The 140,932-nt window shown below is 55.1% G+C and overlaps 1 protein-coding gene and 1 long non-coding RNA gene across 3 annotated transcripts; one reads left to right on the plus strand and one right to left on the minus strand.

Moving 5' to 3' along the window:
- Positions 1-6,207: 6,207 nt before the first annotated feature.
- On the plus strand, positions 6,208-28,473 carry LOC118719060. The gene is made up of 3 exons (XR_004988020.1): positions 6,208-6,335; positions 15,548-15,549; positions 28,461-28,473. It is a non-coding gene; the product is annotated as an uncharacterized LOC118719060 (long non-coding RNA).
- Positions 9,885-63,237, minus strand: RET (ret proto-oncogene). Of its 2 annotated transcripts, XM_036438024.2 has the most exons (20): positions 63,069-63,236; positions 39,829-40,092; positions 38,025-38,312; positions 35,454-35,695; positions 34,167-34,362; positions 32,373-32,572; positions 30,613-30,871; positions 29,803-29,928; positions 28,826-28,936; positions 28,168-28,287; positions 27,131-27,387; positions 24,570-24,717; positions 22,450-22,557; positions 21,305-21,519; positions 21,097-21,219; positions 17,177-17,247; positions 15,869-16,006; positions 14,667-14,766; positions 13,179-13,326; positions 9,885-11,946 (listed from the first exon to the last, which is right to left on the minus strand). In XM_036438024.2, exons 1-20 carry the CDS (start codon positions 63,133-63,135, stop codon positions 11,789-11,791), a joined length of 3,339 nt encoding a protein of 1,112 aa, XP_036293917.1. In that variant the 5' UTR covers positions 63,136-63,236; the 3' UTR covers positions 9,885-11,788. The 2 variants fall into 2 exon arrangements, with proteins under 2 accessions (XP_036293917.1, XP_036293920.1); XM_036438027.2 differs by lacking the exon at positions 29,803-29,928 and having other exon boundaries at positions 63,069-63,237.
- Between the last annotated feature and the right edge of the window lie 77,695 nt (positions 63,238-140,932).

The following is a 140,932-nucleotide window of genomic DNA, read 5'->3' on the forward strand; positions in this document are numbered from 1 at the left end:
CGGGGAGATGCCTTATATTTCACTCAGAAGGAAACCTGTAAGTAGGTCTTATTTTCGGAGGATGTCTTATTTTCGGGGAAACACGGTATTATGGTATGATGAATATCAGAAGAATGTAGATTTTCTAAAACACACACACACACACACACACACACACACACACACGTATTTCCTTTAATCTTAACAAAATAACGAGAAAGCTTCCCCACTCCCCTGGCCTGCCTTTGTGTCTCTGCCAAAGCAAGTGATGGGGGCTGACTCATTGCTACAGCAAATCCTCTTTCACTTCAGTGATCTGCCTTCCTTTTCATAGTTTTCCTGGTGATTCCACCAAGACAGGGTCTGTACTAGTCAGGTGCAGTAATACACATAGACCTCAAGGCCATGGTAAGTCAGAATTGAGTCTGACCTCACTCTCTTTGCATTGAATTCCTTGGCTATTTATTCTCAGCTTTGTATTCATGTTTTGTTACCGATTCCCATTTGCTTGGCATCTTTGATGGAACCAGGCCCTTCATTTCATTTTGCTGCCATTTTTGTTACTGTTTTGTGTGCTGTCTAAAAGTGTTGTTTGTTATAAGGAGAATCATAGGATAGTTAGACCACAGGCATGGGCATCAGAACACTGTTGCCGAAGCTAGCCTCACAGACCTGTGAGTTTGGGATTCTCACCAGACCAGGACTGAGGTTGGCAAACTGCAGCTCTCGAGACACATGGGGCTCTTTGGCCCCTTGAGTGTGGTTCTTCCACAGAATACCACGGCCTGGGCAAGTCTATTTTGAAGAAGTGGCGTTAGAAGAAGCTTTAGTTTAAAAAATTTGGCTCTCGAAATTTCAATGGTTGTACTGTTGATATTTGGCTCTGCTGACTAATGAGTTTGCCGACCACTGCCCTAGGACAAACTTTGCTGTGGAGTCACTGGTGAAACTGGATGAGGTTCTTCCATCTTGATTTTGTGTCCGAGAGGTGAATAAGCACTCTGTTCCTACTCAGGTGCCAGTTTTCATGGTATCATCTAAATCTATATCCTCGCCTTCTCCAGGAAAAACTCCTGCTTCTTATATGTACTCTCTTTACAATTCCATTTTTTTTGTGCCTATTTCTCTAAATGTCATAACTTCACCAAGCATTTTGGGCCTTCAGTAGCCACTCTAAGGCTGAGGAACATTTAATTTGAATAAGTTGTTCATTTGAGAGATACATTGGAAAAGAAAGGGAATAAGATTCCCCAGACCTAATGGCAGCATTTTTGATTGATATTTGAAGGACTCTAAACAATATTTTGATTCAAAAATTGTATCACTAAAAGCTTCTTTGGCCAGCTAATGAGCAATCTGACATACTTAGGCAACAAGAAACTCATGCTCCCAGGAAAACACCCTCAGCTCATCCTCCTGCCTTCCTATATATCCAGCTCCCCCTCTCTCCCTCATCCTTCTGATCTCTTTCCTATCACACCTCTATCCACTCCTCCCTCCTCTTATCTACCCATTCCTCTCCCCAACAACTGTCTAAGACTGCCATTCCCATCTGTCTCTGAATGCCTGTTCTTCTTGTGAATTAGGTAAGTAGGAAACTGTAGAATTTAAACCTTAGATTTAAACGGAATTACGAGCTATAATTAAGGATTTCCTCAAACCCAGACAAGAACAGCAATTATTCATAGAATATTTAGAACATTGTGGAATGTTATGTGACCCAGTGTTATCTGACCTATATCTACTTGTACACAGATTGATTAAAATGGAAAAGTTGGCTGGACTCACCTGGAAAGGGATTTACAGAATCCTTTCCACAATAAAGCAGTTTCACAAAAAGCGTCTCCTAAAAGCCATCCCTAAGACATCTCCAATAAAAGCAGATGAACCACAGTGGAAATAGAAAAGAGGAATCTACAGGAGACTTTGGGATAGACTAGAAACTGCATTGTGTTCTTGCAGCCAATTCAATACCAACAATCATCCCCAATTTGGGGTGCAGCGAGGAAGGAAACTTTATTCAGTGCAAAACATCTCAATTGTTATACAGCAAGCACTGCTGTGAAAACTGTACAGCTGTGAGGCAGCCCTAGGGCCTGGGCAGTGTTGGGATCAGGCCTCTTTGGCTGGACAGCTCTGCTCTGCTCTGATAAGACACCTTTGGTGTTTCAGCTCAACCAGGGAAATAGTTGTCAGTCTTCCCTGGAGAGGGAAAGTGTGCTCCCAGAGCAGGACCTGGCTGATATAGACAGAAGTCCCCAGTCCTTGCTCCTGATTGGTCTGTCCTCAGTTTGTTTAGTCCAAAAGACACTTCCCTAATTGGTCAGAATAGAGCTTCTCAGATTGGTCTGTAAAGATGTTGATGGGATGGGAACTGGTTTGGCTCAGTGGATAGAGCATTGGCTTGCAGACTGAAAGGTCCCAGGTTCGATTTCCGGTCAAGGGCATGTAGCTTGGTTGTGAGCACATCCCTGGTAGGGTATGTGCAGGAGGCAGATGGTTGATGTTTCTCTCTGATCAGTGTTTCTCTCTATCCCTCTCTCTTCCTCTCTGTAAAAAATAAATAAAATATATTAAGAAAAAAAAAAAGATGTTGATGGGGTTCAGGGGGGTGGGGGAAGAGATATAGCCGTGCAGCTCTGATTGGATGGGGAAAGCCTCAGTCCTATTGGTTGAAATAGGATTCCAGGAACTCCTTTGTAAGGGCTGGCTCAGCTGGCAGAAGCGCAGTGCAGGCAGGCTGTCCAGGCAGGCTTTTCTCTGAAGTGCAGTGTGAAAGATTTCTATATAGAAGTGGCTTCTAGGCTCTTGACTAAAATTTGAGACCAGTTAGCCACCAGGGGCCTTTCTTAGTAGGTATCTTCTTTCTCAGGATCCACAACTGCAACAATATTTGGGAGTTTAAAAAGTTGCCCTTTCACCTCATTTGGGTAATGAAGTTACAACTGAAACTGCAGATCACATTCAAAAACGGAACTTAGAATGGGCAATAGTGCCTTGACTAGAACTACAATACCTGGCAGATAATAGAGGCAATCTATTTTAAAAGGTTTTTAACAAAAACAAGACAGGACACAAAATAAACCTGTGGTCCTGCAGGCCAGCAGTGAGGTGACTTACTCCCCAACATACCACCTACTGACAAGGACACTTGAAAAAGAATACTGAGAAAAAGATGGTTTCATCTTATGAGACAAAGAAAAGCTCCTTAATTCAGATTTATGAGGGTGCTCCAAGGAAGAAAAAGTACTTGCTACTGGGCCATACCCTTACATACTCAAGGTGAACTAACTGGAAATGTAGATAGTGTGCTAGCTTCCGAGGGCTGCTGGAACAAATTACCACCAACTGGGCGGCATAAGACTACAGACACGTGTTTTCTCACAGTTCTTGAGGCTTGAAGTCCAACATCAAGGAGTCAGCAGGGCCACCCTCCCTGCAAAGGCCCTGGGGAATCCTGCCTCGCCTCTTCTAGCTTCTGGCGGTCGCCAGCAATCCTTGGTGTTCTCGGCTTGTACAATAGATGCATCGCTCCCACCTCGACCCCCATCTTCACATGGCATTCTCCCCCGTGTTTTGTGTGTGTCCAGATTTCCCTCTTCTGCTGAGGAAACCACCCTAATCCAATATGACCTCATCTCAACTTGATTGCCTCTACAAAGGCCCTATTTCCAAATAAGGTCAAACTCACAGGTTTTGAGGGTGAGGACTGGAACATATCTTTTGTGGGAACACAGTTCTACCCACTGTATGTGGCAACTCCACGCATTTCTGGTGGATACAAGTACTCCTCTTTCTGCATTAAACCCTGCCATCTTTGCTCAGCCTCCTTTTTGGAGTAAACACAAAACAGACACAGGTGGCAAGCATTTCAGCTAACCCCCAGATACCCTCTATTTTCCTGCCCTTAACTATAAGCCTGGAGCCCTTGATTGCAAAACATTCCTTCCTGCTCTGTGACAGCCTCCTGCAAATTTAATAAGGAGAAACTTACTTTGCAATTTTATTTTTATTTTTATTTTATTTTTTAAAGGAGAAGTATCTTATTTTTTATTTTTAAAATATATTTTATTGATTTTTTACAGAGAGGAAAAGAGAGGGATAGAGAGTTAGAAACATTGATGAGAGAGAATCATCGACCAGCTGCCTCTTGCACACCCCCTACTGGGGATGCACCCGCAACCAACGTACATGCCCTTGACCGGAATCGAACCTGGGACCTTTCCCAAGTCCACAGACCGACGCTCTACCACTGAGCCAAACCAGTTTTGGCAGAATGTCACTCTTTTTTAAGGCTGAATGACTGTCAGTAGCTTTTGGTTTTCATCATGGAGGACAGAAGTTGATTGAAAGTCCCTGATCTTTTCCCCAGGTCTTTAGTCAAGACTTAAATAATCACAATTTCCCTTATGACCCAGTTCTGACACAATTTGTAGATTTGCTTTGCTGAGAGAAAAAGGATTCCATTTATTCTCACCATTAACAGAATCTGGACCTAAAGTTTCAAAAGATAAATTACAATTTTGCCATAACACAGTCTTTTTTTTTGGGGGGGGGGGATGACACTCTCTTCTGATAGACTAAAAAATATCCAAATCTATTGTAGACCCCTCACAAAGCTACATTGGAGAGAAATTTGAGGTTTAACTAGATATTACAGACAATTTCTCCTCTTTATGTAATTGTTAGGTCAGAATATACTAACTCATCCTAATGGCTTTGTTAGATTATCCCCAACATTATGCACTGCCTTAAATCTTACCAAACACCAAACCTTCACAATGAAAACCTCTGGGAAATTCCAATCTCATTGAAGATCTATTTGCAGTATCATGAACAAATTACTTTAAACAAGTTAACCTGTGGCTTTGCTAGCATCCTGCTTTCCCAGAAAAAGAACCAATTTGTTAGAGTCTACCTAAGCTAAATTTAAATTCAACCTTCAGAGGGTGATGAGCCAAATACTTGCTTCCTGTAAGATACCACTATAGGTTCCAAACATGTAACCAGCTGATGTAAGGCCTGGCTCTGGCCTTCTCTCACGAACAGATTTCTCCCCTAGATCTCCACATGTCCCTGCCAAATGTATCTTTTGTGGTTAGGATGCCTGGTTCCATTTGCTTCAGACTAACATCTCATGCATGCATGTAGGAATAAAATTTCAAAACTTGTCTGTACATAGAAGTCCTAATTCTATAAATCAAGGCTGAAAATTCTGATTCAGACATTAGCTCCAAAAGGAAGTCACCCTTAATTATTCAGTACTCTTCCTGGGGGAATTACTTGCTCATTGTTTAGCAGATTTCCATTGGTGGGAGTTATACATAATGAAAGACTAATATACAAATTGACCGAATAGTGGAATGACCAGTCGCTATGACACACACAGACCACCAGGGGGAAGATGCTCAATGCAGGAACTGCCTCCTGGTGGTCAATGCGCTCCCACAGGGGGAGTGCTGCCCAGCCAGAAGCTGGGCTCATGGCTGGTGAGCACAGTGGCGGTGGTGGGAGTTTCTCCCACCTCTGAGGCAGTGCTAAGGAGCAGCGAGCCAGAAGCCAGGCTCATAGCTGGTGAGTGCAGCAGTGGTGGCGGGAGCCTCGCCTGCTTATGCTGCAGCACTAAGGACCCCTCTGGGGATGTCTGCCTGCCGGTTAAGGCCTGCTCCCTAAGCTTAAAGCTTAAGCCAGTAGGCGGACATCTCCCGGGGGGTCCAGACTGAGAGGGCACAGGCCGGTCTGAGGGGTCCCTTTCCCCAAGTGCATGAATGTTGTGCACTGGGTCTCTAGTAGAATTATAAGAAACTTATCACTAATTCTGACAAAGTCATTAGTGGTACCATCTCTTCCCTAGATGGAACACAGAGCAATCCCAATTGTTTGGCATGACAATGATGGACATTGCTCTAGATTTCTTGTGTGTTAGTCATGGTCTGTGCCATTCCTAATACAATACTTGGGTACTCAAAACCAGGAAGATGGACCAGGAGATATGATGCCTTAAGGCAAAAGCTCTCTAAAGTGGCTCTCTGAAGTGGATCTTCTTGGCCTATATAGGACTTGTTCTTGGCTTGGAGTTCTTGGTTCAAAACACCTTACAGGGATTATTAATTGTTCTTATTGTTGTCATAGTGATCATGATGGTTTATGGCATTCTAACCAGGGTCTAAAATGCTTCTGCACAGTCACTTTCTTGACAGATAATCATTGTAATGATATAACAGAAAGATCAATATTAAGAAGACTTCATGCCCTGGCCGGTTCGGCTCAGATGATAGAGCATCAGCCTGCAGACTGAAGGGTCCCAGGTTCGATTCCGGTCAAGGGCATATATCTTGGTTGCGGGCACATCCCCAGTAGGGAGTGTGCAGGAGGCAGCTGGTTGATGTTTCTAACTTTCTTCTTCTTTTTTTTTTAAAAAAATACATTTTATTGATTTTGTACAGAGAGGAAGGGAGAGAGACAGAGAGCCAGAAACATCGATGAGAGAGAGTCATGGATCAGCTGCCTCTTGCACACCCCCTACTGGGGATATGCCTGCAACCAAGGTACATGCCCTTGACCGGAATCGAACCCGGGACCCTTAAGTCCCCAAGCCGACGCTCTATCCATTGAGCCAAACCGGTCTCGGCGATGTTTCTAACTTTCTATCCCTCTCTCTTACTCTCTGTAAAAAATCAATAAAATATATTAAAAAAAAGACTTCATTATGTTGTTGACCATGGAGATGACTGAAGGATCAATCTTAAAGTGGTGAAGATCTGGATTTTTCACTTCCTTTAATTTTTCTTTTTTAAGTTTTTTGAAAGTATTACAGATGTCATTGTTTTCTCCCCATTGGATTTCCTTGAAAATTTCAACATACAAGCAAAAGAACCAAAACAAACAAACAAACAAAAACAACAACAACCAAAACAAAACAAAACAAAAAACACATTTGGGAACTGAGAAACAGAATATGCAAACAGACAATGGCTAGACCACATATAACCAAAGAACTCTAACCCACAACCTTTGCAGTAATCAACCCAGAATAATTAAGACTTGGTCAGTGACTGCTAGCTTCTCTACTTTGTACTCCCTTTTCCAACTCAAAACCAGTCTAAGAAAGCCAAGTATGTTCCCCAGGTAAGGCACATAACATGCCCTGCTTCTAGGGAAAGCCTCCCTTTGCCATGCCAACCACCTCTGAAGACACCTGAGGCCTCCCCACCTCCTTTTGTTCCCACTATGGAGCCTCGGACTCCTCTACCTGCCCTGAGTATCTGCCAAAATAGGAGTGGAGTCCACTGTATAACAAGTTCAGAATAAGCAGCTTCTGCTTGTTCTTACTTGGGTGGTCTTTATTTCTACAAATGATTATAGATCATTTGGCCTCTCTTTAAAAATACAATTTTCTCCCACAATACTTCTTTTAGTGACTGTCTTGAGAGAAACCTGAATCTTACCTTCCTCTGTATTATTCCTAGTCTTAAAGATCATTTCCTACAATCGTTCCTCACCCCCAACATTCATGGTCTCCCAAACCCTTTGGGTGATCCTGAACTCTCAGGCCCTGTGGCCACAGAGCCTTCAAGAAAAATTTAAAGTCTTTGAAACTCTCAGAAGGAAGGCACAATATGGAGCCAGTCATTTGGTGAGAAGAGGGGGGGAGGGGGAGGCGGCTGCGAGGCGGGCTCCCTGCAGCCTCTGGACAAAGTCCCTTCCCTCAGGCGGCTCTTCCTTCTCCTGGGCTAGACCCTTCCCAGCCCACAGCAATGACTTTCCTCCGTGGGGAAATGACAAGTGCAGAAAGGGACTGGGGGTGCGGACAGGTGAGGAACAAGAGCAGCCAGAAAAATACGGTTTACTTTGGTGCTATTTACAAATTAACAAAGATCAATAAAAACATGGACCTTTAAAATGGACTATGCACTTTTATTCAAGAACTTGACAGTGTGGTGCATGGTAAATACTGTCAGTATTGAAGCATCAAAATGACTTCCTTCTCAAAAAATGAATCTTTTCCTTTTCTTTTTATATGTTCAGTTTTAGAATGCACGTTCCTTACCTTGCCTGCCCACATTTTGAACTTGAATTGTTCAGTGTCATCGGAAGGGATGCAGGATTACGGTCTTCCCTGGCGTGGGACTGAAGTATTGAAGTCACAGTGGTGGGAGCAGTCTCAGGTCATTGCTCCCTCCACGCTGCCTGCCTCGCTCCCCGTGATGGACATGGCTGCAGCCTGCAGCCACATGGCTCCATCGTGCGGTCTTGCCTGGGCTCCCGCTGAGATCCTGGTTGGCCAGGTCCTGTGTTAACACATCAGAAACATCTGCAAAGGTATCTTGTCACTTGACATAGCACTGAAACCCGAGTCGCAGAGAATGTGCTTTCAGTGTGAGTGAAGCTTCTTCTCCCAGCCGTCAGCCGCAGGACAGGGTGGCGTGCCTCAAATCGCAAACTTCTCTACCCACGCGTTCTGGTTCCGTACCATCTTAGTAAGATAGCCCTTGGTGGGAGTCCAGCTTCCTAAAGAGGTGGGAGGACTGCACAGTTCTCACGGGCCATCAGGGCTGCTGCTTGGAGAAGGGATGAGGACGGGGCAGGCAGGGTCAGTGGAAGGTCATTTCTGCACGTAATGGCCCATGAGCAGAGGGCAAACTCCACACGTGCCTTTATGCCGAGAGGCACCCCATGCTGCACCTTCAGATCCACTCTCACTGCATCTCTCAGGGCCTTAGACCCTCACAGGATTTCTTAGGCATTTCCCAGAACCACCCTAAACATCAACTAAATATCCAAATATCCTTTGTGTGAATGTGTTGGAGGAAGGAGAGAAAGCCATTTACTGTGTGTGTGTGTTTGGAGGGGGGCGGGGGTTGTACTGCAAGAAATGGTGCTTTTCCTTCCAATTTTCTTTTATATGTAAACTGTTTGTCCACCTCCTTTTCTTAGGCATTATATTCAACAACATTTGCACCCAAATAAGCTGGCCTTGTGGTGGAAGGGATTGTTGTGGATGCTGGCAGAGAATGTGCTTTTTAAGAAAAATAAACCAGAGACAAACGAAAAGAAAAACCAGGCACAAACTCCTATGGTCATGTAAGGGGGCTTAGTATGTTAGTGTATTCGCTTTCCTCGTCGTGGGTTCCAAACATTCAGAGGTAAAGGCTGTAGCAAATGACTTGAGCCTAGAAATTAGGTGTATTTCCAGTCCCTGTAGCAGACTGAAGGAGGAAACAGAGCAGACTCAGGCTCTGGGGCCAGCAGCTGCAGTGCCCGGGGCGTGGGCAGCCCGTGTGCGCACATGTGTGCGTCTGCCTGACCGAGGAAATGACACAGGCCCTTGGGAACCCCACGTCAGATTTATGGTGGCAACAACTCGTGTTTGCTGACGGACCCACCTGCTCCTTGCCAGCTCATAGAATTCCTGCCCAGTCCGGTGGAAACAGAAGCACTCGGTGTCCTCAACTTCATAGTGCTTCACAGTTTTCCCTCCTACTCCCCTGGGCTTTCAATAATGACTATGCATTTTACGTCCTCTCCCCCACACCTGTCCAACTCTAGCTTCAAGAACCAAGAGGCAAGCACACTGCCAGGGAAGCATACACACCTGAACTTGGCCTTGGCAGCTGCTCTGTTCTTGAGAAGGGAACCTGAAGGCAGGGGCTCTCTGAATAGCGGGACTGGCTGAATTTTCATTTACTGTGAATTTTCATTTACTGTCAATGCGCCTGTTCACCTACATATCGTGCAAGACAAGTCCATCCGACCACCGAGAGCCTCCTGACCTTCCACCACTGTTAGTTCCCGGGGGCTGCCCCATCAGACCCCCCTGACACATCTTCATCCTCGCACTGAAACTTCAAAACAAAACACCTGATGTTCCCAGTGAGGAAGTTTAGAGGAATGAAGTTTACACGTTTTGTGATATATGATTTTATTTACATAACTAAAATTATTTCCTTAGTCACCTTGATTTACAAAAACAAATGAACATGGCATGGTTTTAATAACCTTTCATAAATAGATTTCACAAATTTTCATAACTGACAGATTGCTACTTAATACTCAGGAACACTTAAACACTTAGTAACTTCTGCATATATGCATGAAAATCGAGAGGACTAGTAGGCATGAGTACTTGTATAACTAGACAGGTTAACAGTCAAGGGTTAATTCCCCATCACTGGGTCAGCCACTTGAACTCGGAGTCCTCACCCTGCTAACAAACCTGCTACAGCATCTCACTGAGTAGGCATTTTTAATAATTTGAAAGTTTACCCTTATTTAATAAGACTAGCGTTAAGCACATCTGAAACCAGAGACTTCCAACAAGATGTGGGTAAGAGAACTAATAGGGCATCTGACAAATGGCTCCAGCTCCAGCCGCCTTGCGCCTCCAAGAAGTGTTTCTCCAGCTCCTTCTCTGGGGTGTTTTGAGTGCGCACACACCACGAGGCTCCAGCACACACTCAGCCGAGCCTTCTTGGCCACAAAACGCCGTTAGTGTTACTGCTGTTACGTAATGCCTCTGAAACACGGCCTTTTTATAAACCTACAGGCACGTCCTTCCCCGGTGCGCTCCATCCAGGCCAGGCAGTGTCTGGTCACCGATCCTCCCCTGGGAAGTTACGGTGCTGAGACAAGTTACAGAAGAGCCACCAGGACTTTCCAAATGCTCCCCCTCCCCTCAAGCTGGAGGAGCGCGGTGTCTGTGACCACAAACAGGCAGAGGAGAATGACAAGCTTATGAGTCATGGTCAGAATCCGAGAAACCAAAATGTCTTGCTATAGCAGCGTCAAGTCCACACACGGGAAGCGTGGATACTTTCCCACACAAGCTCTATGAGAGCCAGAACACTGTCTTTCCCACGTCAGAGCTGAAATCAGAGCGGGGGAGGTCCTCGGTCACTGTCAATGCTACTTCTAACATAGCTGGCTGAACGGTCCCTTGTACACTGAGCACCAGTCCGCCCACTCTCGAGGTGTGAGATGAGCCACTGCTTTCCGGTGCTGGGCATGCAGTGGGCGGAAGACGGAGGCGGGGGGCGGGGGGCTCTCAGCTGCCACCTCTCCGTCTGGACTGGAGGCCACTCCACAAGCACCCCTTCCTCCGTCCTGTTCTAAACCAGGAAGTGACCCCTCAGTGATGGGGAACCGTGTTTGTGAGCTCTCTCCCGACACCGCCTGTCTACACAGCAAGTGTGGCATCACATCTCTCCATTGTGCTAATCTAAGAATCATGTTAATTATGATAAAAAAAAAAATCAAATGTCTTCCTAAGAAAAGGTTTTCTTTTAATTAAAAAAAAATAAAAATCTCAGGATCCCAAATCCTGAGCCCAGGGCTGTGCCAAGACCCCTTCTCCCTCGCCAGCCCCCGGCAGGTTTTGACACCAACACTGGGCCTTGCCAGGCTCGGTTCTCCACACCGTCAGTCCTTTGGGCCAGTTTTGTCCTTGCTGCCTTTGTCGGGGGTTGAGGGGGGGCATGTGCTTCATGTTTACATCTGGTTGCCTTGTTGGGTGGCAACCAGGAGAATCAAACAGATCAGGTAGTGAGTGAGGGGCCCAACGTGTGAGCACAGAGCATGGTGATCCCTGATGAACACACACTGGCACTGGCTCTGCCAAGGGCTGCAGAGGAGGAGGAGGAGGAGGAGGAGGAGGAGGAGGGACCTACACACGAGACTGGCCTCCCATCCCGTGCACGGTGTCTGCTTGGGAGGGAAAAGCCGCCAGCCAGCGGAAAGGGCACCGTGAGGGCCAGCGGACCACCTCAGCCAGCGTCCTCCTTGTGAGTCCATTACCTTTCACAAAGAAATGTTAACTACCCAACGAGTCCGTTAATTGTGCCGCTGAGGGTGAAACCATCCAGTTAGCATATACACTATCATTGGCATAGCGTGGACACCCAGTGCTAGTGCCATCGGCTCTCGTGAGTGGTACAGGACTCTCCTCAGGCCAGTTCGGGTCTGACATGCCTAAAAATGAAAACAGATCGTTTGCTCTGCACTGAAGAACCCACGCTCCATGTGCAGACAGTAAGGGCTTGGCAAAACTCCCTGTGAGCTTCTACTCAAACTCGGGGCTCTGTGCCCATTACACAAAGGGGCTCCTGCTCCATTGTTTGCGAAGCACGTGCTGGGGGAACTATCACGAGCTCTCCTGGTAACTGACCAGAAATGACCAGCTTTGACTTTTGTCAGTTTCAGACGCTCAGATCTGACGTATGTTGTGGACCTCTTTCACTCGCTTCCCAAGGCTCGTCGCTGTACCCAGTGGCTTACGGCAGCGGGAGGCTTGATAAAAAGTGCTCGGGCCTAAAGAAGCCTGTCTCCCCCCCAAGTCTACCCTGGGGAGAGGTTCTTCCAGATCAAGAGTGCGCACAGGGAGCCCACAGCGGCGCCAGGACAGAGGCACGAGCACCAGACCCAAAGCCAGCGAGGCACCGAGTGACCCAGGAGGCATGCAGAGGGAACCCGCTCAGCTGGAAAATGCTCGAAACACCAAGATTTCAAAAAAATTAAAAATAATAAAAATCAACGAGGTTAGAAAACAGAAAAATTTCAAGTATTTAATTGAAGACAAAAGAAGGAGTTTTGGCAAGAACCGTCTTTACTGTCCATTGCGAGACCACAGCACCACAGACTACTTCTTCCAAGAAGCACCTGCTCTAGCTCTCAGCGCTGACTTCGTAAGTGACAACTGTCATGACAGTGTGTAACGCAAAGGATGTGAAAAGAGCTGCCTGCGTGTGGCCTGTGGCTGGGCACCCGCCCACCCAGACAGGGTCTGGGGCCACTGGCTCCTCCTTTTTAAATCCAATGCCCCCTCCCTCCCCCCAGTTTGGGTAAGTGTGTCCCAGTAGTTAAATTACAAGTACTATGACTTGATACCCACCCCAGAAATGACTTATTCATCATAATCTCAACATCCCCTGAGTGTTCTGCCCTGCTCTCTTTCTTTATCGTCTCAAGTTGCTGGGCAGTCTAGTAATTACACTTATTTTCACATCCTTTAAAAAAAAAAACATAGCTGCAAAAATGCCTGAATGTAAACGGATGCAAAGTCAGACATTACAAATAAAAAGGTTCAGAGTGGACTTTGGTTTCATTCAGACCAGAAAGACTCTTAAAAAAGCATTCCAGAGAGTAAGGATAGTGCAGAGAGGAACAGAGTCGCTAGAATCTAGTAAATGCATGTGAAATTCTACCATAGAGTTTGTTTTCAATCCACGTGGAGGGGAGGGTGCGAGGGAGGGGAGCATTATTACAGTCCACCAGGGGCATCTCCTCTTCCGAGAGGCCGTCATCGTACAGCAGGGAGTCGGACGGGGTGGACGCGGCCAGATCCAAGTAGTCCTGGAACAGAGAGGTGGCTGGTCACCACTCCCGCCCCCCGCCCCCCATGTGCTGCAAAGACATGCCCCTGGGCAGAAGCCCTGGCCTTGTCCCATCCAATGCCAGTCTACTGGATTCTCCAAGAGACCCGAGCTCCTCACCGGATTGCCAGCTCTGAGGTCCCCCAGCTCCTGCACCACCTGGCCCTGCTCCATAGTCCTCACTGCTCCCCACCCGAAAGCCACCTCCTTGGGGGCAGAAACGTCCCCCATTATTGTTCTGGTCCTATCTAGGCCGCATGCAGCACCGCCTGGTGAGATGTGTGAGCAGCCCCAGCATTTTCCTGCTTCTCAGTCCCACGAAGGCCGTCCCCTTGTTAATGGGATTGGTGGCTTTGCTCACGTGATACTCTGATGTTGGGTTTCACCACAAATAGCCCAGACCAGTGGTCGGCAAACTCATTAATCAACAGAACCAAATATCAACAGGACAACGATTGAAATTTCTTTTGAGAGCCAAATTTTTTAAACTTAAACTTCTTCTAATGCCACTTCTTCAAAATAGACTCACACAGCCGAAACCGGTTTGGCTCAGTGGATAGAGCTTCGGCCTGTGGACTGAAGGGTCCCAGGTTCGATTCCGGTCAAGAGCTTGTACCTTGGTTGCAGGCACATCCCCAGTAGGGGGTGTGCAAGAGGCAGCTGATCAGTGATTCTCTCTTCGATGTTTCTAACTATCACTCTCTCTTCCTCTCTGTAAAAAAAATCAATAAAGTATCTGAAAAAAAATATGAAAAAAAAATAGACTCGCCCAGGCCGTGGTATTTTGTGGAAGAGCCACACTCAGGGGGCTAGAGAGTCGCATGTGGCTCTTGAGCCGCAGTTTGGCGACCACAGGCCTAGACCATGCATCTTGCTTTTCCTGTTTGAAGAAATTACAACCGTTGGGAAATGTGTACATGTGAAGATGAAACGCTGATGTAAACGCCACGAGGGCAGGGTCTGTGTGTGTTTACTTGCGTTTCCATGATCTCAGAATAGGGTGCACAGCAACCGCTCCATAAATATTAGCTGAAACTTGGTTGACTTTCTCATTTTCCTACAGTTTAAACTGAAGGCGCACGGCTGACTGTGGCCTCTCAGATCTGTTTTGTTTGGCCTACACTGAGCTTTTGAAAATGTAAATGAACTGCCAACATTAAAAGCTGGGAAACATGGCCATCTCCCCTGCACAGCCTCACTCTGTCCCTGCACAGGGACCTCCGGGGACCTGGCTGGAACCCCTCCCCCCATCCCTTCACCTCCCACTGCCACATCCAGCCTGTCGGCGGCCCACTCTGGGGATCTGCTCTAGGTACTCACTCTTCTCTTAACCATCATCTTCTCCAGGTCTTTGCTGATGTCGGCAAACACGGGCCTCTTGTCTGGCTCCTGCTTCCAGCACTGCAGCATCAGGCTGTACCTGTGGGAAGAGCGACGGGTGGCTATGACCCAGCAAGGACCCCTTGTCACAGCCACCACACCCAGCACAGTGCCAGGGATCAGGGGTGGTGGTAGGGGGATGGGGGCACTCTGGTCCTGAGCCCCAAAGCAGTTATTGCATTATTGACATCCTTCTCTGAGCTGGGCCAGGGGAGGGGTCATCGGGGCTCAGGGTGCCCAGCACTGTGAGCTTCCTGTCCCTTGAGGGAGATTTGTTTTCAAAGACACTGGTAGCTAGCTGACCCTGCCCACTGTGGTGGCTGAGTGGGCAATGCCAGTCCTTCAAACTCGTCTGAAGGCTGAACTAGGTGTGGAGACACACAGCAAGTTCCATGTGTCTTTCAATCAGCCACTCGCACCTCTGCCTTATACCTTTACCACCTCCTCCCTGCTGTGGAGCCTCGCACAGCTGCAAGGCCTGCAGGGCTGCCGTGTGGAGAGCTGGGCCAGCTGGCTGCCAGCCCGGGCTGGAGGGAGGTGGTGCCACTCACCCTTCTAGCCCTGGGCTGGGCACGTGGCAAGTGCACGTGGACTTGGAGGAGTAAACATGCCAGCCCGTGTCTGCGTGCAGACAACTCCTTTCTCATGTGCTCTCCACCCGTGCTGTGAGTCACCCGAGGACCTCCGTGCGGGAAGGCTGGCCCCTGGGCGCTGCTGGCCTACCCCTTCCTACCTTTGCACTTCCCTTTGGGCACTCCCCAATGTGTACCCCACGGGCCAGTCTGAGCTACCTGCCCCGCTCCAGCGACCTGCAGGCACAGGCGTCTGGCCTTGGGCTCAGCTGCTCTTAGTCTGATCGCATCCTTCCCACACCCCTCTCTGGGCTCTGCTCCCCCTCATCCTTGTAGGTCCCCCCAGGAAGCCCACCCAGCCCCCAGTGGAGTTGGATCCTCAGCATCTGCTGCCATGCCCGGGGAGTTCTGTGGCTTCTGCCCTGTCACGCTCTGCTCGTCACTCCCCACCCCCAGCTCACCGCAGACTGGTGCCCAGGGCTGCCAGGAGAGGAGGGGAGTGTGCCCGTGCCCTGCCCTCCCAACCCCGGGTCTGCGTGCGGGAGGCGGGGCCAAAGCAGAGCTGCTCACATCTCCTCGCTGCAGTTGTCGGGCCGCTCCATCCGGTAGCCTGTCTTCAGGAGGTTGAAGAGCCGCTCAGGAGGAATCCCCGGGTACGGGTTGCCCCCCAGGGTCACAATCTCCCACAGCAGGACACCAAAGGACCACCTACGGGAGCACGACAAGCAGTGAGCGGCTGCGCCACGCCTGCCCGGCCCTCTGGGGAGCTGACATCCGTCCCCCCGCAGCTGCTGGCCCTCCAGCCCAGAGCCTCTACTGCCACCGCAGAGAGCCCGACTCCCCCTGGGCCCGCTGCTGCCAGGCTTCCCAGCTCAGCCCCACACCTCCAGGGGGCGCTGGGCAGGCCCAGGCAGTGGGTCACTGAGGCATCTGGGTGGCACCACCCAGAACGGCCCAGGAAGTGCAGCAGAATGCAGGCTGGGCCCAGGCCATGGGCCTAGGCTCCCGGCACACTTCCTCCACCTGCTCCGTGGGCCTGGGATTTTAACAAAGTCTGAGGAAGAACAAAAGCACGGCTATACGAACACACTTAACTGTGAGGGAGGCGTTACTGTGAAGTGGGGACAGAACCGGATCACCACACAGCATCATCACACGAGCCCACTCACGGGGACGGGCAGCAGACACCTGCGCTCCTCGGAGACCACGAGGCGGCCACGCCCGTGAGCCAGTGGTCACCCGGCTGGTGGGGTCCTTGTGACTCAGTCTCTTCACCAGGCTTTACTTTGAATTCCCCGACTGCCTCAGGGCCAGCTTCCCACGTCAGAGAGCAGTCGTTTAAAACCGTAAGACCAGCCCTTTCACAGCCCTCACTGCTCAAGGCGCGCACAGCTTAGTGGCCCAGCACTTAAGACAAGAGGCCTGCTGTGTCTTTGGAAAAACCGTCACGTCTGTCATTTGACTGGAAGACCGAGTTTGGGTCTTGCCTTTGAGCAGTTTGGGGCGCACGGAGCTCACCCGAGGCCGTTCCCCCGAGGCGGGAACCAGTCCTGCGCAGGCCCACGGGAGGGAACTACCTGCTGGGCTGAGCCCGTGTGTCACTGAGACTCCCACCGGAGGGAGAGGAGGGGAGGCCAGCGGGATGTGCAGCCACTGCTCACTGCTCTCGTGGAGGTTCCTGGGGCTTTCAGAACCCCCGCCGGGGCCCTGGCACTGGCTGAGGACACGAAGCTCCCTCAGGCTGGGGGGAGGGGGCTCGCTGCTGATGCTCGGCACACGGGGACAGGCCCTCAGGGCCCGCGCTGTTCCCAGCTGGCTGCCCAGGCAGGCGGCACAGTCCCCCTGACACGTGACCCAGGAGGGCACACCCACACTTACACATCACTCTGGGTGGTGTAGATGTGATCAAACAGGGACTCGATTGCCATCCATTTGACTGGAATCCGGCCCTAAAGGGGGAGTGAAAGCAGCACATTAATGGTGTTGGGAACCAGAGGAGGGGAGTGTGCAGGAGGGCGAGGCCCCGTCTCAGGCACTTCCAGCTCTGGGGGTGCCGAGTGATGGCACCAGAGTGCTCCCAGGTACAGAAGGGCACACAGCTTCAGAGGGCCTGGGGTCCAGCCTGGCCCTCCTGGGCACAGCTGAGATGCCAGAGGGAGTCAGCTGGCCTGCCCACCGATACACAGGCTTGCTTGTCAAGCACCACATTCCTGCTGAGAAGAAACCGAAGGAACTGATACCAAGCCCTACCTAGGCCCCCCGCAGCCACATCTGGGGAGCTCTGGGGTGCCCCGGGTGGTGCTGCCCAGCTGGTGGGCCAAGAACTCCATCCAGCAAGACCTGCCCTGACTTCTGAGGATGAGTGACTTTGGGGAACCAGCACGGCTATCTTGGGATTCTGATGCAAAGCAGCACACTCACTGCTCTCCTGGGAGCTCTAAGGAAGCAATCTGTTTATGGGCCTCGAGGCTGCGTTTTGCCTCTTATTTTATGCCAGGGCTCTTAGAGTAGGGGTGTCAAACTCAATCAGAGAAGGGGCCAAAATCTAAAATCCAGCCTAAATCGCGGGCCGAATGGTTTACTGAACAGTCATAAACTGTCATTGTGATGGAAACGCAGCGGACTGCAGTGATGACAGCGCGGTGCGGGCCACATTGCAAGGCCTGGCGGGACGGATTTGGCCCGCGGGCCTTGTGTTTGACACATGTGTCTTAGAGCATCCTCTGGAAGAGTACCCCTCACTGCAGAGGTGCTGGGGCGGGTCAGACCTAGCAAATCCTTTGAGCTATCCTCATTTTGGGTTTTTTTTTTTTTTTTTTTTTTTTTTGGTGCTCTGTTTGGGTGCTTTCCAATGCCTTGTCTTCCAAAGAACTGACTCGACCCTCTGCTTCAGCCAATCCGCTGTTGATTCAATCTAGTGCATTAATTTCAGTTATTGTGTTCTCCATTTCTGACCGTTTTTAAAAAAAATGATTTCTATCTCCTTTTTTATGTTTCCTCTTTGTTGAAGTTCTGTGATCATCTATTCTTCCCCCAAGCTCCCTGGGCATCCCTATGACCCGTGTTCTGAACTCAGCCTCCAGTAAAGCGGGAGTTTTGTTCACTTGGGACGCGTTGCTTTGTCTCCTCATTCTGGCTGTCTCCTGTGCTTGTTCCTATGTATTAGGTGGGTCTGCTATGTCTTCCGGTCTTGGCAGAGTGGTCTTATGTAGCAGGTGTCCTGAGGCCCAGTGGCACAGTCCCCCGGTTTACCTGAGCCAGACGCTCTCAGGGTTGTGTGCCCTCCTGTTATAGTTAAGTCTTGACTGCTGCTGGCATGTCAGTGCTGGGACTGACCCTCATGCTGACCGGCCGTGAAGACCGGCTATGACTATAGTGGATGAGCGGGCATGTGAGGGCGGACCCCAGGAGTGAGATTTTGTTGCAGTGGGGCTCAGACACGGGCCACGTCCGCCTTTTGGGTGTGATGTTTGTAGTGCTGATTGAGGGGTGTTCTGGAGTGGTCTGAAGCCAGCCACCAGGTGTGTTGGTTCTGGAGTCTCTTGGGGCTCCAGTACAGGCCGAGGCAGCTGCTGCCTGTATCTGGCCTGGACCACCTGGGAGAAGCTAGGAAGTGACTTTTGGTTGGTAGCTTCCTATTCTGGGCTTGGAAGCACCTGGGTTATGCTGCGAACCAAGGCTGGTTACCACCACTGCCGGGCTTGGGGCTGCTTAACCAACAGCACACCAAGGCCAGATGCTTCTCGTTTGGGGTTTGTAGGCCTTCAAGAGATTTTAGAAAATTCCAGAGAGAGCCCAGGCTAACAACTTGTGGATTAGCCTCTGAAAGAGGTTCGGCCTGGCCGGGAGGAGAATCATCAGGTGGAGTGGTTCACGGAGACTCAGACTTTGAGCCCGGCTGCACTTGCAGGCTGGATTGGAGGAGGGCTCAGCTAGGCAATAATGGCGCCTGCAGGCCCTTTGCTCCAGGGGAGAGCTGCCCCTCCAGCCGTTGCCTGAAGCCAGATACTCCAGTTCCTCCCTGTTTGTCCCTGGCATTTTTCGAGCTGCTGTCCCTTTGCTGGAGCTCTGGAGAGTGTGTGTGAGCAAGTGAGTCTGTGCTCGGGCCCTTTAAGAGGACACATGGGCCTACAGCAGCCCTCCCTCTCACCTGGACAGAATTCGCGTATTTTCACAGCCAGCAGCTGTGGGGACTGCTCTTCCCGGCACTAATGATCCGGGCTGGGGGCCTGGTGCAGGGCTGGGACCCTCACTCTCCAGGGGGGCCCTCTGCAGCTGAGATATCCCTCGCAATTCTTAATTGCCGCACAGGGTGTGGGACCAGCCCTTTTCGTGTCTCCACCCCTCCTACCGCTCTCATGGCTGCTTCCTTACACCCTCGGCCACAGTTCTGTTCACCAGCGAGTCCTCAGGGGGTTCTGAAGGGTGGCGGTTCTGTAACTTCGCTGTGTGTAGATGTGGCAGTGGGAGGAGGCGAGCAGGAGGTACCCGCTTTGCCATTTGACCAGAAGTGACCCCGATGCCACTTGATGAAGAGCTTTCAGCAGGTAAGTCTTGAGGCAGAAATCCACTTTAAAATGTGTGCAGTGGGTTCTAATGCAGCAGTTGCTGCACCTCCTTTTTCTTTAAAGCATCTTAGGATGCTCGCCCCTGAGGAAGCGGGGCTGTGTCCGGGGCACGTGCCTGTGACAACGCTGCCTGCGGCCTGTGCTCTCGGGCCCGTGTCTGAACCCCTCCTGCTTCTCTGCTCGGCGGCACAGGGCCTCCTTGAAGGATCAGAGCAACAACAGGAAGGCTCTGTCCACATCCCTCCACAGGGCGGGATGCCCCCTCCACTTCCCCTTCGGCAGCGCCGAGATGAGCCGTCACCACGGAAACCCAAGCAAGAACGAAACAGCCTGTGACCACAGGGGCCCCACCCTCACAGGGTGACGCCGCGTGCGGCCGCTCTGTGTGTTATTCTTCTGAGTGACGCCTGTTGTGCATGTCGGGTCAGCGGTGACTCCTGAATGGCCTGCGGCGAGCTGAGCCCGGCTGGTCGGCTGGGGGGAGGGAGGCTGCAGGAGAGGCGAAGCGGCCACACAACCAAGAGGCCCACGACCAATGCCATGGAAGCCAGGCCACGCCAGGAGCCAGATTCCCCCGGAGGCTTGGAGGATGCACAGTGGCTTCCAACGCAGCATTTACCATGACCCCCGTTCCTTCAAAGCTTTCTTTAGGATTCGCATCCCTGCTGAAGGGCCCGTGTTTGTAACAACGCGGCCTGCAGCCTGTGCTCTCGGCGGCCTGAGTTTGCACGTTTTGGCCGTTTCGAGGACGACTCTGTGCTAAGTCTCTGGGCCCTCTCCAGGGCCCTCCTTGTGCCTCCCATCTCACCCAGGCCCCCAGCTCCCGTCCCAGGACCTCCACCTGTGACACGCCTGTGCCTTTCTACAACGGACGGCCACACCACTGTCCTCTGCCCAAGAGCTGAGCCACACAGGATGGAACCAGGGCCGTCATTCAAAGAGGGCTGTGTCCACAGCAGCAGGCGGCCTTCGGAAGGGACAGTGATGGAGAGCGAGAGGAGCTCTGGCACCCGGCCCTCAGCAGCCAGCCCCAAGGGAGAGAGGGACAGACTCAGGGATCGGTCCTGTACTGGGCCTCTGGGGACCCACCGTCAGGGAAGGGTTTGGGGATGAGGGCTCGAAGTTTATACTCAAAAACCCGCTTTATCCTCTCCACCCTGTGGGCACCCTGACCGCTGCCCTGCCACACCCGGGGCCTCCGGAATGCACCCCCCCTCCAAGACCGGGTACCTTGCTCCTCTTCACATAGGAGTCCTCTTCATACACGTCCCGGGACAGGCCGAAATCCGAAATCTTCATCTTCCGCCCCTCGGCCACAAGGACGTTTCTGGCCGCCAAGTCCCGGTGGACGAGCTGCAGGGAGGACAGAGCGGGGACCCCTGAAGCCCAGGCCCCGCGAGGCGGCGGGGGCGTGGGCGCGGGCGGGGGCGGCGCCCACCTTCATCTCCGCCAGGTACCGCATGCCCCGGGAGATCTGCCAGGCGAAGGAGATGAGGTCGCCCATGGTCAGCGCCCGCTCGTCGGGGTTGTCCAGGTAGCTGGAGTTGCGGCTGCCTCTGCTGCCCACGTAGCCGGGCCCCACCTTGCGGCTCTCTCGCAGGAAGCCCCGCAGGGAGCCATACTTGGCGTATTCCACGATGAGGAGCAGCGGGCCTGGGGGCAGAGGGGGCTGTGGGCTGGCTGCCTACCAGGCCCTGGGCGCCCCCCAGAGCACGGGAAGGACACGCAGGCCCCCTCAGGGGAGCTCTGCCCCCTCCCGGCCAGTCAGCAGAGGGACCCCGCCCTGCTCTGGGCGGTAAGTGCCTGGGTGCCAGGCGGCTCCAGGACTTAAGTCCCAGCCCATGCTCACATCACTGGCTCTCGCTCTGAGGCCCGCGCGGAAGCCGCTGCCTGGGCGGTTGAGCGTGACCTTATCCCAGGGGGCCTGAGTTGGCGGCTCCTGTGCTTCCCGGGGCTGCACACCGTCGCGGCCAGGGTGCCAGCCTTCCCTCATCCCCGGCCTTGGCCCAGCACCGTCTGAGAGTGACCGATAGCGGCAGGGTCTGATCGCACGTGGCCCGCCTGCTTTCTGCTCCTGCCTGCTCTCAGCAGCTCCCAGGCCTGAGTTCTGCTGGCACCGACCGGCATCCCTGCTGCCCTCTCCCTGTTGGCTCCCTGTCCCCTCACACCCCAACACACACATGCACACATGTGTGCACAAGCAGTGATAGGCCCCTGGTGGCTGGTCTCGGTGTCTTTAGGTGGCAATGCCTTTGTCATGCAGGCTGGGGTCACCTGTGATCACAGCATGCCTGGTCCCCAGGAGGTGCCTAGGAGGCACCATCCACTTCTGGAGCTCCTCCTCACCTGGGGGCGCTCCCTGGAGCAGGGCGCCAACAACCAGGATGCTACCAGAGGCCTCTGGGCAGCCCAGCGGGCCTAGGGCGCTGGCCTCATGCTCCTGGGGCAGCCCCTCCCAGCCCTCTCACTGACACCGGGGGGAGGGGCGAAGAGGGGAGAGGGGGGCTCTGGGACAGAGAACAGGGGCCAGAGGGGAGGAGGAGAGGGGAGGGAGAAGAGTTGCTGTCCTATGGCTGGCCTCACCGTCCTGGCTGCAGGCCCCGTACAGCTTGATGACGTTGGGGTGGTTGACCTGCTTCAGGAGGTTGAATTCTGACAGGAGGTCCCGCAGCTCATTGGGGGAGGCGTTCTCTGAAACACAGGTAGGCAGGAGGGCTGCAAACCCATCCCTCTGGAAGCCCCATCTGTGACCACGCAGGTCCCTGGGCCCGCAGCAGTAACATCTGCAGATCCCCGCCTGCTCAGATCCCCTCCCACTACTCCACAGCTCGGAGCCTCCTCTGCCCCCCGCAAATAGGGACCCCAGGAGGCAACGTTCCATCCCGGAGCAGGATCCCATGGACAGCCTCCAGCCTCTGGGCTGGGTGTTAAGTGGAGTTCCTTCCTTGCAATCACCATCTTTCAAAGACAGCTGTGCACACAGACCCCCTCACTAATCCTCTGGGAAGGAAAGGGGGCCCCCTGATGTCCCCAAACACCTGATGACCAAGCACTGGACACCGGGGCAAAGCCCTGGAGGAAGGTAAAGGCCACAGATCTTATGGAAGTCTCCTGCCAGGAGGAGGGCATGCATCCTGAGAGTGGGAGGGCTGGGTTTGGGGTCCCATCAGGAGTGGGAGCCCCATGTGGAGGTATTCTGAGTCAGTGTCCCATAGCCCACTGCTCAATTGTGCCATGCCCCTGCCGTGGTGCAGACTTGTCTGGAAGCGAGAGGAGATGGGGCATCAGGAATCAGGACCCCTATACCACACATGGCGGGTCCTGGGCAGGCTTCACTGTGCCCACGTGTGGCATGGGATCTCCCAGGTAAGGCTGACATAGCCTAAGGGCCTGGGGAAGCATCCGGAAGCACGGCATGTGCGCCCGACTGTGCACCAGCCAGGTCTCGCCCACCACTGCCTCTGGGACCTTGTCAGTCCACGTGGGCCAGAGCCCAGCCATGGCAGAGGGCCCTCTGCCCGGTCTCTGGAGAAAAATGAGTTTGTGTGGTTGGGTGTGTGCCCGCTCAGAGCCGAGCTTGTGGCACAACCGGTCACTGGGGTGTCCAGTCCTCTCAGGAGGCCTTTCCTCCAGGGCCCCAGCAGACACTTGGCTGAGAGGAATGAACGGGGCAGAGTGAGGCGGGAAGAGCTAGCAGTTCAACAAAGGGCTTTACAACTATTTTAAAACTCAGGTCTTTACCCGAGTATAGAATGTTGGTATAGAATTGTGGTTCCCAACCTTTTTTTGGCCATGCCCCACCTAAGCATTTCTAAAATCCTGATGACTCCCTGTGACATATATTATTCAAAAAGTGAACTCCTATTCACGTGGAGGAAGCCTAAAAGGCCATTAACCTGGTCTAAACAAGCGTCCAAAGTACATGGCATCCATGAAAGAGACAAATGAAAGAATGAAAAGACAGCTGAAGTACTGAGGAAAAAATCACTAATTGTTAAAAAAATAATAATAATATTAAGTTATATGAAAAAATAGCAAAGTTTCAAAACATAATGGAGAACTGAAATGCATAAATATGTCACAATGTATATTTATATACTAAATATGAGGCCCCCAGAACCATAAGAAATGCAAAAACTTCACTGTTGTTAACTCCTTCTTGAATTTTCCCCCTTGAAAATCAAATTGCCCCCTGTGGGGTATGTGCCTCACGCTGGGAACTGGTATAGAAGCTACACCACTCTAGAACCTTCCAAGGGAGGAAAGTCCTCACCCTGCTTCTCCAGGAACCACCGACCCAGGTCGTCTATGATGTGTGGGGTCCCCAGACTGCAGCCACTCGACAGCCCTGGCCCTTGCCGGTGTGGCTCAGTGGATAGAGTGTCGGCCTTCGGACTGAAGGGTCCCAGGATGATTTTGGTCAAGGGCACATGCCTGAGTTTTGGGCTCGATCCCCAATAGGAGGTGTGCAGGAGGCAGCCGATCAATGATTCTCTCTCATCATTGATGTTTCTTTCTCTCCCCCTACCCTTTTTGAAATCAATAAAAAATATACATTTTTTTTTAAAAAAAAGAACAGCCCTGTAGGCTCCTGAGGAGGTGCCAGCACGGTGCCAGCTGGCTGTCGGGTGGTGTCATCCACCCCTGGGGCTCCGTCACTGTGCATGGCAGAGCCCCCGTGTGCTGCCTGGACAGGGAGGTACCTTTCAGCATCTTCACGGCCACTGTCGTGTACCCGGCTTTGCCTTTCAGCCGGAAGGCTGTTGCCTCGACCACTTTTCCAAACTCGCCTTCTCCCAGAGTTTTTCCAAGAACTAAGTTCTTCCGCGGGAACTCCCACTTGGGGTCCTCCTGCATCGGGGTGGGAGGAGTGGGGGGAGAGGGGAGGGAGGAAGATGGTGAGGGGAGGAGGAGAAGAATGAGGCCAGACCCAGGAGCAAGTCCCAGAGCATGAGCTCTGGCGTGAGGCACTGACTGTGACCTGGACCCGCAGGGGACAGACCGTCACCCACGTCCCTGCGGGCAGGACCCCCCCAGCTGGGCCCAGAGGTGCCACTCCACGACAGGCCTCCGCCAGGGCGAGGCAGGTGCCGCCGCCGACTGGCCTGGCCTCTCTGCATGCCTGTACCCTTACTGGTCCCAGTTCACTGAACATGCCATGCCCAGGGCCACCCTGGGCCCGCGTCCTCGTCTCTCTAATGAGGTGTTTCGGGGCTCACTGAGCACGACAGGTGCTCACGTGGGAACAAGGCCTCTTCCCTGGAGCCAGGTCCAGTCCTCTCAGCTGCTTCTGCCCTGGACACCAGGCCCACGAGGCCCTCACTGGGCTGAGCCCTCTCCAGATGCCAGGAACCTGCCAAGGCCCAAGTCACTACGAGAGCATCCAGGGCAACTTCCCTGCGTGGCAGCCCCAGGCTGGGTGCCACTGTGCTCCTGGGGAGCCTCCCGGCAGCCTGTGGAGGAGGCTGCTCCTCCCCGGAGCTGGCCATCGCTCTGAGCCTGCACAAACCTGCCTGTCATGTTCCCCTCGCACACACCTTGCCCTCATACTCAAGACCTCTCAGGATGCCTCCTCAGACACCTCCCCTGGCCTGCGCCCTGGGATTCTGACTGGGATGCCCACGTCGGCCTGGACCCTCCCCTCCCAAGTCCCCCTGCAGCCGGGCGTGGACGTGGCTCCTGGGGGCTGCCCACCCTGTGCCACACCGGGCTCCCCCAGCCCACTGAGCTTACACCCTGGACACTCGCTGCCCCTGCAGCGACCAGACCCAGGCTTTCTGGTTCTGGGTGCAGAGGCAGCCTCCTCTCAGCACCATGGCCAGGGCCTTCCAGCTGCTCCCGGGCGGGCGGAGCCCTGGTGCTGTCTCAGGTTCCCCAGGAACCCAGTCAGAGTGGACAGCACTGTCACCGCTGCCTGGAGCCCTCACCTCACACTGCCTGGGAATTGCAGTTACTACAGAGACCGAGCACGCACGGCTGTCACCAGTTTCATCTTCTTAACAATATTAAACGTCACTCTCCCTCGTTTGTATGTCAGCACACGGAGGTGAGCGGTTGAGGTGCCTCAGAGCTGGGCAGTGTGGCCCTGAGGCCTCAGGCCGGGCTCTGGTCGCTCTGCATTCTGGGCAGCAGGTGGCGTGGGCCGAGGCAGGCGGGTCCACCCGTTCGGGCACCATGAGCCCCCTCTCCCCGTGGCCTCACTGCCAACTCCCAGGGTAGATAGAGGAATCGCGTGGCTCATCCCAGAGGCCTCTGTGGAAGCTGAGACATTGCCGGGCAGGGCTGCAGCCCCCACCTGCTGCGGGGCTGGAAGTAGGAAGGCTGGGAGGGAGGCTGCAGTGGCGGCTGCTGCTGGGAACAGCCTCTCTGGCCCAGACCCTCACTCAGGGGCCAGCACCCCCTCTATGGCTCCTGCTGCAAACCCAGCCACCGCCCGTCCTGGCTGTGCCGGCCAGAACCCTGCGGCCCCTGGGTGCTGAGCTTCCTGCCTGAAGGTCCACACACTGAGGCTGACCTTCTGTTCCTACACCCTCCACCCAGCACTGACCTCAGTGCCCCCAGACCTGCTCCCAGCTCCTCCGGCAGTTCCCAGCCAGAACGTTAGGGGGCATGGCGGGCAGAGAGGAGGCCTGGCCAGCAGGGGCCCTGAGGAGCCCACGGTGACCACAGACCCGGCTCCTCCCACCGAGAAGGGGACTTGGGATGCCTACTGGCTCTGCCTGGCACTCTGTCAGCTGGCTGGTCGCAGAGCCGAGGGCTGGCTCCAGTACAGGTGGCCCCCACGCCACAGAGGGCTCCCCGCTCTGCTGCCGCCACCATCTCTCACCTGCACAGGGACAGTGCCTCATCCCCGGCTCCCACTTCTGCACCCACCCTACAGACGCCTCACCAGAGCATTCTGTGGAAATACAGGCAGACCACAGGCCTCCTCTGCCCACCCCCCACCCCCTGGGGTCCCTACCCTGCGGGACCCCCAAGTCCTCGGGCATTGGCAGGTGTCACAGGCTGCCCTCACTGTATGCTCGGGGCCACCCCTCAGTCCGTCTGAATCAGAACCCACCAGTCTCGCTCACTAACTAACTGCCTCCTTGCTCCTGCCCCACCCTCCCTTGGAGTCATTTCGGTGGAGGCAGGACTGCTGGACCCTCACGAGCTGCCTGTGGTTGCAGTATAGCATGCCCCCCCCCTGGCAGCCCTCCCCTCCGTAGCCCCCCGAGGCCAGTGCCACCTGCAGGGCCTCCGGGAGCCCCACAGGGAGCCTCACCGGGATCTTGAAGGCGTCCACAGAGACCTGGTTCTCCATGGAGTCCACCGAGGGCCGCCGGGCGCTGGACGAGGAGTAGCTGACCGGGAAGGCCTGGGCCGGCCGGTGCACGGTCATCTCGGCCGAGGCGATGGGCGCCTTGTGGGCGTTCTTGTGGTAGCGGTGGATGCAGAAGGTGGACAGCAGCACGGAGACCACGAACGAGAAGAGCACGGCGGCCGCGATCACCGTGCGGCACAGCTCGTCGCACAGCGGGCCTGCGGGCGGCGGGGGGGCGGCCGTGAGCGACACACGCGAAGGCCCCCCAATCCCGAGGGGAGCCGGCACGCACAGCCTCCGGCCCGGAGAACTGTGGCTGCCGAGACACACTGTGAGCGGCTGGCCAGTGCTGTAGGCGCGGGGAGGAGAACAGAGTACCCGCCAACGCGCCGGGAGCAGGAGAGGCACGGAGTGTGTCCGCAGCCGGCCCGAGGCCACGCAGCAGGGGCAGCGCACACAGGGGCAGAGAGGGGGCGCTGCACTGCAGTCAGCTGGCCTGGAGGGCTGAGGGAGGTGACGTCCTGCGTTCCCGACACCTTTGTGTTTTTAGTAAAAAAGTGAGGGCAGGAGAGTGGCTCAGGACCGCGGGCCGTTCAGTAACAACTCGAGTGCCAGAAACAGAGACGCATCCCCGGGCCCAGGCGCGCAGTGAACCGTGCCGCCCACCACACAGGCTGTCCCGGAGAAAGCACCGAGCTCTGGCCGGGACAGGGGCCCCAGCTGGCCAGCGCCGGGCCCCGCCGAGGCCCTGCACGGGGACACGTGGAGCAGCCACGGAGTTATTTGGCGGGAGAAGTAATTTTCCGGTCCACCCCTGTCGCATAATTTGGGGTTATAAGGCACGATATGGAGGCCCTGGCCTAGCTCCCTGCCTGCGAAGATGGGGAGCAGAGGCCCAGGGGGAAGAGGAGGGTCTCCGGGGCGACTGCCCAATGCACTTTCCTCCCTGGCTTGTGGGGAGGTACAGGGAGCCCGTCCCCCACGGGCCCCCCACTCACCCTGGCTGTCCTCGGGCTCACAGAAGCACTTCCTCTCCTCAGGGAAGCAGTTGCAGGTCCCAAAGCCGGCTCTGATCCCCCAGCGCTCTCCTGGCTCGTGCCCCCCGATGATGCTGCCCCCTGGGGACAGAGGAAGCCGCTCAGCCTCCTGGGGCCACCCAGGGGAGTGTGGGAGGGACGCACCTGTCTGATGTGGTGGGGTGCGGGGGGTGGGGTGGGTGTGGGGGGGATGGGAGTTGGGGAGTGAGCTCAGAAGTCCGGTCATCTGGACAGGAGCCTCAGCATGACCCAAGCAGTTCCCTGGTCCCGCAGGTGAGGGGAGGAGCCCGTAGGCTGCCCAGGGACCTTGCCAAGGGCCACACAGGGCTGCTTTCCAGGAGCGGAGAAGGGGCAGCAGGGGTGACCAGCAGATTGAGGGGCGGGAGCTGCATGCCTGTGAGTTGGCCAGGGTGGCACTGGGTCAGGGCACCTAGCTCCAGTGTTGTTTTGAGGGGGGCAGAGCCCTTCACTCAAATACAGCATGAGACAAAGGCGGGGACACAAACCCAGGACGTGGCTGGTCAGGTGGAGTGCAGGTGGGCATCCAGGCCTCCCCCGCGCCCCCCACCTCCCAGGGCCGTCCAGGCTGCGGCCGACGGGGCAGGCCCGCGGTGCTTACGGAGGCAGTCCTGGGGGCAGACATGGGGGTTGCTGCTCTCCACGGCATCACAGTGGCCGTCGGGGCAGGTCTTGATGCTGGGGGAGCAGGTGGAGAAGTTCCTGGAGATCCCTGCAACGCACGGTGGGCAGTCACTGCCTGCGGGGCGCAGCCCTGGCCAGCCTTTCCCGTTCACAGCCAGGAGGGCGGGCGGCACCCAGGGCCTCCAGGGACAGCCCAGCCCCTCCCAGGCTGAGCAGTGAAATCCACCAGGCAGCCCTGGCGGGGGGCTCAGCCGGTTGGAGCACCAGCCTGTACACGGCTGTGGGTCCTATCCCCAGTCTGAATGGAAGGCAACTGATGAATGTTTCTCCCTCTCTCTCTCTCTCTCTCTCTCTCTCTCTCTCTCTCTCTCTCTCTCTCCCCTCCTCTCTAAAATCATCAAAAACATGTCCTTTGGGTGAGGATTAAAACTCCCACCCATCAGCCCCACCAGCAGGGGCGTCCCTGAGAAGTGGCTGGGGTGCTGAATGGGTAAGGACAGGTAGGTGGTGAGGGATGGAGGGGCTGTGCCCAGGGGACCAGAAGCCAGACAAGGCGAGCCCCCTTCAAGGCTGCCCTGCCAGAGGGTCCTTGCAGTGGTGGGTGCAGTTTGGAGTTGGCTGCTGTCCGCAGCATAGGCCCTCCCTGCCTGGGGATCCGCCGCCTGGCCTGGGACCTCCTGGGTACAGCCTCCTGGTCCCCTCACATCCCAGCTGTGGCCCAGACCCTCCCAAGTCCAAAGAGAATCCAGCCCCAGCCATCTTTGTTCCCTTGACATGCCCAGCCTGACTGTCCTCATGCCACCCACACCCTGGGCTCATGCCCACCTCCTGGCACAGGAGCCATGGGTGGGACCGGGCTCTGGGGAAGAGAGGAGGCATGAGAAGGACCTGCACAGACCCGTCTTCCAGTCAGCCCTCACCACCCCGCAGGTCCCGGCTCTGTGTGGGGCCTACCTTTGCCGTCTCCCTGTCTCCACTCGCACCTGCCTGTCAGGGAGCCCAGGCCACCGCACTCCTCACACTCCAGCCGCCTCTTGCTGACGGCGCAGGACAGGGGGCAGCCTGGCTCCTCGGCCGTGTCTGCGGGTGGAAGGAAGCAGGTCACAGGGTCAGCCGGCTCCCAGGGCCAGAGCAGCACTGGCCCTGCTTTACCCAAGGGCTGAGTCAGGGGGAGGGAGTAACCGGCACCAGGTGCAGGGGAGTGATGGGGCGGTTGGGAAACGGGGGCACCACAGCCAAAGGGGGCACAGCTACCGGGCTGGGAGAGTACGGAGGGAGGATGACGGGGCCAAGGACACAAGGTTAAAGCCCGAGTTTCAGATAAACAATGAATACCTGCTTTGTGTAAGTGCGTCCCTAACATTTAGACAGACACACCTAAAGACTTGTCTTCTGAGAGACTCTGCAGAGGTTGCACGGGACATACATCAAGAGGTTGTTTTTTTTAACCTAAAATTCACGTTTTATCTGGCAGTCCCGCAGTAAGTGCACGTAAGAATGCACCAACAGGGTGATGGGAGCAGTGCTGACTGCTACGCCGTGTCTCCGGGCGGAGCGGTTTCCCACGCCCCGTCACCCTTCATCCCGCCAGCTGGGCTGTGCGGCGTGCACTGCTGTTCTCATTTTATCTCAGGCTCAGGGAAGGAGACGCAGGCTCAGGACAGCCACCCACCGCGGGAGGGAGCAGGAGCAGGCCTTCTGTGGGGGAAGCCCGCGGCAGTACCACGTCCCGCCCACCCACACCCCCAGGGGCCCGGAACTCACACGTGCCCTCCATGGTGACGAGCAGCGGGCCCTGGGCCTGCCTGCCGGTGGGCTGGTCGGTGGCCACCACCGTGTACTGGAGCTGGGCGCACTCCGGCCGCCACAGGGCCTCCGTGTCGTTCACGAACAGGGTCCCCGAGGCGTCCTCGGCCGAGGTGACCACCCCCAGAGCGCTGCAGTTGGCGCTGGCGAGCTGCAGCTCATACCGCAGGGGGATGCCCGTGAACTCCTGGCCGTTCTCCACGGAGACCTTCCCCACCTAGGCGCAGGCAGAGGGGGTGCGTGGACAGGCTCGTGGGGGAGGCTGGAGGGACCCCCTGGCGGTCTGAGCCCTGGAACAGTCCCCTGCTCATCGGGGCATGGCAGCGGCCCCTGAACTCCCCATCCCCCATGTCCCCGAGCACCTGCCCTGCCCTGCTCTCCCCAGGCCATCGCACCACCCCCTGCCCTGCGCCCGGGAGCCGGGCACTGAAGTCTGGGTCAGCGCTGGCCCTCCAGGCAAGGACTAAGGTGCCGGCTCTTTCCTCACTGCCCCTCCCTGAGGCACAAAGGCCGACGGCTCCCTCCTAGGCCTACCCTCCCTGCCCGGCCAGGCGTTTGGCCTTGGGGACCAGCAGTTCCTGTCCCCGGTGCACGTGGCCAGGATGGCCCACCGCATGGTCAGAGCACAGGGCCTGGCTATACCCAGGACCAGGGCCTTCCTGGGCTTGGCTGGAACCCTGGGAACAGAGGGCTGCCTCGTCACCTCCCCCATCCTCAACGTGAAAGGCCCAGGTGGTGGCTAGTTGGGGAGCTGGGACGTGTTGAAGGGAGGGGGCCCAGGGAGTGCTGGAGGTGAAGGGCCAGGGAGCCAACCCCAGGAACGACCACCAGGACGGCGACAGATGGCATTAACCATGACACCCCGGCTGCTCCCCAGGAGGGGGCAGTAAGTGAAACCAATCCTGCTGCCATTTCAGGTCAGCTTAAGAAGTGCTCACACAAAACGTTCTAGAAAGAACTGCACCAACACACTAAGCTAGGGGTGTCGAACTCAATCAGAGAAGGGGCCAAAACCTAAAATCCAGCCTAAATCGCGGGCCGAATGGTTTACTGAACAGTCATAAACTGTCATTGTGATGGAAACGCAGCGGAGTGCAGTGATGACAGCGTGGTGAGGGCCACATTGCAAGGCCTGGCGGGACGGATTTGGCCCGTGGGCCTTGTGTTTGACACATGTGCACTAAGCACTGTCTGATTGGTCTTCTTTCAGGAATACTGCCGACTCTAATTGTTTGCACTTCCCATCGTCCTGTGCCTATGGCAGGTGCACACGTGCTTACAGCAGGCACGTGGCGCGCCTCCTCTCCCCCGGGCCCAGTGGAAGGCCCGGTGATACAGCCCATCCGTGAGGACGGGCTTTGGACGTGTGGAGCTACGTGACCAACGTTTCTGTAACCACTTTTTCATAACAACCTGCCAGGGACGTCTCTCCACCTCAGCTTACACACACCTGCTGGGCACTGCTCTTACCCTCGTACAGAGCCGTCTTACAGACACCAACCACGGAGAGAACAAAATACAAAGATAACGGACAAGTTATCTTGCCACTCCACCCCTCAGCGCCTCCCGGGCCACTCCATGTACGCGTTAGCCCGGGGAGAGGTGTCGCTACCCGGCCTGGCTTGCCATCTGCTAGACCGAGTGCCCACCCGAGGAGCGCCCACCCGAGGGAGTCCCCGCCCTCCACACCCCCAGGCTGCGGCGGGCAGAAGGCTCACCTGGGCGAAGCGGCGGGCCCGCCTGCTCACGGTGAAGGCGTAGGCGCCAGGCAGGCGCAGGCTGACGGGCAGCACCGACACGTTGAAGTGCAGGAGGAGGGTGCCCTCGCCCGGGCCCTGGAAGCTGGAGTCGTTGACCAGCACGGCCAGCTGCAGGGAGCGGCTCTCCGAGATGGGCAGGCTGCGGTTGAGGACCAGCCCTGCGGGAGGGGGCACCGTGATGACGGCCAGGCGCTGCAGCCTCCTCCCAGGTGCATACGCTGCCCACACATGCCCACGGCTGACAACATGTACCTACACACACACACACACACACACACACACACACACACACACGGTGGTGGGCAGGTAACAGACCTGGCAGCTGGCAATAGGTTAGAACCCCTATTTAAACGTTAGCTGTGGTACTGAACAGAAAGTATTGTATGTACATACCGTGTGTGTGTGTGTGTGTGTGTGTCTGTGCGCACAGGGTATGTATGGAGTAGTGTGTGTGAGGATATGTATGTGTGTATGGAGTATGTGTGTGTACTGTGTGTGTGTGTGTGTAGAGTGTGTGTATGGAGTATGTGTATGTACTGTGTGTGTGGGGGGTGTGTAGTGTGTGTATGGAGTATGTGTGTGTACTGTGTGTGTGTGTGGTGTGTGTATGGAGTATGTGTGTGTACTGTGTGTGTGTGCAGTGTGTGTATGGAGTATGTGTGTGTACTGTGTGTGTGGAGGGTGTGTTTGTGTATGGAGTATGTGTGTGTACTGTGTGTGGGTTATGTGTGTGCTGTGTGTGTGGTGTGTGTATGAGGTGTGTATGTGTGTGTGTTGGGACTGTGTGTGATGTGTGGGCACACAAGAGGCCAAGACTGGCACCACTGAGGCCCTGGGCAGGCTGCTGGCCCTCCTGGCCCCTCCCTGAGAACTCTCGGCAGCAGCCACCTCCGGGGGGGCGGGACTCCCACGCCCCGGGCCCAGGAGCCAGTCCACTCCGCCCCTGCCATGGCCGAGGCTGTGGCGTGGACAGGAAGGATGGAGGTGGGGCCTGGCACAGAGGCCAGAGTGAGCGGGGAGGTCTCCCGCACACGGCAGGAGCCTTCGAGGGCTCCGTAGGGGAGGGGAGGGTGTGAAAGAACCGTGACCAGGCCAGGAAGAAAGGGGAAAAGGCCCCAGTGTCCCCAGGATCCCCAAACAAGGACCCAGGTGCAGGGGTGCTTGAAAGGTGAGCCCAGGAAGCGGGCAGGAGGGCTGGGAAGGGGCAGGGAGGCCAGGCAGCTCAGGAGAACGCCCTGCGTGTAGGGGAGCACTGCCAGCACCCGGGCCCAGCCCTGCAGGCCCTTCCAGAGCCGGACAGCACACGCCTCAGGGCCCCCCCCCCCCCCCGGCGCCACTCCGGTGTGAAGCTGCTACTGTGCACAACGAGCGCGGCAGCGGAGAGCTGCTGGCCGAGAAGGTGGAGGGGCAGTATCCTCAGGCACTCGGCCATCTGGAGGGCAGCAAAGTAGGTGCCAGGGTCGGAGAAAGGACTCGGGCGAGGACGTGTGCTTGCAGTGGGCAGTGAGCCGGGCGAGGGCAGCACGGAGAGGCGTGGGCCTGCAGGGGCAGCCGTGGGGCAGCTCAGGAAGAGAGGGCGGCTTGTACAAGCCCACCACAGTGGATGCGGCGAGCCCGCCACAGACAGGGGCTGGGTGAAGGGTTGTCTGGGACTCAGAGGGCCAGGCTCGGTGTCGGTGTGTGCAGGGGACTTCCCTGACCAGCAACAGGGGCTGCCAATTTCCCGGGGCCCAGGCCACGCCCAGCCCTTACTGTAGTCGTGCACCGTGGCCCGGATGAAGCCGCCGTCGGCCTGGACCAAGGTCTCGTTGGGGGAGTGCTCCACGCGGAAGGTCTGGAGGGCCCAGGCGTCTCCCGGGAGCAGTGTGCCCGTGTACCGCCTCAGCAGCTCCCCGGAAGCCGGCACCACATCCGGATCGAAGACATGCAGCGTGGCCACCACAGTGCCCTGCAGGAAACGGGGTGCCGGTCAGAGCTCCTGCGCCTGAGATGCAGGGAGGGCACGCCCCCTGCAGGGGACTGGGTCTGCACAGAGCTGGCTCTGGGACAGACTGACCGGGGCTCCCGTCCCCACAGGGCCCCTTGCCCCCCCAGCCGTCACCCTCCCTGGGCCACGTGCTTCGCCTCCCCTGTGAACAGGTGGTGGGAACCCACAGACTGCCTGTGCAGATGGGTGAGAGCGGATGCCGGGGGTCTGCAGACACGCCCCAGCCAGGCCCCCGCAGAGCACGGCGAATGCTCCTCTCCCGAGCCAGCCGGACCCGCAGGGAGGAGGGGTCAGCTCAGTGCTGCCCAGCGACACACAGCAGGGCGGATCCACGCCCAGGCGCCCACCAGAACACTCTCCTCCCAGCAGCTGGCCACCAGGCTGGAGAGGGCTGTAAGGACGGCTCTGGGCAAAGCCACAGGACACCTTTGCGAACGGAATCCCCGACTGTCACCCCTGCCAGGGCCAGGGGACATTTCCTCATGAGATGTGCTTTCCTTATGGCACTCTCACCAAGCCCGGGCCTGCGGTGCCCAGAGAGGCAGGCAGGCCCCTCACCACCTGCCCGCCCTCCCAGTGCCTTTGCAGGCTGGTTGGCTGCAGGACAGCCTGAAGCCCAGCAGGTGGCAGGTGCGCTCCACCTGTGTACAAGAGAGGGTTGGGGCTAGGATGGACGGGGCGGCCCCCAGAGATCCCCCCTCCACCTGCCACCCCTGCCTTTCTCCACCCCTGGCGACTCTCCCAGAGTCTCAAAGCCGTCCCACCCCACCTGGTGAAGACTGAGTGCCGGTGGAAGGGAGCGCCCTCCAGCCAGCTGCCGTCCTCTCCCTCCTGGGGGCACTTGTGTGCCCCTAGATGCAGGCCCTTAGCCTCCCCCTCCTGCTGGGACACAGGCTGGGTCCCCAGGGCCCTGGCCACCCCGTCAGGGGCCAGCTGGGAGCTGGCCAGGTTGCCCCGGAGGCAGGCAGAACGCCCTGACAACCTACCAATGGAAGACTAGAGGGACTAATAAGATGGGCCCACAGACAACGCGCAAGCGCAAGGGGACACACCTTCTTCCGCTTGAACTCCACGACGGCGCTGGCGGTGTCCACGCCGTCCAGGAGGGAGGGCGCCGAGTCGTCCTCGTCGTACACGGTCACGGGGAAGGGCACCAGCACCTCCTCCTCGCGCGCGCCCGTGCGCACTGTGCAGGCGGCCACCAGCTCGTACTTCTCCCGGCGCTCGCGGTCCAGGGCCCGCCGGGTGCTCACCTCCAGGCTGTCGGAGGCGCAGCGGAAGGGCAGGTTCTCACCTGCGCAAAGCAGACCAGGAACCCCAGTGTGACCCGGGCTGGGACGGCCGCGCTGCTTCCTGAGGCCCAGCAGGAGCTGCGGGGGAGCGGCTCTGGCTCAGCAGAGACATCATGTGCAGGCCTGTGTGCTCCTGAGCTCTCCTGCGGCCACAGCCGGCAATGGCGCTGATGGATGGAGGATGGGGACGGGGAGGCCCCGCAGGTCCCATCTCACCACCCAGGGAGGGCCCCGCTCCCTTCGCCTGGGCTGTGGGTGGCATCCGCTCAGCCAGGCTGCAGGCCCAGAGGTCCAGCTGCCAGCACTTGCTGCTTTTTGAAGACAATGTTAGTTTTTTTTAAGTGACGGAAGTAATATGTGTTCATTTTAGAGAACGTGAGAAGTCAAGGCACAATCCCACCACCAGAAAACAAACACGGGGACAGCTAGCGAGTGATTTGCTGTGAACACAGATACTTCCTCGGCCGGGTTCGCAGCCTGCTCTGCAGCCCCGGGCTGAGTGGCTCAGGGCTGGTCGCTGTGTGCCTAGCGTGGGCGCAAGGGGCCACATGCTGACCTGACAGCTCAGGGGAGGCCTGCATGGAGGTCTTGCAAACTCAGAGACCTAAAGTCCCCACAAAGGATGATGGTCTGAAATTAAACTTCAACTAAACGCAGTGATGGTGGGCAGTTATATCCTAGGCCAGTATCTTCACTGACAAGATCAACTTTTACCTTAAATGAGCCTATCTGTCTTTTTGCATCTATGATAACATACCCTTGAAATATCTGGGTAACTTGTAACGAACCTTTTTCTGGAGCCCCTGGGGCACAACCAAATGTGGTGAGTGCCAGGACAGATCCCACAAATTCCTTCATTATCATGTCTATTGTTCCTGCACCCACCTAAGTGTGTGCCCATCATTTATTTCACTTTTTATCCAACCCCAGGGGTTTCCCCAGCTTTGTTTTATCTCACCTCCTTAATCCATCACCAATGAATTTCATGTGACCCACCTACATCCCCTCCTTTGATTGCAATGTATAAATACAGATGTAACCCACCATTCTCCGGAGCGTTACCTCAATTCCTTGAGGTTCTGCTTCCTGGCATATGTCGACAGTTTGGCTCAAATAAACTCACAAACTTCTTTACAGGTTTCAGTGGTTTTTTCTGATAACATCCCCCCCGCCGAGGATGAGTGGATGAGACTAGCACGCCTGCTTCTCCCCGGCACTGCTGTGCATTTAGTGACTCCCCATCCTCCCAAAACCCAGCGAGGGGGGGCCAGCAATGACAACACACTTTTCAACCCAGTCCGTCCAGGAACTTCCTCCTCCAGGAACACCCAGAGGCCGGGAATGCTGGGGGCGGGGGGTCAGCCCGGAGGGTGACGTCACCGACACTTGGTGGGAAATCTCAAGTCTCTCCCATCAGAGCCACATAGTAACATGTGGATTACACATGTGGGGAATGCGTGTCGTATACTGTTTCCCTCTACTGATATGGTTACAAAGAAAATTTAACTGTGTCATTCTTTGCCAGCGGGAGCAGCGCGCTAAACCATATGCCTGGGGACAGGCTCGCAGAGATCCGTACCCCTGCCCGGGACAGACAAAGGATGGGCTTTGCTTTTCCGAGAGTCTCTGACATCAGTATCGTGTGTGATAAACCTGGGGTGAGTCCAGGTACCACACACCAGCAGTCCAGCCTCTGTGGCCTTTTTTGAGTCCCTGTTCCTTGTCTTTAAATGGTTTCTCACGTGACCACACAGCTCACCTGCACGGGGATCACACCCCCTCCCCCACACTCCCTCCCCCACACCGCAGCCCTCACAACTAACTGCTCAGACAGAACCCTGCAGCCTGTGTGGGTGCTTCACCCCTAACACAGCAGCCAAACGAACCCTTTAACGGTAAGTTAGATCCTGTCACTGCCCCCTCAAAAGCCTTCCGAGACTCCTCAGTCCCTCAGTGGGCAGCCCAGGCCACTCCCCAGAAACTTCTCTGACCTCCCATCACGCACAGCATGCCCTCCGTGGAGTCCCCCTGAAGACAGCAGCTCCGCCACTCCACTCTCCTGGCTCCCACCTCGCCCCTTTCAGAGCTGCCCCACTTCCTCAGTTCACGTTCGCTCTCTCCGCTCTCCGCCCACCACAGGAATGGCAGCCCCAGGCAGGCTGGGCTTCTGCTGGTTTGTCGCCTCCTTAGCCCTGGGCACGGTGCCCGGCCCCGAGGCACACACAGGCCTCCTGGGACGCGAGATGAATGGACACCGTGGTGGCCATTCATCGTGTCCCTGCGCCTGGCACACAGCGGGCACGGAGGAGCGGCCGCGAGGCCCGCACTCACCTCCCAGCAGCCTGTAGGCCGCGCTGACGTTGGGGCAGAGGAACTGCACGGGCAGCTGGCGGAACTGGTGGAAGGTGCCCGGGGGCCGGTTCTCCCGGATCCGGAAGGAGGGCTCCCTGTCCGGGAAGCAGAGCTCCCGGGGCTGGAGGGAGCCGCACGCCGGGAAGGAGGCGTTGATGAAGGAGAAGTAGATGCGGGCGCAGCCTGGCCACTGGCACTCGCCCTCACGCAGGGGTGTGGGCATCAGGAAGACCTGGAGGTAGACGGTGAGCTGGGGGAAGCCGCCGTCTGCAGAGAGAGAGAGGCCGGGCCCAGGGTGTCAGCCACACCTGCCAGGCGGCCGGAGCTGGAGGGGAGGGCAGGAGCTCCGGTGGGTGGGAAGTCAGTCCTCACTGTGGTCAATGGGCCCGGCGGAGCTCTGACCTGGCCGTCGCCTCCTGCTGGCCCCCACTGCCTGCACCTGGGCTCTGTCTGCTTCCTCTGCCTAGACTCATCATCGCCAACCCTTCCAGTCATTCAGGTCTCGGCTCAAACTCTGCCCTCAGCGGGGTGCCCTGGCTCCCCAGGCCGCCACACCCTCCCCAGGCAGCTTCCTCCAGGAGCCCCCGCAGACACACGATGTGGACAGAGTGCCTTGCACCCAGAGGTGGGATCTCCAGCAAATTCCATGATGGAGGCACCACCCTGACTCCCTTCCGCTGAGGTCTGGACCTCAGCTGGGTGGGGGACTCCTCCTGAACCCGTTCTCTCGGCCACGGCAGTGGCCGCCCCTCACATCTCCGTACTCCTGACTCCTCTTTGCCTCTCACTAGCCTGTGTTTTATTGCCAATCCCCGTCAAGGCTACTAATTCTCTGTACAGGTTCCCTGTTGAAATGAGAGTGTGTGTTCGCCCCCTGCTGGCCCCGGCAGTGCACAGGCTGCCCTCCTGGAGAGGCTGCCGATGAGGTGGCCAATGAGACGGCGCCTGCAGCAACTTCCACTCTGGCCTCCACCCAAGCCCTGCTCTGCCAGCCCCCTCCCCCCAGGGGCCCCGGGATGAAGGTGACGGCAACTGCGTGCATAAACAAGACCCTCTCAGACACCACCTCCTCCAGCCGTCTGGGGTGCCCTCTTTACTCGGGGTCCCTGATTTTCCTTGGCAAATCGGTGCAGTCTTTCTGCCCTACTGGGCAGTGGCCCCCACGGGCATTCACGGGCTGCCTGCCTCTCACCCGCGCACGGCAGCTCAGGGCTGGTGTGAGGGCCCAGCGGGGACCTACTGGGTGTGCAATCACCATTTTGTGCCACAAGGCACTACCCTGCTTCACACCCCTTCCCGTGCCTGTACCAGGGTCACGCACGGCCTCCACCGGGCTCTGACCCCAGCTCTGAGGGCCTGGCCAGATCATTCATCTGCTCCACCCGACCCAGGTCCCCAGCAGGTGCCAAGAGCAGCGTGCTGCTGATGGTGAGACAGGCTGTCTGTGCAAAGTGCTGCGTCTCCAGCAAGAGCCAGGTCGTTTGCTAAAGAGAAACCTTGGGATTCTCCAGCCCCTCATAACCCCTCTCATAGCCCCAAATCCCTGTTAACCGGTAAAGGCACCTGGGTCCAGTGAGGAGAGAGCACCCCATCCTTCACATGGTCCTTCCAAGTCCTGGAAGAGCAGAAGGCCCAGGGCCACCAGCTGCCCCCAAACTTATCCTGGGCACGGAGTCAGGTCAGCCTCCCTGCCTCTCACACAGCAGAGACCCCCTGAGCCTCAGCGAGGGCGTGCTGTGGGCAAGCTGCGGGCGTGGGGGAGGAGGCGGGTGGGCAGCCTTACTGCGCAGGCTGAGCTGCTCCCAGGAGCTGTGGTTCAGGCTCCGGTGAAGGAAGAGCAGGCCGGTGTCCTCCTCGATGCGGATCCAGTCGTTCTCGTGCAGCCGCCTGCGGTAGGCGCCGTAGAGGTGCTGGCCCAGGCGGAAGCTGGCCACCTCGTTGGGGGCGTCGCGCAGGGCGTGGACGTAGAGCAGGGGCGTCCCGGCCGGCTGGTCCACGTACAGCTTCTCCCAGTACGCGTCCCGGGAGAAGTAGAGTCCCAGCGGGGCTGCAGGGAGCAGGGGATCGAGTGAGGGGCGGGGACGCAGCCAGGAGCAGGCCTCCTGGGCACAGGGGCGTTCCCAGCGGCTTCAGTTCACCCTGGGATAAAAGATGCTCACGGATAAAGGAAACTTGCTCACTTAAGACTCTGAACCGACTAGGGCTTTCTCATCTGCGTCTCTAAGAACACCAACACACAATTATTTGTCCAGTTAAACATTAGCTGAAAATGTACTGCTTTCAAACGGAAAAAGGAAGAAAAGGCAGTCTACAGTAGCTGCAAAACCATTCTCCACCGTTGCTCCATGAGCACGTGACCCATGTGGACGGGGCTCCCCCCCCCCCCCCCCCCCCCCCCCCCCCGGCTCCGAACAGGTCCCCTGGAGCCGGAGTTTCCCGTGGAGAAGACGCAGCCACACGGGCTGGGCAGGCAGGTGTGGCCAGAAATGAAGAAAGTGCCTTATAAGAAACACATTTTTATCTGAAGGTAGATGCTCTCCTACCACATGACCCGGAAATTCCGCTCCGTTTGTCCAAGAGGAGGGGAAGCTTGCTCGCCAATGGCAGGTTGTGCACAGCCTGAGCCAGGGCGGCCTCAGGCCCTTAGGGGAACACATCAGCCAGGGTCTGCACAGGAGGCGTCCTCGGTGGCAATTCAAAGGGGTGGACGAGCGACGCTGGATGACTTGGGGCAGTCCCAGACATCGGGCCACGTGAAGGGTCAGGCACAAACCAACACCTACGGCACGACCTGGACTGCTTCTAGGTGATGGAAATCTGACTGGCTTCCTGTTGGGGGCAGCAGACTGGGAGGGACAGGAGAGAACGCTCTGGGGACACAGAGGCTCCGTATCCTGATGTGGGCACATCCACTGGTCAGCAATGCACAGCCAAGGTGTGTGCATTTCCGCCTACGTTAACGCTGCCGGAAGCCCTGCTTGCCGAGGGGCCGTGGGGAGAGCTGGGAATGCCCCGGGAAAGGGAAGGGAGATGCTGACCCTGGCCGGCGGAGGGGCATGTGCCCGAGACCCCAGCTCCCAGGGCTGCAGGGAACCCGGCTGGGTGTGGGGAGGGCAGGTGCGGGTCCACCAGACAGCACATAGGTCCCTGGGCAGCCTGGGTCCCCCGGAGGCCCGACACCCCCACCGCGGTGGCCTCCTTGGGAGCACTGCGGCTGCTGGCGACCAGGCGTGTGTGACGAGAGGCAACAGAGCTGCTGCCAGCCTGCTCTGCTGGGACACACGCCCCGGCCTGGTCACTGGGTGAGCCCGCGAGGAGGGCCATGAAGACGGCTCTCGTGGGGGAGGAGCGGGGGGGGGCGGCGGAGGAGGGGACACGCAGATGCTCTGCCCAGAGGTCCACCTGCCAGGTAGGCAGAGCAGATCCAGTGTGGGGTCCGCCCTTCCAGTGGTTCAGGGGCTGGGATGAGCTGAGCTCCTGGGAGCCCCCGCCCCCAAGCTGATGCAGCCCCACACAGAGCACATCTGCAGGGGAGAGCGCAGAATCCGCGTGGGGCCCAGGCCGCTGCTGCCAAAAGGGGGTTGCGGGCCAGGCAATGACTGTGAGCAGAAACAGACCTAAATGCACTTAAAATGCCTTCCAGGTGGCGCCTGGCGCAGGGCACGCTGCCTTCATGCTCCTCCTCGTCACAAACACGTTCAGATGGAAACACATGTGCTCCAGGGCGGGAGGGGGGGATGTGGGTGCAGGGCCGGCCTCAGGGGGGTGCAGCCTGGGCAGTCCCAAAGGGCCCACACTTGGGTTTAAAGCTCCGTCGTCACCGTCTTGAAATTCTACTCCCGGAAGGGCTTTCTTTACAGGATGTGCACAAGGGCCCCACATCTCCACTCTATCCTGGGCCCCACAAAGGACGCCCCAGTCTGGGGGGGGGGGGTGAGGGTCTGGGATGGGCCACCGGTGTCCATTTCCGTGGCCTGCAGAGTGCTGACCTCTTCCCAGCCTCAGTTTCTCCAACTGAACCAGGGGAGGACGTGCCGGAGAGAGGAGCAGCCAGCGGAGGTGCGGACAGGCCTCAGCTTGGCACAGGCTCACACTGTGCAAACCTCTCACTTCAGAACCAAAACCCCGGTGAGCAGACCCCTTTACTGCCCCATTTCACAGCTACAACACTGATCCTGGGAAGGGAGGGGCGTCACCCAGTCCGACTGCTGGAGGTTCTACATCTTGGGGTTCAGCACAACAGCTAACAAAGTGGTGGTGGGAGTCGGGATGAAGGCAGATGCTGAGGTTGCTGGAGGCCGAGGGCCAGTCTGGCTGGTGCCCCACGGCGGGCACCTTCCTGCCGGAGGGCTGCCCGGCACCTGCCTGGGGAACTCTGGGCAGCCAACAGCAGGACCTGCAGGCCTCTCCCACCCTCGCCTTCCGCCTGTGAGGCCCCGCGGAGACAGAATCCTCCCACCCTCGCCGGACGTTTTGCCGTCAGGCTTGGCCAGCATCGCCCTCCGTGCACCTCGGGGCTCTGCTTCCCCGGCTGCCCCTGGGCCCGGGCACCATGCCGAGGGGCGAGGAGCTGGCTCTTCTCACACGGGACAGGCAGGTCCTGCCCGCCTGCCAAAACGACGCCGGGAGACTCCAAGGCGTGTGTGTGCGCCCGCACACGTGTATCACACTTTGTGCACACGGGTGTGAGGATGCGGGAACAGAGACAGGGGCCCACAGACCCCAGACCCCGTCTGTTCCGATCCTGGCCCAGCCCGGCGGAAAAGACGCAGAACGAACGTTCAGTGGGGTGAAGTGCCGTCCGGTTACAGAAAACCGGAGAACCAAGTGACCCTTAGAGAGATGGAGTTACACGTTTATTACGCGCGGCTCCAGAGGAAAATTTCTCTCCAATTCTGGGCCCCAACATGGAGGAACTTTCCTCTATTTATATGTTTTTACCTTCTTTGTCTCCCAAATATGGGGTGTTCCCAGCCCTCTTTGCAAGTTCTTAAAGAGCCCCTACGTGCTGGGGCCTTGGGACCGCAGCCAAAGGACTGGCCTGGTGCCAGCACTGATAACTTCATCCAGGGAAGGTTTAATGGCCTTTCCGAAGTGGGAGTCGTCTTATTTTCCTTATTATTTAAGTAAGGAAGGAAGCATTTACAGAAGCCAAATAGCAGGGTTAAAATGTCAAACAGCAGTTTTTCTGTAAGATGGATGCTTCAGTCCAACTTCCAGAGGGTTTTCTTTACAAGCAAACCCCCCCTGAGTCTGCCACGCAGGCATGGAAGGCTCTTGTCACCCAGCCGGGGTTCTGCTTCTGCCTTGACCTTTTCGCAGCCAGGCCAGGCAGGTTTCAATCCTCCGTGCTTGGCTGGGATGTTCAATTTATTCATATTTGATGCAGATGGAATAGGCCCAAGTCCTCTCCTTCCTCTGGTTTATTCAACCCTTCACGAGAGCACACGTGTGCACACATGCATGCCCACACCGCCCACATACATGCACATATATTCTCAAGGCAACCCGGGACCCTCTGAGTGCCCCCTCTGTGAAGATGCTGAGCCTCATCAGCGGAGGCCACCGCAGGCACACAGTGTCTCCCTCCGGCCACACGCAGTCCCAGCACCGGCGCAGCCCAGCCTGAGCCCGCACCGGCCTTCCTGAAGCTCCCAACTCACACACGTGCCTGCCCCCCTCGTTCCCCGGGCCTCCGGGTCTCCACTGCTGGCCTCACGGCTGCACGCCAGCCTGGGCCCTGCTCGCCCCCCCAACTTCTCCACGGGCAGTGGGCTGACCCCAGCCTGGGGTGGGGGCTTCTTCCCTGGGTACCCTCCCTCTGGGAGCCTGGGGGTGCCCACAGAGCTCCCATATCCTCGCCGTAGGTCTCATCACAGCTTAACAATCATGCGTATGTGAACTTCTCCACTTTTCACCGCTCCGTGGGTGCTATTTCCTGACTGGACCCAGACTGATACACCTCTCTCTCTCTCTCTCTCTCTCTCTCTCTCTCTCTCTCTCTCTCTCTCCACACACACACACACACACACACCCCACGGACAGGCTGCATAGTCTCACACACACATTGGTGCACACTTTCCCCATCCCATTCTCAGTGCAGACACACGGAGCCCTGCCAGGCCCTGACTACGGCTCACCTTCCTCGGCTCTCCATAGTCCTGGCCATTAGGGGCCACTCAGCTCACCTGAGGTTCCACTGACCTCGCCACTTCCTGTGGTGAGTGTATGGCCCTCTGACCACGCAGGCACCTCTGGCCAGATGCCCCCTCTCTGGGCCTGCCCTTCAGGCTGTTCTGAGCATCGGTGAGCCACACTCACCATGGTCCCCTGCCACGGAGACCCAGACAACTAAACATGGCAGCAGGAGAGCCAGATTTGGGGCTCTTCTGACAAAGAATTTGTGAAACGGTGTGGCCCAAGAAGTGTGTGTGGTCACATGCGTGTGAGGGCAGGGCCTTCCCGCAGGCCCATTCACCAGGCGGCCCACCCCTGCCCTCGCTGAGGCCTGGAGGGTGCAGGTCACAGCTTTATTCAGGCCCAGCCGTCTCTCTACAAGGCGATTTCCTAATGCTATCGTCTGTGTTGGATAGGTCCCAGCATTCTTGTAAATTCTTTCCCTGCTGAACGTTACAATGTAGCAGAGATTTTTGCAGACACAGCTGTCAACAGGATGAGCTTGCCAGGAACCCAACCAGGTAAGTGGAGCCAATTTCAAAGAAGAAAGTAACATGCAATTAACCAAATGGCATCGTTAAGCAGTGGCTAAGCCTCTCTTGTGGGAGACAAAGTTTGTGGATTCCCCTCTCCTTTGTGTACTTGCTGCAAGGAAATAAAATACCCAGCAACACCCGGTGTCAACATCCCAAGTAGGATTGTTGGTGACATCTTCAGTGGGAATGCAGGCAGCTCCCATGGGCTCCTCCCCGGGTGCCCCCTGCCCCCTTGCGGACCAGCTGTCCCTGTGGAGGGTCCCTCCGGCCTCAAGCCAGGACCCAGGCACAAGTGCTTGGCACCATCACTCAGGATTTGGCTTGTCCACCCATGGTCCCTCCTATATCCCATTCACTAGTCTCTTTATTCTGGTTGAATATTGGATACATAGAAGGAATACATTTTACATAACGTTTACCCTGAAAGTAGACCCTACAGTAAACACCATGAACCCATGGCCAGCCTTACTGGACACCAAGCTAAACTGCTGCTCCCACCACCCTCCCGTCCACTCCATCCCACTCACAGCAAACATGGACCTGTGTCTCGCCTGTCTCTTGCCTTTTACCAACTCCAGACTTACAGGGGTGAGCGCTAAAACCAGGCCTGGCAGGGCTCAGGGCGTCCGCACTAAGTGAGCAAGAGAATGGGGTGGGACGTGTCTACCTGAAACTCAGATAATATGTATGTCAACTGTACTTGGGAAATTAAAAATACTTCCACCTCACTCTTGGAAGGCACTTCAGCTGGGCCGGGTTGCCGGTCCTGTGGAGGCCGACTCCTAGTATGTCTTTGGTTTCTGTTGCTGCTGCGAACTCCACACTCATCCCAATGGCCTCTCCCTGCCTCTCTCCTCTCCAGGTGCCCTGGGACCTCCCGCCTGGAGTTCTCCGTTTCACCACCACCACCAGCGTGCTCACCTCCCATGCTCGTCTCCCCCTCTGGTGACGGAAGCCCCTATTCTTTCTCCAGATTCTCCTCTAGCAAACAGCGACCAGTCCCCAGTTCTAACTGCCACCATTGCAGACACCACAGCGCCTGCCAGTTCACCAGCCCGGACACCTCGACCCCTACTGCCAGATGCGCCTCTCCATCAACCGTTCCACTGCCATGTCCTGTCTGGCTTAGCAGACCCCCACCCCTGCTCCTCCCACTCCTCCCACCCCAGTCAAGGCTCCTCTCCTCCCCCCCCCCCCATTTAGGCCAAACAGCACAGAGTCCCCCGGAGCCCTTTCTTCTTCCACCCTTTGGACCGGCCCACAGACTGCCCCTGCCACACCCCAGGTAAGCGGCCACGCTCCCTCACCTGAAGATACCACAGGCTCACCCAGCCTCCGCCAGCCACTCCGCACCCCAAGGGCCACTTGCCAACGGGCAGCCAGGCTCAGCTGAGTCAGGCTGCCCATCTGCAGCGCAGCATGCTCTGCCCGCGGTTGCAGAGTAAGACACAGCTTCTCATCGGGGCGGGGGGTCCACTACTCCCCCCCACTCACCCCTCCCAACTCTGCCACCAGGTGCCCACCTTCCGGCCACAGTGGCCAAGTCACCGCTGAATGAATCAGTGGATGAATCGATGAAGAACAAACCGACCAATAAATGGTTTCACGAACAGGTGGGAAGTGGCTGCACATTTTTGAGGAACAGTCAGAATTTGGGGTGGAAGGGGCGGCACCGGGGAGGTGGGGGAGAACACACGCGGTTAAGAGGCCCTGGCTTGGTCTGATGGGTGGACAGTCAGTAGCAGGGTGAGGCACACAGAGCCACGTGGGTGGATGCCCCTTCTGCTCACGAGACTCCTATGGGCATAACGCCCTCCAGTGCACTGGCTGCCCCGGGGAGGCCAATGGCTGGTGCTGAGCCAACCGCCAGCAGGCTGAGAACAAAACCGCTGACCCAGCTCAGGAAGCACCTGAGTGGTGATGGAGGAACCCAGCCAGCAGGTGATGTCAGTTAACCAGAACATGTGTGCTCACACATGTTCGTGCACAGGCAGGCTCGCTTTGCTTCACCCCCCCCCCCCCAATCACTGTGCTTTGTCTCGGCTGGAGGCTGCTTTTGCAAGGGACTATAATGTCTTATGCTTTTAGGAAGAAAGGGGAGGCTCTGTGGCAAGTAACAAATTTGGGGAGTATTTAAAAGGAATATCAGCTTTTAAAATTAATCAGGGTATCCTAGGAAACCCAAAACATCAATCAGAAAGAATGCATGCACCCCTATGTTTATAGCAGCACAATTTACAATAAGTAAGATCCGGAAACAGCCCAAGTGCCATCAGTAGATGAGTGGGCAGAAAAGCTGTGGTACATTTATACCAGGGAATACTAGGCAGCAGTAAAAAGAATGTCTTACCCCTTGAGACAGCCTGGAGGGACCTGGAGAGTATTACGCTAAGTGAAATAAGCCAGTCAGAGAAAGAGAGGTATCACATGATCTCACTCATATGAGGAATCTAATAAGTAACAAAAATAAACTGATGAATGGAGTGGATCAGAGACATGGAAGCCTGGAACAGAGTGCAGAATCTCAGAGGGAAGGTGGGGGAGGGGGATGGGAGGTGATCAACCAAAGACCTTGAATGCATAAGTGCCTAATACTTGGACACAGCCAGTGCAGTGGTGAGAGCCTGGGGTGGTGGGTTGGAGGGGGTTGATTAAAAAAATCCAATTAATTGTGGTAAAATACACATAACATCAAATTTACCATCTTTTTTTTTTTTTTTTTAAAGTCCTTCTCCCCCACTGATTTTTAGAGAATGGAAGGGACAGGTGTGTGGGGCAGGGGCGGGGGAAGAGGGAGAGGAAGAGAGAGTGGGGAAGAGACAGACAAATAGAAAGAAATATCGATGTGGTAGAGACACATCAATTGGTTGCCTACTGGTGATTAAACCTGCAACCGAGGTACATGCCCTTGACCAGGAATCGAACCTGAGACCCTTTGGTCTGCGGGGCCAACGTTCTAACCACTGAGAAACTCAGCCAGGATAAACTCATCATCTTAATTAAGTGCAAAGTTCAGTTGCATTAAGTGTACAGTTCATGCCTGTGCACGAACATGTGTGTACACGTGTGAGCACACATGCTCTGCAACCATCACCATCATTCATCTCCAGAACACTTTCATCTTGTAAAACTGAAACTCTGTACCCACTAAACAATAACTCCACGCCCCCCACTCCCTCCAGCCCCTGGGAACCACCATGTGACTCTGTCTCTGAGTCTGATGACTCTAGGTGCCTCATGAATAGAATCATATATTTGCCTTTCTGTCACTGGCTTAATTTCACTTACCATAAGGTTCTCAAGATTCACCCATGTTGTAGCATGTATCATAATTTCTTTCCTTCTTAAGGTTGAATAATACTCTATTATTTATTTATTTTTTAAAATATATTTTTATTGATTTTGTACAGAGAGGAAGGGAGATAGAGAGTTAGAAACATCGATGAGAGAGAGTCATCGATCAGCTGCCTCTTGCACACCCCCTACTGGGGATATGCCGGCAACCAAGGTACATGCCCTTGACTGGAATCGAACCTGGGACCCTTCAGTCCCCAAGCCGACGCTCTATCCATTGAGCCAAACCGGTCTTGGCATATTATTGATGCAGTATAATTTATCTACTCTTGCTGCCTGTGCTTCTGTTGTCAGCTATGGGCGTCTCAGTTTTAAAGTGTGCCCACAGCTCTATCTTCAGCCAGAACCAGGGCCCATCAGAACCGGCAAGTTCCTGGCCCCATCTGGCAACCCCCCAGGGCTGCCCTGGCTGCCTGCCATCGCCCAGGTAAGTACCTGGCAAGTCTACTTTCTGCTGAGGTTCCGGCCTCACCGCCGGTCACTCGCAGGAACACAGCCCCAGCACAGGAGCTCGCCATCCCATGGGGAGGACACGCACAGGCCTGGCACATGGCCAGCCCTCGGTGCCAGAGTGCCAGGGGCCCTCCATGCCAGACAGGCAGCGACACGGCAGCTACTGCTGCCCAGAGGGCAGTGCCTGGGGCCCACAGCTATTGTAGTTTTAATTTACTTTAAGATCAGAAGAAAGAGATATAAGAAGAAGATATGAGACAGTGGCATGGATTATATTTGTCTTTAAGCCAACACAGTCATAAAACGTAAAGTCATAAAACTTTCCTTTTTTTATGGGAAACAGGCCCACGGAGGTCACAGGGCCTGAAGCCACAGTGTCCTGGTGTGGGAGTCGGTGCAAAGTCACTCGATCCCCAGAGAAGGCAGAGGGCAGACCAGTCCGGGTGATGTAACTTCCCTCTGCCGGTGTGGCCAGGCCTCCTCCCTGTGTGCGCCAAGGTGCCAACCCCTGGACCTTGGGTGACCACTCCTTGCACCCTGCCAGGTTCCCATGAACTCTCCAGCTTCTTGCTGCCTTCCCTGTCCCCAGGGTTCAGTGGCCTCTGGCCTCCCGCCTGCCCAGGGCAGCCAGCACACACACCTTTTCCAGGTGCCGTTCTGACCCCTTCGCTGGGCCTCTGTGTCCGGCCCAATGCCCGCAGCCACGGCCTGCCGCTCCCGCAGTTAGACCCCGGCTCTGGGCCTGGCGCTCGGTCTGCCCAGCCCTGCTCACGGCGCCCGGGTGCCTGGTCCTCCCCGTCCTCTCTCCTGTGAGCCTGTGTCCATGGTCCTCCCCACCCGCTCTCCTGGATGAGCCCGGGTCCAGCTCAGGCCTTCCCCCAAGCCCCTGGCCATACTGGCCTTTGCTCCCTCACCTCTCAGAGCAATTCCCCCAGCTAGTGGGAGCAGAGGCTGCCGCTCCCCCATACCAGGCCCCAGTCCCAGTGTAGTGCCTGCTCCCTTCATTGCACCATCACCACCCCAGGGCTGCTCTCATCAGCCCAATTCAGGGTGAGCAAGCTGAGATGAGAGCTCAAGGACCAGGCCAGACCCTGTGGTGGGGATGAGAGCAGCAAGGCAGGCCTCTGCTCAGGGCGAAAGGCGGATAAAGGGCTGCTCCCTCAGCAGCCGGGCCTGTGAGCACAGAACACGGCCGCAGGCAGCCCCGCTGTGGCACTGAGCAGGCAGCGCTGATGTCCCCTCAGGCCTCCCCATGTGCGGCCACAAGGCCTCCACATCATCACCACCATTCCCCAGCTCCCACCACCACCACCCACACCATCACCACTACCGTAACCCCACCCTCATCACAGCCACCATCACCATCACTTCACACCCATTATCAACCTCACCCCCATGATCACTTTCACACTCCATCATCACTTCACCACCTCCACCATCGTCACCACCATTCCCCAGCTCCCACCACCACCACCCACACCATCACCACTACCACAACCCCACCCTCATCATAGCCACCATCACCATCACTTCACACCCATCATCACTTTCATACTCCATCATCACTTCACCATCTCCACCATCATCCCACCATTCCCTAGCTCCCAGCACCACCACCTACATCATCACCACTACCATAATGCCCCTCACCATAACAATCGCTTTTACTTCTTACCCATCATCAACTTCACCCGCATGATCACTTTCACACTCCATCATCACTTCACCACCTCCACCATCGTCACCACCATTCCCCAGCTCCCACCACCACCACCCACACCATCACCACTACCATAATGCCCCTCACCATAACCATCACCATCACTTCACACCCATCATCACTTTCATACTCCATTATTGCTTGACCATCTCCACCATCATCCCACCTTCCCCAGCTCCCAGCACCACCACCTACATCATCACCACTACGATAATGCCCCTCACCATAACAATCGCTTTTACTTCTTACCCATCATCAACTTCACCCCCATGATCACTTTCACACTCCATCATCACTTCACACCTCCACCATCCCCCAACTCCCATCCCACCACCCACATCATCACCACTATAACCCCACCCTCACCATAGCCACCATCACCACCACCATCACCATCACTTCACACCCATGATCACTTTCATACTTCATCATGGCTTCACCGCCTCCACCATCATCACCACCATTCCCCAACTCCCATCACCTCCATCCAACACCACCACCACTACCATAACCCACCCTCATCATAGCCAACATCACCATCACTTCACACCCATCATCTTTTTCACACCTCATCACTACTTCATCACCACCCCCACCACCACCATCACCTTCAACTCTCTCCATGACTACTTCATCACCACCAGCACCAACCCTCCCCCATGACTGCTTCATCAGCACCACCACCACCACCACCTTCAACCCTCCCCATGACTGCTTCAACACCACCGCTCTCACTTTGCCAGCCATCCTGAGGTTTCCAAATGAAAGCAGCGTTTCCAGGTTTGGCCCATAGAAGTTGTGGGAGAAAAGCTGGGCTGTAACGACCTTCAGGGTCGTGCACCCAGAACCGTGCCTGATGCCTGGCACAGTGCGGGTGTGAAGGGAAGGCGTGGGCAGGCTCTAGAAACTTGGTGGCCCAGCACCTCACTCTGAGAGCTAGCGGCCTCTGCCCATGGCCCCTGGCTTAGCTCAGCTGTACCTGCTCACCTGCCAGTGCCGCCCTGAGGAAACCTCATAGCTTGTCCCAACCCCGCTGCTCTGAATGTAAGCCTCTGTTTGCAAAACCACTGAGAAAACAACACACCTCTGGCCTCTGTAGGAATATGCCCCACAGAGAGTGGTGCATACTCTGGGCACTAAATAAACGCCTGGAGCAGCTACTTCCCTGGTGCCCATCGGGCACCCTAGTTAAACTAATGCCATCTCACTCCCAGCCTTACACTCCTTCCGCCCCAAATGCTGCCAGCAGCCTCCAGTGGGCTGCCGGTGCCACCGTGGCCACAAGGCTGAGAGGGGCCTTCCGGGGTTGGGCTGAGCACACAGCAAAGGCAAGCCCGATGGGCCCAGCACATGGGAAGGAGCAGCAGCCACCGTGGCACACCCTGGGTGCCGGGCTCTCCCTGCCCTGCGGCCAGCACGGAGCCCGGGGCTCCTGCCCGCCTGCCTGGTTGGCGGCTTGCAGCACAGCGCTCTGGGCCCTTCCCACCGTCATCCTCCAGCTGGACCCCGTGGTGTGGTCCAAGGTGCGGGAGGGCAGGGGCCCAATGCGGAGTGCTGTGGCTTCCCAGACCCTGTCCTCTGGGGCCCTGGCTGGGCAGAGTGGCTGAAATCCAGAGGAGCAGCTGGTGGAGGAGGAGAGACCTGCGGCCAGCCCTTGCCTCAAGGCCTCGTGGTCCCTGCGCGCACAGGGGCCCTTCCATACTTACGGAGGCCCTTCCCCGCACACCTCGCCGAGCTTTCCGTGCAGCTTAGGGACGGCACTCTATCCATCCAACACGGGCAGCAAGCCTGGCCTCCGCCGCTCACACTCCTGGCGGAACTGCAAACAGCTGGCTTCCCGGGACTCCCATGTCATCCATGTACCCTCTGCCCATCCGGAGGGGCCGGGCTTGGCTAAGGTTTGGCGATGGAGACCTTGCAGCACAGGAACCAACTGCCCAGACTCATCCTCTGCCCGCAGGCCCTGCCTTCCCCTTCCCGGGACCGGGACCCAGGCTGCACCCCATGTGCACCTGCAGCTGCCACCCACTCCCGCCCCCCAGGCCAGCTGCAGCGGCCTGGCAGCCCCGAGATGACGGACGCGCCTGCCCAAATGCCATTTCCCAGCTGCCGCGCTAATCACCGGCCTCCCCGGCAGTTCCTTCCGGCTTCTGTGCAAAGGAAACGAACAATTAGGCTACGATTAATCTCTCGCTCAGGGCGAGGCCTGCCCGGAAAAAAACTGGCCACTCAAGTGGCCTGTGATGACCGTGTGCAGTCACCAGGCCCCTTCGGCTCTAGGGCGCTGGTGCCCCACAGCCCCAGCAGGCTGGGCACAGCAGCCCCGGCCTGCCCATGCCCCGTCCCCGCACCCTCCTCACCGGTGTTCACTATTAACCAGTGAGGCTCCTACAGAGCATTCCTGCCGAGAGGGCCTCACATGTACTGTCCACTCAATCAACACAGCTGCCAGAGGGAGGGGCCACATGACCCTTGTCTTCCAGAGGGAAACCAAAGCAGAGAGAGGCTCAGTCCTTGTACAAGAGGGCCACACAGACCGGGAGCCCGGGCCAAGCACAGAGTCCCACAGGCCAGTGTGCAAAGCCACGGGGCTCCGGGCTCAGGGACAGACACGCACACATCCGTACAGAAGCCAGGGCACTGTGACCTGGGAACCTGGCCACTGGCCCGCAGACCAGGCAGGAAATGGCATCATCAATAGTCATCCATGATCTCCCTCAGCCCTTCCTAAAAGGCAGGTGCCCCTAAACGTTTCCCGCATAGTTTGCTCTTTAACATTCCTGTGCCATAGGGCGAAGGCCCAGGAAGGGGTGACTGCGCAGGAGTTTGCCCAGGCTGTGCCCCCGCAACAGGGACACACACAGTGATGGCTGCTGTGTGCGCAGGGGGCACCTGCCAGGGGCACTGATGCTACACACCTGCCACGCCCATCCGTGGGGCACGGAAGTGAGCCATGAGGGGTTCCGTCCTCCGGCCCTATCCAGTCCTAGTAGCACCCACTGAGAAGGTGGATCCAGTGGACCTGCTTCTGCCTATGGATGGTGACTCATGCTCGTACCTTCTTGTGGGAGTGGGGGGTGTTTGGTCAGGGCAGTCCCTGGGAGAGCAGCACCTGCCCACAGGGGGTGACTGGGGCCACGGTGTCTCCATGAGCCCTCACCAGCCTGTTAGGCAGAGCTGGGCCTCGCTGGGACCACTGCAGCTCACGGGGGAGCGGAAGGCCACGCTGCAGTCTGAACGTGCTTCCTTGTCATGTCTGAGAGCCGCCCCCTCAAAGGAAGCAGTCTCCTGCCATCAGCCCGCAGCACAGAAGGAGGGCAGGCTGGGAGGTGATGTGCTCCCGCAGGCGCCTCCCGCCTCCAGCCCCTCCTGCGGCTCTGGGCCTCTGTCCTCGCCCTTCTGCACTCCTGTGGGAGGAGGAGCACCGGGCGTGCGGCCAGGAGGGCTGCAGGCCGGAGCCCAGGGGCAGCCACCACAGTCTCTGGAGCAGAAGCTGGGCTCTCCTGAGGATGTGGGGGGTCCCCAAAGAAGGCCTGAGGGTCTGCTTTGCTGGAGGAGAGCCCAGAGCTGGGGAAGCCTCTGAGAGAGGCGGGTGCTGGCAGAGTGTGGACCTGGGACCAGGGAGGTCAGCCAGTCCTCAGGCCCCAGTGCACGCCCAGCAGACCAGCGCTGGGCACAGGCCACCTCATCTGGACTCTGTCATCCAGCCTCTTGGGGCACCAGACCTCAACTTCAGGAGCGAATCAGGAGCCTCTACGCTGGCTGGTGTTCTCTGTGGTCAGAGCGTCGGAGTCTCGGGTTTGATTCCCAGTCAAGGAAGGGCATGGACCTGGGCTGCAGGTATGATCCCCGGCCCTGGTTGAGGCACGTGCAGGAGGCAACCCATCGATGTGTGTCTAACACCAATGTTTCTCTCTCTCTCTCCCCACCCTCCCTTCCTTCCACTCTCTCTGGACAAAAAGAAAAAAGAAAAATACCTCAGATGAGAATTAACAGGGGACGGGGGAAGAAGAGGTGAGGAGAGAAAGAAAGCCAGCCCCAGAGCTGGGGGGACTGTGTAGTTTATGGCAAACAAATCCTCAGACGATGCCTCCCCCACATGTGACAGCTCACACCTCCGTCTGGGCCTCAGTCTTCCCGTCTGAGAAATGGGAGGCTTTCACCTGACGCTGAGCTTCCTGACCGGCAGGATGGGGGCAGGATGGAACTTGGGGGTGGGCTCCGGCGTAGGTGGCCCCTGTGTGATGAGGGATGTGGGGCTGGAATAGGCTCAGAGCCACACATGTGCTCCTAGGCCATCTTGACAGGGCAAGAAGCCAGGAGCCTAGATCTGAAGGAGGTGACAGGAGGAAGCAGAAAGAAAAGGGCGGAACGCCCCATGCTCCTTCCCACTTGGGCTTGTGCCCTGACGGGCACCGGGCCTCTCCGGTCAGTTCCGGCTGTGAGCTGCTCCCTGGAAGCGCTACCCGGGCAGCCCGGGCGCCGGGCACCTGCTGGGAGAGCCAGTTCTCCTTTCTCCCTCCCGGCTGTGGGATGGGCCTGCCCGGCTGTGCAGGCTTCCTGCTCCTCCTCGGTCCAGGCCTCCATACTGGGCTCCTGCATTGTGCAAGGTGGGGGCACTGCTTCCCTAAAGCACCACTGTCCCCCCAAACTCCCCAACAGACTGGCAGCTGCTTTCACATGGCAGCAACGCATCTGCCTGGTTATTGGAGAGTCTGGATTGAGGTTCAGTCAGACAAGGTGGCCCTGGACCTGGGTTAGCCAGGCCAGGCGGGACACTGCCCCCCCTCCCCCCCCCGCCCCTGCCTCCTCCCTGTCCTCCAGGCCAGTCTCCAGGCATCAGGGTCCAGCACAAGCTGTACACATTGCTCCTGGGATGTCTGACCTCCATGTGGCTTAGGTCCAGGGCTTCTGAGAATGTCCTCAGGGCCCCAGTGGGGTCATGGGGACTCAGCCCCCCAGGAGGACATCGGAGACACTCGTATCCTCCCCAAAAGGGACCTGGGCCTCAGACACTGGGTGACAGGAACGCCACAAGACGAAACCACTTCTCAGAAATACCTGGAGATTTGATAAAGCAAAGTAAACCCCAAAACAAAAAGGACAAATCACCCATTAAATTAGTGGCACCTGAATATATATCTCTCCAAAGAAGACATAAATGGCCAAGAAGCGAGTGAAAAGATGCTCAACATGACTAATCATTAGGAAGATGCGAATCAAAACCATGAGATGCCACTTTGTTCGCACTAGGATGATTATCATTAAAACAAACAAACGCAGAGATAGTAAGCGCTGGCGAGGACGTGGTGGGACGGGAATCCTCACACAGTTGGTGGGAATGTGAAATGGGTCGACTGTTGTGGGAAAGAGCTTGGCGGTTCCTCAAAAAACAGAACGCAGAACCACGCTGTGAACCAGCAGTTCCGCTCCCAGGTTTACCCTTAAGAGACCTGGAAGCAGGGAATCGGACAGACGACTGTCCACGCATCACTATCCACCACGGCCAAGGGGGACACAACCCAATGTCCACGACCGGTGGAAGGGCAAACAGACGTGGCTACACGTGCCACGGAGCACGGCCCTCGGCAGTGATGCGATGCCAGTGTGAGCGGCACCGTGGGTCCCTCAGGAACATCCAGGCCAGTGAAGGGCCACTGATGAGAAACGTCCAGAACGGACATCCCCGTGGAGCCAGAACGCAGAGGGCGGCTGCGGGGCTGGGCTGGGGAAGGGGCAGAGCTGCCTGTGGGTGCGGGTTTCCTTCTGGAAGCACGATAGGCGATGCCTGTGCCGCACTGTGCCCAACGCCGCTGCCTGGCTCCTTCCAGAACGTTACTATGTGACTCTCTTCTCCAAAGAACTGTGAATTATTTTCCACGCCACCTTGCCCTGCCTGCTGTGTGGCCCAGGAGGGGGGCCTGGAGCAGCAGATGTGCAGGGCACAGGTCCCACGGTGCTGGAGGGAGGCAGGACTCCAGCCGTGGATGCAGGCAGCTTGCCGTGGGCCCACGAGGCCTGGCTGCTCAGGGCTCCTTGCCCCTCATCATGTGGCCCCGGGTGTGGATGGCTGATGAGTGTCAGGAGCGGGAGACACAGACTGTTGAGTCAGTGAGACAGTGGGGCGGGAGGGGGCGGCGTTGGAGGTGTCTGTTACCAATCACAGTTCCGCCTGCCCTGACAGACACAAGTGGCGGGGGGAGGCTAGGGAAGCCAAGGAAGTCCCAGTGGATCCTGGTCAAGGCTTCTCAAGGCTCTGTGGACCATGTCTGTGGTCCAGCACGGGCCCTCTGCAGGCCGCCCCCCGACAGGCTCTACCCCTCCAGGCAGGCACCGCACCCAGAGCCCTGCTCTGGACCCTCCCACCCCCGTCCGAAAGGAGGGCACGGGATGCGCAGCCCGTGCTGGAGGCAGGATGGGGAGCCGCAGAGAAGCTGGCGCCTGGGACCAGCCCGGCTCTCGCCTTTGCCTGTGTCACTGGCCAAAAAACGTTGAGAAGAAACTCATAAACTCTCTCCTTCTGCTCTGAGGCCCCATCACTGTGTGTACCCCCAGATCAGTCCCCAGATCAGTCCCCACCCCACCCCCACCCCCACCCCCAGATCCCGGCATACAGAGCACACACCTTCCCCAGCATTTTTGGGCTATTAGTTAAGTGTGAGGAAATTACCGTATTTTTCGGACCATAAGATGCACTTTTTTTCGCCCAGAAGTGGGGGGAAAAAGTCCCTGCGTCTTATGGTCCAAATATAGCCTACACATATACTTAAAAAAAAAGTTTTTTTACTTGCCCGGCTCTGTGTGGTCTCTGTGCGCTTGCCCGGCTCTAAAATGGTTCTAAATGCTGCTGTTTACTTTACAGTAGGGTGTCGAGCTCAATCAGAGAAGGGGCCAAAATCTAAAATCCAGCCTAAATCGCGGGCCGAATGGTTTACTGAACAGTCATAAACTGTCATTGTGATGGAAACGCAGCGGAGTGCAGTGATGACAGCGCGGTGCGGGCCACATTGCAAGGCCTGGCGGGACGGATTTGGCCCGCGGGCCTTGTGTTTGACACATGTGCTTTACAGGGTTGATTACATGTGTTTATGACTGTGATGTTGGGTTTTAATGCACATAAAATATTTTAGGACACTATTTGTTTCAGAATCTTTTTTTCTTCATTTCCCTTCTCTAAAAACTGGTGCATCTTATGGTCCGGAGCGTCTTATGGTCCGAATAATACGGTAACTTTCTTTCCCCTTTCTGGAAGAGAGAGCCATGAGAGCTTCCTGGCAGGCACACAGGTAGGTGTGGGAGGGCGGCCTGGGGCCAGTCTGGATGACAAAGCCACGCCAGGGCCACGTGTGTTCAGCGAGCCCTTCTCCAGGCAGAGCTGGTCAGACTGCTCTGGGCAGGGCGGGGAGCTTCGCCCGCTGCCTCCTCCTCCGGGGCCACGGGTCCCCCTGGAGCCCTGGCCCTGCAGAACCAGATGTCTGACCCGTGCACAAAGGGGCCAGGGCCCACGATGGCGATGGGTGCAGCTGCTGGACCCCCAGGACAGGGGCCTGCAGGGACACAGGCTCATCCCCTGAGCAGGTGTGAGCAAACGCCTGATGTCAGGGAGAGCAGGCATCGCCCCCCCTCGTTCTCCCCCCTCTCTTCCCCCCCATCCCGGTCAGGGCACCTGGCTGTGGGGGCCCTGTCTGCTGTGCTTGGTGGAGCCACCGACAGGGCAAAAGCAAACAGAGGTGTTTGCTCAAGCCCGGCCACCTGCTTCCCTTAGGGCCCAGGTGTGCCCTAACTGCTCCCCTCAACGTCCCACTGGCATCATCTCCTCAGCCACATTTCCTAGGGGCATCGGCTCCCGCGGGCAGGGGCTAAGGGAGCAGGCACCTTGCTGTTGCTGCTGCCTCGGGCCCCTCTGCCTTCCCAGGTCCTCACGGAGGATGCTCGAGGTCCGTGGCTTCACCGCCTCCAGCCGGGGCAGAGAGGGTCCCAGAGGCTCCTCTGAGGCACAGCTGTGAGGCCGGAGCTCTGTGAAAGCCAAGGCCTTGTGGCCCCAGAGCTCAGGGACAGCGGGAGGTGGGAGAACCAGGTGAGGAGAGAGGGCAGGAGGGGGCTCAGTCCACAGGGGTTCCCCAGTGTCCGGGAGGGGCAGGTCCTCAGGTCACAGCCTCCCCAAGACCCCCAGCACGGGCCCCTGTTGCCTCTCTGCCACTTGGGCAGGGAGGGGAGAGGCAGGTGGGCTGGGGAGCCCTGGAAGTGCCCCCAGAGGGCCCTCCCCAGGCCCGCAGAGGGACAGGATGGGCCTGACCACTCTGAGTGCAACTGCCCTCTCCCCGCACCCTCAGCCAACCTCTTGCCTCTCTCTACCTGCGCGCACGCACACACACACACACACACCCTCCTGCCTCACCTCTATCTGAACACACACACACACACCCTCCTGCCTCACCTCTATCTTAACACACACACACACACACACACACACACACACACTTTATTGCCCTCTCCCTGAAGGTAGCAACAGCTCTGTGTCCCCCGCTGTGTGTCCCAGCCCCCAGCCCTGGGAAGTGTCCCCTGACCTCCACCCCCTCTCCTCAGCACGGCAGCTTCCGCACGGGGTCCCTGGGCAGAGGGTGTGTGCAGGGGACACGCTCCAGGCTGGTGCCACCAGCACAGAGACCTCTTCCTGCCGCACCAGAACACATTCTGCCTTCCCCTGGGGCCGCGATCACAGAGCCACAGCTGGTGGCGGTCCCCGGGCCCCAGGACTCCCAGGCCTCAGCCACGGCAGCAGCCCAGCCAGCCAGGACCCAGAGGGGCCGCTTCAGACAACTTGGCACAGGGCTGCCCTCCCTCCCCCGCTGGGCCAGTGCCCCTGGAGGCCAGGCAGGTGGGTCACTGTGGGGAGCAGGCGCAGGGCCACCTTCCCTCCCAGAACACCCCTCGGCCCTGCCCTGGTCCCCACCACTGCTGGCCCGGACAGGGGGCTTGCTGAGAGACAGAGGGCCGGGGCTGGGGAGTCAGTAAGTCCTCTCCTTGGGCTCAAGGTCACAGGCTCTGGGCGCCTCAGTTTCCTCACCTGTGCAATGGGAACAAGGTACCTCGCTCAGGGTCTGGGGAGGGCACAGTGAGCTAGCAGAGAAGCAGTCCCTGGCACAGACCCACAGCGGTGAGCCCCTGAGGTGTGGCTGCTGTGGCACCGGCCTCACTCAGGTCAAGGCCGGCAGACCAGGGTCCTCTCAGCTGCAGAGGGGGAGGGCCTCAGGGGAGGGCAGCGCCAGGGCCCTCCCTTCACCCTGGCACCTCAGGCTGGGTTTTAACAGATACCACAATTTTTAATTAGTTCTCTCCTTCCCTGGCTAAAAGGCCATTAGCTCCCCATTAGGTGATGCATCCCATTTTCTCCACATCACCAGAAAAACAGCGACTTCCTCAGCCATCGCCTTGGAGCGATTCTGCAGGAGAAAGGCAATTTAGCAACTGGCTCACTCACTACAAGTCCCTGTTTGTGCCCTGTGCTCCGGCCCCACCCTCAGGAGCCCACCCGCTGGCTCCACCCCTTGTCCTTGGGTAGGCTGGCCTGGCAGGGGCCTAGGGCAGCCAGTGTGGGCACAGGCAGCTCCGAGAGACCGGGGGGGGGGGGGGGGGCTTAGCAGGTGGAGGAGGAGGAGGACAGGTGAGCCTGGCAGAGCAGGAGCCGTTTTCCACGAGTCCCCAGCCACTGAGAGGGGCGGGGCCGACAGAGACAGGAAGACCGGATGGAGCAGCCTTTCTGGCCCAGGGCTGCTCTGGTCCCTGCTGGTCCGGCAGGAGCGCCTGCCCAGGCCCCACTGCAGAGGGGTTGGCCCAGCGGCCTGGAGAGCGGCCTGCCGAGTCATGGAAAGTCTCCCCTTCTTTGGTGCCTGGGAGTCAAAGGTCTGGGGGTCCCCAGGCAGAGGGGGTAGGTCCTTCCTTGTAGCAAGAGGTAACGGGACCCAAGAAGCCAGGCGGGAAGACGAGAGACGCAAGTCCCAGGAGGAGCTGAGGGTCAGGGAGATGGTGCTGGGTATGGGTCAGCCTGGGACCGACGCGGAGCCCCAGAAGCCGGGATTCCGATTCCTCGGCTACATAACAGGGCGGCTGCACCTGCGCTGAGCAGCAAACGGCCAGAAACTCTTCAGAGGACAGCTTTGGGTGGAGGTTCCTTAGCTCTGGCTCCAGGACACGGGGGGCGGATGGGTGTGGGGGTGAAGGGTGCGTCCCTGTGTGCACACGCAGAACCCCAGTGTGCGCGTGGCAGGGAGAGGGTCTGGGTCCCCTGGGTGAGGGTGCAGTGTGAAAGGCCAGGCCACGCTGTGGGAGTGTGTGTCCACAGGGGTCACACACACAGCCTTGAGGAGGGGCAGGGTGTATCTTGTGGTGACTGAGTGTGAGTGTGAGCGTGGATGCAAGGGTGTGAGTGGGGGGTCTGCCTGCTGTGTGTGTGGGTCGGCACCTTTTTGTGAAGGTGTGTGTGGTTACAGATGACGGAAGTGTGCGCATGCGGCATGGAGGCAGGAGGCGGGGGTGGGGGTGGGGGTGGTGAGTCCGGGGGTTGTCCTGTGTTCCATGACCTTGCTCTGGGCCCTCCAGCCCACGCCTGCCAGCCGGAGGCAGCGCTGCTCCTTTCCCTGAGCTCTGATCTTGGCCACTGCCTCTTTATCTGATCGCCTCCGAGCCCCCTCCTGCCGGTCCCCCAGCACAGAGGGGGCTTCCAGTCAGTCTCTGGGAGTGTCTGACCAGCAGGGGCTGGCCTTCATCCTCTACTCAGCTCATCCTCCAGGCAGCCGGCCAGGCCACTGCGCCCCGCGCCCACAAGAGGGCGCGCCAGGCCCAGCGGCTCCAGCCTGGGTGGGTTCTTGCGGCGCAGGCACAGGCGTGGCAGCGGGAGCAGCTCGCTGAGAGTCAGGCTCTGCCGCCCCAAGGGGCACCCTCCACCCTCTCCAGAGGCCCCAGGTGTCTCCTCCAGGGTGCTGTGGGCCACTTCGCCACTCTTAGTGCCACCAGGGGCTGTTTCTTGGGCATCCCAAGGGAAGGTGGTCGGCTCACTTTCCCCGGATTAGAGAGCCTGTCTTGGGCCATCCAACTCCACGGCCCAGGGCTGTGGACAAGCCACCTGTTCCTGCCAAGTGCCACCGGCCAGCCCTCACAGCCCGGACCCCAGTCCAGCCACCCGCAGCCTCCCAGGGCCCGCTGGTTAAGCAGAAGGCAGGGGAAGGGCACTGGGGAAGCCTGTGGCAGGCAACCCTTTGCTGGCCAGGAGGCTGCCCTGCGCACTGCCTCAGACCACAGCCCACAATTACAAAGCTGCAGCCTAAGAGCGAGGGGAGGTCTTCCCTTCACCTGCCCTGCCTGTGTTCACAGCCTCTGCCAGTCTTTCTCTGGGACCTGGGACCTGGGACCCGGGACCTGGGACCCAGGACCCGGGGGCCTATCCTGAAAACGGATCTGCCCCACTCTTTCCCAGGGCAAGGAGAGGGAGTCTCACTCCGGGGACCATTCTGGCTTCCTATCTGCTCCTGAGACTGGGACCCAGTCACACAGACTCAGCCTGGAGCAAGCCTGCGAACCCAGAGTTTGTGCGGACCGGGGACTAGCATTATGGGGCCACTCCCTCTTCTGTCCCCAAAGACGAGAGGGGGAGAGAGAGGGAGAGAGGGAGAGAGGGAGAGAGGGAGAGAGGGAGAGAGGGAGAGAGGGAGAGAGGGAGAGAGAGAGAGAGAGAGAGAGAGAGAGAGAGAGAGCGCGCGCCTGCTCTGTGTAAGTAGCCAGGAAGGTGGCCGGAGTGCCTTCCCTCTCAGAGGGAAACGGGGTGAAGACAGGGGTGCCATCAGTCAGGCACTGCTGAGGGGAAGTACATGCAGGGTAAGAGTCTACAGCCTTAGGGTCTGTCCTGCTGGGTGTGGGGTGTGGGCAGAGGCCAGCCTTCCGCCCACTCTACGATGACCAAAAGCTCTTGGAAAAGGCCGGCCAGAGCCGCCATGTGGACCCACCGGCCGCACCCGCAGGTGCCCTGACCACCGCAGGCCTCTGCCCCCGCGCCGGGCGGTCTGAGCCGGCCATCCAGGGCAGCCTGCCAACAAACGCCGGGCTTTTAGGCTTTTAGAGACTCGGGAGGCGAAAACGCAGGAGGGAAGAGCAACCTCCTGTAAAGAGCGGCCGTTCTCCGCGCCCCGGGGCGCCAGGGGAGCCGGCGGCGGGCTGTGCCTGTGGAGCGCGGGGTGCGCACCGGGACGCGATCTGCTGCAGGAACCGAACTCCGCGCGCAGGTGGCCGGCTTCTGGGCCCCCCTCCTACCCTCCCCCCCCCCCCCCCACCTGCGCCGGAGTCCCAACCAGCTCCGCCGCTTCGCTCAGAGCATCACCAGGCTCGGGCCCCGGCACCAGCCCCAGCCGCCCGGCTTGGCCCGCGTCCCGCTCCCCCAGACCCGCCCAGCTCCGGCGGAGGGACCCTGCCCACTGCGCCACGCCGCTCCCCGCCGGTCCCTCCGGCCCGCAAATGCCCGCCGCTCGCAGAAAGGCGTTCCGAGTGCGTCCACCCGCGGCTCCGCGCGGTGCCAACTTCGCCCCGGGCACCGACCCCCCGGGCACCGGACCCCCGGGCACCGGCCCCCCGGCCCCGGCCCCCGGGCACTCGCCTCCTGGGCACCGGCCCCCCAGCACCTGCACCGGCCCCTGCCTCCCCCCCTCCCGGCACCGGCCCCCGGGCCCCCGACCCCCGGCTCCCGCGCCCCCTCCCCCCCGGGGCCCTAGTCCCCGGCCCCGGCCGCGGACTCACCCTCGCCGAGCAGCGGCAGCAGCAGCAGCCATGGCAGCCCCGCGGAGCCGGCGGTCGCCTTCGCCATCGCCGTGCGCGCTGGGGCCCGGCAGGAGGGTGGTGGCTCGGCCGGGGGGTGTCGGGGACAAGTGTCGGGGACAAGTGGGGGCGCTCAGCCGGGCCGTCCCATCCCGCCGGGAGCGTCGGGAGGACTCGGGGCGACCTGCGTGCTGCGCGGGCTCCGGCCGCGGACTCCGGTGAGCGGCGCGGGTGCGAGGGAGGTGCCGCGGGGCGGGGCTGCGGGGCGGGGCCTGCGGGGCGGGGAGGCCTGGGACCGGCTGGGCACGCCTAGTGCGAACCCGGCAGGAGCCAGTAGGGTCCGGCACCGGGCGCCGGTGCAGGGGTGGGCTGGGCTGGGCTGGGCTGGGCTGGGCTGGGCAGGAGCGAGGTGCGGGGCGCGGGGCGCGGGGCGCGAGGTGCGGGATGCGGGTCTGCCACCCGCAGCCCAGCCCTCGCCCTCTGCACGCACAGCCTGTGCCCCAGCTCAGGGTTCCATCACCTAGGCCTCCCCCCGCCCCAAACACACACACAGGGCAGGGAAGCTGGCCGGGATGCGGGGTGCGGGAGGCGGCAGAGAGGCGCCGGAACGGACGCGGGGACCAGCGGGTGCCCCGCCTCCAGGCTCCTGGCACGGAGCGCGTCCTCCGCCATTTCCTTGGAGCCGGGGCGTGTGTGTTGGGGTGGGGGGTGGAGGGTGGGGGCGGGAGCTCGGCCTCCTTGGGGGCACCATTCAAGCTGGGGGGCTGAGGGGAAGGCCCAGGGCAGGGGTAGGGGAGACGGAGTGCTCTTTCCACCTTCTGAGCTCTCCAGGAGCCAGCTGGAGTCCAGCTTATCATGCCCAGGTTTTGGTGAAGGAGAGGGGAGGGGTCTCCTAGCACAGTTTGTGATACCCCCTCTTCAGGATGGTCCTACCAGAGGGAGCAGGAACCGGCCCTGGGCGCACCTTTCAAAGACACCTGGTGCCGGCGGGATAGTGGGGTGCCTGGAGGCTGGACCCGCCCCTCAACAGAACTCTGTACGTGGGACTGACTGGGTAGGAGAGCGAGTAGCAGGGAGGAACTGGTCCAAAGAAATGATGCCCACAAAGACAGAGAATCCTAAAGGGAACATTCGGGGCCCTCAGCACGGAGGGCCTCCCGGGTGAGGGTGGAGGAGAGTGCTGAGCTTCTGTGGGAAAAGCCCGCTGTTTCCTCCACCCCAGCCGCCTGTGCGGCCTGGCTCGTCTGGGCCAGAGGAATGGGAGCCTTGGGGTGGGGGGTCTGAGGTGCCTAAGCTGGGGAGGCCCTATGCAGGGTCTTTTCTGCCCGCTGTGCTCAGAGCCCCGCCCTCTCCCTGGCTGAGCTCAGGGCTGCATCAGAGATCTGCACATCACTCTGCAGATATGAAGTCAAATGAAGTCACCCGCGCAGGCGGGAGGAGGAGCTGCCAAGACCGGCCGGCCGGGGGCTCTGCCAGCAGGAAGTCCGGAGTGGGGCTGCTGGCAGGAGGCCAGTGCACAGTGCTGCCAGCTCCGTGAGCTGCCCTGCAGCCACCAGAACTGGTGTCGCCTGCCACACGTGCCCAGGGCCCCGGGCACTCAGGTTTATGGGGCTGGCGTTGGCCACGGGGGCCCCCTTGAGTATAGACAGGCCCTCTCTCTGGTGCTAATGGCCACAAGGCTGCACACTCAGGGCTATGTCCAGGGAAGGGAGGGACCGAGGGGGACTTCACCTGTGGCAGGAGAATGCAGACGGAAGAGGCGTGGCTTGGCCTATTCTTCCAACCAGCCCCTCCCCCAAGCCTCTTAGGGAGCACCTGGGCCAGGCCCGGGCTGACCCTGGGCAGGCTCTGTGTGTCCCATCTGAGGCCATGCTCTTGCCTGGGCCCCCTCCCCCTCCCGCCCTCTCTGTACCTCCACCCTTGGGGGTCTTGAGTGGACACCTGACGCTATGTGAGGGCATTGCCTTCATAAATCAGTGTCCGGTGGGGCCTCTCATATGTGTGCCACACACATGAACATGGTTGCATACCTTCCCCCTCACGCATGCCCAGGACCCTGAGCGGAGGAGCACACAGTAGAGGGCAGGGGTGAGTCCCTGGGCTTGCTGGCCTCAGACTGCAGGTGGGAGGGACTCATTGCCAGGGACTGTGCATGGGCTCAGGGCGAGGACCTCAGAGCAGCAGGGAGGGCTTCCTCCCCAGCGGGGAGGGGGCAGTGCTGCTTCCCTGAGTCCCCCGGGGTGAGGCTGGAAGCCCAGCAAGGGCATAACCCAAAGATGCTGGTCTGATTCCCCCCAAAATCTCTCCCTCTCCCCACCTTGTCCCAGGGGCCACAGAAGGTTCCGGTTCCCTGTCCTGGTTCCCCGCCATCTCCCCTGTGTCTGTTTCCAACTGTAAACACCGCCTCTTAGGAGGCGTGAGGATAAGAAGAGGGAGCGTGTGTGAGCGTGGCGCTCAGGGGTGGGCACACAGTAAGTGCCCCATCAATCACACCCCCATCGCGCCCAGGCTTAGAGCTTGGCTCTAGCCTTCTTGCCACGGCCACATTGTTGGGGCCTGGGCTCCCACAGGCACTGAAGTGCTCTCGGAGGTGGGGGGGAGGGGGTCACAGTGTCACCAGTGCTCCCACCCCTATCTCACAGCCCCCAGGGCAGCTGTTATCTGCGGGTTCCTGGGCCCTGCCTCCACAAAAAAGCATGTCCCCCAAAAACAGTTCCACAAGAGGTTCTGGTGCAGGATTCCGCTGTGGAGTGAGTCAGACCTGAGTTTGAATTTTGCTACTGACAAGTCACGTGTCACTGCTCAAGCCACTTTATTTCTCTGTGCCTCGGTTTTGCCATCTTTCAGAAGGGGGCTGAAATAGTGTGCCCCGCTCAGGGTGGCCGGGAGGAGAGACTCAAATAGTGTGTATGAAGTCCTGCCCCTGACACAGGAGAAGGCGCTCTGTGGGCGGGTGGCTCATACATGACTCCTGCAGATGAGGCCTACCTGGAGCCTCCTTGGGTCTGGCTCCAAGCACAGCACAGGGAAGGGAGGGCGGAGGTCAAGGGCAGCGGACAGCACCCCATCCTGTGCAGGCTCTGGTGGGGGGAGGAGGCAGGAAAGGATGCCTTGGGCCTTGGATCCAGGTGGCTGAGGGGACTAGGGAAGGACTGCTCTTAGGAGTGGAGGCTGATTACAGGGACAGGGACCCCGGTCCTGGGGGCTTTACGAGGTGGGGTAACAAAGGCAGGAGCACAGCCCAGTCCTGGGAGCATGGGACGCCAGACAGAATCCCAGGGACTGCTGACCGAGGGCTCTCAGGCCCCACCGGGGCCAGAGGTGGTCAGAGTGGGTGTGGGAGGGGGTCCCGGTCCCTCGGGCAGGCACTGTGAGGTAGAGGCTGGCAGCATGGACTCTGAGAATGACTGTGAGTGCTGTAGCCAACTGCTGGGTGCCTCAGTTTCCCCTCTGCAAGTAGAAGTAGTGATAGGGCTTACTGCTGCATTGCTACCCAGTGGGTGTGAGGTGCAGGCCATTCTGAAGGCTTTCCTCCAGGTGCAGCTTGAAGGACAGCCAGTGCCCACAGCTGGCTCTGGAGGCCCCGCCTGCCTGTCTCAGGCCCACAGCTGGCCAGTGAGAGGACCCTCCTCAGGCTGAGCCCAGGGCTCTGGAGCACACGTGACCAGGTCCTCACATCTGTCAGATCCAGTGCGGCTCAGACAAGGCCCGCCTCCCCCAGAAGGCCTGGCCTCAACTCTTCGCCCCTACTCACCCTTCCAAGGCCCCCACCGCAGATTGTCTCTCTCCTCTGAATCTCCTTCCCCTCCTCCTCCCTTCTCTCCTCTGCTGCGCTCCCCTTCTTCTCCCTTCCCCTTCTCTAGAGAAAACGGTCTCCATGTTTGCTTCCTAACCCAGGAGCCAGCCAGCTGCATGCCTGGGCCTCGGTTTCTCCTCTGTGATGTGGGAATGGCACAGTAACCGCCCTGCCGTGCTGTGAGGCCAAACCCCAAACGAAGCAACGACAGGGTCAGCACAGTCCCTGGCTCAGCAGAAATTTGGTGTTTTCCTCATTCCTCTTCGAAGTCCTGCCTGGGAGGGAGGCGGGGCCCGGGCATGGTGTGAAGGCTGCAGGAGGGTTCTGGGTGTGTGCTGGCTGCGTCTCTTCTCTGAGGGACCCAGCATGTTCCCAGGCCTCTGGGCCTCAGTGGGAAAGCAGGTCCCTTCCCCCAGGTGTCTGACAGGTGGACCCCAGGCAGCCAGTGTGAGCCGTTACCATTGACTCCCATCAGCAGCAGGAGTGAGGCCCACGGGTCAGTGGACAGTGCTGAGTCAGCACAGAGAGCAGGTGACCCCTAAATCCAAATGACTGCTTTCCTGGTGTTGGCTCCCCACTGCACAGGTACGAGGCACACCCGTGTGGGGTGGCACACACACTGCCTCACCCCTCCTCTCCCTTCCCCACATGATCCGCTGCCTTCTCATGAGAGAGAGTGAGCCCTGGAACCAGTCCTCGCTGCTTATCCAGCGCTGTCACTGCACCCTGGGGAGCCCCACCTGGCTCCGGGGGGCTTTGTCACCCTGAGAAGAGTGCCAGCCTGAGGGCACGGCTGGCTCAAGGCAGCTGGCACCGGATGGGGCTCAGGCCTGAAGGTGCCTCCCTCTGGCCTCATCTGGGCTGAGGAGAAGGCCGGGCCTGGCTCCCAGGCAAGCTGTGCAGACCCGGAGCTCGAATCGGCAAGTCCAGCAAATACGGCCTGGACGCTCTTTGGAAAAAAACACACATCTCCCCAGGAGGCTTCATAATCTGCCTTGTAATGCAGATTTAGACAAGTTTTTACGAATGCACTTTTTAAAATAGGTCTTAATGGATCCTTTGCAGTAGTTACAGTCCATCGCGTAAATGCAAACAGAGGCTTTTTGAAAACATGTATTATTGATCAGAAGGGCAGCAGCAATTAGAAGCCAGTGTGTCATATCATTCAATACACACTTCCTATACAGCCTGCTCGCATCCACTCATAACTTTCTGACAAATGGCCCTGTCACTGGGAAGCCGTTCTTTCCCCTTTTCGCTTCTGGAGTCCGAGGAGGACGGCTTGGTAAGTACAATAGCTGGAGGCAGATGAAAAATTAAACTCACTATTACCATGTCAGAGCCTACTTAGGACTTCTCGGTTCCAGACTGAAATGGCACAACCTTCAGGTACGATGAGTGATGCTCTTCCATGTGGTCCACAGCCCACAATAAAAACAAACATTCAAAGCCCGTGACGGGGCGGCAGGAGGTCAGAGCCCGAGGCCCTGCAGGGCAGCGGCTTTGAGAGAAGGATGCTGAGGCGGAGGGGAGGAGGGCCTCAAGGGTCCACTGGGAGAGGTGCCACCCAGCCCCCCACGTGCCCAATATTGTTGCTTTCCCCTCCCCAGTCGTGGAACCTAGAATGGTCAACTAGCATAAAGCTGAGGCTTCTTTTTGCTCAAAAACTCACGTGTGAGTCTCTATTCCACCCGATCTGCACATTCCCGCTTGCCCTCCTTGAAGAGTTCGTTTATTTAACGGACATTTGCTTGGCGCTGACCCTACGCCAGGTGCCACTTTCTCCGATGGAGATATGACAGTCACCAAACAAAGACGCTCCCCTGTGCCTCTCACAGACCATCACCAGCACACCGTCCACAGGTGCCGTGCCCCTGTCGGCGACCAGTGGTGAGGGATGTGGGCAGAGAGTCCCTCTGGGCTGAGTGCCCTGGGAGATGATTGGGGCAGAGAGGATGGAGCTCAGGGACAGCACTGCCCTCCCTGAGCTGCCCCTGCAGGGACAGGAGCCTGGCTCTTCTCGTGACAGCAGCTCCTCAGCAGCCTCGCGCACCCTGGAAGCTGCAGCTCTGACTGAGGGTCACGGCCACAGGATCTGTGGGTGAACACGCTCTAGGACCTAGAGGCCAGGTGGTCTTTGGAGCCCGCAGAACCCGCTGTGCAGTCCGAGCGCTGACAGATAGGAAGGCATTGCCTTAATGCCCAGTAATGGCTTCTGAAGGCGCCTTGCCCAAGATGGCATGGGCTGCAGCTCCAGATACAATGTGCAACTTCCAGACCCGTCTCAGGCGGGGGTGCTGAGGCCGTGCACATGAAGTGGGGCCTGGAATGGGGTGGGGGAAAGTGGGGACCCACAGCTTGCCAGGCGCAGGTGTAAAGTGTAGGGTAGGGGCACAGTCTGGTGGCTCCCCCAGGCCCCTGTGTCCGTAGACAGGGTCAGCAGCATGGTACTGACCTGCCCCCAGCCCAGTTAGCCCCTGCACACCTAGTCCAGCCACTTCAGAATCCCCAGGGAGCCGGTCCCAGGTGGGTCCCAGGTGCCCGCACTGCTTCCTCCCAGCACCTCTGGAGGTGGTACCTGAGCCTGCCCCCTGCCCCCGCCCCCCGCCCAGGGCTCCCACCCGTGCTGCAGATGGGGCCCTCCCTGCTTGCTGAGAAGCTGGCCAGTCTGGCCTTTCTCCCCTAGAACAGTGCTCTCTGAGAGAACTTTCTCGATGATGGAACATCCCACGCTGTGCTGTCCAATGTGATGGCCACTACCCACGTGCGGTAGTGAACACTTGAAAGATGGACACTGAAGTGCGAGCGAGGAACTGAATTTGTAATTTTACTGAGTTCATAATGATGTAAAATTAAGTAGCCACATGTGGCTAGTGTACTTACTGGGCAGCAGGGTTTAAGAGGCAGCCCCCAGCCTCTCCCTGGAGCCCCTGAAGAGGTGAGAGCAGAGACCTCGGAGGTGCCCAGCCCCAGACATGGCCATGCTGGCCCCAGTGGGCTCTGGCCTAGCAGCTTTCACCCTGTGCCCCACTCCCCGGTGGTCTGAGGACCCACGCCCCAGGGAGAAGGGTGGCGTCGCTGGGGTGTACCCCGGGCACTCCACTTGGCCCCGGGACCCTCTGTTCCTCTGCTGGCCCAGCCCCAGGCCTGGCCCTGCCTCCTGAAGTGCCTGCCCCCTGCAGGCCGAGGGAGTGCAGCTGGGCAGGCCAGGGCCCTCTCTCAGGGGCCTCTTTGGAGGGGCTGACGAGTTCTGCATATTAAGATGCGGTGATGAAAGGCTGTCAGGGGACTCTGTGCAGCGGCCAGAGACCCAAGGGCCTAATTGCTGATGCTGGGAGCTCAGCCTGGGCCCCAGCCCCTCTCCACAACCCTCATCCCTCTGCTCCTGAGGCTCCCCCTGCCCCCCCTTTCACCCTCCCTTCCCCGTCCTCCAATGGCCCCAGACTTCCCACCTGCTCCCCGGCCACTGGCTTCCAGCAGCTGTTCCTGCTGCCCAGAAAGCTCTCCCCCCACCTCCGCCTTCCCCTTTCTGCTGTTCAGCTCCCATTCATCACTCAGAAATGTCCGCTTCGAGGCACCCTCTTCCCGATCCACGTCCAAGGCTCCGAGAGACACTCCACGGGCACGTGTGCCTCCTGGCCTGGCGGCTGGGTTTCCGTCCGAGTCTCTGAATGGGGACCCGGCGAGGATGCCAAGTACGGTCCAACGCCTGGCAGCGAGAAAGGGCCCTCCGGGGAGAGAGCATTGCCCGGGCCAAGGCAAAGCCGGGTGCCCAGGCCCACAGCCAGGGCAGTGCCTGGCCACCAGGGGAGACCCGTGTGCACGCCCTCATGCCCGCTGTGCCCCTCATTGGGCCACCTCTCTCCGAGGACAGGATGCCCAAATACATCACGTGAGGCCTGACATTTGGAGCCTCTGCATTTGAGAGCAAACACAGATGCCCTTCAGATAAATTCCTCTCTGAGAAGTGTTGCGCAGAAGTTTATGACTTTAATAGGTTTTTAGTGTAAGACAAGCATCAGGAAGTGTTTTGTTGAGAGGCTTTCTCTTAAAAGCTCAGACTCCTTTTCCCCTCTGGCCTTTTAAACATGAGGATGCAAGGATCTCAGTGCCGGAACATTCTCCGGCGGGTTCCCTGGGGATCTGCCCTGGGCTGGGGTTGCTCCAATGCAGGATGTTACAGAAGGTTCTGGAGCCTCAGTCCTGAGGCCAGCCGAGGTCGGGGGTGGGTGGGAGGGGGGTCTCTCAGAAAGCTGATATGGAAGCTTAGAGGGGTCCTCTGCACTCTGAGCAGCTCCCGCCCTCCCGGTCCCCCTAAGCGGAGCTGCTGGCTGCTTGGGGCTGAGAAGGGCTTGGGGAGGATGCGGTGCTTCCAGAGGCGGGACCTTCGCCGAGTCCCCGCGCTGAAGGCCATGAGCGCAGCAGCTGAGCTCACTGCGGGCCCCGCGCCAGAGCGAGGAGACACGAGGAGAAGGTCAGATGCAATCATGTCTGGAAGCTTCTCCTTCCAGCCTCCAGGCGGGCTCCCACCTGCTTATCTTGGGCTCTGTCTGCCCAGGTCCTACCGCAGCCCTGGGTCCTGCCGCCGGCTCTGCCCAGCTCTGGCCTGGACACCAACGGCCACATGTCCCGCTGGCCCCGTGCGCTGCTCTGCTCTTAGCTCCCCTTCCTCCCTCCCCAGACCGGGGCTTCGCTGTGAGGGGAGAGAGGTCCCCGTCGAATGGCAGCTTATCTTCCAGTGAGGCCAGCGCCAAAGAGCTGCAGCCCACACGGCCTGTCCAGTGGGTGTGGGAGGGGAGGTGCCGAGAGCCCAGGGAGGAGCAGGAGGGACACGTGGAGACCCAGGACCCGGTCACAGAGGGATGGGAGGAAGCACCGGGGGCGCATGGTGGGGTGGTCCAAGGGCACAGCTGGCCTCTCCTCGCACAGCTGTGATGAGCACTGAGTCCGGGGATCCGGAGAGAAGGGATCTGGGACATTAGACAGGAATGTCTAATCAATCAGGGCACCCAGACTCAATGACAGAGACCTCCCTGAGGTTCCTGCTTGCAAGAGAGAGAGAAAAGCTCTCAAGACATAGGACATGGGCCGCAAGCATGCTCCCCCCAGAGCATCTCCTCCCCGCTCCCGCCTTCTTCTCCCACAGGCACACGCTCCTAAACTCTAGGGGGCGCCACAAGACCTGCAGCCAGGGGAGCACTGGGCAGTGGCAGCTCATCCCGGCTAACTCCCTTTGCTTGACCCCTTGCCCCTCCCCCCTTCCCACCCCCCTCCCTCCAGCTCAAGCAGCTCAGCCCAGCCTCCCCTGTCTCTTCTACTACGGGAAGCCCCTCCTTGTTTCACTGTCCCCAGCTTTAATAAATGTCCTCGCTGGACTGGTGTGACTCAGCGGTTGAGTGTTGGCCCATGAACCAGAAGCTTATGGTTCAATTCCAGGTCAGGCACATGCCTAAGTTGCTGTCTCATCCCCAGTAGGGGGCATGCAGGAGGCAGCCAATCAACGATTCTCTCATCATCACCTGTCACAGCTCCTTGGCACCTGCCGTCTGGGAGGCCAGGACTCGGCAACATGACAGGAACCGCTGGAGCAGGCTCCTGCAGGACACAGTCCCCACGAAGGGCGATCTGTCATGCCTGGTGCATTTTATAAGTCGTGTTATATAAAGGACTTGCTTTATACACCTGCCAAGCTGTGGCCCCGCTAAAAGCAGCACAGCCAGCATGAGATGATGCCAGGACCTGTGGCCTGTGTGTGGGCCGCCTCCTCCCCTCATGATCCTCAGAAGCCACCTGCCCCAGAGAGGACCCGATGGTCAGCTCCCCCCAGCCACATGATTGGCTGGGGTGGGGCCCACATACTCACCAAGCTTGTACTTCTGTACTTGTGACACTTATTTGAGTGTCAGAACCCTGAGTCGGGGTTCCCAGCCCCAACGAGAGGGAGGAGCCGGTGGGAGGAGTGGGGGGCTACTCACCACACAGGGGCCAGGCCCACCCCTTTCTCCCATTGCCAGATGTGGGGCATGGCTCACGGGCCCACCTGAGGCCTCCTCCCCTACCGTCGCCATGGCGATGGCCACCTTGCAGCAACGTGCATCCAAGGGCGCAGGCATCTGAGGGCCAGGGCGCCTCCTTCTCTTCTCTCCCCAGGAGGCCTCGCACAGAGCCGGGCACACAAGGGGTTCTAGGTCATCACCTCGGGTCACAGGACCTGAGGCCTCTGCTGCCTCCTGGTTATTCTCTGAATGGGGAGCAAGCTGTGCCACAAACTAGGGCTGCCGGGACTCGGGGAGGGCCTGGCCCCTCAGGGTTTCTGAGATGGGGTGAGGCGGGAGGTGGCACGGTGCTGGCAGGCCACTGCCAAGACTTGGCAGAGGGGCCGAAACTGATTTGGCTCAGTGGATAGAGTGTCGGTCTGTGGACTCAAAGGTCCCAGGTTAGATTCCAGTTAAGGGCATGCATGCACCTTGGTTGCAGGCACATCCCCAGTAGGGGGTGTGCAGGAGGCAGCTGATTGATGTTTCTCTCTCATTGATGTTTCTATCCTAGTTCTCTATCCCTCTCCCTTCTTCTCAATCAATAAAATTAAAAAAAAATGTAAATAAATAAATAACAAAAAACTTTCTTTCTCAATAATAATTAAAAAAAAAAAAAAAAAAAGACTTGGCAGAGGGTCGGAGGGGAGCAGGGCTGCTCTCCTGCATCTGCCTGGAGTTCCCTTCCAGTTCACATTCGGGTCAGAGCCATTGGCTTTGAGCCTCAGCAGGGACTCCGGCAGTCTCCAAGGTGTACAGCAGAAGTGAGGGGACCCATCATTCATTCGCATGATCAGTGCTTCTCTGAGCCCCGCTGTGGAGCAGCTCAGGATGTGTGGGCCCGAGTCCTCAGAGCACCTCTCACCCCCGTCCCTCTCCAGGTCAGCCAGTCCTGTGTCCCCTCCCCTGCCTGTTTACTGAACTTGGCTGCACCTGCTGAGCTCCAGCTTCCATAACTCAGCTGCAAACCTTGGGTTCCCCGGGGCAGAGCAGGTTCAACCCGGTCCATCCCTCAGCGCAGGGGGAGGGCCCCGGGGGTGACCGGGACAAGGCCACTCTGCCCCACACATGGTATTTACTGCTCCTCACCTGGCAAAACCCAGACCCTAGTGGCTCAGCAGTCTGCCTCCCCTGCCCGGCCCCAGGCTGCCTGTGTTAGGACACCTCCAGGCTCAGACCACCCTGATCACTGTGCTCCCAGCCCCGATGCCCCCAACCCACACCTCTTTCTCCCTTTAGAGGAGCCACCGGCCTGTCTCACTAATCCATCGGCACCTCATACTCACCAGGGCCGCTGAACGCCTATCTACGTGGTGCAGCCTTCCCTGTGGCCCTAGACCTCCTGGGACACAGGAACATGAGTGATCCTCCCCTCAAACCGCACTCCTGGGCCCTGCCGTTTCTTGGCTTGATAGCGGTATCTGTTCCCTCAGCCAGCGGCCTCCTCCCCGGATCGGCCTCCTCTCAGCCTGAGGGCTGGAGGCCTCCACCTGCTGGCCGGTGACCCTGCTCAGCCACCTCTCACCCAGGCAGTGCTGGACCCGCCCCTGCTTCCGCCCTCCCCGTCCTCACTCTCTTCCTGGACGCCCCCCCCCCCCCTTTCTCTCTTCCTCATCTATAAGCCTTCCTTGTCTTCTTTTATAAACGTGGTTGTGACAGCAAAGGGTCCCCGTCCTGGGCCCTCAGCTGACCCCACCCTCACTCCTCAGTGACCTCATCCCTCCAGACGGCAGGGCTTAAACCAGCCAGCCCCTCCCAACAACCCCACATCCCAGGCCCCTCGCCTGCCTGCTCCCCCCCACCCCCCTCCACACACACACACACACAGGCACTCAGCAGGCATCTCGGGTTATGTGTCCAGACAAACTCTTGCATCCACTCTTCCACCCCCACATCTGGCTTCTCTCTCCGTCTCCCCATCTTACTCAGTTTCTCCAGACAAGAACCAAAGAGGCCCCAGGACTCCTTTTTCTCGCACAGTGTCTGGTCCAATGGCACATTCTGCTGAGTCTCTCCAGAACTTACTCAAAATCCCACCCCACCCCACCTGCTGCTCAGGTCACCTGGGTCCAAGCTGCCGCCTCTCCAGAGGGTTTGAATGGCCTTTGCTGGGGCTCCTGCCCCTTCCCCCAGCCCCAGGTGGTGCTGGGAAGTTACAAGGCTTGGTCCCATGGAGGAGGCAGCCAAGGCCCCAGCGTGCACCAGTGTCTGCCCTGGAGGTGCCTCCTGCAGGTTGGAGGGCAGAAGCTGCTCTGTCTGTGCAGGATCTCCCCTCTGGCCCCCCCTCCGCCAGGCCTCCCCTCCCCCTCTGACTACAGGGATGAGACTCCAGGCTCAGGGGTAGTGAGTGTCCCAAGCTTTGCGGAGGGCTCAAGAGTGTGAGGGCAAAGGGGACGAGGGGACACAGTTTGACCCAGTTTATTGTCAAGAGGAGCAAAGAAATGGGGCAGCAGCTCAAGGGCAAAGCGAGTCCAACATGGTGTCTTGGGTGGGAGTAACTGTAGTCAGACCAAAGAGACTGTCTGGTGGGGACGGGGGAGGGGGGGGTCAGGTGGAGGGGAGGGAGACTGGCCTGGGCCCGGGGAACCAGGTCTGGTCCTCAGGAAGCGGGAGGTGCGGGGCCTGGCAGTGTGTGCTGCTCCCTGACTTTCCACCTCGCTGGCGAGCAGGTGACCCCGGGGTGACCGAGGGCGAGGAGCCGAGCTGGAACACTGCACTCGGAACTTCCTGGCCTGGACGAGCTCCAGCCTTTAATGTTACCTTGTAGTTAGAGCCTTGTTTCATGTGGTTTGTGAGAAGCAAGGGAGGTAGGGATGGGGATGGTGCGGGGAGAGGGGGATAAGCCTTATAGAAAAGAGGAGAGGAGAGGAGAGGCAACCCGGAGCACCCTGACTGACCAGGAGCTTCGGGGACGCTGTCAGTCCTGCTGAGGGTGCGGCTGGGCTGGGTGGCGGAGCACCCTGAGCTGCAAGACAGGCTCAGGCCCAGGCTCCGCTGCGGTCTCAGGCCAGGCCTGGCCTTCCCAAGCCCGCGTTCTCCTTCTGGCGGATGGAGCAGACAGGAGCGGCCTTGCGGGCTGTGGGAGGGAGAGGGGCGCCCGCAGGAGGGAAAGGGCTCTCTAGAGCTGCGTCCTTGCATCAGGTGGGGGATAAGGTGTCGCTCCCAGGACGGGAGAGTCTCCTCGACAGTAAGCATAGCTGTGTTGGGGCCAAATCCCTAGGAAGGTGGCCCCTGGCCCCTGAACTGGAAAACCCCTCGTGTGACGCACCGTCTGCTTCCTTCCTCCGCGCCTGGGCCCTGGAGAACGTGCCGCCTCCTCTCAGTGGCCAAGAACCCGGGTTGTAAGAATTTTCCTTCTTTTCTGGCCTCTTGGGACTCAGACAAGAACCAAAGAGGCCCTGTGACTTCTTTTTCTCGCACTGATTTCCTTCCCTGATGCAAATGCGTTCAAAGTGCACTTCTCCCAACTCAGAAGTAACGAGCCGCCTGTCCTCCGCGGCCCGGGGCTGGGCCGGGGCCCTCCTGCCAGAGGTGGCGTGGCTGCCGCGGAGCCGGCCCTGGCGCGGGGTGGACCCCAGCACTGATGAGTGAGCCAGAGGAGTCCGCCCATTGGACACACCCACTGAACCATCCGATCCGCCCTTCGCCTCACTGGGGGGAGCTGGGCCCGCAGGAGGCCCCCTGCTGCCTGGGCATGCGGGGAGCCCTGTCCCATCCCGCCTCCTCCCCCACGGGGTCTCAGACCAGCCTCACTTCTGGGAAGCGGCCAGGAGTGTGGGTTTCAGCCAGGAGTTGGTATTTGTTAAAGGACAGGAAAAAGGCGAAACCGTTATCAGGAGAGTGGATCTGGGGTCTGAGTTCACCGAGGGGCCTCAGGAACCAGATACCATCAGCCCCGCGGACATGGAGCGGGCGCGGCTCACACATGGGGCCGCCTGCCCCCTCGCTCCTGAATCCAGAAGATGGAGACGCAGTTAAGAGCCCGGGAGGAAATGAGCAGAGGAGCCCTGCCCACCTGAAGTTGGCAGCCACCCCCTCCTGCCGGAGTCTGGCGGAGTCTGGAAGGTGGGTTTGGCGTCTGGAGGCCCTGGGTCGGTCTGCACAGCTGTCAGTCTAGTTAAGTCCACGAGAGAACGTGAGATTTCTGCTGAGAGAACGTTGTTTGGTGAACTCTGTCACCCACACCCAGTTCACTAAGACACGGTCCCACAGATTTCTCTTTTATGGGATAAAAAAACAAAACAAAAACAGTGGTGGGCTCTGCGAGGTTATTCCCAAACTCCTTTCACTTGTGATCTGCACTTTTATAAAAAAATAAAAAAATTAAAAAATTAAAAAAAAAATTTAAAAAAAAATTGATTTCAGAGAGGAAGGGAGAGGGAGAGAGTGATAGAAACATCAATGATGAGAGAGAATCATTGATTGGCTGTCCCAGACTGGGGATCGAGCCCGCAACCTGGACATGTGCCCTTGACTGGAATTGAACCAGAGACCCTTCCATCCACAGGCTTACCCTCTATCCACTAAGCTAATGGGCTAGGGCATGATCTGTACTTTTGATGTCAAAAAGGGGACTATATTTCCAGCCTGCCTTGAAGTAAGCGTAGTCAGATGGCACAGCTCTGGAGAATGAGACACAATTGACAGTCATGTAGGGGGTTCTGGCAAGGTTTCTTTTTCTCAACAAAAGAGCCAAGTGTGGCCAGTGCTTCCAGTTTCCTTTCCGTTTCCCTCTTCCCGCCTTGAAGGTGCATGTGATGCTGGTGTTGGGGCAGCCATGTTGTAGCACGGAGGCAGCATGCATGGAAGGGAGGCTGAGCGTGTGCTGAGTCAAGGCCCCGTGTGGCCGTGTGCTGAACCTGTGCCAGCAGCTGTGCCCTGTGGGCCGCTGTGAACGGAGGCAAAACAAAGCCTACCGGGGTTTAAGCTGCTGTGTTTAGGATGTTTGCAGCCAAAAGCATTCCCAGTGAGTGCACACCACTATGGCAGCCCACCAGCCCACAGCGCCCCTAGTGGTGAGGCCCCAGCAGCATCCCCGTCACACTGGAGACAGGACAGGACACTGTCACTGCTGGGAAGGAGAACAATGCAATGTTTTTTGAGTGTTCACTACATGCCAGCTCCTGTCCTGAGCATTTGACATGTTCACTCATTTGATATTCCAATAACCCTATGGAGGGCGTTGTACAGGGTTGGCGAGGTGGGGGGAACCTGCTGAAGTTGGAAGGCAGTGAGCCACCTGGATTTAGAAGGCCTGGCCCCAGAATCGGTCCTCCTGATCTATGCAGGACTATGGACAATCGGTCCTCCCGATCTATTTTCAAAGCTGCTTTAGTACTCAGCAATATGGTGAGTCTCATAGGCTGGGGAGCTGGCTGAATCATCTTTACCTACGTATTTTCCGGTGTATAAGATGACCTTTGAAAACGAAAAAAGGTCAACCAAAAATCAGGGGCAAAAGACCAAAATTGCACAAAAATTATCTGCAGATCTTGACGGCAAAGTAAGTCTTTTCTTTGAAGTGGGGGGTAGTCTTATACAGCGAATATAGGCCTAAACCTATGTTTTAACTGTAAAATTAGGGGGTCGTCTTATATGCCGGAAAATACGGTACTATCTCTGCATGTTCTTTTTTTTTTTTTTTTTAAATTACAAAAGAAACACATGGGTGCTATAAAATCTCAAATAGTTCAGAAATGTATGAAATCAAAATTATAACTTTATGCTCTCATATTTTCAGCATTTTCCCCCCCCCCCCCAATCCCTCTACAGTTCTAAGGGATAGCATTGCCTAGGAGGCTGGGGTGTGTGTCCCACACAAACACACTCACCTATGGAAGAGGCACACATTTGAAATGAAACAAGTCAGCCTAGAAATAGCATTCTGGTTGTGTCTTCTCCAATAACAATTTATAGACTTAACAAAATCTGGCTCATTGTTTTCAACATAGGCCGAGTGTTCTTTCGGAAGGAAGTACTCGATGTCTCTAGCTCACCTGTGTTAATGGGCACGTGCCCACGTAACTGCCTGACAGGTGTGGCCACATGCCACTTCTCAACTGCTTCACCAGCCACTCCGCCACTGACAGAGAACAAGCATGGTCTCTACCCACACTCCACCCTTACTCTCGGCTACTTCCATCTTTAACAAATTTGCAAACACCTCAGTGACCTCTAATGCCCCAATCTTGGTTTCTAAATACTGTATGGGCCTCTTTGGGTTCATCTTTTTGGGACTCTCTGTACTTTTTGGATGTGTGTGTGTATGTCTGTCTTTTTTCTTCGCCAGGTTAGAAAAGTTCTCAGCCATTACTAGTATTTCTCCCAATAAGTTCTCTATCCTTGCCCTATCTCTTCTGCTTTTGGTATCCCTAATGAGGACAAACTCAGGGAGAAGTCAGAGAGACTAAGTTGTGTGGCTCTGGGTGGGAGCCATTGTCCCTCTGGTGTGCTACTACACCAGAACACACCCTGAAAGCCATCACAGCTCTGTGAACAGCCTATGCCAGAATAACAGCACCCTCACCCCCAGCACACCACAGCAGTGGTGCCCACCATCGTGTGCCAGAGCAGTGGCACACTGGTGCCCCACATGCTAAGGCAGTGGTGCCCTGTTATCAGAGTTGGAGAGCAGGGATCCCGCACTCCCCTCTACACTACAGCAGCAGTGCCCCAACCGGTGTGCCAGGGTAGTGGAGCCTGTCCTCCCATGAGAGACCCACCAGCCCCACCTCAGAGAACCATTAGCTCCACCCTTCCAACTCCCAGTGGCCCTGCCCTGTCAACTCTGTTCTCTGCAATATTGTCAGCAGGCTGTAGCCAGGTCCCACGTATAGAAGACTCTCCAGAAGGTCTCAGCAGGCAGCAGGCCTTGTTACGGTCAATTCTACTTTGTAGGATTAGCCCCCAGACACAACTTGGTCTCTGACTACTCCCTGAGTTTGTCCTCAAGCCTCTTTTAATTAATTAATTAGTCAATTAATTTTAGGTCCTCACCCAAGGATATTTTTTCCATTGAGTTGTTTTTTTTTTTTTTTTTGAGAGAGTTGAAGGGCAGTAGGGAGGGGGAAAAGAGAGGGGGAGGGAGGGAGGGAGGGAGGGAGGGAGGGAGGGAGGGAGAGAGAGAGAGAGAGAGAGAGAGAGAGAATGAGAGAGACACACATATTGATGTGAGAGCGATACCTTGATTAATTGCCTCCCGCACAAGTCCTGACTGGTCAGGAGTCTGCAACTGAGGTACATGCCCTTGACCAAGAATTGAACATGTGACCCTTTGGTGCATGGGCCAACACTCTAACCACTGAGCAACACCAACCAGGGCACAAGACCCCTTTTTAAAAGTCTACACCAGAAGCTCTGGCAGCAGACTCCACTGCAGGGTGGGGGTGGGGGTGGGGATAGGAATGGGAGGGGGTGATGGGCAGGTGAAACAGAGTCGGGAATGAGGGAATACTGCACTCCTCCAGGCTGATGCAGTACGGAGGGAGTGCTGACCCAGGAAGGATGGTGTCTGTGGGTGGTGCGGAAGACGGACTCACCCCAGAGACCCTGGTGGCTGTTTCTTCAGCACTCTCCCCAGAGCCACACAAACCCGCCTGTCTTTGCAGAACTCCAGTTCACTCTGATTCACACTCCCTCTGCTGAAGGCCAGGGTTAGTGGCTGCAAATGAGGTTTCGTGTGCTGGCCCTTTCACAGGGCGTCTGAGTTTCTAGCAGACTCCAGTCTCTCCCTGGAAGACAGGCTGATTATCAGGTTCTGGTACTTCAGACTGGGGAGCCCAGTGTGGGGTTGAGATCCCTTGCTCCTCAGGGGGACCTTTGCAGCTCATATCTCTCCTATTCTCAGCTGCTGCATGTGGATGTGGGGCCTGTACTATTTGCATCTCTGCCTTTCTTACCACTCTGGATGTGGCTTCCTCTGTAAATCCTTATGTTCAGCTAGCATTCAGTTGGTTATTCAGGTTGACTGTTGTATAATTGAGTGATAATTCTGGCGTGGTCCTTAGGAGGGGATGAGTGTAGCTGCTACCTACCCTAGTCACTCTCTTCTTCCCTCCTCTAATTTCACCATTTTAATATTGAAATATTTATTTTGAGATAATTGTAGATTCACATGTGGTTTTAAGAAATAATACAGAGAGATCTTTATCCAGTTTCCTCAAGTGGTAATATTTTGCAAAACTCTAGTGCAATATCACGACCAGGTATTTACACTGCGTCAGTCAAGATACAAAATATTCTCGTTACAAGGCTCCCTCATGTTGTCCTGTATAGCTACACCCACTTTCCTCCCCCCTCCCCTCCCGAATTCCTTCTTGACCCCTGGCAATCACCAATCTGTTCTCCGTGTCTAAAATTTTGTCACTTCAAGAATGTTATATAAATGAAATCACACAGCGTGTAACTTTTTGGGGTCAATTTTTGTCACTCAGCATAATTCCCTGGAGAGCTATTCAGGTTGTTGCCTGTATTAATAGTTTGTTCCTTTCAATCACCAAATGGTATTCCTGGATACAGATGTCCATAAGTATGCTTAACCATTCATGCAATGGACTTTTGGATTCTTTCAAGAAATAAAAATGCTATAAATTTTTACATACAGGTTTTTACATTAACTAAGTCTTCATTTTTCTGGGATAAGTACCCTTGAGTGCAACTGCTGAGTTGTATGGTAGTTGCATGTTTAGTGTTTTGATGTTTTGTTCTTTTTTTAAAGAAACTGTCAAATCACTTTTCAGAGTGACTGTATTATTTTACATTTCTACCAACTATTTATGAATAATTTAATTTCAACATAGTCTTATCAGCTTTTGGTATTTTCACTATTTCTTAAGACTTTCTGATAACGTCATAGTTATTTTAATTTATGATGTTGAATATCTTTTCAAATGCTTATTTGATAAATCGATATCATATTTGGTGAAATGTCTATTCATGTTTTTTGTCCAATTTTTTTAATCCTCACCTAATATTTTCCCATTGATTTTTAGAGAGAGTGGAAGAGAGGGAAAGACAGAGAGAAATATCGATGTGAAAGAAATACATCAATTGGTGGCTTCCTGACCAGGGCCCAGGCCCAGGAAGAGACTAAACTGAAGGGCATGCCCTTGACCAGAATCAAACCGGCACCCTTCGGTGCTCAGGCTGACACTGTCCACTGAGCCAAACCAGCTAGTGCTCTTTTGCCCATTTTTTAATGGGATTCTTTTTGTTTTCTTGTTGAGTTTTTTTAAGAATGAAAATGTCCTACAAAATGGCACATTTTAAAAATGATATATTTTAGTTATCAGTGCTTTGTTGGATATGTGATTACAAATATTTTCTTTTACTCTGTGGCTTGTCTTTTATCTTTATAACAAGGTCTTTTGCAAAGCAAACGTTTTAAATTTTGATGAAATGCAACTTACTAGTTTTTTCTTTTAAGAATTATGTTTTTTTTTAATTTCAAGTTTATAAATTTATTGCCTAGCCTTAGCTCTCAAAGATTTTCTCTTATATTTTTTTTCTAAAATTTATAAACTCTTAAGTTTTACATCTAACTCCGTGATCCTTTTTAAATTAATTTTTGTCTAAGCTATGAAAGGTCAAAGCTCAGCTTTATGACTGGGTTTCCAATTGCCACAGCATTATTTGTTGAAAAATTCATCTTTCCGTCATTGAATTGTTTTTGTACCTTTGTCAAAAATAAGTTGAACATATTTTTGTAGATATATTTCTGGGTTTTCTGTTCTGTTCCATAGATCTTTGTGTCTCTCTCTTTGCCAGTATCACACAGTGTTGATTATTATAGCAATCTCTCTATATAAAAACCTAAGTGATTGGCTGACCATTCAACCATTCGACTGTGATGCACACTGACCACCAGTGGGTGGACGCTCAATGCAGAAACATGGAAACATGGCGCAGGCTGATGAATCTCAAAGGGAAGGGGGAAGGGGGAGAGCAGGAAGAGATTAACCAAAGATCTTATATACATACTAGAGGCCCAGTGCATGGATTTGTGCTCCGGTGGGGTCCCTCGGCCTGGCCTGGGAGGATCAGACCAAAACTGGCAGTTTGATATTCCCTGATGGGTCCTGAATTGCAAGAGGGTGCAGGCCAGGCTGAGGGACCCACTGATGCACAAATCCGTGCACTGGGCCTTTAGTATAATATTTTTTGAAATTGGGTACACTGACTTCTTTCACTTTATTTTTCTTTTTCAAAATTGTTTCAACTATTCTAGTTCTTTTACCTTTCTATATGCATTTTAGAATATATATATATATATATATATATATATATATATATATATATACAAAATTCATGCTGAGAGTTTTATAGGAGTTGTGTTAGATGTATATGCCAATTTAGGGAAATTGACATCTTTAGTATATTGCGTCTTCTGTTACATGAACATGGTATGTCTCTCCATTTATTTAGATCTTTGATCTTTCTCATTAGTATTGTATAGGTTTTAGCATAACAAATTTTGTTAGATTTACACTTAATTATTTCATTTTTTGAGTGATGTTAATTTTGATGTATTTCTCACATTTTTCAGTTTATCTCTTTGTGTAGTTCTTTAAATGGTTGCTCTAGATATTAAATTATAGTATACTAGGAGCCCTGTGCACCAATCTATGTGCCAGTAGCTCACTAGTAACTCACTGCTGCCCTCCTGTAGCATCCCCTATGCTAGGGGTGTCGAACTCAATCAGAGAAGGGGCCAAAATCTAAAATCCAGCCTAAATCGCGGGCCGAATGGTTTACTGAACAGTCATAAACTGTCATTGTGATGGAAACGCAGCGGAGTGCAGTGATGACAGCGCGGTGCGGGCCACATTGCAAGGCCTGGCGGGACGGATTTGGCCCGCGGGCCTTGTGTTTGACACATGTGCGGGCCTACGCCCTGGCCTCCCCCTTATACTTGCTGCCCTGCCCCCTTTAGCTCTCTGCCGCCCATTTGTAGATTGCTGCCCCAGCCTCCTGCTGATCCCTAATCTGGCTGTTATGTGGTCAGTCATTACGCTTCACTTTTTGCATATTACATCTTTATTATATAGGATACATAATTTATCACAGTCTCCTGGTATCATTGTTTTGCCAGTTTGATTGAAGTATAGAAATCTCACCTTTGTTTGTCCTTTACCCTTTCTCACATATATCATAATTGTTTTTACTGTTTCCTCCTCCTACATTTAGAACCAGATCAGACAGTGATAGAATTTTTGCTTCAACCATCAAACATCATTTAGAAAACTCAAGAGAAGAAGGAAATTCTGGCGTATTTACTTATATTTTTGTTTGCCACAGTGCTTGTCCTTCCTGATGTTTCAAGCTTTCTTCTGTTGTTACTTATTTTCTCCTTAGAGGAATTTCTCTAGCCATTTGTTTAAGGAGGGTCAGCTCCTGACAAATTCTCTCACTTTTCCTTCATCTGAGAATGAGAATGATATTTTCACTGGGAGAGTCTGGGTTATAGTTCTTTTTTTTTCTTTTTTTTTTTTCTTTCTTTTAACATTTGAAAAATACTATGCCATTTCCTGCTAACCTTCATGGTTTTAGTAAAAAAATAAATAAATAAAAAAATCCACTGTCATTCAAATGAGTCATTTCTCTCTAACAGCTTCACAATTTCTTTCTTTTTCTGTAGACAGGAGTCATTTGTATTATTATCAATCTCAAGATTTATTTCTTTACCTTTATGTTTCAGAAATTGAATTTATCATCTGTCTTGGCATGGGCTTCTATAGTTTTATTACTTAGCTTCTTATATCTGCAGGTTTATGACTTTTGCCAAATTTGGAAAGTTCTCAGCACTTATTTCTTTGAGTATTTGTCAGCCCACCTTCTTTTTCTTTCCTTTCTCAGACTAGACTGACGGAAATGTTAGAGTTTTTGTTATATTCCCTCAGGTTCCTGAGGTTCTGTTCTTTTTTATTTTGTTTTTGTTCATTCTATTTCCCTCTGCTGTTCAGTTGAGTGATTTCTATTTTAGATTCCAATTCACTGACTCTATCCACTTATTTCAGTTATTGTATTTTTCTGTTCTGAAATTTCATTTTGGTTCTTTATTATGTTTTCTATTTTTTTTTCCTGACACATTCTATTTTTCTATTTGTCTCAAGCATATTTGTAATTTCTTAGTGGTAATTCCAGGTTGGTCCTAGGAGGAGATGAGTGTAATTCCTACTAATTTTTATGATGGCTGCTATGACATTTTCGTCATATAATCCTAATATCTCTGTCATCTCCATGTCAGCATCTACTGAATGTCCATTTTTATTTCCTTTGCGATTCCCCTGGTTCTTGGTATGGCTGGTAATTTTCTGAAGAAAACTGGATATTTTCATATTATGTGATGAGTCTGGATTTTATTTAAGTCCTCAGACTGGCTGGGCCTTGGCGACCCTGCAGGGAAAGTGGGGCAGCCCTTCCTCACAACCAGGCTGAATTAGAAGCTCAGGCTCCTCATTGAGCCGCTGCTGATAGCTGAGGTGGGTGGGGGATCCTCATTCTTGCTGGGGGCGGAGAGTTCAGTCTCTACATGGTACTCACAACACAGATGGTGGGGACAGAAGTCCCAGCTCCACACTGGCCTTCTCTGACACCCCCTGGGCAGGGTGCGTGGCACTTTGTCAAGACCTCGCAAAGGCAGGAGTCTAGGACTTGGCTGGCATGGGTGTGGCTGGAGCCACAGTTTTTTTCCTGTGATTCTTGGTTGGAGTAGAAATATTATTATTTTTAAAAAATATTTTTTATTGATTTTTTACAGAGAGGGAGAGGGATAGAGTTAGAAACATCAATCAGCTGCCTCCTACACACTCTTTACTGGGGATGTGCCTGGAACCGGAATCGAACCTGGGACCTTTCAGTTCGCAGGCTGACACTATCCACTGAGCCAAACCGGTTCCGGCCAGATGTCACTTCTGCAGAAGAAAAAACTCAGTGCATTTGCTTTACTTAACAGTAGACTTGATTTCCAGCGATGCTGCAGATCCATAAGCACAGTGGTTGGCTGGTGGCAGCCTGTTGGCCCCCATATTGGTCTGGAGGCTTCACTCCCGCTGAGGGCCGGTCACCTGAGCACTGATTCATGGGCCTGGACATCATGTGGTTCTGATAAGTGTCACCCATGGGGAACCAGACAGCTCTTTCCGACAGGCTGTGTGGCCACAGGAACCTCTTGGCCATTCCCCTCTCTGTCCACGTTGCCGTGGCCTCGGAGCACAGACTCCCTGAGGTGTAAGGGGACTGCCACCAGTCACCTTGTACATCTGCTGTGACCGCCCTCAGGGAGGGTCCTTGTCTCATGGTTCCGCGGCTGGCTCAGGACAGTTAGGCAGCCGCCAAAGTGCTCATGATTAGCATGGGTTTACTAAGCAGTCACCTGTGAGGTCGCCACTGAGTACCAGCATGTGCCATCCCATTCTAGGTGTTGGATTCTGGGTGCATAGCAGTTAACAGAAGATGAGGTCGAAGTGGAATCAGGGCTGGCCATGACCGTGGATGTGAGCAGGGACAGTGGGCTGGACATGACGATGGGTGTGAGCAGGGACAGAGGGATGGCCAAAACCGTGGGTGTGAGCAGGGACAGTGGATGGCCATGACCGTGGATGTGAGCAGGGATGGTGGGATGGCCATGACTGTGGATATGAGCAGGGACAGTGGATGGCCATGACCGTGGGTGTGAGCAGGGACAGTGGATGGCCATGACCGTGGATGTGAGCAGGGACAGTGGGCAGGCCATGACCGTGGATGGCCATTACCGTGGGTGTGAAGGGTAGAGGCAGGCGGGGCCCAAGCTGAGCTGGTGCTACCCTTATCCACCGTGCTTCAGTGCCTGGGAACTGAACGTGGCCCTACAGACTTACAGCAGCATGGAGGTCGGGGGGAGGAGCCGGAGGCAGGAGGGGGAAGTAGCAGCCCATGCCACTCCCTATTCTTCCTTACTAACACCCCTCCTCACTGTCCACACCAAGCCCCCTGCCCTACGAACTGCCCCTGCCTGGGACGACAGGGACAGGTCACAGGCGTGGCTCCTCTGCAGGTCACATGTCAGGAGCAACGCACACACAGCTCTAAAAGTTAGTGGAGTCAGGATCCTGCCAAACAGGCCAGATGCCACTTTGGCAAAGCAAACCCAACAGTAAGGCCCACTTCTGTGGCAGCCGGAGCAGCCTTCTGGGGCCACAGCCTCAGCTGGTTTCTATGGCAATGGTTCTCTGGGCCTCGGACCCCTGGGAAAGTTTCCCCTCATGGCGTTTCCACCATCTCTGCCTCTCAGGCCCAGGCTGAGAGCTCCCTTAGTGTTTCGTTAGATTTGCCTGCCTTTTCCAGGTTGTGCTTGAAGAATGAGTCACTTTCACAACTTAAAAACCAATACATTTATTAAAAGGCAAAGGAAGGTTACGGTTCATTGTAAAACAACGGAAGCAGCTCTGGGCCAGCCTGGGTTGGGCCGTGGGTGCTGCCAGGCCTGCCCGCCCGCCTGGCCGTGGGCCCCTCTGGCTAAGCCTGAGCCAGGGCGGAGCTGCCGGCCGCAGGCAGGGCAGCTGGTGAGGGAACTGCGTTCACTCACTGCAGGGCCTGTTGGTTTGGGCCTTTGTGCTCCTGGCCTCTGGGTCTCCCCATCCTTGTCCCTTCCTGTTTTTATTCTTCTAAAGTGACCAAAAGAAATACAACCTCTGGTTTCAGTGGGGAAAGAAGACCATCTAAGTAGGCTTTTAATAAAAACAGGGGCTCTTGCTAGATTAAAAAATCAATTAGCCGGCAGAGGATTTTATTGGCCAATCATGTAAGTAATTAAAAATATTGATCAATGAGGCGCTGAACAATGTGGGGCAGTGGCCGGCGCAGGGCCGCTGTGCCGGGACCTGGGGGAGGAGCCCTCAATCACTCCCTGACGGGCCTTCTGCAGGGTCAGGCCGGGACACATTGGACCAGGGACGTGGCTGACCGAGCCTCTGCTTTCTCTGTGACAAACAGCCGTGCGGAGGGCACAAAGTTCTGTGGGTGACAGAGACACCGTCTGAGCAGTGGGGGCACAGCTTCTGGCTCGTGGCAGGGGACATGGCTCAGGGCGAAGAAATCCTGGCCTCCAAGTGCAGTCTTGTCCCAGGTCATGGGCCAGGAGGGCAGCAATGGTCACGGGGGCCTGTCTGCAGAGACAAGACTCAGCGGGCAGGGCGCCCCAGGTTCCTCCGTGAGAGGGGGCGGCGTGGTGCTGGGCTCGGCCTGCCCCGCTCAGCAGGGACCCAGGGCGCCCGGGAAGAAAGGCAGCTCCAGAGCACTATGCTCCTTCGTTTTCTTGCTGACCGCTGGCTTGGGTAGCCCTGCTTCCTGAGGGGAAGCGTGGTGAGGGCTGGGAGGTCCCAGGGCAGGGGCCCGCCTCCTGCTGCCTATGCAGTCCTCACAGCAGTCCGCGCGCAGCCGGGTGCAGAGCCCGGCCTCACTCTGCTGAGCTGCCACTGACCGTGTCTCTCCCCACGTGTGGCTCTCGCCTGGACACAGTCCACAGAGGCCATCTGCACCCACACAGGGCCCAGCGCCCTGAAAACCTTTCTGGATTGTGGCAGCAGCCGGGGCCCTGCCCATCCCTCCCCGCATGTAGCTCAGAGAACCTGCCCTTCAAGAAGTGTGGGTGCCCACAGCTTGCTGTGGGAGGTGGGATCTTGGGGGTATCCTGAACCCTGAATGGATTCAGCTCCCTGGATGCTGAGTCATTAGCGGTCCCCACCAACCTGGCCAGGCACAGGCCCCAATTGTCAGGCCTGGGTGTGTGTTCCCCCCTCCTGCAGCTTCTTCTTCCCGCCTAGGGATGCACTGGGGCAAGCCCTGGGGTCAGACACCACCCCCCACCCCAGTGTCTCCCGTAACCAAGGACCAGAAGGGCGTGGGCTCCAGGCAGACCAGTGCAGGGAGGCCTGAGGGCACCTGAGGTTGGCCTCCCCTCCCCCCACCTTTACCCTCGGGGCTCCTACCGCATGTTCAGGAGCAGTCCCTGTCTCCTGGGAACCTAGCACAGTCACCCCACACCCGGTCCAGGCCCCCCAGAACCCCGAAAACCCTGCCTTATCCTGACCTAAGTACTCGCCCGCCGGGAAGAATTCTGAGCACCCCAATTCTGGCACCCCATTTCCCAAAGCCCCAGAGCGCACTCGGGAGGTGCTTGTGCTCAGGCTGCTCAACTCCTAAGACTTGGCTATTTGCTTAGATTAGCTGACATTTCTGTGGTCTTTTATTAAAGAGAAGGTTCTCGGGGAAGGCAGGATGTTTGCACAGAGCTTATGCTCTCGCCTCTGGCCCCGCATCCCAGAGCCACAGGGTGGGAGCCTGGATGGGTGAGCAGGAGGGCCTGGTGCCGCCGGCTTCCCTCTTCCTTTAAAAAAAAAAAAAAAAAAAAAATATATATATATATATATATATATATATATATATATATATATATATATATTACTGATTTTTTACAGACAGGAAGAGAGAGGGATAGAGAGTTAGAAACATCGATGAGAGAGAATCATCGATCAGTTGCCTCTTGCACACCCCCTACTGGGGATGTTACCCCAACTAAGGTACATGCCCTTGACCGGAATCGAACCCGGGACCTTTCAGTCCGTAGGACAATGCTCTATCCATGGAGACAAACCGGTTTTGGCCCGCCTTCCTTTCTTGAGGAGGGGTAACAGGCAGCCTGCAGGCGGCCCTGTGCTGGGCTCTGCAGGCAGGGAGCCCTCTGCCCTTTTCCGCAGCGGGGCTGTGGCCTCCGGCCCCATAGGCTGTCTGTCCATCCACTGGCGGCGCCTGTTAGTCTGTCTTGGGCATTGGGGCCGGGTGCCCTTTCCTCTCCTCTGTGCTTTTAGCCAGCATCTGCCAGGAGTGAGTGGCTGCCGGTGGGCACCATTTTGAACTAATACTCATGATTTCTCTTTAGGATCTACCTCAAAGGCTACTCCTCCCCCGGGCTCCCCAGCCCGGCCCACTGGAGCCCGGAGGAATGTCCGAGGGTCCCAGCTCTGCGGAGTGCCCAGGCATGATGAGTGCAAGAAGAGCCCTAGTGCTGTCCATGCTGCACCCCCCTCCCTCCCGCCCCGCCCAGCCAGTACAGGGAGCCCCCTCTCCCCCACTGTGCCTGAATGCAGCCCAGGTACCAGGTCCTGGGGCCCCACCTGGCAAGCAGAGGGAGCAGTAAATTCTCAGGGTGTCAGACCTTCGTGGTCGGGGGAGAGGAAGGCAGGGCCTGCTCACTTGTCCATCTGCTAGAGAGCCAACGATTGGGGCTGACTTGGCCTCAGTTAAATCACTCCACAGGCCAGACTGGCCTGATGTACTTTCAATCCCCCGCCAGCAAATCATGGGCAGCATTTCCATTTTAATCGGGCAAGGCTCCAGTTGAGACCAGCTGCTGTGAAACTTGTCATTGTCACACTCAGTCTCCACAACAGGGCTGAGTGTGTGTGGGTAGGAGAGCTCCACGGCCTCCTTCCAGTCCTGGGTGGGCTAAATGGGGTGAGGGGTGTCCTGGGACCCCAGCTTAGAGTCCACCTGCAGCTGTGACCCTGCCTGAGCGGCCGGGCCAGAACACTGACGATGCTTCTCTGTGAAGATAGATGCAAGCATCCTAAGTGAATCGTTAGCACACAGCATACACCAGACATGAAGGCATGATGCCCGCGTCCCTCTGAGGGTATGGGTGAGTAAGGAAGCAGACGTGGGCGTGGCTGCAGGGGGCAGGGCTCGGCCCAGTGGCCACATGGACGTGTGCACAGCGGAGCGCCACGGAACTGCGCGCCCAGGAGATGTGTGGTGTTAACTTCAGCGCCATTGAAAGAAAAACCACCAGTGCAGAGAAGCTGTTGGCTGCACATAAAGTACACTGAGGGTTCGCAGCTTAACAATCAGCAAGAAGAAAACAAACAACCTGTGAGGAAATTGGCCAAAGGGTGAAAAAGAACAATTCACTGAAGAGGGAGCATGAATGGCCCATAGCAACATGAAATCTGATGTTCAACATCACTGATTAACAAGACAATACAAATAAGAAAAGACACCTCCTTTCATGTTCACCACTTTGAAAAGATCTTGTCTGATAATTCCAAGAGTGGATAAAAGAACGAGAGGTGGGAAATTTCACGCCCAGGGACAGGGGTGTGAATTAAGCCAGTCACTCAGAGGAACAGAGCACCAAATGTGGGAATTGAAAAGTGCGTTCCTGTCCCAGCCGGCCTGACTCAGTGGATAGGGTGTCGGCTTGCAGACCGAAAGGTCCTGAGTTCAGTTTCGGTTGGGGGCAGGTTCCTGGTTGCAGGCTACTCCCTGGCCCAGGGCTCATGCAGGTGGCAGCCAATAGATGTGTTTCTCTCACATCAATACTTCTCTCTGTCTTTCCCTCTCTCTTCCATTCTCTATAAAAATCAAAGGAAAGATTTAAAAATAAATAAACAAAAAACAAAGGAAAAGCACATTTCTGAAGATGTTGACATTCCACTCCGGGTTCACATCCGTGGGTACCACTAGGAGGCTGAATAAGAACGTCCATTGCGTATAGTTTGTGATAGCACAAACGTGCAATAGCTTAACTCATTAGGGAAGTAGATGAATGAGTGAGATATATATATATCTTATGGAGAAGTTAAAAGGAATGAAGTAGACTTATTGGTATCAATGTGGATAATTTCAAGCATGGATCTCAAACATTGAAGTACTTGCTCTGTGACAGGGCCGCACTGCCTATCATTCAGCTCTGAGCAGAGCACCAACCGTGGGAATTGAAAAGTGAAGTCCTGAAGATGCTGACATTCCACTCTGGGTTCACACCCTTGGGTACCCCTGGGAGGCTGGGTGCCCCTGGATGACTAATGTGGGCACTGCTGGGCACTGCTGGGCACTGCTGGCATCACCTGCTGATACCCTCACCCGCCAGTTTGTCTCTCTTCACGGCCCCACGGCACAGACACTGGGCAGTTCTGCCTGACCTGGCCCCCGGCTGGCACACTCAGGCCTCGGGCCAGGGCGAGGGTTATGCCACCACAGCAGCGATCAGGAGCTACACTCTTGGCTTCTGTGAGTCTCCAGTAAGTTCCAGGGACCCAGCATCGTGACGTGCTCGCCACAGGCTGAGACGCTGTCTGCATCCGGAGAATCCTGTGGTGGGGTCTGCTTATCCTGCTAGAGCCCTTCCTGGTGGCATGGTGTATGCAGCAGTGACAGAGTTGGGGCTGCCTCTGGGGCTGCATTTCCCACCCTGCGAAGCTGGCGTGGTGTCTGCTCACAGGGACCCCGGGGAGGGAGGCTCAGAGCCGCTGTGCCCGCTGGGAGAGCCTGAGAGGACAGTAATGCAATCACCACCTCAGAGCTGTGTGCCGGGAGCTTTCGCCGAGGTATCATGTTCATGCCTTGTGACCCCAGCACATGGCCGGGCCTGGGCCCCCAGTGGCCAAGGTCCTTCCGAAGCTGCCTCCATCGTCTGTCCAGCAGTCCTCCTGCCCAGCCCCCTTACAACACTTCTTGGGCAACCCATGCTTATTCCTGCCTCTCACTCTGCTCTGCAGGTCACCCTTCCCGACGGCCCTGCTCCCAGGCCGCCTTCGCCAGGATGTCTGCTTGGTGGACGGCACTTGCGAGAAGCAAGCTTGGGTCTCAGATGGCATCTTACCCACATGCCTGCGGTCTCAGCCAAGTTACGAGAAGTAGAGCTGACAAATACACGTTCGTATGCTCCAGGTCCAATAGCATGTTAGAAATATTCCTGGTCGACTTTGGGAAAAGTTGTACTGAAGAGGAAGCCTCGGGACAGGAAACACAGGGCTGTGAATAGCAGCGGATGCTGCCCACCCTGTGCAAAACCCGCTGAGGTCCTACGTCTGGTCTGAGCAGCCTTGGAGCAAACCAGTGGCCTTCTGGCTTATCACCTAGTGTGTGGAGCCACACAAGGTGGCCTTGGGGCCCCCGAGGATGCACCTTATGCTCCTGACCCTGGTGGGGCACAGGCCTGCCTGATGGGGAAGTTGGCAAGTGAGGCTTCCCCTCCATGAGTGGCGGGGCTGGTCTTGGTCTTGTGTAAGCCGTGTGCCCATATGAGGCCTCCGGAAGCACTGAGGCCTGGCCACGCCGGTTGGCCCAGCGCTCACCTGCGCTTGGACCTGCTCCCGTGGACCCCAGGGAGGGAGCACATCGCCACGAAGGGACTGGTGCTCCTCAGGGTCCCTGCAGCCGGAATGCGGCCCGAAGAGCTTTGGCTGGACCTGGGCGTGTCACTGTGCTGGGCTGTGCTTTCCCCGCCCTTCCCGCTGCCAAGAAGGGGAAGGCCTCCTCCTCCATGGCCTCATCTGGATGCCGAGAGTGGGCGGGCCTGGCCCTTCACAGCCTGGGCGGGATTCATGCAGCTGTTCCACAGGCTGGACTCTGAGGCTCGAGGCTGCAGAGCACATGGGTGTGGGACCTGGCCTGCGCGGGGCCCTGCCTGTGTGGGTGCGTGCAGAGGCAGGTGAGATCTTCAGAGACAGGCGTGTGCTCACAGGGCCTGGGACCTCCTAGAAGCCCTTCGTCAGGGCCTCAGAGGGCCCCAAGGAGGAAGGAAGGCAGTCGCTCTGAGTGCCTGCGTGCCGTGGGCCGCATGCCCATGCTGGGCTCTGGCTTCCCTTCAGCAAGGAAACAGGGGTAAGGATAAGCGTAGCCAAGGGTTACTGAGCACCCAGTACATTCCCAGAATGATGGGAAGCGTTCTATCCTTCCCTCCTCTTTTCTTCTTTGTTTCACTCTTATGAATAAAGCTGCTATGAACAATGATGTACAGGTTTTTCTCATGGGCATATATTTCCCTTTTCTTGGTTAAATACAAAAGGGTGTGATAACTTTATACTTAAATTTACCAGAAACTGCTGTTTTTCAAAGTCATTGCAGCTTATTACATTCCTATCAGTATCATACAAACATTACATACTTGCTAATATACAGTGTTCTGTCTCTTAAATGTTATTCTTCTAATCAATATATTGGGTAAAATGCATTCTGGTTTTAAGTTGCATTTTAATTGTGACTATTTTCATGTACTTTCTGGCCATTTACATATTTTCTTTTGACTATTCTTATTTGAGTTATTTATATTCTAATTATTGTGTTGCAATTGTTATTAATATAGCCTATGGCACAAACCCATGTTGTCTATATGTATTGAGAATACTTTCAGCCTGTGGCTGCCTCCTCGTTCGGTGCCTCTCAAACAGCCAAAGTTTTTAATTTTGCTGAAGTCTGATTTATTGATATTTTATTTCATAGTCCTAGTTTTCTAGAGCTTATCTAAAACTATAGGATGTAACTCAAGGTTACAGATATTGTCTCCTATGTTTAATTGTAGAAGTTTTAGAACTTTAGCTCCTTTGTTTAGGGAGAAGAACCACAGGAGTTAATTTAGGTGCATCGTGGGAGCTCAAGTCTCAGGAAATGAGATTTTTCTTTTTTGTATGACTATTCAGTTCATCTTACACCCTTTGTTGAAAATACTATCCTTCCCCTAATGAATTGGGTTCTTTGTCCAAGTCAATTGGCCTTAATTGCATCTCTTTCTGCACTCTATTTTTTCTCTTACTCTATGTCTATCTTTATGCCACATCATACTGTTTTGATCATCATGGTTTCATAAGTCTTAAAATCAGACAATGTAACTCACTAAATTTGTTCTTTTTCAAGCTATTGACCACTCTATGTTCTTTGTATTTCTACATAATTTTAGAATCAATTTAATAATATCTACCAAAGAAAGCTTTTTGGGATTTTGACGAAAAATACATTGAAGTTATATATCAGTTTGGGAACAATAGCTATCTTAATAGTATTGATTTTCTAATCCATAAAATAAATTCTTCCATTTATTTAAGTTTAGTTTAATTTCTCAACAATGTTTTATAGCTTTCAGTGTATAGTTTCAAACCATTTCATTGTTTTGAAATGTTATTGTAAAGGGTATTTTTTAAATGGGAAGAATTTTTTGAGCCTGGTCCTGTTCTAGCTTCACATAACAGACAATATTATTCCCATTTTCCAGATAGGGAAAGTTGAGGCTTCCAGACACCAGGGCACCTGCATTCACACAGCTTAGACGCAGGTCACTGGGCTCTGCTATCTTCTCTGAGTGTGGAGGCTCCTGAGCTACACAGCCTCCCAATGAGTCTGGGTAACACCACGTGCCCCAGGCTGTTCCTCCGTCATGGAGATGTCCCTGGAGCTGGGCTGGGCAGGGCAGGCCAGCTGACACTGAACAAGGCTGGCCTGGATGGGCACACCCCTGGCAGGATGACTGGGCCCTAACCCCAGGAGCTACTCAGAGAGACCCCCTCACAGAATCCTGGGAGGCAGTTATTCCCTCCTTCTTTGGACACAGATAAAGCACGGCACATCTACCACGGGGACCACCATGCGCCACCAGGGCTGAGTTAGGATCGTGGCTGTCCCATCGGGTAACCTGCAGAGTAGTCGGTGGCCTCCTGACCACACCCTGTGCAGGTAGGTGTGTGTGTGTGTGTGTGTGTGTGTGTGTGTGTGTGTGTACGCATGTGTAGAAGCTTGGCCATGAGAACAGGGGAAGGGGACTGTCAGGGTGGCAGGGCTGTGACTACTCTTTATTCTCTTAAAATGTCCTTAATGAAGGGACTTGATAAGTAATTTAAATGCACTACCTGGAGTTGGATCCTAAATGAGGAAAACTCCTGCGCTGTCAAGGACGATGTTGGGACACTGGGCAAATATTGGGAAATGCTGCTATGCCATTGCTACATTTCCTGGTTTTGGTCACGCTGCTGCGCGCAAGAGAACGCCCTTATCTTGTTGATGGTTATGGAATTTAAGGGCGAACAGAAATCTACTGTCCTTTTCTCACAACTTCTCTGTAGGTTTGTGATTATTTTCAAAATAAAAGGTTAATAAAGCAAAGTGCCCTTTATAGTCATTGTTATTTGTGCAATTAATAAAGGGGAGAAGGGAAAGAAGTCCCATCTGGTGTTGACAGCTGAAGGTCTGAGGACCCCTGGGGAGGTGAGGGTGGTGTCCAGGGAAGGCTCCTGCAGGGAGGTGGCGGCTGCACAGCCTTTGAAGTGTAAAGTGGAAGGCTCAGGTCAATTGAAAATCGATGCTCAGGACAAGCAAGTCATCTCCAAGTCAGAGAGGCCTCCTCTGTGCCTGGGACAGGCTGCTTTTCACCCTGGCTGCCCCAGGCTGTGTGTGTGTGTGTGTGTGTGTGTGTGTGTGTGTGTATGGGGAGGGCGGGGGACGGGGTGCAGGTGAGTGGAGTCTGGCTAAGCCAAGGGCCTCCCCAGCCCTTCTCTTTCCTGTGGGCCTGGCTCTTGGACAGCCATCACGTGTCCTTGGTGTGGTGTGCTCCTGGCAAACAGGCATCTGCAGACAAGTCTCACCTTGGCCTCAGGTTGTACATCAGCAAGATAGGTCAGTCTGCCCTGGCAGGGTGGCTCAGTGGGTTGGAACACCGTTTTACACACACACACACACACACACACACACACACACACACACAAACGTTGTGGGTTCAAAGTCACATACCTAGGTTGCAAGTTCGATCCTCAGTTGAGAGGCAATCGATCCACGTTTCTCTCGCACAGTGATGCTTCTCTCTCTCTAAAAACCAATAAAAACATATCCTTGGATGAGGACTGAAAAAAAAAAAAAGATGAAGTTAGAAGGTGTCCGGTGGGAAGGAGGCTGGAAAGCCCTGTGGGGAGAAGCTGTCTGCATCTGGGTCCTGGAGGTGCCTGTCCCATCGTAGGTGCTCCCCCAAACTCAGGGGGTGGTCGATATGTTTATTCAGCAAATTTGAACCCAGTGGCTGTGCCAGGATTGGACCCGGGGCCAGTGACCATGGGACATACACAGCCCTGCCCCCTGAGGTCCCAGTAGTGAGCACACCGCGTCAACCAAGGGAGGAAGCAGGGGGACAGGCACAGCCTCATGGGAGCGGGGCGGGGCGGGGGCAGCCACACAGGCACACAGGCCCCCTTCAGCAGGGCCCATGCTAGGTAAGTGCTCCTCTGTAGCCATCTTGGGATTCTGGACGATTTTAGTTTTGAACTTGTGTCCTCTAAATGAAGTTCGGGGAAAGTGGAGCAGACAGGGTCGGAGCTGATACGTGCATATGTGTGCAGCCCATTCATGTACCTGCATGAAGTTTCATGAGCACACGGTGCTGGAGGACTCTGGGGGCAGCGACTCGGGGAGGATGAGGGGAGTTTGTCACGTTGACAGCTGGTAAGGGTCGGGTGGACCGCCCTCCGAGGTCACACTGCTGTGAGGACCAGGATGTGCTGGCAGTGGCGTTCTAAGAAACACAAACAAGAAGCCCTACTGCATCGTTTCTCACTCATGTCACCAACCACTTACGATGGAAATGATGGAGAGGAAAAGGGAGAGGGGCCTTCCTTCCTTCCTGGGCGGTCAGCTGAGCTCAGCAGCGCCATAGAATGATCCCTGGTGTCAGGAGTGAGAAAGGCAGCTGAGCTGGTGACGCGTTTGCACTGCTCCGACGAGAAAAGGTGCATCTGCCTGTGAGTTACCGTAACTGCAGCGATTCACATATGAGTTCAATGCTCTTGCGTTTTCACTTAAAACTGGCCTTGAACAATAAAAGGAAAACGGTAAAATCCATGCTGAAATTTCAATTTTTCTTTCCGTAGATTGACATTAAACAGCAAATGAAACCCTAGGACAAAAGGAAGACCGAGGAGAAAAGGAAGAAACTTCAGGTTTCAGGACCTGGAACCTCCCGCTTGCCCTGCGCCCTGAGTGTGGGGCCAGGGCAGTGCGAAGAGCAGGGGGAGGATGTCGGGGAGGCAGGTGGTCAGAGAGGAGGCTGAGAGAAGGGGCCATGAGGTCTGGAAAGCGGGGGCTTCCTTGCAGGTGGGGTGACTGTAAGGAGGAGACTCAAGGTGGAAGTGGACCCCTCAAGAGTGCTTGCTACTTGGTACTCTCTGAGGGGCAGCCAGGGAGAGGGGGTGCAGGGCAGAAATAGAACAGCCCCTTGCTGGGTGTCTCACTTGAACAAGGTTCTGAGGTCAGGATGTGTCTGGCACCTGTGAGGAGGTGGCCTCAGGGCCTACTTCTGGACTGGCCTTGAGCCTTGCCAGCCTGTGCCCAGAGCTAGTGGAGGTAAGGCAGCCCCCTCCGGGCAGCGGGCTGTGGGAAAGCCTTTGATCTCTCTGCCTCTGGCTGTTGTCACCACCTCACCCTACCCCCAGCCTGGAGGCAATCTTGGTCCCCGTGGGATCTGCCTGCAAGGAAGGTCCAATGACTTTCACTCAGCGGCCCTGCCTGCAGCCAGCTGGAGGATGCTGGCCTGCTGGTGTCTGGGGAGCGCTGCCCTCCCCGGGAAAGGGGATGATTAAAGCCGAGGCTGGTGGTGATGGAAGCGGGTCCATTAGCTCTGGGGCCGGTGGCACATGGCTTCCTGTCTGTGCGCTTGCTCAGTCCTCGGCTGGGGTCCTGGGCGGGCTCCTGGGGGAGGCGGTCATCACACACACACACACACACACACACACACACACACACACGCTCCAGGACCCCCTGTGCGACTAACAGCAGCTCTGTGAGGCAGCAAGGTGCGCGGGCAGGAGGTTGGGAGGAGGAGATCCTGTGGACTCAGGCTCCTGTGTGGCCAAGAGGGACTGGGCTCTGAATGTGTCGCCTTGTGTATATAACCTCACAGGTGTTTTCATCACCGTCATCTCAGCACTGCTCTTCTCAGAGAATTAACTCTGTGTCAGGGGTTTTCCATGTTTCATCTCAGACTTTCGTGTGAGTGAAACTAACCAAGGGGTGGGGGCACAGCCTCATGCACACGGGTTCTGCAGCCAGACTTCGAAGCTGGTCCCGAGGACCCGCCGGGGCCTGTGCTTTCCTCCCCGCCTCGCTGCACTCCTTCCTGCCTCTCACTCACTGCTTCCTGAAGACACCTCCCAAATAAGTGCCTTGAGCCAAACCCTCATCTCAGGGTCTGAGGTGGGGGTCTGAGCTCAGACTCCCTTTGGATACACAGAGGAAACCCGCCCCGTGAGGGTGGCAGGGCCCCAGGTCTCCTCCAGAGTCCTCAGCAGAGCTGGCCAGACCCCAAGCCCAGGTCCGCCCTCCATGAGCAGAGTGGCCCTGGGTGTCCACTTACTTGCGGCCCCAATGCTGTGGTCAGAGCAGAGTTGGCAAATGGTTCTTTCCAGGACTTGGCCCGTTCCCTGACCAGGGCTTGCCTCTCGGTGCCACGGGCAGATGCCACAACCATTTATTAGGGGGAAATGAGGATTTTTGAGAAGGATTTCTGAGACATGTAGGCTTAGATCCTGTGGTGTTGGCGCTGGGAGGTGGTGGGGTTAGCCACTCAGAGTGCCCAGCTCACTGGAGGGGGAGGGGGAGCCGCGTTGGCCCCGACCCTGTGCGGAGGCTGACCCTGGGTGTGGGCCTGGGGGTCAGGCACTGCTCAGGGAGCAGGCAGAGGCTCTCGGAGGCGGCGGAAGGTTTTTGAAGGATTTTCTGTTTGTTTGTTTTCGAAGGTCTCCGGTGGCCTCGCTGGGAGAAGCAAAGGGAAGAAGAGAATAACCGATTGGGGTGTAGCAACTCCCCCTGGCTCCAGCCAGATGCCAAGGAGAACTTCTTTTAAACAAAGCACCGTGGAACGTTTAACTAATTGCTGAAACACACGGCGTTGTTAAAACAGTACAATGGAACCTTGGTTCTCAACTTAATTTGTTCTGGAAGACTGTTCAAGAAGCAATTTATTCGAAAACCGAATCATTCCCCCACCCCACATTAAAAATAATGTAAATTGAATTAATTTGTTCCCCCAAATGATTCTGTTTTAACCTTTCTCAATTGCCTGTGGTCATTATTTTGTGAGCACTTCCACACCCTTAGCAGTGTCCGCACTCTTGATGGCCTCTTTATGTTTTAAAATTGTGCTAGTCATCAATTTCACCATGCCATACTCAGTAGCCAGATCAGATAAGCAAACGCCTCTATCATACTTTGCAATTATTTCTTTTTAAAGTTTTATTGTTATTCTCACAATTTTCCTTTTCACTTTGCTGTTGCCACTAACCTTAGGGCCCAGGGAGACTTATTGTACATATTTAGTAATAATAAGCAGCAACAAAAGAAAAAAAAAAGCCACAAAAATATTCATAGCACCATTTCTTAAGATATTAACAATGTGAGGTTTAGCAGAAACTGACTCATACTCGGCATTCTCTCTTTTGTTTGTTGCCTGAGAGACACGTGACTGATCATACATAAAAGGGTCAGCATAAAAGGCTTGTCAGGTTGAGAACCAAGTTTTGTTTGACAACTAAAACATTTCTGTGAACAACTTAGTAGAGAACTGAATTGTTTAAGACACAAGACTTTTAAGAACTGAAGTTTCACATGTATTTATTTATATACTAAAGGCCCGATGCATGAGGATTCATGCAAAAATGGGCCTTTCCCCCGCTGGCTGCGAGCAGCACCTTTGCTCTGGTCAGAGCTGCCTTCCCACTCTGGGCAGGAGCCGCCTTTCTGCCTTCCCACACTGCCCAGGGGCCCAGAGTGGCTGGGGTGGTGTGGAGTGCCTGTGTTGTTGTCATCACGATGATGCATGCATACTGCTCTGCCCCAGCCCCTCAGCGCCTATGAAAACAAATTAATCTGCCATCTTTATTGGGTTACTTTGCATACTCACTCCTGATTGGCTGGTGGGCATTGTGAGGGTACGGTCAATTAGCATGTTACTCTTTTATTAGGTAGATGACACATATACCACACAATTAGTTTTTAGTATATTCACAGTTGTACAACCAGCACCACTAACTTCAGAACATTTTCATCAATCCAAAAATGAGCACCAAACCTATTAGCAGTCGTTCTTCATTCCCTCCTCCTCCAGCTGCTTCCAAATATTGCCTATTGTGAATAACACTGCAGTGAGTGTAGGATTGCATATATTCTTTTGAATTTGTGTTTCAGATTTATATAGATATATTCCCAGAAGTGGAATGTCTGGGTCAAAAGGCAGTTTCATTTTTTATTTTTTGAGGTAATGCTGTATTGTCTTCCACAGTGGCGGTTCCAATTTGCAATCCCACCAACAGTGCCCAAGGGTTCACTTTTTTTTATATCCTCAGCAGCACTGTTGTTTGTTGATTTATTGATAACTAGAAGTTGGGTGCAGGAATTTGTGCAGGAGTGGGGGGGAGGAGAGGGAAGGGACCACAGGAGGTTGACTACAGGCTTCTGGAGGAGGGAGCTGACCCTCAGCCTCCCTGGGGAAGGTGCCATGTCTACTGCCACCCACCCCGGTTTCCTGTCCCAGCCTGGGGTCCAAAGGCCCCAGTTGGGAGGGAAGAGGAGGCGATGGTCTCTGGGCTGGGCTGGGCTGGTCTCCCTCCCTCCCCACTCCTCCTTCCCTCACCAACGCTCCACCACAGCGGGAGGGTAGCACCAGGGGAAGAGAGGAGGTGGGAGCATAACAAACTCTTGTGTTGAGGACTAACTTTCAATAGATCTGTGCTGCTACGTAAAAACCCCCACCCAGAAGCAGGTCATCTACGCATGGTTTAGCACCAGGGGCCAATGGGGGCTAGCCAGCTCATGGGAGGGACCACGGGAGGTTGGCTGTGAGAGCCCACTGAGCATCTGCCCCGTCGTGGTCAGTGCGCATCATAGTAACCGGTTGACTGGTTGTTCCGGTCCTAATGGTCACTTAGGCTTTTATACATATAGATAGCCATCCTGACAGATATAAAGTGACATCTCATTGAGGTTTTACTTTGCATTTCTCTAGTGATTAGTGAAGTTGAGCATGTTTAATATGTCTATTGGTCATTTATGCATACTCTTTGGAGACGTCTCTATTCAGGTCCCTTTGCCCATTTTAAAAAATTAGATTGTTTATTGTTTTGGTATTGTATAAGCTTTTTCTAACTTGGATATTAACTCCTTATCAGATGTATCTTTGGCCAATAATTTTTCCCATTCACTAGGTTGTCTTATCATTTTGTCGATGGTTTCCTTTGCTATGCAAAACTTTTGACTTTGATGTATTCTCATTTGCTTATTTTTTCTTTTGTTTCCCTTACCAATAAGATATATCAGAAAAAACACTGCTAAGAGAAATGTCTGATATTATACTGCCTATGTTTACTTCTAGGATTTTTATTGGTTTGAGTCTTATATCAAATCTTTAATCTATTTTATTTCTTCATTTTGTCTGATTGCTGTGGCTAAAACTTCTAGTACTAAGTTGAATTAGAGTGGTGAAAGCAGACATCTCTGTCTTGTTCCCAATCTTAAGGGAAATGCATTTAATTTTTGCCCATGGAGTGTGACATTGGCTGTGAGCTTGTCAAATATAGCTTTTATCATAGTGAGGTATGATTCTTTGGTTTCCACTTTGCTGTGTTTTATCAAATGCTTTATTTGCATCTATTGATACGAACATGTGATTTTTATCATTTGCTTTGTTTATGTAATGCATCACATTAATTAATTTGTGGATTTTGTATCGACCTTATAAACCTGGAATAAATTCCACTTAATCATGGTGTATGATCTTCTTAATGTATTGTTGGATCCAGTTTGTTAATATATTGTGGAGGATTTTAGCATCTATGTTCATCAGGGATAATGGGCTATAATTTTCTTTCTTTGTGGTGTCTTTATCTGGCTTTGAAATTAGGATAATTCTGGCCTTGTGAAATGGGTTTGGAAATCTTTGCTCTTCTTGAATATTTGGAATAGTTTAAGAAGAATAGATGTTATTTCCTCTTTGAATATTTGGTAAAAGTCATCTGTGAAGCAATCTGGTCCAGGACTTCTATTTGTTGGGAGTTTTTGTTATTGTTTTGTCTTTGTTTTTTTTTTTGTTTTTTTAAATTTTTTTATTACTGCCTCAATTTCATTAGTTGTATTTGGCCTATTCAGGTTTTCTGATTCATTTTCATTGAGTTTTAGAAGATTGTATTTTTCTAGGAATTTATGCATATTTTCAAATTGTCTATTTTGTTGACATTTAGTTGTTCACAATATTTTTCTTATGAGGTTACAACTGTGGTATCAGTTGTTAAATCTCCTTTTCCATTTTTTATTTTATTTATTTTCTTGAGAAGTCTGATTAAAGGTTCATCAATCTTGGTTATATTTTCAAGGAACCAACCCTTGATTTCATTGACCCTTTGTATTGTTTTTTAGTCTCTATGTTATTTATTTCGGCTCTAATCTTTATTATTTCTTTTATTCTACTCACTTTGGGCTTCGTTTGTTGTTGTTTTGTGATTTCCTTTAAGTGTAAATTTAGATTGCTCATTTGAGATTTTTCTTGCTTCTTGAGGTAGGCCTGTTTTGTTATGAATTTCCCACTAAGGATTGCTTTTGCTCTGTCCCATAGATTTTGGGTTGTTGTATGTTCATTTTTATTTATTTCACGGTAACTTTAGATTTTTCTTTTGATCATTGTTAACCCAGTTATTGTTTACTAACATGTTTTTAGCCTCTATGTGTGTTTTTCAGCCTTTTTCTTGTAATTGCCTTCTAATTTCATATCATTGTGGTCAGAGAAGATGCTTATATGATTTCAATCTGCTTAAATTTATTGTTTTCTGTACTAACATGTGACTTATTTTAGAAAATGTTCTATGTGCACTTGGAAAAAAATGTATATTCTGCTGCTGTGAGGTGAAATGCTCTGAAGACCATAATTAAATTAATCTGATCTAGCGTGTAATTCAAGGCCACTGTTTTCTTGTTGATTTTTTTGTCTGAAAAATCTTTCTATCAATGTTAATGGGTTTTTAAATCTCCTACTATGACTGTATTACTGTTAGTCTGTCCATTAAAATTTGTTCTATATATGTAGGTGCTCTTATGTTGGGTGCATAAATGTTTACAAGTGTTATATCCTTTTGTTGGATTGCTCTCTTTATCATTATGTAGTGTCTGTCTTTGTCTCTTATTATAGCCTTTCTTCTAATATCAAGCTTGTTTTTAAAATATGATATAAATATTGCTATGCCAATATTTTTCTTTCTATTTGCATGAAATATTTTTTTTTTTTATCCCTTTACTTTAATCTGTATGTATCAATATCTGTCATACTATATAGGGGTCTTGTTTTCTTACCCACGCAGCTGTCCTATGTCTTTTGAGTGGAGCATTTAAGGCATTTACAGTTAAAGTGATTATTGATAGGTACATACTTGTTGCCATTTAATTATTTACAATTGTGTTCCTTTGCTCTCCTTCCTCAAGCAGATCCTTTAACATTTCTTGTTTTTGCTGATTTTATTGTGTGTTTTCTGCTACCTTATCTTGAAATCGTTGATTTAATCCTTTTCTCCTTTGCTTTATCCAATTTAATCTTTATTCATTTTAAAAAATATATATTTTATTGATTTTGTACAGAGAGGAAAGGAAAGAGATAGAGCGTTAGAAACATCGATGAGAGAGTCATCGATCAGCTGCCTCTTGCACACCCCCTACTGGGGATGTGCCCGCAACCAAGGTATCGATACATGCCCTTGACCGGAATCGAACCCGGGACCCTTCAGTCTCCAAGCCGACGCTCTATCCACTGAGCCAAACCGGTCTCGGCTAATCTTTATTCATTTTAGTATATTATTCATTTCAGATATTGTACTCTTCATTTCTGCCTGGTTCTTTTTTTTTTCTTTTTTTCTTTTTTAATGTTTCTATGTCATTTTTCATGCTGTTGTAGTGCTAATTTCCTTGTAGTTATCAATAAGTCCCTTACTGCCCTTATAACCATTTTTAAAAACTCTATCTGGTGCCGAAACCGGTTTGGCTCAGTGGTAGAGCGTCGGTCTGCGGACTGAAAGGTCCTAGGTTCTATTCCAGTCAAGGGCATGTAGCTTGGCTGTGGGCACATCCCTGGTAGGAGGCATGCAAGAGGCAGCTGATCGATGTTTCTAACTCTATCCCTCTCTCTTCCTTTCTGTAAAAAATCAATACAATATATTAAAAAACAAAACAAAACAAACAAACAAACAAACAAACTCTATCTGGTAAATTGCTTGCCTCCAAAAAATTTCTGCTGTGTGTGTGTATGTGTGTGTATTTGTGTGTGTATGTGTTTTCTTTTTTTCTTTTTTTTTCCTGTTGTTTGTTTGTTTTTTGTTTTTATTTTTGTTGTACTTTGGGCTTTTTTTTTTTTTTTGTCTCCCAATTTTGGCTTCCTCTTTTTGTTTGTTCCTGAGCATTAAGCAGATCTGCTATGTCTCCCAGGATTGGGAGGGTGGCCTTATATAGTGGATGTCCTGTGGGAACCAGTGGCACTGTCTCAGGATTTGAGGAGAGAGTGAATTACACTATTGGCCAAGTTCTCTGAAAGTTTCACTGATCCTTCCACCATGCTCAAATATTCTGTAGGAAATCTGGGCACAGTCTTTCCTGCCCTCAGATCCTGCCGCTCAGCACTGGCCCTGAGGCTCCTGTCAGAGGAAATCAAATCAGAACTTGTGTAGACAAATACTGGAGCTTAAAGATCAACATCAGAACCCCAGTCTCTCTAGTACCCCAGATTCTCCGGGGACCCCTGACCCCATTACCTTGAAAAAAGGTGGCAGCTCCCCCCTATGGCTGGGGAATCCTGAGGCAGCTCCAGGCTCTCCAAGGGCCCAGGGGTGCTTCTCAGCAGAGCCCAACTCCCCGACATGAAGCCAGCCAGCATCCTGTTCCTCCCCAAACAGCCCTGGAGGGTGCAGAGCTGTGTGCTCCCATTGCTCTGATGGATAACCCTGAGAGGGTGACCCAGAAAGCCGGGGCCTCATTGTTCTGGTGTTCTCACATTTAAGGGGTAGGCTGCACACTGAGTGGAATATAAAAAGGAAGTCCATTCCATGGTTTTCCTCACAAAAATGAGGCGAAATGCTTTCACTCGGGCCAAAGTGTCCTGAACATGGGCTGCGAAGCTTGAGGAAAAGCTGAAGTGACTGGCTCAGGAGCCTTGCTGCTCCTTCGTGGAGCCAGGAGGATGCTCCCAGCTGCCTACACAGCCAGTGCTGTCACCTCATCTTACTCAGGGCAACAGCCAGCCTGGGAGGTGCCTGCCTGTAACTTGCACTCCGGCAGCCTGTTTGAGGTGGAGTGTCCCCTGTCCCCTCCCTCCGGGGTCCAGGCTGGAAGGCCTTCCCCTCCCATGCAATTCTATAATACTGTACATCATCTGGATATTGGGATGCCAGCTATCTCATAGTGTGGGAAACACAGAAAACCAGGCCCCTCACAGCCTTGCAGCCAGATTGTGTCACTGTCTCCTCCAGGCCTCAAGGGGGCCTGGGAGGTGAGCATGACCTTGGGGTGGAGGTGAGTACCTTGTCCCAGGCCCAACCTGGCTCTGGGGAGTGGCCATGCTTCTCTGCCAGACCCTACTCCTGGTGGGTGCCCCCCCTCTCCCTGACTCACTGTGTGTCTGACCCCACCTGCCCTCCGAGGGCCCATCTCACCCCAGCCTCACCCTCTGCAGTGTTCCTGCTTCTGCAGCCCCAGCACGCACACACTAATACACCCCCTTCTCACTCTGTTCCAGCACTGACATCATCTCTACTCTGTCAACCTGTCAGGTACTGCTCAGAGTGGGAAGGAGCTCCCGGAGGACAGAGCAGCTGGCTGGGGAGACTCCCAGGGAGGAAGGTGAGATCACCAGAGGAAGTCATGGCCAGGTGTCATAGCAGGGGGGGGGGGGGGGGGCTACAGCGCTGGGACACTGTCTCCCCCACCCAGAACCCAGACCCAGGCAGCTATCAGTGAGATGCACCTCAAGGCATCTGACAGCCCTGCTCCCTCCAGGAACCAGGCTCTGCCCCATCTTTATCCCATATAATAAAAGCCTAATATGCTGTGTCTGGCTGTTCAAACATTCGACCAGTTGCTATGAGGCACACTGATCACGAGGGGGCAGGCGCTCCAACTTGTAGGTTAGCTTGCTATTGGGGTCTGGCCCACTGGGTGAGATAGGCCAGACATGCCCTGGAGCCCTCCTGTGGTCCAATCGTGCATCAGTGCGGGTCCCTCAGCCCTGATCGTGCATCATTGCGGGTCCCTCAGCCTGGCCTGTGCCCTCTCGCAATCTGGGACCCTTCAGGAGATGTCAGAGAGCCAGTTTTGGCCTAATCTCTGCAGGCCAGGCTGAGGGACCCCACTAGTGCATGAATCCGTGCACCGGGTCTCTGGTGTATTTATAATAGCCCTTCTTTTTTTCCCCTTTCTTTCTTTCTTTCTTTCTTTCTTTCTTTTCTTTTCTTTTCTTTTTTTTTTTTTTACAAGCTATGTTCTCAGTTTATGACAAAATCAATGACAGAAATCCCAGACCAGGGGCTGATTTGAAATCTCTGCTGGGAAACCCCTCCTTCTAAGTCCCTCTCTCTTTAAAGAGCTCTAAGAGGCAGTAGTGGTCTCTGCTCACACAGGACTCTTGGGAACCCAGCGGGCCTTGGCTCTTCCCTGGTCTCACGTGGTGCCTTCTTATTGTTTGCACCTGTAGGCGATTTGATGGGGGTTTGGCTGAGAAGAGCATCCTCACTCATAGGGATCCTTGGCAGACTGCTGTGCCCTGGCACACTGCAGTGCTCTCCTCCTACCCACACCTCAGCCTGGAGCTGTAAGCTGGCCCACAATTGAGGGGTGTCCATACTGGGCCAGGCAGCCTGGAGGCCAGTCCAAGGAGGGCTGGGCACTGAGCACTGCTGCTGGGGTCGTGCAGAGCCTCTGGGTGAGGTCCCAGGGCTGGAGAACACAGGCAGAAATGCTCCAGAGAGGACTGCAGCCCGGGGCTGGCCATGGGTTCCATGGAGCCCCTGGCCTTCCTTAGGAGCATCGAAGGTGAGAGGCAGGTTCCCACGCCCCTGCTCTCCCACGGCCCGGCCCTGCCCAGGACCATAGTGAGTCCTACAGGTTTCACAGAAACACCAGCTCCTGTTTGGGTTACTGGTGGGCTCATGGCACAGGTCAGCAAGTAGAAGTGAGGTCAGGGGGAGAGGAGAACTGGGTACTACGACTTTCAGTGACTGAGGATCTTCATCCTCTGAAGGGAGCCTGGCTCAGGGCTTCCGGACTCCAGTGAGGGCAGGCAGGATCCCCCCCCCCCCCCACCTGTCTGGGGACTTGGGATCTCCCAGGGGTCACTGGCACACCGTTGGGCAGAGGAGACACCATGCTGACGATCTGAACTAAATTGTGACCCTCCATCTCCCCAGCCACATGTTGAAGTCCTAACCTCCAATATGACTGTGTTTGGAGAAAAGGCCTTGAGGGGGATATTAAAGTTAAAAGGGTGAAGTCTTAATCCCATAGGTCTGGTGTCTCTGCCCATCTCCTCTTCCTCTTGCCATGTGGGGACACGGAAAACTGTGGCCGTGTGCAATCTAGGAAGAGATGTATCACCAAAACCAACCCTGCGGGCACCTTGACCTTAGCTCTTGAACTTCCAAACCTGTGAGAAATAAGTTCCTGTCGTGTAAGCGCTGATATTTTGTATGGCAGCCTTAGCTGACATAAGGCGGCCACAGTGGGGATGTTCTAGATAGAGAGACGCTCTGGGTTGTGAGGAGGGGGCAGAAGAGTGGTGAGCGGGAGGTAGGGATAACACAGATGCCTGGAAGTGGACGTGTGGACTGGGGCTTGGGGATCCCCCTTCCCCTGGAAGACGCCTCTGAAGGGGACATCCTGGGCCAGAGCCATGGAGGTGAAGCAGAGCAGTCCTCGAAGGTGACTGGGAACACTGCTGACCAGCCTGGTGCTGGGGCTGACAATGCAGGGGACCAGCCACACCCTTGGAGCTCAGCACTTAGGCAGTTACCATGAGGCACCCTCCGTGTCTCCTGGGGCCCCCACTTCCAAGAGACACGGCTGCTGGACAGTTGTAGGTGTTCTGGGCCAGGGGTCTCTGGGCACTGCAGTGGTCTTGGGTGCTGGGCTCCTATGCCACAGAGCTCAACCCTTTGTCCATGACCAGTCATGGGCAAGTCTGGCCTTGTGTGGACAGCAGATGTCTGTTCTGTTTTTTGTGGGTTTTTTTTTTTTTTTTTTTTTGCCACCAGCTAACACTGAATGCCAGCTGTGTGCCCAGCACTGGGCATTTAAACAGCGGTGGGCTAAGCACTCTCAAACCCCTGCTTCACAGAGGCTCCCACAGGGAAAGCAGCCTGCTGCAGGTCATAGCTGGTTCAGTGTCGGGGCCAGGTGTAAACCAGTCCATTCAACTGTACAGCCAGGCTGCCTCCTTCATGGCAGCACAGAGGTTGGGGTGGGTTCCTCAGCCGTGGCTGCTGAGCTTACAGCCCGGGAAGTGCTGGGTGGGCAGCAGCACCGCCTGCTCTAAGCCAGGGCCCCGCCTGAAAGCACAGGAAGGGTGAGTCCTATAGGGTGCAGGGGCCCCAGGGCCACCCCCACACGTGGGCTCTGTGTTAGTCAGGGTTCTCTGGAGAAACAGAGCCAATAGGACATGTGTGTGTATATAATATACCTCCTATGTCTCTATCCCTATGATATCTGTTTATCTACATCTCTATCATTTACATCTATCTTCCCACTTACCTACCTCTGGCCTGTCAGTCAAGAGATTTATTATAAGGAATCAGCTCGTATAATTATGGAGGCTGAAGAGTCCCACCATCCGCAGTCAGCAAGCTGAAGGCCCAGGAGAGCTGACGTGCAAGCTCTAGCCGGCCAGTTGCCGGCTGAAGATCGATTCTTTCAGTTTGAGTTTAAAGGCCAGGAAAGGCCCAGGCCCAGCTCCCGGCAGGCCGGCAACAAGAGCGGCCCTCGCTCCTGAGGGTCAGTCTTCGCTCTACTCAGGCCTTCAACTGCCCGGAGGAGGCTGGCCCAGCGAGAGGGCAATCTGCTTTGCTGTCCACTGACTCAGTGCCAAGGGAATCCAGAAAGCCCCTCACTGACACCCTCAGAACACAGACCGCAGGGTCTGGGCCCTGTTGGCTCTGTCAAGCCGACACAAAAGATTAGCTATCACGGGCTCCATTGCTCCAGGGACGGGCGTCCTGAGTATCCTCGGCTCCCACCTGTGTGCCCACCCCGGACGGGCATTGGCTGTGTGGCCTGGATGTGGCTGAGGCTACTGAGCAGCGTTTCCTCTGGGCATGTCCTTCCCATCCTGAGCCTCTGCCTCCATCATGGCATACTGGTAACCAGTGACCAGGCAGTATGCTCTGCCACCGGCACCAGTAATGGTGGTGACACTCAGCACCACGGAGGCACGTCCATACACTCGCTTGGACCAGAACCTCAATTACAGGCGAGGATGCTGGGGCTCCCGGAGCACCCATGGGATCTGAGCCCCGTGGTCTGGCTTCTGGCCCGGACCATCCTGCCTCCTGCCCCCACGGCAGGGGCGGGGGGTGGGGGGCGAGTCAGGTGCATCCCCCGACTCTTGCTGGCTCGTGGCTGTTTCTGCACTGACTTCCCACCCGGGGTTCCTGGAGCCACCTGGGGTGTGCAACAGGAAGCTGAGGCAGAGCGGGAGCTTGAGGGTGAAGAGGAAAGGCCGTGTCTCTGCCCAGAGCCCACAGGCGCTGGCTTGGGGTGGGGGCTGACCAGGACAGGCAGTCACAGGGAGGCTGGACATTCTCTAGGGGGCAAGGCTCCCCACGCTCTGGCGAGATGTGACGCCCCCACATGGAGACCTGAGACTGGGTGTGAGAGCTCAGACAGGGCGGCCTTCACGTGCAGTTTAAAAAGACTTCTTCCAAAAATCAACGTGGGTTCTTAGAGTGCGGAAATAGTTCTGGAACATGCTGAGATTCGCAGAACTGAGTCGTGTGTGTGTGTGTGTGTGTGTGTGTGTGTGCTGGGGGTAAGATGCTGGCAAGCTGGGAAAGAGGCTCTAGTCTAAAAGGGGGCACTGACCCCGGGAAGCCTGTGGACCACAGAGGTCAGGGAGGGCAGGTGCTGGATTCCTGCCCAAGGATGGCGCACCCTCAACAGGGTCCCTGAGGGTTCGGGGCCGGGAGATGGAGGTGCTGGGATCAGGAAGGAGATGGCTGACAGGAAGACACTGGCCTATGGCTGCTCCGCAGGGCTCACCCCCAAGAGGTCTGAGGGGCCACGTTGGCCTGCCCTCCTCATGAGGCCTGAGGGGCAGCAGCAGGGTCCCATCCTCTTGGGATGCCAAGAAGTGCCAGGCTCCGGTCACTGCTCCACACAGACCCCCTCTCCATTACTGCCTGTGCTAACGTCACTGCAGCTTCCCCACCAGCGCCTGTGAATCAGCTCACCTTTCCCCTGTCTCAAGATCAGGAATGAGCCTTCACTGTGTTTGGGTTTCTTTTCCCCTCGATGCATGGTCTCCACGAAGGTGATCTGGGCAGAGCCTGACTTCAAGAGACAGGGCATGTCTCAGCGGCTCGCTGGGCGTCGGCCCCACCCCGGAGGACAGGGTGTTCTCCAGGAGCCCTATAACCCCGTTCCCCTTTTTATTTATTTATTTATTTATTTGTTTGTTTGTTTGTTTGTTTATTTATATTTTTATTTTTTTAAATATATTTTTATTGATTTTCTTTTTACAGAGAGGAAGGAAGAGAGATAGAGAGTTAGAAACATTGATGAGAGAGTCATCGACCAGCTGCCTCTTGCACGCCCCCTACTGGGGATGTGGTCACAACCAAGGTACATGCCTTTGACCTGAATCAAACCTGGGACCTTTGAGTCCGCAGGCCGACGCTCTATCCACTGAGCCAAACCGGTTTTGGCATCCCTCCCCCCGCCCCCCTTTTTTTTTTTTTTTACAAAGTCAGGTCACATACTCTGACTCACCTTTTTTTGTATTTTAATTTTTTATTGAATTTATTGGAATGACAATGGTTAATTAAATAGGTCTCAGGAATACAATTCTATAACACATCATCTGCATATTGTGTTGTGTGTTCACCATCCAAAGTCGGTCTCCTTCCATCACCATTTCCTCCCTTTCCTTTCTTCTACCTCCTCCCACCCCCTTTCCCTCCGGTAATCACCATGCTGTTGTCTGGGTCTATGCGTTGTTTTTTGCTTAATGCTGTCACTTTTTTTAAAAAAAACAAACAACCCCCAGAATCCCCCTATTGTTCTCAGTCTGTTCTCTGAACCAGTGAGTTTGTTTATTTTGTTCATTAGAGTCCATACACAAATGAGATCATATAGTTCTTGTCTTTCTCTGACTAGCTCATTTAACTTAGCATAATGCTCTCCAGATCCCTCCATGCTGTCTCAAAAGGTAATATGTCCTTTTTCATGGCTGAGTAGTGTTCCATTGTGTAAATGTACCACAGCTTCTTTATCCATTTTATTCTTGGACACTTGGGCTGCAAATCTTGGCTATTGGAAACAACACTGCAATGAGCATTGGGGAGCATATATTCTTTCAATTAGTGTTTTGGGTTTCTTCAAATATATTACCAGAAGTGGGATCACTGGGTCAAATGGGATTTCTAATTTCAATTTCTTGAGAAAACTCCATACTGTTTTCCACGGTGGCTGCACCAGTCTGCATTCCCACCAACAGTGCACGAGAGTTCCCTTTTCTTCACATCCTCACTAACGCTTGTTGTTTGATGATCAGAGAAATGCAAATTAAAACCACAAATAGATGTCACCTCACACCTTACTCCCCTCTTGAGAGTGAGAGCTCAGTGGAGTAAAGCAGGCTCCAGGAATGGCCATCTCTACCCCCGTGACACTTGGTGTCTAAAAGTCCACGTTGTCTGGGGATGAACACAGCCCAGTTAACATCCATGAGGCGTTATTTCCCATCTTCTTGACGTCCACCTTTCTGTGCTTCGGTGTGACCTTTGTAAGCAACACATGGCCAGATTTTGCTTTTGTGGTCAATCTGGCATTCTCCATTCAGTACATCTGTTGCTATTGTTTTTATTGACCTATAAGAATTTATTGCCACCACTTAAGTCCTCTCCTGGATTTTCCTGGACTTCTGTTTTCCCTCACTTTTCCTAACTTCTGTTAGAGTGACTGACTATTTTTTCTTTTCCTCCTCCTAAGGGTTTGGAAGCTGTGGAAGGCTAATGGCTCCCAAAGGTATGAGCACATCCTAATTTCCAGAACCTGTGAATAGCACCTTATATGGCAAAGGATGCAATTAAATTAACATCTTGAGAGGAGGGCCTTATTCTGGGCCTTATTCAACCTAAATGCAACCACATGTGCCCTTTGTAAGAAAAAATCAGAGGGAGTTTTGACACAGACTTACACAGACACGGAGGTTCTGTGAAGATGGTAGCAGACTGGAATGATGTGGCCACAAGCCTAGGAATGCTAGGGCAGCCACCAGAGCAGGGAGAGGGCAGCAAGGATTCTTCCCTGGAATCTCAAGATGGAGCAGGACCCAGCCTTCCTGACACCTTAATTTCTGTCATCTGCACCCAGAACTGTAGGAGAATAAATGTATGTTGTTGTGAACCATCAAGTTTGTGGTAGCTGTTCCAGCAGCCACAGGAAGCTAATACAGAGGCTATAGCTTCTATTTCTATTACTTTAACAAGTTGCCCTGAAAGCTTTCACCTGCATTCTAGACCACACACACTCTGTCTAGCCATAATCAGCACCTCTGCCTGCTCCTCAGGAGTGTGCTGGATTTTGCTCTTTAGTGTGTCTACCTTGTTTTGCTGGTATGACCACAAATTAATTATTATTTTTCTCTATACTGTCAATGCTTTATTGGATCTACCCACAGATTTACCAGCTTCTTTGCTCACCATTGTGCCTTTAAAACACATTTTTATTGTAATAAAATATGTAAAATAGCTGAAACCGGTTTGGCTCAGTGGATAGAGCGTTGGCCTGTGGACTGAAAGGTCCCAGATTCGATTCTGGTCAAGGGCATGTACCCTGGTTGCTGGCACATCCCCAGGAGAGGGTGTACAAGAGGCAGCTGATCGATGATATTTCTGTCTCATCGATGTTTCTAACTCTCTGTCCCCCTCTCTTCCACTCTGTAAAAAAAAATCAATAAAATATATTTCTTAAAAATATGTAACCTAAAAATGCCCTTTTAACCATTTTGAAGTGTACGATTTTGTGGCATTGATTACATTCACAATGTTGTTCAACAATCACCACTATTTTTCCCAAACCTCTTTCACTGCCCAACAGAAACTCTACCCATTAAGCGATAATTCACCATGCCCTGCCTCCAACCTTTGATAAACTCTGATCTACTTTGTCCCTATAAGTTTTAGACATTTCATATAATGAAATCACACCATATTTGCCCTTTTATGTCTGGCTTATTTTACTTAGCATAATGTTTTCAAGGTTAATCCATTGTAACATGTGCCAGAACGTGATTCCTTTGAAAGGCCGAGCACTATTTCATCACATGGACATACCACCTTTTGTGTATTCATTGATCTGTTGATGGACACTTGGCTTGTTTTCACCTTTTGACTCTGTGAATAATGGTGCTATGAACATTAGCATGCATTTGTTTGAGCTCCTGCTTTTAATTCTTGTGAGTACATGCCTAAGATGGAATTGCTGGGTCAGATGGTAATTCTATGCTTAGCTTTTGGAGGAATGGCCGAACCACAGAAGTTGTACCATTTTATATTCCCACCGGAAATGTACAAGGTTTTCAACTTTTCCACATTCTCACCAACCGTGTTATTTTCTGCCCTTGTTTGTTTGTTTTTAATTATAGGCATCCTAATAGGTGTGAGATAGCATCTCACTGAAGTTCTGGTTTGCATTTCCCTAATGATTATCAGTGCTGAGCATCTCTTCATGTGTTTATTAGAATTTGTATCTCTTCCTCAGCGGAATGTCTTTTCAAGTCCTTTGTTCATTTTCACATTGAGTTGTTTTGTCTTTTTGTTGTTAAGTTTTGGAATGTTTTATATGTTCTGGATATAAGTTTGAAGATATAATTGGCAAATATTTTCCCCATTCTGTAAGCTATATTTTCACTTTCTTCATGATGTCCTTTGATGCTCAAAAGTTTTGACTTTGAGAAAGTCCAACTTATGTTTTAGTTGTTGCTTGCTCGTTTAATGCCATGCCAAAGAATCCATTGCCACATCCAAAGTCAGGAAGATTTACTTTTCATATTTCTTCTAAAAGTTTTAAAGTTTTAGCTCTTATATTTAGTTTGTTGACTCATTTTGAGTTAATTTTTTGCATATAATGTGTGGTAAGAATCCAACTTCATTCTTCTGCGTATGGAAACGCAGTTGTCCAGCACCATTTGTTGAAAAGACTTCCCCCGCGCCTCATTGAATGGGCTTGGCACCTCTGCCAAACATCTATTGAGCATAGACTGGACTCTCAATTTTATGCCACTGATGTACATGTCTATCCTAGTGGTCGGCAAACTGTGGCTCACGAGCCTCATGTGGCTCTTTGGCCCCTTAAGTGTGGCTCTTCCACAAAATACCACAGCCTGGGCGAGTCTATTTTGAAGAAGAGGCGTTAGAAGAAGTTTAAGTTTAAAAAACTTGCCTCTCAAAAGAAATTTCAGTCTTTGTACTGTTGATGTTTGGCTCTGTTGACTAATGAGTTTGTCGACCACTGGTCTATCTTAATGCCAGTTTCACACGGTTTTGATTGTTGAAGCTTTGCAGTAGCTTTTGAAATCAGGAAGTATGCTATCTCTTTATTTTCTTTCTCAAGATTGTTTTGATTATTGGGTATCCCTTGCAATTTCAGGTGAATGTGAGAATGTGCCTTTTCATTTCTTCAGAAAGGCTGTTGGAGTTCTGACAGGGTGTGGGCTGCATCTGTGGATCGCTTTGGGTAGTATTGACTCCCCTCCTGTGAGGACCTTTAAAGCTGGAGAGAAGGCCAAGATGCTACCAATTAAAAGTCGATTTGCCAAGCCAATATTTCAAAAAATCAATTTTCCAAAGACAGAAATGCCAGATGACCAATTTTTTGACTTTACTAATTTAAGAAGCACTTGTTTCTTTGACTATAACAAAGTTTGCAGCTCTTGGATGATATAGTTCTGAGACTTCTGGTAAGTTTCCGCTGGCTGGCTATTTATTTATTTATTTTTATTTTTTTTTTTTTTTTATGGCCGCCCTGAGGAAGGTCCAGCTAGCTGGATGCCTAGGCCCAGGGCCCGTCGGCTTCTGGGAGCTGCAGACCCAGTCCTGGGCTGGTGGCCGCCCGCCTGCCTTCCTCCTGGTCCCGCAGCGCAGGGTCTATGCGTGGGCTTACGCTTTGTGATTTCTCACTCCTTATTTGTCCCTGGAATTGCCCTTACTTTCTCAAAAGCTCAGCCATGCATTTACATGTTATTTGCTGTATTTTGCCGTTTTTCTCAGTTGTGTGTGTGTGGGCTGTGGCAGGGGGCAGGAGAGGTGGTGTTCATGTGAGGGTTTTCAGGGTCTCCAGGACACAGCCTTGCTGAATCTGAGCCCTCTTGTGCCCATTTTGTAGATAAGTAAGCAGAGGCTGAAGCAGGAAGCCCACCCATGACCGTCAAGCCGAGCCTGGGGTGGAGCTGAGGTCTGAACCTGGGTCTGCCCCCCTGCTGTCTCCTGAGCTGGTGGCAAGGAGTCTTCCTTTAAATATTTGAGTCCTCTGTGGCCCAGAGTGGCTGTGAGGAGGAGGGGATGTGACTCGTCATGTGGCTCGTGAGCCACAGTTTGCCGACCACTAGGATAGACACATACATCCAGAGTGGCTGTGAGGAGGAGGGGTTGGGCCCGAGAGCTCGAGGTGTCTGATTCTATTCATTGCCGGCCCCCAGGCACCTGCACATGCACTTCCCATGCCTTCTCCCAGCAGCTATGACCCCACACACCGGTGCCATTTGCTGATGCAGTAACTGAGGCCCAACGTGACAGACTGGCTCCACCTTCCCCTCGTTGGCGGTCAGCAGAGCTGGACTGCTCGCTTCTCCTCCGAACTCTTCGTCAGGTGCCCCTCATGGGGCATGTTTTCACATCTCACACTCTGACAATAGCTGCCATGGGGCACAGCGCAGGGTTTCCCAGGCCCGAGGAGCCACAGCTGGGGCTCGGCTCCCAGGGCCACCTCCATCCCTGAGGGCAGAAGCCGCGGAGCGCCTCCTGCAGGCCGGGGGAAGTGGGTGTGGGGACCTGGGTGGGGAAAGTCAAAGCCGAGTCAGGAAGATGCTCAGCCCCGGACTCCCCCTGGGGGTGTGCAAAACGGCACAGCACTGGGCTCTCCCTGGGCCTGTCTCCTGGCATAGACCCTACCGCCTGCCCTGTGCCTCCTCTGAGTCCACATTCCCTGGTGCTGGGGTCAGTGCAGACACGGGGACTGTCAGGAGAGGGAAGCCGGAAGCAGATGCCAGGGCAGTAGCTCTCAGAACTATGCTGGGAGTGGCCGGTCGTGTTGGTCTTGCTCGCCCACTCAGCTGGCGTGGTGGTGGCTGCCCCGAGACGGTGTTGAGAAAACTCCTGACACCCCCCTGGCCTAGAGGGAGGGGTCCCCGCGGACTGCAGGTGTTCCTAAGTGCTGGCTGTGCTGCCCACCTGGTCCACGATGGCGCTCAGCGATGGAGGTGCAGCAGGGACAGGGCCTGGGATCTGCCCTGGGACCCTGACTCCCGCCCCAGACGGGTGTGCGGCGGCCGCTCCGGGCCCATTCCGGGCCTTTTCTCCCAGGTCAGCAGATTCTGCCCCGCCGACCCACCTGGGAGTCAGGTTAATGTGCTGCTGCATATTGCATGAGGCAGCCTGCTGAGGAAGCACCGCGTTCTGCTGGCAGGCAGCTGCCTGGGAGCGCAGCGCCCAGAGGGTCCCATCACTCAGTGGGGCCGGTCGATTGCCCCCGGGAAAGTCTGCTCCGGCCAGAGCATTGTGCGGGGAGGAGCTCTGGGCTCGGCCTTCGCTGAGACCACTGAGCAGCCGGGGCCAGGTGAACATGGAACTTGGCTCAGAGTCCCTGTCCTCCAGGAGTGGAGGCCCCAGCTCTGATCCGCCCTACCTCCCCCTCCCCTGCCAAGGGCCACACCCCTGCTACGCTGCCCCTCCAGCTTGGCTGCTTTGATCAGTTGTTTTTGTCATTGAACCTCATTTCCGCCTTCAGCGAGGTCCATGACGAGCACCACAGATTGTCCTCTGCGTGGCCAGCAGGCCAGGCACCTCTCCCGGCCCGAAGGCAGCTCCTGAAGGCTTCACCCCGTCCGTCCGGGACATCTCTGGGCCTGCAGAGCCACACGGGCTCCTGAGGCTTCCCGGCCACGGTTCCCGCAGTGGAGGCGGCCCTTTGCCTGAGCCGGTTTGGATAAAATGACAAGGGAGGGGCCAGCTTGCTGCTGGTGACAAAGGCACTTCTGGGGCCTCCTACCCACTTCCTGCCCCTCAGGTCTGCCCCTCGTCATCCCTCCGGAGCAGCCCCAGGGTGGGCCGTGGGCAATGAGCCTGGTGCACGCTGCTGGGCGGGAGAGCCAGGTGGAACTGGGGGGCATGGTGGGCTTGGGCCAGGTGGAAGGTGAGGCCATTGAATGGGGGTCAATTCTTCTCCATGGACTTGCATTTACCCGCCTGGCAGGCCCTACTGTCCCTGCCCCTGCCCAGAGGTGATGGGGCGTCCCCCACCATTCTCTGTCCACCTGGGGTTCATGTCCTGTGGGCTGGCAGGCTGGGGCTAAGTTCTCCAGCTGGTGTCTCTGAGCTGGTATTTCCAGGAAGTGGCATTAGCCTCTGAATCCCCTGGGGCTTACCTCGTGGCCAGGGGCAGGCAACGGTGCCAACTGGGGACACAGGAAGGACATCGCAGCTCTAGACCTGCATAGACGATAGACCTGCATTGCGGCTGAGATTTGGGGTCCTCCTCCAGGGCTGGCCACACCCACAGTCTCCTGTCCACTTTTGTAGGGCTGGCTGCACCCACTGCAAAATCCTGAGAACAAGTTGCCTTGCTGCCCTCATAGATTCTCTGGCTTTGGCCTCTCGGATTGGTCTGATCCTCAGGGCTGGGCTACAGCCCACCCACCTCTTAGCCTGAGCCTCCGTCAGGCCCAGGGACTGCCCTGCCCCTCCTCCACACGGGGGGCAGCCACACGGGCTTTATTGATCCCTGTCCTTGGATGGGCCCGGGTCTGTGGAAACGGGATGCCAGCCTGGCCCCGCCATGTGGAGGAAGGTGCAGCCGGTCCCCACTCTCCCAGGCTCCAGAGAGCAACGCTGTCAATAAAACTGTCATCGTGTTTTATTAAACCGAATTACAAAGGGGATCTGGCCGGGCAGCAAAGTGCTAGGAGAAGACAGACAGGAACCTTCTGGCCCGCCGAGGCGCTGCAGCCCGACTGCAGGTCCGCCCTGCCTCAGGGAACAGCACAAAGGCCCGGGCCCCTGGCTGGAAGAGCGTCCACAGGAGGGGGGGTGCCATGAACCTCGCATCCCGGCAAGGAGACGGATCGCCGAGGAGGAGGCCAGGGACCCCTGAGCGACCAGCTGGCAGCCTCCTGCTGCCTGGCCTGCGCCCCACTCCCCAGGCAGACTCAGCACCCCCGCTCCCTCTGTGCCTCACGGGCTTTTCGCACCCTTGGGCGGGCCCAGTGCTGTCCAGCTTCCCAGGGGGAGCCAGCGGGCTGGCCAGGGCTGGGGCTGGGAGGGTTGGCTGCCCACGGAGCCCTGCACCGGCCACCAGGAGCCCAGGCCCTGGGACACTGCCAGCAGATCTCTCAGTGGGGATCGTGCCAGGGTCCTCCTGGGGCCCGGTTAGGAGCGTTGTGTGATGCTGAAGGGCAATGCTACCCACGCAGAGAGGACACTGATTTCCGGGATCCTCCCTCCTCCAGGTGCCTGTGTGCCCGGCCTCAGTGACATAGGGGACAGAGGCCACTCCCACTGCCTCTCCTGCTGCCACTGCTGTCAGCACGCTGGTGCCCACCCAGGACTGCAGGGCGGCTCACAGCAGGGAGCAGCGGCATGTCAGGGCCGTGGAGGCTCACCCCTGCTCAGTGTTCCCTACCAGTGACACTTGTTCACCCCTACTGACCGGGAGCTTCCCCCCTCCCCTGATACCTCACCATCACCCTTCCGTCTACACCAGTGGTTGGCAAACTGCGGCTTGTGAGCCACATGCGGCTCTTTGGCCCCTTGAGTGTGGCTCTTCCACAGAATACTCAGTGCGATTGAAACTTCGTGGCCCATGCGCAGAAGTCGGTTTTCGGCCTGGGCGAATCTATTTTGAAGAAGTAGTGTTAGAAAACTCAAGGCGCCAAAGAGCCGCATGTGGCTCGCGAGCCACGGGTTGCTGACCACTGGTCTACACTGCCGGTTCCGGCCCTTCCCCAGCTCCTCCCAGGAATCCCGACAGCCTGCGGGCAGCAGCACGGCACTCAGAGGCTGCAGGGTCCGAGCTGAGGACGACATGGTGGCTGCCAGGGCTGCCAAGCACCAGCCTGCCGTGCCAGGAGCCACCATCCAACGATGTTCTCCTTGCACGTGGCGAGCAAAGCCAGGCCAGAGAGGAGAGAGACCTGGCAGGGAGGACCGCTGAAGCCTGAGGCCCTGCCCCTGTCCCAGGCCTGTCCCCGGAGCTCCTGGCCATGGCCTTTGTAGGCCCAGCTGGCCTCCGGTCCACCCACCTGAGGGCAGCCCACTCCTTCCTGAGGTTCTGTCCCATCCTCTCAGGGCAGCTTGCCCCCGCTCCCCATGCACACGCAGGGGCCACACCCAGCCTGCTGCCTAACCTACTCTCTGGCTCCCTGCGCCTTGGAGCCCGTCAATGGCAGCACAAGCACCCTGGGCCAGCCCGGCTGCTCCTTCAGGACCATGAGCACATCGGGGAGAGCAGCTATTCGCAAGCACACCTGCAGGAACCCGTGAGGGTCCAGAGGGCGGTCTGCATGCTTGGTGTGGGCGTCCCTAATCACCTTCAGGCCCACCTTGCTCTGTTTCTGGGTCCCCCCTGTGACTCCTACCGGTGCTCCATGGTCTGCATCCTGAGGAGATCTCGTCTCACCCTGAATTGTCGTGTGTGCAGCAGGCCTGCTGCCCCTTCACGGCGGGCCTCCAGCTCCCGCAGTAGCTCTGTGTCCGGGCTGTGTCCCTCCAGGGCTGGGACAGCTTCCTGTGGGCGCTGATCTCTGAGCTGCTCACTTCTAGCAAGGCCGTTTCTATTCCCTGGGTAGCTGCTGCCTTCAATTAATTTGCTTCATCTTAACTCCCTGTCATGGTTTCTATTTTCTGAACTGGACCTAACAATACGTTTTTCTTGTTGTTGTTAATCCTTACCCGAGGATATTTTTCTATTAATTTTTAGGGAGAGTGGGAGGGAGGGGGCGGGACACAGAGAGGAACTTGGATGTGAGAAGGACACATGGATTGGTTGCATCCTGCACAGGAACTGAGCCTGCAACCGAGGTACATGCCCTTGATGGGGATCGAACCCAGGACCCCTTCAGTCTGCAGGCCAACACTCTATCCACTGAGGCAAGACAGCCAGGCCTACAGTATGTTTTTGTGTATGAAAAACACATCAAACCTGAGCCCAGAGAGGGCTGGCGATGTGTCCCTGGCTGTCCGGGGACCCGGGGTGCACTGAGCCAGCAGCCCTACCTGCTGCTCTGGGACGGTGGCTTCCCCTTTCCGGCACCACCCACATGAGGAGGGGCTGCCCCCGGGGGCTGGCCGGGCTGGGCAGTGGTGTGGTCCGGTGGCCTCCCTCAGCCCTCTCATGGGCTTGACGGTGAGGGAGCTGGGCCCTGAGGATGCCAGTCAGCCTATGGCGGGTGCATAGCAAACCTGGTTCGTGCAACCCCGGGCACCCATGGGGGATGGAAGGGGATGATGATCTCCCAGGAGGTGTCTTCTTGAGGAGCGTGAGTCATTCTCCTGCAGAGCACAGTCTTGAGTGGCCACCGAGAGGCCCAGATCTGAGGCTCCAGCTCCCTCTTGGCTACCACTCCCCTCCCCTGTGCTAATAGAGAGGCTTCCATTAGGCCAATGGCAGGACTCCACAGGGAGACCCCTTTGGTCTCTGCCAGAGGAGGCAGAGGGTCAGCAGGGGTTGCTCTTAGACATCAGCGTTGACTGGCTCTGAGAGCCCTGGACCTGGGGTGCCAGGTGAAGGGGCAGGCCTAGGGCTATGGGGCAGGCCCCTGACCTGGATGGGGCTGTTTGCAGAGCAAGGGCATGGCTGAAAGATGAAATAAAGAGGAACTGGAGACTGGAAGGCCAGTACACAGGCTTTATTGAAGAGAAGAGTACCATTGCAGGCTACTGAGAGAGAGAGAGAGAGAAAAGAGAGAAAGAGGAAGAGAGCGAGGGCAGGGGTCCATATGCTTTTAAGGGGAGGATAGGGGACGGGGCTTAGGGCACTCAGCATATGCTGATTGGTGGTTTCATGTAAGGCCTATGATTAGGGACCTATGGTCTTAGGAATCGGAGGCTTAGGGTATTTGGCAGGTGCTGATGGGTGGTTCAGTGCTCAGGAATGTCTGGCTGCAGATGGAGTTTACACCTGTCCAACAACTAGAGGCTCTATCAATGGCCCCAGGGTGGCCCTGAGATGGCACTCAGAGGGTGCTAGGAGCCCTCAGGACGCTTTGACCGGTGCCTAGCTCCCAGTGCTGTCAGCCTGGAAGAGGCCCTTGGTTTCAGGTCGCGTCCTAAAAGTCTCCCTGCCCGCCCAGCAGCACCGCCTTCCCCTTTCGGAGACAGTGGCAGGGAGCCAGCCGAGCTGTGGCTCCTCCAATGACTCCCGCTGCTCCCCTGAGAGCCATTGAGCTCAAGCATGAACCTTCGGGGGCCCTACCAGCGCCCCCTCAGCTGCCCCCTCAGTTTCCTTCTGCAGAGATACAAGGACCTGCCCCTCCCCCACCCTTGCATCCAGGCCTGTATACCCTCCTATTGCAGCCTGTATATGAGGAAACACCTAGAGTAAGCTGGCAGAGCATGGCACTCCGATGCTGAGTTGACGGGGCACCCCTTTTTTTCCAGCTGCAGACCCTGGCCAGAGCCTGGCACCCAGACTGCTCCTGCTTGACTCAGCTTGGTTTGCCCCATGGGTGCCGGTCCGGAGGCCTGAGTTCCCAGGGGCTCCCCCTTTTCAGTGGGGTGCAGTACCCATGCAAATGGCCCCTAAATGTTTTCTCACCAAGGAGCATGCCTTTGGGAATTTGTCTGGATTGAGGCAGTGCCTTCTCCAGGAAGGATGGGGCTGAGGAGAGGAGCAGTGACCTCCGTGCTTGGATGGTCCATATGGAGGCGCAGTCCCGGTCACCCCTGGAATCTGACCTTGCCTCTCCCTGCCAGCAGGAGCCAGGAGTGGAAGGGGGTGGGGCAGAGATGCTGTGAGACGTGGCACCCACTTGCTCCTCTGGTTTCCCTAGAACCATCTGGAACAGAGTCCTCCCTTGACCCCATGACTGTGGGGCCAGTGAGGGGTGCAGGGACTGGGGGGAGGGGGCGTGCCATGTGTGCTTATGTGAGAGGAGCCCGGCCCGGTGCAGGTCCCCAGCAGGCCTTGGCCCACCAGGAGTGAGGCTAGCCTTGCAGGCTGGCCCAATGCCCGGATCCCAGGCATCTCAGTGCCAAGGGCCTTTCCCAGGCCTGGTTGTGAGCATGCCAATTTAGACCAGGGAACACTGGAAGTGGGTAGTTGTGGGGATGGGTCTGACAGGCAAACAGAATGTCAGGAGAAGCAGAGAAAAATCAGAAAGTGATTCACAGAAAGAAAAAAAGACCAGCAGCAAAGAAAACAGAAACAGGAAGGAGGAGGCAGACACAAAAGAGAGACAGAACAGAGTGTGAGGGAGACCAGAGGAGAAGCACGCGAACCACTGAGGTCAAAGCCAAGATACAGACAGACGGGGAGTGAGCTGATGTCTCCTGGAGAGGCCTGGATGGGCTGTGGGTGGAGAACACCGTAGCCAGTCCAGGGCATCGGGGTTCCCAGCACAGCTGGGCACTGGGCATTTCTGCCGGATGGGTGACTTGAGGCCTGTGGTTCGGGTTTTTTGGGAGCCCCACTTTGCTGCTGTGCAGAGTGCCACAGTTGGAGGGCTGAGACCAAGGTCTGAGCCCAGTTCACAGGAAAGCCTCCGTGGTCAGAGGGGTTTTGGGGAGTCTGGGGGCTAGCCCTGAGCCAGGCCAGAGCCAGAGACCTTGACTCCTTATCCAGGTTCCTGCTACTGCACCTTCTACTTCAACTGTTGGCACCCCACACACCCCCAACTCAAAGCCCACGCCGGGAGAGTGGACGTGCGGAGGCCATGGGCTGCCCTGTTCCCCTGAACAGCTCAGAGCACTGCTCAAACATAGGGCTGACCCTGTTCACAGGTGGCCCCTGCCACTGCCCAGTTAGACATGACAGACGCTCATATCATTAGCATGCAGACATGTGCATACAGGTAGGCTGACAGGCTGGGTTAAGAGTAGACAGAGCCCTGGCTGGTTTGGCTCAGGGGATAGATATCGGTCTACAGACTGAAGGGCCCCGTGTTTGAATTGGGTCAAGGGTACATGCCCAGGTTTTGGCTTAATCCCCAGTAGGGGTGTGCAGGAGACAGCCCACCTCTCTCATCATTGATGTTTCTCTCTCCTTCTCCCTTCCTCTCTGAAATCAATAATAAAATAGAATAAAATAAAATAAAAAGCAGATAGAAAGGTGCCAGTGGTCTAAGTCATCTTGAGGGAGCCAGGTCCTGTGGGCGCTTTGGCTGAGCTCTGCTGGATTCCTTGGCCTCCATGGGGGCCTGGCCCAGGCCTCTTCAGGAACATACCCAGCCCTAGAGCCCATAGCAGCCATTTTCTCCACTGTGGGCAACACCAGCCCTGACTCACATTCTGAGGAGGAATTGCTGAGGCCATTGGCTCAAATTCCAGCACCTGGTCCTCACTTTCGGTGTGACTTAGGGAGGTCACCTGGAGCCTTGGTTTTCTCCTCTGTAGGTGGGGATAGGAATGCCCATTTCCCAGGGTTGCTGGGAGGATGAATGAGAAGATGCACATGAAGGACCCGCTGCATTGCAGAGGGGTCCCCAGGCAGGCCCAGGCCTCGGGGTGCCAGCCCAGCACAAGCCTGCAGGGCTCCCGAGTCGATACCCTGGCTCCAGGAAGAGGAAGGTCAGCAGAGCAGCAGCTCAGCCCTTGCTGAGCGGCACTGGAACTATGGGAATTGAGAGGAGGGGGAGTGTAAGCACCAGGCCATAAATGTAAAAGGAGAGTCAGGCAAGACAAAGTAATGGTCCTTCGGTGGGCGAGGCAGACAGCTGGGACTCACAGGCGGGCTCCGGATCAATACCGGTGTGCTGATTTGCTGAAGAGGCTTTTATGAAGTTTAAGCAGAGTTCATTGTTAAATACTCTTATGTACAAAGGATGTGGGCAGCTGTATTAATTTCTTTTCTCTTACAGATCAATAATTACATTGCTGATTTGCTTAAAAGGCCCAGGTTGAGGCAGGGGTGAGGGAAGAGAACCTCACTGCCTCAGAGAATGTGGCTGAAGTTCAGGAAGACATTGAAGGCAATGAAGATCACGCGTCCAGGAGAGGCTGGGTGACAAAGGGACCCGTGGCAAGTCAGCTCGCCTCCAATGCAGCCGCTCATGGCATGGACCCTGAGGAAGAAGATGGCTGCTAAGAAGGCTTCTGGTGGCTTAACTGGGCTCAAATTAAAAAGACAAAAACAGAGCCTAGCAGCCATTTCTACGGGCGCCTCCCAAAACCACACCTCAGTGAGAAGCCTGCACGGCAGCCTGCACTGTGCTTCTGCCATCTGAGCCAGCGCTTACAAAGGAGTTCCTGGAATCCTGTTTCAACCAATAGGACTGAGGCTTTCCCCATCCAATCAGAGCTGTGTAGCTATAGCCCCATCAACATATTCACCAACCCATCAGAGCAACTCCATTTTGACCAATCAGGACAGTGCCTTTTGGACCAATCAAACTTCAAGGATTTGGAGACCTCATTTGCATGAGGATGAACCAACCAATCAAAACCAGGGCAGGGATTTCTGTCTATATAAGCCATCTCCCCTCTGGCACTGGGAGTGCCTTTCCCTTTCCACTGAGGACTGTATTTCCCCACCAAGAGCTAAAACACTGAAAAGTCAGAGCAGAGCAGGATGGGCGGCCATGTGCTTTTCCCAGCTGTGACCGTCAGCCTTGATGTTCACTCTCTGATGCCATGACACAGTGGAGGGTGGTTGGTGCCTCAGTGTATCTTCTAACAATCGCCTTGGTTGCTGCTGACTACCAATGGTCCTGGCCTTTTCAGCAAGGTGTTTTCATGCCTGGGGGCTTGGGTGACCAAGCTTGCTTTCTCCTGGCTGTGCCCACTTGACCACCCTGGAGGAGGCTCGCCTACTTTTATCCATGCCGCGAAGACGCAATGACACTAAAAGAAACTGAAAGAAAGGGGGAGGGGGCAGGGGGGGGAGGCGGTGTGTGAAGAGCCATCAATTAACTTCTCTTGTCTGGATAATCAAGAGGTTTCCTTGTCCAGGCAGGGACTTATATTAGCTGTCAATGGCTGCGTAGGAAAGCCATGTCTGAATTCAGCTGTGAAGAGTATCTATCATTGATTAATAATGTCTGCCACGGACATGGCAGGGGCAGTAGTGGCACCTATGTCATATGTTTTCAGCTTTACATGAACCACAGAATCTGTTTGGAAGCAGGAGTACCACATGGCTTGCGTCCTGGCGTGTAGGATCTCTTGAGAAGAGTTATATGCGGGCTGGGGAGGCTCCCGGGGTCTCCTGCTCGGCTCTGCGCATGCGCACAGGTGCACAGATGCTGCTGGGAGGCTATTATGGTTCTATTTCATCTAATAGCTTGGTCAGGAAATGGAAAGGTATATTACAGATCATTAAGTGGGTAAAGGGATTTGACAACCTTTGATCTAAGTCAGGAAAATAGATGGCACGAATTAATTTGCTGGTTTGTGGGGAGAAGCAAAGCCATTCCTCAATAGTGACAGGCAGGGAGTTCACCCCTCCGGGGACTAATTCCGGGGGCTGCGGTACACAGCTCTGCTGGGAGCGAGGCCTTGGCTGTGTGGCAGCGGCAGGTGCCTTCCCATGCTCTAGTCCCCCCACTTCTCAATGGCTGGGCGCTGGCTCCCAGGGGATGTCACTGAGGCAGGGACAGGCCTTGGATGACAAGAGCATGAGGCACTCCTGTGTGACTGACCTGTGCACAGTGCCCAGGTCCCATTGTTACAGGACGGGGCTGGGCTGGAGCAGGTCTGCCTCAGGCCAGCCTGTGGCGTGTGGGTTCTTGACTTTGCGTAGAAAGTATTTCACACTGTGAGTCCAGGCGCTATAGAGAGCACGCTTATTACACTGGGCAGTGAAACAAAGGAAGGACTTAGCGGGGGAGAAACAGCAGGGGAGAGCGAGGCGGTGCCTGCTTTGGCTCCTGGAGCATCACAGGACAGAGGTGAGCAGGGCTCACTCTGCTGCTCTTAGCTCACTGGGAAGTCAGAGTAGAGGCAAGGAGGTCTTGCAGATGGGCTTCAGCCTGCTGCTCCCCTGGTTGCAAGACTCCTGAGGTTCTTTAGAGCCGCGGTCGCCAACTGGTGGTATGTGGACCGCGGTGGCCTGTGAGGTCCGAAAGGTTGGCGACCGCTGCCAGAGACTAGGAGGAAGTAAAAAGTCCATGCCTGAGAAGAGGCTTAGGCGTGCTCCATCTAGTGCAGTGGTTCTCAACCTTCCTAATGCCACGACCCTTTAATATAGTTCCTCATGTGGTGGTGACCCCCAACCACAATAGTATTTTTGTTGCTACTTCATAATTGTAATTTTGCTATGATTAATGAATCATAATGTAAGTATCTGTGTTTCCCGATGGTCTTAGGCTCAACTGGTAGTCCATGAGGTCTGAAAGGTCGTGACCCACAGGTTGAGAACCACTACTATAGAGCCTAAGACCATCGGAAAACACAGATATTTACATTACAGTTCATTAACAGTAGCAACATTACAGTTATGAAGTAGCAATGAAAATAATTTTATGGCTGGGGGTCACCACAACACGAGAAACTGTATTAAAGGGTCGGGCGTTAGGAAGGTTGAGAACCACTGCTCTAGAGCTAGCCTGCCCTGATATTCTTTGTCTTGAAGGTTTGATCTCTCCTGTGCAGGTGAGAATCTTAGGGAGGATTTCAGCAGGGTATTCACCAGCTTTCCAGCTGTGTCTTTAATATGCTGATGCATCAAAGGCAGCGATAGGGAGTTTGGAATTATTCCCTGGTCTGCTCCACTGTTTTTCTTTCATCTTGGGTCTGTCTGGCTTTAATGGGGTTTTTGTTATTTGACTTCACCCCTCCTTGGCTTTGGCTGGCACAACTGGCATTAACTGGGTCCCTGTCCTCTGTCTCTCCAACCAGAGTGATCCAGGCTGTGTCTCCTCTGGTGAGGGAGGTATACACCATTTGCCTTTAAATATCCTCGAGTGGGGAAGATAAGGCAATTCATATTAAATTGTTTAATGATCTTGTTTCAGTTTTCCCATTCCACTTGCCCGGGAATGCCCCTAGCTTCCCACTTGCCCAGGAATTTCCCTAGCTTCCTACTATCTTGCCTCACGCCACAGTCCTCCAGGGTCCCCAAGCCTGACCTTGAGGGGGACAGGAGTAGCTGCATGCCGGTGCTGTGCTGCCCCTGTGAGGCGGGCAGGGACAGGCCCCGGGCAAGGACATCACAGCAGGCTCACCGACCCAACCCACGTCTGCTGATACACAGTAGGTATTCAGAAGTTCCTTGTCCTGATCTCCCTCCCCAGCCAGTCTTGGGACCTCGGCTGCGAGAAGAGATGCCGGGGGATCCTTCCCAAGGGTGAGGAGGGTTTTCACCACCACGGAGCAGCAGGCCAGGACCTGGAGGCCTGGACAGAGGCTGGGTGGGGCGGTGTGGCTGGGCCTGAGCAGCCTACCAGGGGCGCGGGGAGGGGGGCCTGGGGCGAGTGGGGACTACTAGAAGAGGTACTGAGTCCCAGCATCTCTTGAGATGCAGTGAAGAGGCGTATGGGATGGGTGAGTGACAGTATGATTTGTGTATTTAGAGAGAGAAGCTGCTGGCAGATCGGAGGGGAGACGGGGTGCAGGGAAGACCATGAGGAGGCAGTGCCACGAGCAGGCAGAAGTGGGAACCTCAGTCAGAAAAAGGAGAGTGGGAGTGGGGGAGCGCATGGTTAATTTCCTGGAGTGTTCCCAGCTTCCCTGCTCACCAGCTGTGTGGACTCGGGCCCAGATCAGCCCAAGGTGTTCCTTCATCTTCCTCATCCTCAATGTCCTCACCTGGAAAATGGACTAGCAGTTGGAGTTTTGCAAGGACAGACTGAGGTCGGTGTGCAGAGCACCTGCCCAGGGCCACGGTCCTGCAAGGTGGCCCTCTGCCTCAGTCAGCCATGTCCCACAGAAGCAGCTGAGGGCACACAGCATCTCTGAGTCTCCCCTCCTTCCACCCCAGTTCTCGGCCTGCCTGCGGCTGGCTCGGTGAGGGCAAGGAGAGCTCGGAGGACAGCCTGTGCTCTGCTGAAACACATCCTACATGAGCACAGGTGCTGGCCCATTAACTCTGAGTGCACCAGCCTATTGCTGGAGCAACTGCTCCTCAAATAGAATTATTTCCTACAATTACCCTCTAAAGAGACAGGCCCCGGGATATGGTGTGAGGGCTGGGAGGTCAAAGCCAAATCAAATCAGGGATTTCAGAAATGGCTCTGGCACTGGGTTCCATGTGGCACACATGTGAGTGGGATCATTAGGACCCTCACCGGTGCCACCCTGTCATCCCCCAGACCCCGGCCACGGTGGGTGGGGGTGGGCTGGGCCAGGACACAGCTGAGTGAGGGAGGAAACGACAGGCGGGCGTGAGAAACGAGGGGACTCTGTTTAAGCATAGTCTGCTCAGGAGGGAGTCACCTCCACGGTGGCCTGGTGGTCCTGAGCACTGCCTTCCCCAGCCTCCCTGACTGCATTGGCTAATGGACCGAGCAGCTCAACATTCATGACAGTTACACAGTATTATGTCCGAAAGATTGCAAGTGAGGAAACTGAGGCACAGAGGGCCATTCAGTCGGCACATATAGGGCACTGAGCACCTTTGGGCTCTGCGCTGGCGTCAGGGGTGAAGGAGCTGGGGAGTCAGACCACTGGCCTGTCCGGGCGTTGGAGGAGAAGGCTGTCAGAGTGTGGGCAGTACGTGAACCGTTCAGCGAGGCCGCGGTGAGGGTGCAGAGGGCTCCCGGAGGCCCGGGCTGGGGTGGAGAAAATGCTGCCTGGCGTCTAAGTGGAGATTCAAAGGGATTTTGATCTGAGCAGCAGAGAAGGGTCAGCTCAGACAGAGGGGAGACATGGGTGAATCCTGGTCCAGTTCTGGGCCCTGGGCAGATTCTGTAAGCACCGTGGAGGCACAGAGTGTGGTTGGCGCAAGAGTCTGGCGCTGAGGAGAGGTGGAGCTCAAGAGCGGGGCTCAGGGCGATTGCGCCCAGAGGGGAGGGCTGTGGGAGCACAGACTTGGGTCAGAGCTGCCAGTAGGAGATGGCAAAGGACAGGGCGGCTTAAGGAGACTGCAGTGTGAGCATGAACATGGGGGTCTTCTACCTCTGCTGGAGGGAGAGGGGTGAAGTCTGAGGAGGAGTGGGCACAGAGGAGCTGCCACCTACAGAGGGCTTCTCTGCAGAGAGCTTGGGGCACCTGCTCCTCCTGGGTTTGCCAAGCCTGGTGCTTCCTCTACACAGATATACCTAGCTCTCCCCACCTCATTCTCCCTCACCTTCATTCTCCTACTTGAGTCCTGACCCTAAGAGGACCCCAGGACATAGAGTGAGGGGGTAGAGTGAATCAGCCGGGTGAGGGAGGGGCCCTGTGAGGGAGGGGCCCAGGTGAGGGAGGGCCCAGGTGAGGGAGGGGTCCAGGTGAAGGAGGGGTCCTGTGAAGGAGGAGCCCTGTAAGGGAGGGGCCCTGTGAGGGAGGCCCTCCCCTCCATTCTCCTACTTGAGTCTGGACCCTAAGAGAACCTCAGGACGTATTAGTACATATGCCCCTTGCCCCTCTGGGCCAGCCAGGGCTGGACCATGCCCTCGCCTGTCAGACCAGAAAGAGCTGGACTGGATCTCATTGGTCTCTGTGCCCTGCAGCACTGACCAAGTCGGCTCTCTCGATGCTCATTCCATTCAATTGCACAAACCAGGGCGCTTCCTTATCTCATTCCTGCTCAGAACGGGCTGCCTCCACGTGTGTCTGGGCCATCATTCACGGGACTTTATTACATGGCCCCGAGGCTCAGACATGCCAGTTAGGATTGAGTCAATATCTGCTTTATTGTCCTTCCACACCAGAGCAGCGGGCGTGATCGATCGCCCTGTTGGCTGCTGATAAAGAGCACTCTCAGCTGCATCAGACAAGCACTAGGGTGCTGGACCCGGCCTGCTCCCCTCCCCACCTGCAGACAGCTTTGTTCTCCGCCAGACCGTGCCCACGCTGGGATCACTCTCAGAAATGGAGTGGAGGAGGGCGTTCTGAACACCCAGGGTGGCAGCACCGGATAGGGAATGGAGTGGCCCTGGTCATAGTGGAGGATGCTGGGGTGCCAGGCGTCGCCCGTCCTTGACTTCCTGAGCACAGAGGGGATGGCACCAAGGGCCACTTGCTCTTCTGAGTCATTCATCATTGTTGGGCCTGAAGTTCCACCTGGAAGTGGCTCAGCCTCTGCCCACAAGTCATCCTCCCAGGGCCCCCTCCTGAAGAGTGGGTGGGGGAGTCTGGTCGCATCAGAATAGAGACCCTGGCTCTGGCAGGGTGGGGTAATGTGTGGCCAGAATAGGGGAGTCTCGGCTTCCCTCCCTGAGGCTTCAGTCCCCGTTCCATATTGACCTGTGGTTCAGGGTGTTATTGGACGGGGTCTGGGCTGGAGCCAGTCTGCCTTGGGGCAGCCAGTAGTGTTTGCGTTCTTGACTTCATGGTGGAAAAATCTCGCAACAAGAGTCCGGGTGATTTTGAGAATATATTTATTAAACAGGGACAGTGAAACAAAGGAAGGGTTTAAGGTAGAAGAAGCAACAGGAAAAAGAAAGAGAAAAAGAGGGCTTGGCAATTGGTTCAGGGGTTAAGCCTGGGACGAGCTGCTGCTGCCTGCTGCTCCCCGAGTTGTAAGTCTCATGAGGTCCCTTAGAGCAGCGTTTTTCAACCGCTGTTCCACGGCACACACGAGATGCTGCCTGGTGTGCCGTAGGTGCAGACAAGACAAGAATTTTATAATTTTTCACTATTTTGTTTACTTAATATTTCATAATAAAGTAATTATAAAATACTTTCTTTGTGTTTATTTGATTCCTATTCAAGAGAATTACTTTATATATAGTCAATATAGGCACAGAGTTAAATTTTTTAACATTTTCTAATGGTGGTGTGCCTCGTGATTTTTTTCATGAAACAAGTGTGCCTTTGCCCAAAAAAGGTTGAAAAACACTGCCTTAGAGGTTAGGTGAGAACAGGAAATAGACAGGCGTGGACATGCTCTAGAGAGCACGCTGTGAGTTCTTTATTTTATCTTTCTTTGGTCAATGGGATTTCTAGGGGAGGTCTTAGGGGAGGGTCTTAGTAAACTATGCATTAGCTTTCCAGGTGTGTCCTTCAATATGTTGATTCATCAAAATGTGTGTATGGTGTGGTGGGGGGAGGGGGAATTATTTTCTGGTATTTATAAGAACATGATTGAAGAACGACCAGTACAGAGGCCAATCTGCCCCAGCTCGGTCTGGAAAGTGTAAACCATTTGACCCTCAGTGTCTGGGGTCAGGGAAGATAGACCTTGTGATGACCAGCTGGCTGTGAGTCGTGCACATTGCTGGGCCTTGCTTAATTACTTTGTCTCCGTTTCCCTCCTAGCTTCTCCCCATCCTGGCTGAAGAGCACCAAGAATCAGCCCCAGGATTCGAAGCTGCAGGAAGCAGGGATCCAGCCCACAGGCTGCTGTGTGAGGATTCGGGGCTGTACCGGTTTAAGGTCTGTATCACCTGTCCTTGGCTTCCGCTCTCCTCTCCTGCTGTCCGATCCCCGCTCTTTCAGAGCCCCTCTGTCCTGGGGACCGGAGAGTCTGCCTGGCAGGGGCCTCACCTTCCTCTGCCCCAGTGTGTGCACCAGCCGCTATGGAGCACCGTGGACTGGGCGTGGAGACTCCATCAATCCCAAGCAATGGTGAGGGATATATACTTAAAAAAAAAAAAAAATATATATATATATATATATATATATATATATATATATATATATATATATATATATATATTTTACAGAGAGGAGGAGAGAGGGATAGAGAGTTAGAAACATCGATGAGAGAGAATCATCGATCAGCTACCTCTTGCACACCCCCTACCGGGGATGTGCCCACAACTAAGGTACATGCCCTTGACCAGAATCGAACTCGGGACCTTTCAGTCCACAGGCCTACGCTCTATCCACTGAGCCAAACCGGTTTCGGCGGGAAAGATACTTTCATTACCATCTCACAGATGAGGCAGTGAGATGCAGAACCCCGTGGGCTTTGCCATGAGGCCTCTTCTTCCCGCCCCCCTCTCCCTCCACACACACAGACCTCACTTCTTCAGGCAGATCTGCTCCCACATGAGATACTGAGCAGACATCTGCCCTCAGGGCCACGGAGCAGGCGTGGCCTCCTGCTCTGCTCAGCTCTCCAGCATCGGAGAGATCGCAGCATGATGGCTCCCGAGTTTGCTCTCCAGGCCAGTCCTGGAGCCCCCAGGGCGTCCTGGCCAACACCGAGGCCATAGCCACACTGTGGGAAGGGTATGGGAGGGGCAGCACACAGCGCCCTCACCAGCAGCCTCCAATGTCTGCCCAGCTTGGAGGCAGAGAGGCGCCCTGGCTTGCTCTGAGGTGAACTGCTGCTCGGCTCATCCTCTGCTCCAGGCTGGACCATGAGCCCAGATGGCATTGCCAGTGGCAGCCCCTCCTGGAGACGCTGCTGGGTTCCCCAGCCAGGGGCCGGCGCTCGCCCAGCCCAGAGGCCTGGCAGCGAAGGTGCAAGATGGGGTTTCTGAGAAGGAAGAGCCCGGTGGAGCTCACAGAGACCTGGCTTTTCACCTCGTAGCTCTGTCTCCACCCTCCCTCCCCCCGCCCCCGCCCCGCAGGAGCCCCTCTTCCCACTTCCCGTTCCCACCCCACCTGCTGCTTCTCACCCTGGAGCGATCCCGTCCATTAGCTGTCATGACATCTTCTAGAAGGCCCCCTCTGCAGATTATGGCGTTACACCAACTTATCGCCAATCATTTTAATTAAAGCATTTTGCTTTCAGCCCTACTAATGGCAGGGATCAGTAAACAGGGGAGATTGAATTACTGATATCGAAGCTCCCACATCTTTTAAAGGGCTTAATTACTGGTGGGACCTGGGTGAGGCGGGAGGCCTCACCCAGGGAGGCCCGCCGTGTGAAGGCAGCTGAAGGCCGGAGAACGGGACGTGCCCGGGGAAACGCACAGGGAAGCTGTCCAGCCCTGGAAGGACACGAGCTGCTGGAGTTATGGCTGCAATCCCGCTTCCAGGAACGATGATGTCATGCTGAGGGCTGCTCGGTGCTGCTTAATTAGATTGCCTTGAGGCAGGACCATGCGTCCTGTGCCTGGTGTGCTGCTGACTGATAAGGGGACAGGCCCTGCTGTGGTCACTCTGTCCACGGCCCCTCCCGCCCCTTCCGCAGGTAACACCCTCTAACAGCGGCCCCGGGAGCACTTCTCCTCCACAGGAAACGCCCTCGGAGGAGCCCAGGGAAGGGAACACAGAGGCCCCTAAGAGAAGGGCTTCACCAGCCAGCCAAGGTCACACAGGGGCCTGGACACGCTGCCCAGCAAGGCCCCTCTGTGTGTGATGGGCTGTTCACTTCAGTCTCCTTCTTCATCTCCTGATGGTCCATAATGCCCAGGTAGAAACCAGGAACTATTTTTAAATTTTTTGTTATAAAATTTTTAATCCTTACCCAGTGATATGTTTGTTTTTTAATTTTGAGGGGGGGGGAGAGAAAGAGAGAGAGAGAGATTCCTTGTCTCCTGTATGCACTCGAACCAGAGATGGAACCTGCAACCTAAGTGTGTGGCCTGACCTTGGATCAAACCTCCAACCAACTGAGCCCCGACCGGGGGAAACTTGGAGCTATTTTAAACAGAAATGTCCTTTAATTAAAGCTGCTCTGAGAGCGTGTATGTGTGGTGGTGAGTGTGTGTTGTGTGTGCACTAGCCCTTATTTAATGTCCGTGATAGGTTCTGCAATTTTAAGTGAAAAGAAGTACAACAAAACCAGCTTTAGCACGAGCTAATAAACAACGTCAAGTTCCCGAACACCATGACATTTGAGGAGCTGTTGTTCATGTGTGAGTGTGAGTGTCCCTGTGTGTGAGTGTGAGAGCATGTCCCTGTGAGTGAGTGTGAGAGAGTGTCCCTGTGAGTGAGGGGATGTGTGTGAGTGTGAGAGAGTGTCCCTGTGAGTGAGTGTGAGAGAGTGTCCCTGTGAGTGAGGGGATGTGTGTGAGTGTGAGAGAGTGTCCCTGTGAGTGAGGGGATGTGTGTGAGTGTGAGAGTGTGTCCCTGTGAGTGAGGGGATGTGTGTGAGTGTGAGAGAGTGTCCGTGTGAGTGAGTGTGAGAGAGTGTCCCTGTGAGTGAGGGGATGTGTGTGAGTGTGAGAGAGTGCCCCTGTGAGTGAGGGATGTGTGTGAGTGTGAGAGAGTGTCCCTGTGAGTGAGTGTGAGAGAGTGTCCCTGTGAGTGAGGGGATGTGTGTGAGTGTGAGAGAGTGTCCCTGTGAGTGAGTGTGAGAGGGTGTCCCTGTGAGTGAGGGGATGTGTGTGAGTGTGAGAGAGTGTCCCTGTGAGTGAGGGGCTGTGTGTGAGTGTGAGAGTGTGTCCCTGTGAGTGAGGGGATGTGTGTGAGTGTGAGAGAGTGTCCGTGTGAGTGAGTGTGAGAGAGTGTCCCTGTGAGTGAGGGGATGTGTGTGAGTGTGAGAGAGTGTCCCTGTGAGTGAGTGTGAGAGGGTGTCCCTGTGAGTGAGGGGATGTGTGTGAGTGTGAGAGAGTGTCCCTGTGAGTGAGTGTGAGAGAGTGTCCCTGTGAGTGAGGGGCTGTGTGTGAGTGTGAGAGAGTGTCCCTGTGAGTGAGGGGATGTGAGTGAGTGTGAGAAGGTGTCCCTGTGAGTGAGGGGATGTGTGTGAGTGTGAGAGAGTGTCCCTGTGAGTGAGGGGATGTGTGTGAGTGTGAGGGAGTGTCCCTGTGAGTGAGGGGATGTGTGTGAGTGTGAGAGAGTGTCCCTGTGAGTGAGGGGATGTGTGTGAGTGTGAGAGAGTGTCCCTGTGAGTGAGTGTGAGAGTGTCCCTGTGAGTGAGGGGATGTGTGTGAGTGTGAGAGAGTGTCCCTGTGAGTGAGTGTGAGAGTGTCCCTGTGAGTGAGGGGATGTGTGTGAGTGTGAGGGAGTGTCCCTGTGAGTGCGGGGATGTGTGTGAGTGTGAGAGAGTGTCCCTGTGAGTGAGGGGATGTGTGTGAGTGTGAGAGAGTGTCCCTGTGAGTGAGTGTGAGAGTGTCCCTGTGAGTGAGGGGATGTGTGTGAGTGTGAGAGAGTGTCCCTGTGAGTGAGTGTGAGAGTGTCCCTGTGAGTGAGGGGATGTGTGTGAGTGTGAGAGAGTGTCCCTGTGAGTGAGTGTGAGAGTGTCCCTGTGAGTGAGGGGATATGTGTGAGTGTGAGAGGGTGTCCCTGTGAGTGAGGGGATGTGAGTGAGTGTGAGAAGGTGTCCCTGTGAGTGAGGGGATGTGAGTGAGTGTGAGAAGGTGTCCCTGTGAGTGAGGGGATGTGAGTGAGTGTGAGAAGGTGTCCCTGTGAGTGAGGGGATGTGAGTGAGTGTGAGAAGGTGTCCCTGTGAGTGAGGGGATGTGAGTGAGTGTGAGAAGGTGTCCCTGTGAGTGAGGGGATGTGTGTGAGTGAGAGGATATGTGTGAGTGTGAGAGGGTCTCCCTGTGTGTGAGGGGATCTGTGTGAAGGGCGGTGTGCACAAGGGTGCATGGAGCGCAAACAGAAGCAGAGACGCTCCTGAGGCCTTTGCTCCTGAGAGTGAGGACCAGTTGGGTCCCTGTGACAGGGCAGAACTCGGCTCCTTGTGAGTGACATGCACCTATGACCAAACCGTAGAGAAAGGTGGAGGGACACAGACAGACCCCGACCAAAATGCCCAGAAAGCTGACATCGGACTGGTAACAGCAGACACAACAGATCCCAAGGCAGCACAGGTTCCCGAGGATAAAGAAAGACTCTACAGAAACATCAACAATAGAGTCACTGAGCATAACTTAATAACATAATTCTGAAAATTCTCAAGAATTTACATAAAACTGACAAATTTTCCACCTCAGTGGAAGTTTTAAAACATTTTAAAAATCAGAAATGGATAGATCAAACGGACAAAAAAAGAAAAGTAAGTAAAGGGAATCTCATGGGAGTCCACAGAATGGGCCCGGACAGCCCACACTGTGACACAGGGCAGCCTCTGGTCCACAATTAAGAAGTTCTTACATAAAAGTGTGTGTGGACTGTGAATGTGCTCCTAAAGACTCGAGCCAGGATGGAAACTGCAAATCACTCCGCATTGTAGGGCAAGAAATGGCTATCTACCAAAACAGGTGGAATGCAGCTAAAGCAGTATTTAGAAGAAAATGTATAGCACTGAATGCATGAACTGAATAGAAAAAAAAAGATTTTAAAACATTTAAATTAAAAAACAGAAAAAGTAAGTAAAGAATTGGCAAAAAGAAAAAAGCATTAAAAATAGCATAAATAAGATTGAAAGTTATATATATTAAAAAAAAAACCCTAATGAGATCGATAAGGAAGAAATAAAGAAACCCTTTCTGAGAACCCAGGCACCTCCCCCCACCCCAGCACTACAGCATCCCCCTCCTCCCGGCCTGGTCTCGGACCCAGCTGTCACCCTTTAGTTACCCGGGCTCCCGAATCCTCTCCACGATCTGCAATTGCCTGTGCTCTGTACCACTGCCCACTGGGGCCTTGATTCGGCTGGTTTCTGGCCTGCCTCCCCTCACGGGTAATGGACAGCAGAGTGGTTGAGGGAAGTGAACACGTGACCAATCGCAAGCTCTATGTGCCTTGAGATTCACCACGAGGTGGTGTGGCGTGTAAGGAGTTTGAAGAAAATGAAACTTGCCTCGCTCTTCATTCACTCAGCGTGTTGGTTAGGCACCGGCCATGCGTTATGCCAGGCTTGCGAGAGGAAAGTGAAACCGGGATTTTGCATTCCTGACCCCAAAATGTGAAGAAGAGGCCTGCCAGCGCTGTCCCCCAGACACAAGGCTCAGGACAGGGCCTGCCCCCCTGCGCCTCCAGCCTTGGCCAGGAGCTCTGGCTCCAGGGCTCGGTGGGAAGCCAGCACCCCTGCCCGAAGGTCTGACAGGAGGGGCTGCCCACAGGCCAGACACCTGCCTTCTTGAGGTCTCAGGAGCAGAGCCCCCAGCCCTGGCCTTCCCTCCGCCTCCTAAGAATGAGAGCGTCCGTAACAGGCAGCCTGCTGCCCGCTCCTCACCAGCCCTCCCCCAGGGAGGGGTGCTCCCTCCTTCCCACCAGCAATCCCAGGTCACCATGTCCTGCCCCGCTCCTGGGGGAGGGACCGGGCTCAGAGAGGATGGATGGCCTGCCGGAAGATGGAGCGGGGGTTGGAGCTGGGCACCCTGACTCCCAGCCTCCACCCTCACCGGCTGGCCCAGCCTGCCTGGCCTCCCTCCAGAGGGAGCAGCTCCTGGCCCCCTCTCAGCCTTCGCCCTTGGCAGGGACAGGCAGCCACCCTTCCCCTCCTGAGACGCCCCCACGGCGCTGCTTCTCAGGGGCGCAGCCCTGTATCAGTCGTGTCCCCCATCTGAAGGGAGAGCTGGTGGCTGGACTACAGATCAGCCTCTCCCGGTGCAGCTGAGACAGGAGGCAGCATTAACCCCGAGCTGCCGGGAAGCCCGGTGCTCTGTGCTGGGCCTCCCTCCCTCGCTGGCCTCAGCGGGATGTCACCAGGGGGAGGCTGCGGGTGGGCGGTGGTATGGGGGGCAGGGGAAGCCATCTCCCTCCCATTGATATGTGGGGGAACGGGGATCCCGACCATCAAGCTGTCAGGAATTTCTCATCTGCCCATAATGTGTCCCCGAAGTGAACGCTAATCAATAGGGCCAAGCGCTGCCCATCTGGACGGCCTGTTAACCGGCCTCATTGGGCTCGGCGCGCTGCATTGCCTGGCGTGTGGGAGAGGAGACCCCGGGCCTGGACGGCTTGGAACAATGAGAAAGCTTCCTTCTCTGCCCAGAAAGCATGCATTGCGCCCCCTTGCTCCCTGCCGGGCCGTTGCCAGCACTCCCTGGTCATACAGGCACCTTTTGGGCTGTGTGTGTGTGTGTGTGTGTGTCCCCAGGACGAAGGAGCCATGCACACCTGAACTGGGGGGTGAGGGGCGCGAGTCCCGGCTTAGAACTGCTCTGAGCTCCTCAGCCCGGCCCAGCTCAGCGTCTGCACCATAAGCTGAGGTGGAGCGCCGCCCGCCCGTCCTGCTCCTGACTGGGGTTCTCTTCTCTGGCCTTCAGAGGGACCAGGGCTGCGGCTGCCTCGCGCTGGCCCTGACAGCTCCAGTTCACACGGGTTATTGGCAGGGGGAGCGAACCATTCTGTCTCCATGGGCTCAGGGCCTCCTGGAAGGCTCTGGCCCACCAGGGCCTCCCTTGCCCTCTGCTCCCAGGCACGCCTGTGCCCATGCCCCTGAGCTGGTGTGGGGGCAAGACTTCAGGAAGGTAAGCGGGGGGGGGGGGCGGGGGGGGGTCTCTGCAGAGGCGGGGCTGCCTGCGAGGGGCTGAGGCACTGAGGCTCTGGCTCACACAGCTCCATGCCCAGGGGCCTGTGATTTCTCTGGCTGTGCTCACTCCGGGCATGTGCTATCAGATCTCAGGGGTCCTTTCAAGTTGCTCAGGGCTAGCCCAGGGCAACATGGAGGGACATGCGAACCCAGCCTCCCTTCCCACACAGCCCCTCAGGTCTCACCATGTGGGGAGGCCTGGCCTTGCAGGCTGCCCTTCCTGCCAGGCACCGCCTTGCCTCAGGCTCTAAGGGCCCACCAAGGATGGCAGACCAGACCCTCCTGTCCCCTGACCTCAGGGGAAGCCAGGGGTGTCAGAGCCAGTGGTATGGCCGACAGTTGACAGGACATTTCATCCTGATCAGGCCCACCCTGGATCAAGCCAGCTGCCTGCCAGGGGCCAGACTGGAGAGACACAGCTGGAGGTCAGCTCCACCTGTCCGTGGGCAGGTGTCCCTGGCCAGGTGTCCATGGGCAGGTGTCCCTGGAGGCCCTGATTCTCCGACTCGGTGAGGCATGCAGGCATCCCAATGTGGAAGCTCCGGCTGGGCCCAGCTCTGCCAGTGCAATGGAGGGGACAAAGGTTTCTCTCTGAGGAAACGGAATCCTCGCAGCGGGGAGATCTGGGGTCAGCAACTAACCACGGACATGCCTGCCAGTGGGGGAGTCTCCCCATATGGGCTAGGAAGTAGCTGATCAGGTCACAGGCCTGACTTCTAGTTTACAGGAAATACAGGGACAGAGGACAAGGTCCACAACATCCGGAGGGCAAGTGGGGCAGGCGCTGTCCAGGAGACACTGGGCCTGGGTTCTTCTAAAAGGCAACACCTGAGAAGGGCTGTTCTCCTCCGACAAGATCACACAGGCGGAGCCAATGGCAGCACGGTCTTAGTCTGACCTGGGCTTTTAAAAGCCATAGGTGCTTGGGTTGATTTGGGAAATCTGAATATGGAGTGAAGTTGGCATGATATTTGGAATCATTCTTGGTTTTCTTAGGTATCATACTGGCATTGTAGTTGTATAATAAAACGCCCTCACTTCTGTGTGGTGCAGGCTGACATATTTAGTGCTGAAGTGTCATGATAATTACACCTCAATTTCAATTGTTTAGTAGAAATGTCTGTGCACGTGTGTGTGTGTGTGTGTGTGTGTGTGTGTGTATGCACGCTCGTGTGCTTGCAGAGAGAGGAAGAGGGAGAGAGAGGAAAGCAGGGCAAAAATGAACAATGTTA

This window comes from Pipistrellus kuhlii, unplaced genomic scaffold (assembly GCF_014108245.1).
Source record: "Pipistrellus kuhlii isolate mPipKuh1 unplaced genomic scaffold, mPipKuh1.p scaffold_m20_p_15, whole genome shotgun sequence".
In the NCBI taxonomy this organism is placed as follows: Eukaryota; Metazoa; Chordata; class Mammalia; order Chiroptera; family Vespertilionidae; genus Pipistrellus; species Pipistrellus kuhlii.

What these genes read in the sequence shown, in the direction of transcription:
- RET (XM_036438024.2), bottom strand. Translation starts at nt 63,135, where the DNA reads ATGGCGAAGGCGACCGCCGGCTCCGCGGGGCTGCCATGGCTGCTGCTG. An exon ending in TGGAGTTCAAGCGGAAGAAG is followed by an intron (nt 34,363 to 35,453) that starts GTGTGTCCCCTT and finishes CGTTTCCTGCAG; the next exon opens with GGCACTGTGGTGGCCACGCT. An exon ending in GATTGAAAACAAACTCTATG is followed by an intron (nt 11,947 to 13,178) that starts GTAGAATTTCAC and finishes TTTCATTTTTAG; the next exon opens with GCATGTCAGACCCGAACTGG.